The following is a 144,179-nucleotide window of genomic DNA, read 5'->3' on the forward strand; positions in this document are numbered from 1 at the left end:
TCCTCTTTATCCCCCTATCCCTCAAGTCCTGCCACTGCTTTCATCATTATCTCCTATCATATGCTTCCATAGACTTTTAGAAACATTTTTAAACATGTGCATCAAATCCAAAGATAGACAAGTTTCAAATGCTTCCAATAAGGGAGGTTGTAGAAAATAGAAAACCTTTCCATGCCATGTAGAGATGTGGGTGTCCTAGGATCATGCTATTCCACAATGCCTTCATCATTGGAGCTACTTCTCTCATATCAAGCCCACTAAGACAAGCATGCATGTAGTAGGGATGATCTATAGGAAAATACTTGCAATATTTTCATACACCATTTTTCCAAGATGCATGGAGCATTGACTCCCTAAACTATCTTCACAAAATGGACAAGCATAATATCCACTCACTATTGGACCTCCACCTAGGATAGTCCGACCTCTTTCAATTGTCCCTTTTCCTCTCCATCCTCTTTCAAGTGACCCTTTTCCTCTCCATCCTCTCCCTTTCTGTCCTCTCCATCCCTCCCATTTTGACCTAGTTTTGAATCTAAGATGTCTCCCTTTCCCGTGTATTGTTTTCTTCATTCCACTCTCTTTTTTCTTCCCTCGTATTGTTTTCTTCATTCAACTCTCTTTTGTAGCATGCATGGAAGAAGAAAAAAGTTTTAGAATCACTAGATTACTCTAGATTTAAGGGGAATAATGTACCTCTTTCTTATTCTTGGTTTAGTTGCATGATTTTGGTCTTTGCTTCACTCCTTCCCTTTGGACTCCCATGGTCCTCATAAAAAGTTGTGTTCTTTTCTATCTTGTAGGCATTTAAACTCTCCAACAAGGTTAATAGGCATTTGAAGGCATCAGCTGTAGTCTTATATTTTGCAAGTAAGTATCAATGTCTATCCTCTTCATTCCCCTTTCTCCTATTTTTCCATCTCCCTTTCCCTCTCTGATCCTCTCCTTGAATTCTTCCCCTTTCAATTCTTTTTTTCCCCAAGAAAAGAGGGTTATATTATATTAAAACAAAAGTTTTGGCTTTTTACATCAGTAATACTCTGCCCCATAACATACAAAATGGGGAGATAAGATTGAGATGAATTTTAAAAAACATTCACAGGAAACCCTTGGCCACACTGGTTGTGAGATGACAATTAAAGTCACTCGTGTTCCTCTTTGAAATGCAACTGAAGATGATAGACAACACTAATGAAGTAGGGCCTTTGGGGAGGCTCAACACATCCTGTGGATATGGTTGTTTTCTCTTCTTGATCCACTGTTGTTCTGGTTCAAGGTGTTGAGTAGAGAAAATAGTTGAATTATTTGGGGAAGTATTGCACCCTCCTTAGAGTTATTTTGGCTAGGATGAAGCAAGGCTGATGGCTCGGCAATGTCAATTCCTTGAGAAAATTGTACACCTTAACCACCCACCATTCGTTTGGGCAGATCAGAATGAGGTCTATGTAATCTATTGCCATCCTTTTGTATTGGACTTGTAGGATACAACCATCAAGGGTAATCAGAGAAGAGCTTGGTAACACTTGTGAGGGAAAAAGAGGGGAAAAACAACCAAGGGAGATGAATTCTTCTGCATATGAAACTTAGGAAAAGGAATAGGAAAAAAGACAAGATTGAAAGGTGAGCCGTTTTGGACCACTCCTCCAATATCTTATGGTCGGAAGAGAACTTGCCAAAATGCTAGGTAATTCGATGCCAAAGAGGGACTTTATTGGGCCTGATGCTGTTGCACATCTAGATCTCTAGATAAAATTGAGAAGGGGCCCAAACCTTTTTGGCCAACACCTTTCTGCAGATCGCTAGATGAAATTGAGAAGGGGCCCAAACCTTTATGGCCAACACCTAGATGAAATTGATAAGGGGACCAAACCTTTCTAGCCAACACCTTTCTGCACACGAGAGGGTTCAGTCTATGATTCCTTACTTGCTTCAAAAGTCTGCACCACTAGGTACGAGGTCTCTGCTGCAAGCTTGGCCATAGCCATACCTTTTTAAAGGTAGCTGTGAACTCTTTGTACCAAAGACTCCACATGCTCCACGTTCTTAGTGCAGGTTTATGTTCATCCACCATTTTAGAAAAGAGTAACCTACATTCACATTCTCACCTCCAAACACATTAGAGCACCTTTGAATCCAAATATTCCACAATACATTGCATTAGAATACATTCTAGGCCCCTTGCACCCGGGAAGGCATATCTCCTAGGAGTATATAGGCATAATGAAAAGGAAAATGCATAATGTGACTTCTAACTAGATCCCACACTCGAACTGACTGACTACAATTCATGAAGAGGTGAGGAATGTCCTCCTACACCGTTGACATCTTTGACATTTCCAATCTTCTTGACCTATCCTTCTGGCTCTACTCACTATCCACACAGCTTTATGCAATAGTAACCACAAAAGCTAAGCCTTCTTTTTAAGGATATCTTTGTGCCATATTTTTCCAAACCTACTAAATCAAGTTTGTAGAGAATCCCTTCTATACCATTTTTTGTTCCATTGCTCAAGCAATTCCTCTTGAGACTCTACCAAACCGGTGCAGGGAATAAGGATTTCTTGCATGATGCCCAATCACCTGAATTCCTTGGGGTTTGGTTGTAGTCTTCCGCCCATCCAAGCAAGTGTCTCTATCCCATAGGTCTTTCGTTTGTTATATTAGCATAATATCAGACTTCTTTAACTTGAAGTCTCTCCTTAGGTCAATATCCTTTTTCTATGTGCCTGCTCTCCTATTTTGTTTAGTCTAATTGCACCCTTAATTGACCAATCCTCCAATGGATTGTCACCCAATTGATTGAGAACCAGATAGAGTCTCTTCCAAAAAACGTTCTAGTATTTCTAGAGAAGCCTTTTAAAACCAAGAAGGGTCTCAAAATTTCCCAAGCTTTGCACATTCCCTTCCAGCATTCTGACCCTTTGGCTAGATAGGGTTCACTTCCAAAAATGGATGCACGCCTTTAGAATGGAATTTCTAGTGTCTACATCTAACTAGTTTAGCTTTTGAAATGTCGTGTCTAACTAAAGTGGCCCATACTATATTAGTTGTTGAAAGGATTTTATGATCTATTGATCGGAGGTCTAATAACCTCTTCTTCCAAACCATCCACTCCATATCATTTGAATCCAATCACACTTCAATTGCATTCAAATATCTTCTCCATCTTCAAATCATATTCCATGCATCTAAATTATGGAGCAAGGTCATTTTACTTTCAGCGGATAATATCCTATGTTTGTCCTTGTAAATAAATTGACTCTCTCAATTGAAATCAATACACTAAAATACCAATATTAAGTAAAACTAAATATTCTTTTTGATTCTTTTATGTCTACCTCATGCATTCTTTGTTTCTATCATTCTGGGATCATAGAAACTTGTAAGTGGATTTGAAGATGCGATAAAGTACCAATGAACTTGAATCTCTTCCATCTATGACAATTTGATAGTAGCCTCAATAACTTTAGTAATTGAAAATGACAAACCTTTAGGGTGATCACTCCAAGTTTGTCAATGTATTGTCAACCTTTATATTTTAAACTAAAACATTCAAAATCTCCTCTAGACATTGCCACATAAATTAAAGCACTCCATAATTGCTTCCATTGACTCTTTCATTAAGAATTATTTCTCGTTTGGCCATGGATTGACCACTAGAAACAAGTTAGCATTAAAAACACTCCGGCTTGCTAATGGAAAATCCAAATTACATGCATTCTTTTAAATCTAAGAACCCCTATAATAGGCATTGGTTTTGCTTATAAAGGGTTCCACCTCTTGCGTCTAATTCACACCCTTAAAATATTGTGCTAGATGGTTGATAATATTATGTTCATTAAAGCCATTGCCAAAATCCTTCTATACTTTATTGTTTTGCTTATTCGATGTCAAGGCTAGTATTAAGAGTACTCATCATAGTAAATAGCAAGCTCAAAGACCATTCGTGGTGCATGTAAAGAGGAGTGTCATAAAAAGAAGTAACACATTTTAAGTGGAAAATTTCAAACATTTTTTGGCCAAATATTTGAATCAAGGGGTAAATTTCATTGAAAATTTCATGTTTTCTGGCCAAATGTAATAATCCAATGAAGGAATAAATTGAGCAAAAGTTCATTGCCGGATAATCATATTTAAAAATTCACCAACATTATCAAGTTTTATATTTACAATAAATATTTATTTATACAAATAAAATAATAATCATAATGAAAAAAGGGCATTTTTTAATATAAATTATTTGTAAAGATGTTTGTAGGAATAGAAAAACAATTGGAGGATTCATTTTTAATATAAAATTTGTGTGCTTCTATTAAAATCAATAATAACAAATACTAGATTAAGCTTTGCCTCATGTTTTAGAGCTCCCTAGATTGCTCCACATCAAGTAATATTTCTAATGACAAAGATGCTAATACCATGTACATCCAACAATTTCATGATGAATTGGTGAATCCTTACCAAATCCCTCATTTAAAAAAAGGAACCCTCAGTTATTAATACATGAGTCTTTGGATTTTCTTTCTAGTGAGAATGGTTGGAGTGTTTAACCTTTTACTAGGACCACTACAACAACTTCACTAATGAAAGGAAGAAGTTTGATTACAAGATCTTATGAAGTGTGACTTTATAAATAAAAGTTGAAAACCTTGATACATGGATCACAAGAAAGCCAAGGATATTTGATCCCACACATGTGGCTATGAACTCTAGCATGCCTCAACCTTTAGAGGGTCTATGAGGGAGTAGCATTAGGGAAATTTGGAGCTCATTTCGGGGCCCTCTAAGGACTTCCCTTGAGAATATTCTCTCCAAAAACGGGGGCATGGATAATATTTTGCAGATTAGCTCAAAACTTGTCGGACTTGGCATTTTTTGAACCTACTCTTTGAGGGCTTTCTAATGATATATACCATGATGGGGTTTGGACATGGGAAAGGAAAGATACATCAAAGATTCCTTTCTTATAGGAGAAAGACTCCTATAAGAAAGGAATCTTTGATGTATCTTTCCTTTCCCATGTCCAAACCCCATCATGGTATATATCCCTCAAAGAGTAGGTTCTAGAAATGCCAAGTCTGACAAGTTTTGAGCTAATCTGTAAAAAATTATCCATGCCCCCCCTTTTTGAGAGAATATTCTCAAGGGAAGTCCTTAGAGGGCCCCAAAATGAGCTCCAAATTTCCCTAATGACTCAGAGAGAGGGAAGAAACCATGGAGTAGGTATATGCTAACCTTATATTTGTTCCATGATTATTACCCATACAGTGGTGGGTAGTTTAGTCTATCAAGCCAAAGCACGAGGTAGAGCTTATTACTAGATGAGAGAATGGTTTTCTCACATAGATTTCTTTATAATCTTCATTATAGATTTATGATTCTTAGAATTGATACCAAGATTCTATAGGGTTTTGCAAGCATTCTTGGATAGATTTTATCTTCAAATAATTTCTAGTCTTGTTTTGTTGTGGATAAATTATTTGATGGTACAATGTTTGATTATTAATATTATGTACTCAATAATAGTATTTTGTATTATATTAAATCTTTGATGGTACAATGTTTGACTATTAATATTATATTAAAGTAGGTTTCTTGTTGATTCTCATATTTCTCATGCAATCCTTTAATTATTATTTATATAAAAGGTGCAATTTTTAATGGTTTTGGGGGTTTAATAGTGAATATATTGAGTCAAAAGTGTTGAGGGTTTTGTGACAATGATAATGTTGGTGTGCAATATCTCAATAAGCTTGATTTCTACGTTTGAGAGTGCTTGGAATGGAGGTAACTAGGAGTGTGAGAAGGTGCATGCCTGCGGCATTGCTCAAGGTATGTGGTTACTTGCTCACTCAAGGGAAGGAGTGAAGCCTAAGTGTCGGTGAGATCAAGGAAGGTTTAGAGCCTAGTGGGAGTGTGTTGCTAGTAGTAGCTAACAAGTACAATGGCTTTAAGGACAAACAAACTTTATATGCTAAGGCAATTATATATTGATTCGGTGGAGGCCTTTAGGAGATTCCTACGAAAGAGACCAACACCATCCTACATGCAAACTGTGTAGAGCTCAAAAGTCAAGGATGAAGGGGTGGTGGTAGTCTGACCAAACTCAAGGAAGAAAGGGTAGTGGGAGTGTAACAAAACCACCTACCTTGCTGTGAAGTGCTCATGGATAACATTCGATCAGATTGGCTAAGCTGTTTGACGGAGGCATCTACCTTTTCTAGAAGTGATGGGCTCCATGATCTAGGGGGGTTGGGAAAGTTTCTTGAATACAAATGTAAATTCCTTCTAATGAGTATGAAGCACAATTTTGGGGAAAATTCCTCCTCCTGCTTTGTGCATTGGAAATCATCTGTAGTGAGCTTCTTGGCCACTTAGTGTGTGTGTGTGTGTACATGCACACACGTGCCCGTGCGCGCACACGCACACACATGTATAATTTCCCAACTATGAATTATTCTTTTATGTACCCCCCGTGAAATCACTCATTCGCTCCTTATTCCACTTGTGACTTAAACTTCACTTGTGGCTTAAAATTTTTATTATTATCTAAGAATCCATATTGTTGTCTATATTCCTAGGTAAAACGATAACAAGCCAGGGAAAAAATGCATTACCTATCTACCCAAACGTAACTATGATGTTCTAACACCTAGTTTGTTTGGATGGTGGCAGGTAAGTGGACCCCGACCTTGGACCCTAACCTCGAAACCTAGATTGCTTGAGGATTCGACATCTTTTTTCAATATTATGTATTTCAAACTCTATTATTAAAAATTCTTAATTTTGATCAAAATTTTTGCAAAGTCTAGTTGTTGCATTTTTCAATTTAGATATCTCAAACATTTTTTCCTTATATGTTTTCCTTTTCTTACTTTTTATCCAATTGATGGAATTAATTGTATGGCTCGATTATTGATGGAACTTTTTAATCTAAACACACACTTTGATTGGATAATTCTTTAGCATGGATAATCCCTAGTCATTTTGTGATCCGCCTTATTTTTAACTAACTTTTATATCTATTTTGCAGAACTAGTTTACGCATTTACTATTGGCATCATTTTTCCATTTTGGCACTTATCATACAAATCCACTTTTATTCACTGGTTATCAGTAGGTGGGGAGTGAGTTCCACATGGTGGCCTTAATCCCACCATGTGTTCTTACCCTCTGGGTTACGAGTGGGCCACACACACACACACAAAATAATTCTGATTAGTAAATATATCTCTCACACACAGACACTTATTTCTTTACACACACACACACACACGTATACTTTCCTAACTATTAATTATTATTTTATGCGTGCCCTCCATGAAATCACTCATTTTCTCCTTATTACACTTGTGACTTAAACTTCACTTGTGGCTTAAATTTTTTTAAATTATCTAAGAATCCATATGGTTGTCTATATTCTAGGTAAAGCGATAACAAGTTGGGGAAAACATGCATTACCTCTCTACCCAAATGTAACTATGATGTTCTAACACCTAGTTTGTTTGGATGGTGGCAGGTAAGTGGACCCCGACCTCACGACCTAGAATGCCTAAAGATTCGATGTCTTTTTTCAATATTATGTTTGTGAAACTCAATATTATTAAAAATTCTTAGTTTTGATTAAAAAATTTGCAAACTCTAGTTGTTGCATTTTTCAACTTAGATGTCTTAAACATTTTTTCCTTATATTCTTTCTGTTTTTTACTTTTTATCCAATCGATGGAATTAATTGTATGTCTCAATTATTGATGGGACTTCTACACACACACACGTGCATGCGTGCATGCACGCACGCACACGTACACACACACACACATATGTCACTAGTTCATGCTTCCTAAACAAGTGCAAAGAGGCCAAAAATGGCCAAAAAAAGCAAAAGGCAAATTGGCTCACGAGTAGGCGTGATGCTATGGATTAAGAAATCGAACCACCTTTGGCATGGCCTCATGGGGCAAGGTAGTGACTTGAAAAGGAACCAATGTAAAATGACAAATAAGGTTGAATTTCTATAAAGAGCATTACACATGTATCGATTGAGTTTTTTCTAATGTATCCATTTATGAGTGAATTAAGCTACAAATATCAGCAGATGTCAAAATTTTAAGGCCACATATGCTAGCTCCTTTAGTGTGGAGTGCATTTTTTCAAAAAATTTACCTTTTCAACCAAATTAAAAAAAGTTATTGAGCATGCCCTCATATGTATGTATACAATTACAGCATGGTATTGGACAACCCTTAAACCATAGCAAAGGTTCTCCATTGGTTGCCTCTTTGGTATATGGGAAGCTCAAAGTTCCATATATGTGTAAAACAATTATTTCAAGATTTTAAAATATTTTACATATCCTATACAGTCCAAGATGCATGCTTCATAGGCATTATAAAATTTATAATAATTTTTTTATCTCATTCAAGATGCCAATTGTATATTTTTTTTATCTAAGATTCAAGTTCAGAATGTTTAGATTATTTTAGACACCAAGTTCATGAAGTCCATTGAAAAATGTGTAAGTTACAAATCGAGCAAGTTACCCATATACAATATAGTCCTTGAATCTCACAAAAAATGATAGACCCAATCATGCATTAGCCTGGGAGGAAAGATCTATGGATATAAATGCAACATAAATTATAATTAGGATGTTCTAATTATTCCATATTTTGACTTGATAGAGGCTGCTTGCATGGATTTATGTTCTTCATTACAAGGTAATGTATTTTTTAATCAGAAGCTAAAATGGTTTGGCATTGAGCAAGGCTTGAGAGTTCCAATTCTCTTTCTCAAAGGCAGTTTGTAACAATCTAGAAAAAAGGTTTGCTGATGATTCAATCTCAAGTTTCACAAAAGGACTAAGGGATAAAGGAATGCAAAACTATTGCTAATTTTTATTAGGAAAGGAATGATGGCAGGTAGCAAAAAGTCTCTTCTTTTGATTGATGGAGATTAATTCAAAAAGAAATTTAAAATTTTCATCGGTGAGCTACAGGGCTCACATGGCTTTAGTAACTTCTATAATTACAGACAATGAAATGTGGAAGGAAAATTGTCTAGATCTTTTAACTATTGCATGCATTGCATTGGTCCAATGTTATGATGTCTAGTAAATGTGGATTTAGTTTGAATACAAATAAAGACTAAATGGAGGAATAGGACGGGGGTCTCAAGATTTGATTCTACTATGAAGATTGTGATCGAGGGCCTTTAAAACATTGACTCTTGGACCACAAATGCAATGGACATATCTACATACCTCATCAAGCTTAATATGAGTTTGAACTTTGTATATATCCACGTTTGTATACATGATGGATTTGTTGTCTTATCAAACTTTCCATGTACTTAATCTCCAAATTTCACCATTCGTGATGATTTCATGATGCTGTCCACGTACCACACCTTTGTTGTTAATAGAACATTGCTAGTTCATTTTATATGTGCAAGGAGCATCACTAATTAGTTATACCAGAGGATCTCAAGTTGATTTTATACCTAAGAGGAACATTGCTAGGATTTTCCCCCCATACCAAGTGGAAGGGGACCTATGGCCTATGACTTAAAGATAATCCTTCCACTGGCAGCAAGCTCAGATGGGGGCATATGCCTGAGTTGCCACTCAGTTGAGCAATTGATAGGAAATTTCAGCCAGTTTAATGTTTTGAAAATGAGGTTTAGTAGGAAATCGTTGTGGCAATTTGAAAATCAGGTGTCGAGAGGTAAGAGCGAATACCACTTGTGGCAGATTGGCAATGCTTCGAATTGAGTTCTCTCAAAGTGGGAACTTTGTGTGAACATGAAATGGCATAGTTCTCGACCTCATTCATACTCTCTAGACAGACAAGGACCATTGTCTTGAAACGTTAACTCCGACGGAGACCTGCCAGACTAGAGAGCTACTTGTGGACCGAAGTGATTTTCTGAATCCTGATCTTATAATTCATGCTATGATCAGGGCAGCTTTTCAAGCTATAAGTGTGGCTCGCACGCGCAACCTGGCCCAGTTCCGACTTTCGAGTCTAGACCCCTTTACGAAATCGAGGGCAGAACGGATTCCATTCTGCTTTGTCCACTTTCATCGTATGCTTCCTGTATTGCGAAGCGTGGCCGGGTGGAATCCGCGTAAGTTGTCGATTCTGTTTCGAGAACTATTCTGCCATGATTTATCTGCATTATTGGATGAGACGTGTGCCGTGGCAGCTTGTAGAAAGTTGCGTAATGCAATGCAGGACGTACGCTAGACAATAACGCTTATAGATTTTAGAAAGATGCGAGAATGCCTGCCCCTGGCCCAACACGCATCTTACCGCCAAGCAAGTACCAAATGGTCCTCGAGCGATGCCGTCTTCAATCAGCACTATCTAGATAATGATCCTAAGATTATGACTCGCGAAAATCGAAAAATTACAGGATTATTTATAATAGTAACACTCTTGCACTACCTAGATAATGATGCTCCACAATATTATATATATCATATAGTATTAATATACGATATATAGTAATGATGCATAGAAAATACAAAAATTACAGGATTATAGATCATATAATTAGAGTCTTAAAATAGACATTATTGACTACTTCTACACCTAAAGTAGGTATTGTTATAAAGCCATGGCAATCACTAATACCATCTTACGGGGGGTGGGGAGGGGGGATAGTTGGCTTATTTTACCAGGGTTGTCACTCCCAAAAAAGGCCAAAATACAAAATTTGGCCAACTGACATTAAGCAAATAACCCATGGCCTACGTGAGAACCCAGGAATGATTAAAATCAAATTACCAGACCATGACTAGAGAAGCACTACCCACTGGGTCATGGGTACCTAAGACAAGACTCAAGTTGATCAACAAGGTTTTCAGTCCTGCCATCACACATATATCTCTCCTACCTACTTGAACACTCCTAGAAGTTATCGTCTTGTTTCTAGTACTCCAGAGTGTCAAGAAAACAGCAACTCGAGGATAGGACCCCATCGCAGAGCAACCATTCCAGTAAATCCTTAAGGGTCCCCTACCAATACTAGTCCCGTTTGGAAGCACATGAAAAGGCTAACATTAGACCTAAGTTTCTCACCACACTGCCAAATTACTTGTGTCACTAGGCAATCCCACAACAGGTGCCTCAATATTCCCATGAGCATCCACACACTAGACACAAGGGGTTTACCTCGAATCACTTGTGACAGGGCGCCCTCTAACTAGAAGAACCTTCCAAAGCATGAATTTAAACTTCCCCACCCAGCAAGATTTCCATATTGATAAGAACTTATTTTTCCACCATGAAGGTCCTCGTCTCAAATTCTACTTGTTGTTATGGGAAGCAACCAACAAGTCTTGCACCATCAGATGCATATAAAAGAGCTTGGCAGTGGCCTTAAAACTCTTGCACGTACCGTCCACTTATTTCTTCTCCTAAATTCAGAACAAATATAGTTTGTCAATTAGCCTGCTAAAGTAGATACCAAGACATCCTCAAAAAGCATGGCCACCTCCCTTATAGAAAGGCAGAATCACCCATGCAACAAATCCACTGACACCCAATCACCATTCTATAGCTGCCCTCACTGAAATTCATTCCCTTCTTCTGAAGGCTTCTCACATGATCCAAATCCAAAGTAGCCAAAGGATTCCCATCTTTTAGTACTGCTCTACACCACCATATGTTTTCAGGTAAGCTGGCATCCCCTCTAAGACTTGCTCTGCTTTTCCAAGTTAATGACCCCCCCTCTACCCTTGATTGTGCTCTCGCAAGTACGTGTCATCGAACTCCCACCTGGGGGGTTAGGGAATTGTCTTCTCAATTCCTCGATGACTACCTTCTTATTTTCTTCATCTTGGTTCCGCCAGTCAAGTGTTATGCCGCTCTTGAAATGGTGGCAACTGCCTCATGGCAGTCAACACTTGACTGCCCTTTTAATTGTCTATGATCTCTCTACCCATAGTGATCTCATAGTAAAGGTCCTTGGACGGGGGACTGGTGGTACTACGAGCACTTATAGAGTGAGGCGTAGCAGAGGGAGTGGGATCTAGGGTGCCTCTGCCTATGAGTGGAGAGGGCAAGGGACCTAACTAGTATTGGGTCTCATGACAAAGTGGAGACCTGTAGGGATGTGAGTGTGCTGACTCGTCTACATCCCTCGAGCCACCACGACAGTCTCAACCCTTACTACTCTTCCTAACCCTATGATGGGTACACCCAGGTGATGACCCCTCGGTCAAAGGGGCTACAAGGGGCGGCTGTTGAGTAGGTCCAGCCATCGATGGCCTTGATCTACCCTCGAGGGGTGTAGGAGAGGGAATGGCTAAGGTCGTCTGGGATAGCAGAGAGAAGAATCTCATTGCATCCGCATCGCTCATGGATGCTTCAAACTCGTCAAGACTCCGAACGAAGCCATGGGCTACTAGTAAAGGAGTTCCCCGAGGGGTAGTCACAGTGCTAGGTTGAAAAGAGAGAAGGAAAAGAGAAGGAAAGAGAAGAAAAGAGAGGAAAGTAGAGAATGAAAGAGAGAATAAAAAGAGAGAAGGAAAGAGAGGAGAAAAGAAAGAATGAAAGAGAGGAGGAAAAGAGAAGGAAAAGAGAGAAGGAAAGGGAGGAAAAGAGAGAAGGAAAGAGAGGAAAAGAGAGGAGAAACGAGAGAAAAAGAGAGAAGGAAAGAGAGAGAGAAGAGAGGAAGGAGAGGACATAAAAGAGGGGAGAAGAGAGGAAAAGAGAGGGGAAAGAGGGAGGAAAAAGAGAGAAGAAGAGAGAGGCAAAAAGAGGAGAAAAAAGAGGAAGAGAGAGGAAAAGAGAGAAGAGAAGAGAGGGGAAAGAGGGAGGAAAAAGAGAGGAGAAGAGAGAGGAAGAAGAGGAAATAAGAGAGGGGAGAAGAGAGGAAAAGAGAGAAGAGAAGAGAGGGGAAGAGAGGAAATAAGAGAAGAAATAAGAGAAAAGAGAAGAGAGGAAATAAGAAAAAAGAGAATAGAGGAAATAAGAGTGGGGAGAAGAGAGGAGAAGAGGGGAGAAGAGAGGATAAGAGTTCCTACACCCATCTTGCAGCTAGCACTTAAGGCGCTAGTTGCAAGCCAAAGCATCACGAATAGTTAAATAGGAAAAGAGAGGAAGCACTTTCTTACCTGAAAACGACGTGTCCTGGCATTGGATAATCCCGCTCAGAAGAGGTGTTTCATGTCCTAGCTCTATGAAAGAGAGGAAACATACCATTTTAAGAAAACTAATTAGTGAAAGGAGGAGTTTAGAGAAGCAACATTCCAAAGGGTATGGATTAAGGAGACAAAGAGAAGCCTACAAACAAGGAGAAAGCATGAAACAATAGGTATAGCTTTCATACTCTTCTCTTTCATGATTCTTTTTTGTGTATTGTTTCTTCCTTTAAAGAGAAAAGGAAAGGAAAGTAGGAGAGAAAGTTTGGAAAAAGGAAGGGAAAGTGAAAGTAGAGGAAGGGAAAGTAGAGAAATACCAAAAAAAGAAGAGGTGAGCCTTCTTTCCTTCACCAAATCTCATTTTTGGTCCTTCAACTCTAAAAATCAAGCATGAAAATGAGCACATGGGCTTAGCAATGCAAGGAGAATTGCACTTGCCGCTCATGTATGCTGTTACCTTTCAATTGTTGCTCCTCCTCCTTCTCTTTAGATTGCTTCCTCATCTCCCTCTCTCTCGATTGCTACTCACTTCGTTTTCTCTTTGGATTAATGCTCTCTTTCTTTCTTTGGCAACTCGACCCTACACAAAGTTACATTTTGATTGAGACGGCAGAGGATGTCAATGCTGAAGACACAATGACACAGACGTGGAAAAAAGTCTTGCGTTAGTTATGATTCTCTCCTCCTTTGCTTCAGGAGTCTGTACTCTAGGTCTCCTTCGGGGAGGTAGAAAGCTTGGCACCTGCATTTGAATTCTTCCTATAATTTTGAGGGTATTTCCATAGAATTCGTTGTTACAGACCCACCATAGATTCCAAACCGGTAGAGTGGAGGAGAAGTTGCCATAGATTTTATTGCATGGATATGCCACATGGAGTGCCCCAACGAGCGAGGAAGACTTTTCCTACATGTGCCATGTGGCACCCCTCTCCTTTAAAGATATAGAGAAGCATACGATTTTCCATTTAGTTGTATCTCTTATGTCAAATGGGTCTAGTAGAATTGCCTTATTGAATATCTCTTCCCAAATGTTGTTATTTTCTTTTATTGTTGCCAATTCATGACCTTGGTACTCAAGGTTTTTCTGGCGATCACTAGTTTCTTTTTCAAATTTTTTGTTCTATGCATGGTCGTTTTCTAGCTTTGTATGTCTTATTTTCTAGATTTTAGCACTATTTTCTATTGTTGTGAAGGTGATGTATTTTTGAAATGTGTTTTCAGGAAGCATGATACAATGATAAAGAGAGTATTGCATAGACACCTTAGTGGGCTAACATCTATTGCAAGTTTAAGAAAGCTCTTGCAAGCTTCTTAATGCATTTAGTAGCATCATCCTCGCATTTTTGTATGATGCGATGGAATGATTTTGTTATAGTGTTGTCAAATTTTGTTAAGTAGGAGGTACAATGTGCTCTAGTCTCATATGGGTCTAGTATAAATTGTACATTTCTCATAATGGTGCTACAACTTTGCAAAAGAATTTGTCCAAACATTTGTTGGTTTTCTTATTAAAAACAACATAGGCCATTTTAAATTTGTTAGTAAGGATGCGATGTAGGATCTATGTCTCTAAAGAGGATGGTGTTGTTTCATTGAATTTTTTATAGATGCTAGTGAGAATAGTTTTACTATTTTTTGATTGCATATGTAGAGGTTCTAAAAGGGTTGTTTGGTCAATTAGAGGGACTGGAAATGAAACCTGCATATAGCATGCTCCTTTTTTGACATGTGGATGTATGCTTATGGCATGGGACTATTTGGAATGTCTCAAGAAGGAATGTGGTATCGAATGACAAAAGTATTGGTCAACAAAGTCTTTGATTTCTTGATTTGTTTCTCTTAAAAAATAGGCCCACTCTTTATCATAGCAAGCCATGTGGTCATGTTCACTTCTAAAATTTTGGAATTTGGACAAAATTCTCATGTTAGTTGTACTTCTCTTACGTTAATCCTCCACAGGGATCACTTACAAATATGTAAAAAAGCACATGCGATCAACGGAAGGGGTTTTATATTTTTATGGAGTTACATAAAATATACATACATAAAGGGGTTTTTAATTCAAAAAGTGAAAATTTATTAACATAAGGAATACTTTAATCATCACAAAGCTTACAGTCGGGGTGTATATAGGCTATAAAAATTCGTAGGTAGGGGGATTTTTTAATACCCCTTGATCACACGTGCTATATGGGGTTTCACATAGTGGCCTCCCAAAGGTTAATCCATGTTGGGTTGCATTGAAATGTATGAGGATTTTGACTACTTTATAGAAAAGGTTTTGGTTTAATTCCTTGGAAGACTTGTTTTTGTATATGCTTAGTGGCTTTTCAGTTTTGCTCGATGCAATGGATATAATTGCGTTGGTATCAATAATTTCATTTGCATTAATATATCCATGTAGCAATGTGTCTATGAATGGATACATGTTCTCATCCTATTCCTCATTGTCGGCTTCTACTTCATGGATATCTATTATGTTTTGTTGTGCTACTTTTATCTTGAGTTGAAAATGTGGTATCTACAGGTTTGAGATAATTACTTGTTTGGTTAGTATAATGGTGTATCAATGAGATGATCGAGATTTTTCATGATTACAATTAGACGAACATCGCCTCTCATGTATGGTGACTCATATTCTACTTTTCTTTAACTGTGATACTAATTGTCATCATGTCATGTGATTGATGTGGTAGTACAATCTAGATACTTTCCAAGTTTGAAGGAACATTTATGATGCTACCTATTAGTAGGTAGCCGGACAAAGTGCACATATTGTTGAATTTGACCAAACATGGCACATATTGTGATTAGCCTTTCCTTAAGTTTAGAGAGTAGCTAAACGGGATGGATTGGCTCCTACTCTTGGGAGATGATAGGATTGGGAGGGTTAAGGGTTTAGGAGTTTAGTGATTAGGGGTTTAGAGTTTCTTTAGAGTTTAGGGTTTTTAGGGTTTAGGGTTCATGGTTTTAGGGTTTAGGGGTTAGGGTAGGGTTTAGGGTTTTAAATAATTATCTCTCACAGCAATAGCAAGCATATGTAGGTGTATTTATAAACATAAACTTGACTCTTTGGACAACTTTAGTTTCTCAAGTTTTTAATCAAAAAAGGACACCCTTTTCTTTCTAAGGTGTCGTATGTGGGTTATTATTTTTGACATGGAAAGGCATTGTTGGTCAAAATGCTTTTTGAATTCTTGGGCAACTCTTTGCATTGTTACTGTAGGCATTTGTTGCACTATAGATTGTATGATCATGTTTTGTCGTCTGTCCAAAGGTATCGTTTGTGATTGTTTTTTGGATTGGTTGGAGTATGTTTCTAATCTTTATTGTTTTTATTTTATTCAAAAATACTATCGCTATTAGTACTCTCTATTTTTCTTTTGACATGCAATTGTATTTGAGAACATTTAGTATTATTGTTTGAGACGTTCTATGAACAACTCTATTTAATTAAAATCCATCTCATCTTTGTTTTATTATAGAGGATGCTCATTTTCACTTCCTTTGTGGTTTGCTTCCTAGGTCGATTGCAATGCTAAGGTTTTCAATACTATAGTCATAACTTCTTCCATTTGTTTCAAGGAGTTCCCTTTGCTTCTGAGCCAAATTTGCAAGGCATTTTTCCTTTTTTTGCTTCTTGGAAAATTTTGTATAATGTCCCCCCATTGAAATATGGCACGAAAACCCAATGTGCAGACTTATAAAAATAGTGATTGTCCAAATTTATACACTATGCTTTACTTGCATAGTCAATTCTTTCATAAAAGTTGAGTGTCTCTTCTTTTCATTCTCTTTAAAACTTTTGACCACATAGTAACTAATTGGACTTATACCTAGGAACCCTATTATCTTTGTGAGAAATGATTGACCTTAAAAGCTAGTACTATCTATGAATATCTTTTATGCATCCTTTTGTGGCCAAACAATGTAACTAGTAGTAGGAAAATCCATAGCAATAGCCACTGCTTCTTGTAGTAGTAGGAAAATTCATAGCAATAACCACTGCTTCTTGAACGGAAACATCGTTTGATTTCCCTAATGTGTCTTGTGCATATTGCTTGATTCCATTTTCCTCAACCTTGTTCTTAGCTACTGCATACAGATTTGATCACACAACATGTGCTTTCCTTCTCTCCACATGCTATTCCAAAGCAAACATTTCTCATTTGAAGAAACAGATTCATCTACATATCTTGCATGATCAGTGATGTTTCTTGTGATTTTTGTGACATCCTTTTGCAACCAACTTGCATTTGTCATGTCCTTTAGTTGAACTTGCATCTCTAATATATCTCATCAACTTGCATTGTAAAATGTCCTTTAGTTGTTGGCGTTGTATCTCTAATACATAGTTTATTTACTCTTTCCATGACATTGTCTGAATTGACTATATTTAACAAATTTTCATTGTGTCCAAGCTTTTGAATCATTCTTTTGCCTATGCATCATATCTGCATCATACAACTAAAAGCTCTTTTGTTTGAATATAACCAAATAATTTATTTAACTCCTTCAAATATTCCTTCCTTGACATGTCTACATGTACGAGACATCTAAAAGCTTGCAAATTTTCATGATGTATATGCACTCATTTGTTGATATGTCTTCTTTATAGTTAAGTAGATATTCTAGTTAGTAATATATCAATTAAGATTTGCATTCCTAATCAGTGACCAAATAAAAAACTAATATCCATCTCAATATCAACCCAACACTAATAGACATATTATACCAATTCAATAAATATCTTAAAATTATTCCAGAACAATTAGAAATCAAAAGAATGAACACATAAAACATTATCTTTAAGTCATGACCAATCAATATACGAATATGAGAAAATTCTTGCACAAAGTATCAATCAATATTCTATATGAGTAACTCTTTGCCAAAATAATCCGTCATAAAAATTTGGTATCATAAAAATTTGGTACCTTGTGCAAGGAGAAAATCCATTGTATAAAAAGTTGTCACCTTGTGTGAAAAGAAGTAAAGAAAGAAAGAAAGAAGAAAACCCATGGCAAAACATTGTCATCTTTGAGACAAGGTCAATCAATATATCATATGAGCAAATCCTTGCGGAATTACTCCAAGGTACAAAGTTGGCACATTATTTTAAAAGAAAGAAATATAGGAAAAACGCACATAGCAAAATATTCTAAGTAAGAATAATATTTCCATTAATTTATGCATTTCCAATCAATACTCAATAATCAATTTAAAAACTCAAGTTGCGTATATATAACCAATCAATGATCAATTTAAGATTAATATCCTTAACACGTAGTTTTTTAAGAATAAACTTCTTCTGGTAATTGAATAACCATGTCAAAATTGTTCTAGGATAATTAGAAATGCAAAAAAAGACACACATTTACAAAATTTTATAAGTAGACTCCTTTTTATGAATACATTACACAAGGGGAAAACATTATCTTTAATGCATGTTCAATCAATATACCATATGAGAAAATTCATGTGGTAATCTTGGACAAAGTATCAATGAATATACCATATGAGCAAATACTTGTAGAAATACTCCAAGGTACAAAGTTGGCACCTTGTGTCAAATAAGGAAAGGAATACCAAAACCCATAAGAAAACATAATCATCTTCAACACATTGTTAATCAGTGTACCATATGAGCAAATCCTTCTAGAGATACCCCCAAGTAACAGGTTGGCACCTTGTGTTGAAGGAAAGAAAGAAAGAGACAACCCAATTTACAACATTATCAGCTTCAATACATGGTCAATTAGTATACCACATGAGCAAATCCTTGCAAAAATACTCCAAGTACAAGGTTGGTACCTTGTGTTAGTAAAAAGAAAGAAAGAAGAAAATACATGGCCAATTAGTATACCATATGAGCAAATCCTTGCAAAAATACTCCAAGCACAAGGGTGGTACCTTGTGTTAGGAAAAAGAAAGAAAGAAAGGAAAAACCCATAACATAATATTATCATCTTCAACACATGGTCAATCATTATACCATATGAGCAAATCCTTACAAAAATACTCCAAGGTACAAAGCTAAAACCTTGCATTAAAAGAAGAAAGGAAAAGAAAACCCATAGCAAAACATTATCTTGAGCACACTGTCAATCAAGATACCATATGAGCAAATCCTTTCAGAAATACTCCAAGGTATAAAGCCGACATCTTGTGTAGATAAGAAAATTAAAACCAAAATCCATAAGAAAACATTAAGATCTTCAACACATCATCAATCAACATACCATATGAGAAATGCTTGCAAACGTACTCCAAGATACAAAGTTGACACTGTATCAAAAAAATTAGGACAAGCAAACCCATAGCAAAAATATTATTATTAAATGCAAAGTCAATTAATACATCATAACTTGTTCAAATCACATTCTTTGGAGAAAAAAAAACTTGTTCAAATCACATGAAAATTGAATGCAATCTTTACCCTCAACTTTAACACATCAAAGCCAACATTTCTCAAGATTTCTAAGGATTTTTGGAATGATTTTCAAAGCATAGCTCTTGTACCAATGTTTGAAACTCTTTTATGATATCATTTTCATAGAATGACAACAATTATGGAAATTGGAAATTCAAATTGGTGACAAAAATCTTCCAATTAAAGAAACTATGAAACACCAACGAGCAAGAGAATAGACCTAGAGCCCCAACACCAAAATCAACAACATCATTGATAGCATATGACATATGAGAACTCGACAACACGTAACTATACTATGATGAAAGTGCTCGATTGGCACTTAATTTGATTAGCTACAATCTCAAGGAAACCATGATGCCAATCATCAAAGAAAAGGCATCAGCGAGGCGATGCATGGGATGCATTAGAGAATAGATTCAATGCAAAGAATATTTCAAGAATCATAATGCTTCAAATTCAACTCAATCATGCAAAGAAGTGCCACTTGAGGTAGGTCCATATTACCTTGTCCAACTTACGATATTCCAAAACAATTGGCATAAATTAGCTAGGAAACAAAGAATGGAAGACTGGTTCAAATTGCACTACATGATCTTGGCAAGGAGGTCATGAGCAGTTTGTGCTATCCATGGTCGACTGATGGTCGATTGAGATGCTCCACTAACATTTGAAATCTTGCTCGACATTCTTATGAAAGAACAGTCCACCACAAGTTCAAAGAATCATGAGCAAACATTCTGCTTCTAGAGGTTTCCAAAGAGGAAGAGGTAGAAGCCACAATAATGCTAGAAGACGTAAAAGGAACTATGTGCATAGCCTTGGCAAACACTTCAACAATTACCATGGATGATCATTATCAAATCAATTGACATCATGGCCCTTCTAATAAGAGGGGGATGTGAGTTAGATGTAACTTTGGTAGAGGAGGCTACCAATCCAACACTACAACAAGAACTCTCCATGTAATTGCAATTATTGTTTAGGTTGGAAACTAGAATTTTAGAACAAACGAAGGGATATTAACATTATGACTGAAATGGAAATCAACAATAGCACCATCGTCAATATTATATTAGAATCAAAGACAGTTTGCTAACTTTGCAATTGAGCAAATCAAAGTCAACCGTAGGATAACAAGGTTCGAAATTAGGTTCTTATTTCAAATGCAAAAAGTCTAAACTATTTGAACAATGATGAAAGTGGTGGTTTGACCTAGATGCAAGTAATCATACGCCACATGAACAACAATGGTTGTAAAATGCATCCAAATAAGAGTGCAAAAGAAAATGTAATCATAGGATACAATGCCTTGTAGTGGATTGAAGAAATTGGTAGTATTCCTCTCCACAGTAATGAAAGCATTACATAAAGCATAAGAGATGCTTTCCTTGTTTTGACAATGGCTCAAAATCCTTATTATTGATTGGTCAAAATGACTAAAAGAGACCTGGAACTAGTATTCAACAAGTTTGGTTTCATAATTTGAGAATCGTACAATCCAAATAAAAATGTGCAAAAATTAAATGAACATTTCAACTTTCTTCAACCGTGTCTATTCAAATAGACCTCACAGCTTCTCATTAGAATCATGATCCTTATTTGAGCACACTTTTGCGCACAAGGCTTGATTGCCTCAATTTCAAAAGCTTAGTTTCACTTAATCCAACAAACATGGTTCAAGGCCTCCCATAGGTATGTTAAAAAATATATATGTTGATGGGAAAGATAGTAAGCTATGTTGAATGGAAACATTATCAACCTCTTCCCATTTCATGGTCCGAGAGCATTGATATACTCTAAATCATTCATTCTGACATTTCGATTATGCCTGAACTTTATCTTGAGCAAAGTTTTATTTTTCATCTTTCACTAATTCCTACTCCACAGACATCAATCTACTTTCTCAAGGAAATGAAGGCTTTAGTAGAAAAATAAACTACATAAAGATCTTATGATGTAACAATGAAGGAGAGTACAAGTCACATGAGGTCAACCAATTCTATAGAAATCGTGGCATTTACGATAATTTACTTACATGTATACTAATCAACAAATACACAGTTCTAGAAAGAAATAACAAAGTCATAGCGAAGTCAACTAGATGTATGATGGATGGAATAAAACTCCTGATGGACCTATCGCTTATTTAATGAACTAAAGTTCAACCACGGTCTTAGAGAACAAACTTGAACACTGTCAGCCTCTTCCCATTTCATGGTTTGAGAGCATTGATATACTCTAAATCATTCATTCTGACATTTCGGCTATGCCTGAAGTTTATCCTTGAGCAAAGTTTTATAGTTCAACCACGGTCTTAGAGAACAAACTTGAACACTGTCAGCCTCTTCCCATTTCATGGTTTGAGAGCATTGATATACTCTCAATCATTCATTCTGACATTTCGGCTATGCCTGAAGTTTATCCTTGAGCAAAGTTTTATTTTTCATCTTTCACTAATCCCTACTCCACGACACTGATCTACTTTCTCAAGGAAATAAAGGCTTTCATAGAAAAATAAAGTACATAAAGATCCTATGATGTGACAATGAAGGAGACTACAAGTCACATGAGGTCAATCAATTCTATAGAAATCATGGCATTTACGACAATTTACTTACATGCATACTAATCAACAAATACAGAGTTCTAAAAAGAAATACTAGATGCATGATGGATGGAATAAAACTCCTGATGGACCTATCGCTTATTTAATGACCTAAAGTCCAACTACAGTCTTAGAGAACAAACGTGATAGGACATCACTTCTAAAAAGCTTTCATAGGTGCAAAGCCTTCAATCAATCATATGAGAGGAATTGGCTCTTGCATTCTAATAAAATTCATAACAAAAGCGCATTAGAACTTGTGAATTGGAGATGATAAAGGTGGTCATAGTACAAAAGGTATGCTTATGTATTAATCTAAAGTACTAGCAACAATCTATATAGCTAGTTGTTTAAGCTACACAATATTTGTAAAATATACACAATTGCATATATCTCCATTCAACATTTGGAAAATTTTTAGAGCTCTAAAATAACTAGTTTTTGATCTAGTGAATATTGTAGACTTTTTATTGGGGTATAAAAATTTAAAGAGCAATATAGAAGTTTCATTTCTCGGAGGCATGGGAGTGTCAAGGGAAATCTAAACTCCCCTTGGTTGATCTTCCCTAGCTAGCCCTTATTGGGCCTTCTGCTACATGTGAGTTGGTTGAATGCATTGTTGTTATATTCCAAGCATTGTGATTCTAGGATCCAACTTGCAGTAAGCTCATGGTGTCATGATTACCATATCAACATATCCCATAATATTTTTGCAAGCTTATGGTGTCATGATTACCATATCAACATATCCCATAATATTTTTGCACTAAGGGCCTTGATCTTATGCATGGGCATTCACATTGCACATCAAGCACCATACCATGCCCCTCCTTGGATAAAGAGACCTAAGACTTGGACTATCCACAACCTTCAGCTTTACCCTCCCTCGCACTCGTCAATACAATGAATGGAGACAAAATCATCAATATTAGTAGCTTTCAATTTAGTATGACACATCAACTTCAAATCTCAATGTAATCCTTACTTAGCAACAAGAAGTTCATTTAAACCTCTCTATGTCACAATAGCCCTCTGTATACTTTCTAGTAGAGGCACTCTTCAAGTTGCAGCAACCTATCATTTGTGATAGGAGTATTGTAGGCCTTCCAACACTAGGCTAGGAATAGATGTGACGTGAATTTGTTATTGCAAGTTCTTAGAAGCCTTACAATCCGTTGTAAGGCTTGCAAAAATAAGCTAGCAATTACAAGTTCTTCTGTAAGTATTATCACAAAGTATTAACATCTGGTCAAGAGATTGAGTGGTTTCAAGGTTTAAACTTCACAAAAGACCAGAGCACCGTGTCTAAATTTATGTTCTTCGAGTACCCTTGTGAAAATAGGAACAAGAAAAGAAAATTCTTGATGTGAAAGACATGCTCTTGGCCAATATTGCTACTCTCTCAAATTAAATGTCATGTAAAATCAAGCAATGCCTTAATACATTAATTATCTAGGTGGAGTAATAAGCTTTTATCACATCGCTTTGATCATGTATATACTCAAGCATCAAGTATCTAGTGGAATCTTCTATAGAGAGAATATAGAGGTTTTTGTACTCTTATCAAGTCAAAAGAGACAGAGACGTGTAGCCTTACCTATTTGAAAAGTTGCCTAGTGTAAAGTGTCTAGAAAACTCATTAACAAATTTCAAGTATGTTACATCAGAGATGTGAAGGGGAGCGAAAATGCCCAGGTGGTGTGCGCAGCGAGAATGGAGTGTGTTCAGCAATAGAGAGTGCAGAGAGAGAGTAGAGCCTTGAGTTGGGTGTGTACCAGTGTGGTACACACAAAGAATGAAAGAATGTATTTATGTTTTAGGGTACGGTACACTTACACCCACAAAGGTGCGGTCACATGTACAAGTAAAATATATACACGGGAAGTGAAGCGAAGGGCCTTTACACCCAACAACCTCCCACTTAAAGGTCATGAGCAAACCTTTAACCAACTCCCACTAGTCGAATGCAATGCTCATGCTAAGCCTTTGCAAGACTCTTTGTGAGAGCATCTGCAGGGTTATCTTGTGTTTTGATCTTAGTCAGTGTGACTAGACCATCATCGAGAACCTGTCTGATAAAGTGGTACCGTACATCAATATGTTTGGTACGTGCATGAAACATGGCATTCTTAGCCAAACATATGGCACTCTAGCTATCACATCCAAGTATAGGTGTTTTGGTGGGCAGCCCAAAATCCTTGACCAAGCGACCAAGCCAAACAGTTGCTTTCGAAGCTTCAGTGGCTGAAATATATTCAGCCTCAGTGGTAGAAAGTGCTACTATCTTTTGCAATCTAGAGCACCAAGAAACTGCCCCACCAGTCAAGGTAAATATGTACCCGCTAGTAGACTTGCGAGTATCCAAGTCACCTGCCACGTCTGCATCACAATATCCCTGCAGATCTAATGTACCCTTTCCATAACAAATACATTTTCTTTGTGTGCCTTTAAGGTACCGGAAGATACATTTCACTGCCTCCCAATGTGCTTTGCCAGGATTTGACATAAACCTGCTTACAACTCCCACTGCATGAGCAATGTCAGGTCTAGTGGCAACCATAGCATACATGAGTGACCCACAAGCTGAAGCATAAGGAACACCCTTCATAGAGCTGGCTGCCTTGTCATCTTTTGGGCAATCTGCTTTGCTGAGCTTAAGGTATGGTGGTAATGTAACACCAAGTGGCTTAGCATCTGCCATAGAGAAACGGTCAAGTACTTTGCTGATGTACTTTTCTTGTGAGAGAAATAAGAGCTTCTGCTCTCTATCTCTTGTCACACACATGCCCAAAATATGTTCATCTGCACCCAAGTCCTTCATGGAAAAGGCTGAATTCAGCTGTCTTTTTAATGCATTAACTTGGCTCTTATGCTTACCAGCAATAAGCATATCATCCACATAAAGCACAAGGATAATAAGGCTTCCATCATCAGCCTTCTTTGTGTATAAGCAGTGATCTGCATTGCTTCTTTTAAACCCATGTGAGAGCATGAAGGCATCAAATTTCTTATACCACTGTCTAGGAGCCTGTTTTAAACCATACAAGCTTCTCTTAAGCTTGCACACCAAATGCTCCTTTCCTGGCATAACAAAGCCCTCTGGCTGTTGCATATACAGCTCTTCTTCTAAATCACCATGCAGGAATGCAGTTCTAACATCCATCTGATCAAGCTCAAGATCCATAGATGCTACAATAGCAAACAATACACGACGAGTGGTCATTTTGACAACAGGTGAAAAGACTTCCTGAAAGTCAATCCCCTCTTTCTGTGTATAACCCTTAGCCACAAGCCTGGCTTTGTATTTGGGTTTGCCATCCACACATTTGATTTTGTAGACCCACTTGTTAGGAATAGCTTTCCTATCTTTGGGCAATGAAACCAAATCCCAAGTATCATTCTGATACAATGACTTCATTTCTTCCTGCATAGCTTGCTCCCACTTTCTCTTTAACTCACATGACAATGCCTCTTTATATGTGAGAGGCTTACCCTCATCTGTGAGTAAAATGCAGTCCAAAGAGGGATCAAACCTTCGTATAGGTCTCCTGACACGTGTAGACCTTCTCACTGAATGATCTATGTTATCAGACAATGGATCTACATCCAAAGGAATGTCAATAACCTCATGATTTGGCTGTTGAACTGCATTTTCAGGTTGCTGTAATACATTTTCAAGCTGCTGTAATTCATTTTCAGGCTGCTGTAATTCATTTTCAGCATGCTGATTTTGTTGTTCAAACTGATTTTCAGCATCCCTTTGCTGGCCATTTGCATCTGGCTCAATAATGACACGCTGATTATCATAACCAGCATCAAATGGAGCTGAATTTTCAGTGGCTGATGGCTGTTCATGTGACTGGCCATGCTGAAATTTCACTTTCCTTTTGTCTACATCACTAGATGTGGCATTTTTCAGCAGCTTTGATTCAGTAAATACCACATCTCGGCTGCGTAGCACCTTTTTCATGCTTGGAACCCAAACTCTATAACCCATTTCACCATCATCTCCATAACCCATGAAGATGCCTCTGAGGGATTTCATGTCAAGTTTGGTTCTGCTATCAACAGGCACATGTACGTAGCATTCGCATCCAAAGACCCTTAAGTGGTCATATGAAGCAAGTTTGCCAGACCAAACCTCTTCAGGGATGCCACTATCAAGTGCACGATGTGGAGATCGGTTACAGATATGCACCGCGGTTTTAAGTGCCTCTCCCCAAAACAATTGCGGGAGATTAGCTGTGGACAGCATGCACCGAACATAGAATGCGATTCATTCGCTCAGCCACACCATTAGATGACGGATTATAAGGGGCTGTAAGCTCCCGTTTAATCCCATTTTCATCACAAAAACTATTAAATTGTTTAGATACATACTCTTCCCCATTGTCTGTTCTTATGCATTTCAGTTTTAAGCCCTTTTGGGTGCTAACAAATGCATAAAACCTTTTAAAAGCATCCAATGCCTCACTTTTCTGCTTAAGCAAATAAACCCATAGCTTTCTAGAGTGGTCATCAATAAAAGACACAAAATAACGAAAACCACTATGAGTTTTTATTGGCATGGTACATACATCGGAATGGACTAAGTCCAAGATACATGCCTTCCGAGAGGCTCCATGAGAGTATGAACTCTTTACATGTTTTCCAAAGACACAGTCATCACAAAAGTCAAGCTTTGAGTTTTTTACATCAACTCTTCCAAGTGAAGAAAGTGCATCCAAACCCTTTTGGCTCATGTGTCCAAGACGCTTGTGCCATAGCTCCATGTGTGACTGCACTTCTGCAACTGCAACAAACTTTCCAGGAAGTGCCTTGCAGTGAAGATAATACAGAGTTCCCTTTTTACCACCTCTAGTGACCAGCATGGATCCTTTCTGTATTTTCCACATTCCACCACCAAAAGTAGTAAAGTAGGCCCTGCTGTCTAACTGCCCAACAGAAAGCAAGCTCTTCTTAATGCCAGGTACATACCTAACATCATGAAGAATCAATTCTTGGCCATTTTCAAGAGCCAAGTGTATGGTGCCCACTCCTTCAATATCACATGCATGGTTATTCCCTAGGTAAACTTTCCCAAGGTTACCTGCTACATAAGAAGAAAAACACTCCAAAGATGGAGTTACATGAAATGAAGCACCACTGTCAACAATCCACGATTGTGACAGACCATCATGAGCAGACAACAAGGCATCTATCACATCCCTTTTAGTGATATACATGTCTCTGCCATAGCATGTGGATCTGCAGATGCAATCAGCAAATCGGCATCTTTATCTTCTTCTATCTCCTCAATGACAACACTAGATACCATATTTGCCTTCTCTGTTTCTTTAGGGGTAGAGTTGACATCCTTCTCATTCTTTTTGCCTTTTGCATTAGTCTGCTTCTTGCGTTCTTGCTCCTTTTTATAGTACCTGCAACCCTTTGCGTCCACACTGATAGCAAGTGACATCTTGCTGTTTTTCCTTGCTTTTGCTGCGATTTTTATGCTTATTTGCAGAATTTGACTTCTTTTCAGTCCGTCCTCTAACATTATAGGCTGATCCACTGTTTTCCCCACTAGACTTGCGTCTAATCTCCTCATTGAGGATAGAACCTCGCACACCATCAAATGTCAAGTTGGGGTTGTTGCTCAATGACACAACCAATGCTTCCCATGAATCTGGCAAAGTCATGAGCAAGAAGATAGCCTTTAGCTTAGGATCAAAAGCTGGCAAGCCTGCATCCTGTAACTGACTCAAAATACCAGTAAATGCAGTCAAATGCTTTGAGGCGGGCTTAGACTCATCAAGCTTCAAGTTGACCAGCTTTCGCATGAGATGAACCTGATTGACAGGAGTCGTATTCTCATACGTAGCCTTGAGTTTTTCCCAAACTGCATATGCGCTGTTGAGTCCCTTGATCTCAACCAAGATATCATCAGTAACTGCCATTTTGATGTAAGTAATGGCCTTTTTATTCATTTTAGCCCAATCCTCATCTGACAAACCAGCAGGTTTTTGTTCTGCCAAAGCATCTTCACAATCCTTCAGAAAAAGTATGCCTTGCATACAATCTTTCCAAAGATCAAAGCCATTGCCATCAAACTTGCGAATCTCAAAAAGATTCTGTGTCAGCAGTGGATGCACTTCCAGCCATTTTCTGCAATAAATTTCTGCAATAAAATGCTGAATACAATCAGCCAATAGCAAGGTTGCTGTATATAACAGCAAATACACAAACTTGCACTTCAAAATGTGACCAAGAAGCAGATATTTTGCTGCAATTTCAGTCCCAAGGGCTGATTACAGCATATACACAAACCAAATCTGATACATATGCATACAAGACAGCTCCCACTTCAATAATACATCACCGTAATGCACAAATGCAATAACCCGAGTGGTATATGTGCCACTGTTTCACTGCACAATGAGCATTCAGCAATACATGTACCAAGAGAAGCTGCCTTTTCACAACATTTGATACATCCCAAGTCCAAATTTCTCCTGCTCAGCAGTGAATTTGCTGTAATTCCACTATCAAAGCACCAATCGGCTCAAAATACATCACCAATGTGAAAAGCCCCAAAATTCTGTGCATAAATCTGCACAAATCTGAGAACTGTGCTTCTGCCATGACCTGCCGACGTCACAAAACGTGACTGCGCTGCTGGGAACGTGTCCGCCTGTGCTGAAACGTGACATGGACCTGTCGCCTGCTGCCGTTGACTTCTGTTGCTTGTCTGTCCAGCACACTTGCCTGAAACGTGACGACGTGTCCTGCGTTGACCTGTCTTGCGCGTGCTACCACCTGACCAACAGAGATGACAACTTCCTGATTTCTCGCAAGTGAAGAGCCGGCGATGTCTCGCACAGGCTCCGAGAAGAGCGCACACCTTAGCCGCAGCTCTGATACCAGTTTGAAGGGGAGCGAAAATGCTCAGGTGGTGTGCACAGCGAGAATGGAGTGTGTTCAGCAGTAGAGAGTGCAGAGAGAGAGTAGAGCCTTGAGTTGGGTGTGTACCAGTTTGGTACACACAAAGAATGAAAGAATGTATTTATGTTTTAGGGTACGGTACACTTAACCCACAAAGGTGCGGTCACATGTACAAGTAAAATATATACACGGGAAGTGAAGCGAAGGGCCTTTACACCCAACAATATGAAGTGTTTACCTTACCAAGAGGATAGTTTCTTGTAACCTCTTTGAACAAATATCCATTGACGGACAGCGTAGGAGATCAATGGCTATATTCTGAAGGATCTGATTATTGTTTCCCTCTATTAAGAAAAAACTTCCATATAAACAAAATGATTTAAATCTGTCAAGAATTCCATAAGTGAGACCACAAGGAACAGAGATTACATTTCAACGTTTCTGCTTAAGAATGTGGATGTTGAGTATTATTCATTGAAGCCGCATTAGCTCCATGATCCTTTGCAACCATCACATAGATTAAACAAAATGTCTACCCAGCAGCTTTGAGATGCGAGGAATCTATCCTTGTTCCAACAATGCTAAATAAAGCATTCATTCTTTGGTTACAAAACTCTGACCATCTGAACCTGAACTGTCAGCAAAACGGCATAAAGACTTGTGTAAACCTCAGACTCGAAATACATCTGGTCAAAGAAATCTGTGGAGTGTACATCTGCTCTTTCAACTTTCAGATCGCACATGACTGAAGCAAAGACCATACCTTCATATTCTTGGAACCCTTATTCCATGCTTTTGGCTTTAAACCTTACCACGACTCAAAAATTGTTCTTAATATGAGGAACACCGACAAATTTAGTGCCTCATAACTTAGTTATGAAAGCCTGTATATCTGCTGTACTCCAGTCAAAAATGTGTGTTCTTTCCTTCAGAGAAGATACTCTCATTAAGGAAGCTGTGATCTAATTTCGGTTCTGGCAATTATTAGCAAAAGAACAGTCCATCCAGTACTTCGGATAAGAATTTCACTAACTTTTCCAGACCTGAGGAGATGCCGTTCCGCAATTGAGTTGCCACCATACCTATAAATCAAGCTGTTTTTGTCTTTGAAGAAGAATCAGCCAAATGCGACAAGAGGTAATGGCCGGGTAAAACCAATAAAAGAGTAAGGATCCCAAGGAACTTCAACGTTTCGAAAAGATTGAACTGCACAAAAACATCAGCATATTAGGGCTGAATCTCCCACCACACATTGCTAGCCACTCAATCCACTCTGCTGTGAATTTTACCAAAACATCCTTCTGGCATTCAACAGTCACCCTGGGAACACAATGCTCTTACAGGTCACTTCTACAATTTCAAGCTAAGCTTCCATTTGTTGCTGCGCTCTGACATTATCCTACATGCAGTAGCATGTGTATTCCCAGGAAAACCCAGATGTTTTCTGGGCCTAAAGTAGACTAAATGTATGATAAATTGCCCACCATGGTTATCATACAGTTTAAAATAGTAGACCTCTACGTGCATAGCAAAAACGAACCAAGTCAGACTACTTCCTTTACCAACACAAGAGGCACGAGGAGGGGAAACAAGGGCAACAGAAGCATGACCTTAAAAATAACAGCTTTACAGGAAATTGTAAGATCTGCACAACTCTAGGGTGGCCGAATTAAAAAACAGAGTAGTTGAACATGTTTTCAGAGCACAATCCATATTCACAGATGTAATGTCCTTTCAAAGAGAGTCTTGTGATTGACATGGGCACCTCCATTGTTGATGTACAGAAACCAAGCTTCATGCGCCGATTTGCATGTGTCAATTGGTCTTGTGCATAAAGCCTCTCATAAAAGCCAATGGCTGAGAAGGACAATAGGCAACTATGAACCAAGCAGGAAGGCTAGCATCTACTTTTTTTCACCCAGAGAAAATAATTTTCTATCAGTGCTTTAAAAACCAAAAACACAAATCAGCAACCCATGTGGCGTCGATCATGGGAGAATCAAAGGGAGAGAAACTGGCTGTCAACCAGCTTGTTGTCAGAGAATCCAGCTTACTGCCGAGGGAATCTCTGAAACAACGGCCAATAAACCAGGGTGTGGGACTATACATCAAGTGAATACCCCCCTCTATGAAGACATAAAAGACACCTGCAGTCCAAGCCTTGTAGAAACGCGCCCACCTCTCAGTTGGTGTAGATGATGTTAAACACTTCCTTTACTAGATTCTACTGCAGATCACGGGAGCAGCACCACAAATCTCCACCCAGCCATATTTCACTAAGGCTAACCAGCAGACAGAGATCTACGTTACAAATTCAACATGAATCATCTTCTTCTCTTCTCTCACTAGCCTCAGCAAACCCCAATTCCCTAGATAGATCTAGATGCCACATGTCATCCATATAGGGCCTTCCTAATGCAACATTTCACCCCTCTCTTGGGATGCATTAAATTCCTTGCCCCTAGGCACAATCTTTGCACTAGGCCCTTGGCCTTAGATCTACCTAGTCTGGTGCTATCAGCCCTCACCTAGGACCTTGACATTAAATCCCTCCCGATCATTTACATGAAGTGCAAACACATATATTACAGAGATAGATCCTTTAAGGGAAATGTCGACTGATTCTTCCAAGGTCATGCTACCTCGGCTAGAGCGTAACATTCCTTTCCTCTTCAGACATCAACGTCCTCGATGATAAAGTCTGGGAACACTCTCAGCAACTGATATACGGATTCCCAGGTAGCTTCGGATAGAGGCTGACCATGCCATGCAACCAACACCGTGGGTATCTTTCGATTTCGTATTTGCATTGTTCCTCGGTCCAGGATTCTTGTTGGTTTGCGCCTTGCAATATCCTCTATCTCCTGAAACAAAACCACACCTTCGATTAGTGAGTCACCTGTATGTAAAAATTTCTTTAAGCACGAAACATGAAAAACCGGGTGCACCTTACACCCCTGTGGCAATTCCAATTTATAGGCTACACTGCCTATTCTCTTTAGAATTAACCACGGCCCACAGTATCGAGGTGATAACTTAGCACACTCTCCTGAAGTCGACGACTTCGAGTGCGAAGGAATTCTGAGAAAAACTTTTTCTCCTTCTTCAAATACTGTTGGATTTGCTGGTCTATAACCATAGTTCAGTTCAAACGGACTGAACCCGGTAGATGAATGTTTTCTATCATTGTAGGCAAACTCCAACAATGGCAACCACTTGTCCCACGTATGTTGCCTCAATGACAGATATGCCCTCAGCATATCCTCTAAAGTTTGGTTGACTCTCTCCGTCTGACCATCCGTCTCAGGATGATCCCCACTACTCATTCCTAACTCAGTCCTCAGTGTCTCAAATACTGCTGTCCAAAAGTGACCGGTAAATCTGACATCTCTGTCTGACACTATGGATCTAGGCAATCCATGCAGACGAAATATATGTCTAATGAACAAATCCGCCACTTGCGGGGCACTAACAGACTCTCTAGTTGGAATGAAGTGAGCCATCTTGGTTAGACGATCAACCACCACAAGGATAGAATTATATCCTCCTTGTGTTGCAGGTAGTCCTACAATAAAGTCCATGGAAATGCTCTCCCACTTACTTAGTGGTATTTCCAAGGGCTGTAAAAGTCCGGGTGGCTTCACCCGCTCGGCCTTGCTTACCTGACACGAGAAACACCGTGTCACATATTCATGAATATGCTTTTTCATCTTTGGCCAAAAGAAATCTCGTTTCACGAGATCATATGTCTTCTCGACTCCTGGATGTCCCGCACACGGGCTATCATGGCACTGTCGAATGACTCTCTGCCTGAGATCATTCTAACCAGGTACTACAACCTTGCCATTTCTAACTAGCATACCATCCCTTATGGCATATCTTGCATAAGTTTGGCCTTTTCTGGATGCCAGGTCATCCTTTTCATTTTCCCCAGGTTTTAACACATGAGCCTTAGGCCATAAGCTCTGGACAAACTCGTCCACCTTTTGAGTTTCTCTTATCTCGGTCATTAGAGCACTCTCTAATACCGCGAAACTCAGGTTATGCATAATGCGAGACAACGCATCAGCCACCTTATTATCTTTTCCTCTTCGGTACCGAATCGTCAAATTAAACTCCTGCATGAGCTCTGCCCACCTAGCTTGGCGGCCCCTCAAGTCAGGTTGTTTACAAAAATGTTTCAGAGTATCATGATCTACATCCACATAAAACTCTGAACCATACAGATAATGCCTCCATGTTTTCAAAGCATGGATAACAGCATACAACTCCAATTCATGAGTTGGCCAATTCCTTTGAGAGGAAGAAAGCTTCTTGCTTTCAAAGGCTACTGGCCTTCCCTCTTGAAGGAGAACTGCTCCTACCGCAATGCCACTTGCATCGGTTTCTAGGAACAACGGTTTCTGGGGATCAACTATTTTTAACACCGGTCCTGTAACCACAGCTTGTTTTATGGTGTTAAAACTTTCTTGTTGATTCTGTCCCCAAATAAATGGTACTTTATCTGAGGTCAGATCAGTCAATGGCGATACTATTCCGGAATATCCTTTGATATGCCTTCTATAAAACTGGACAAATCCTAAGAATGATCGCAACGCGGTCAGACTAACGCGGTCAGACTCTGAGGGATTGGCCAAGTTAGTATCGCAGCCACTTTCTTCGGATCCATTTCTACCCCCTGTGGAGTAATTATGAATCCTAAGTACTCAAGCCTAACCATACACAGTATAGTTTTCTTTTTATTCACGTAAAGACTGGCTTTCCTCAAAGTACTGAACACTATCCTTAAGTGTTCACGATGCTCAGTAACACTTTTACTGAATATTAGGATATCGTCTATGAAATGTACTACGAACTTTCCGATATACGGACGTAGTAAATCGTTCATAAGCATAACGAAGGTCGCTGGAGCATTGGTAAGTCCGAAGGGCATTACCAAAAACTCATAATGACCAAACCTGCTTCTAAAAGCGGTTTTATGCACATCCTCGGCTCTAATCCGGATCTGATGGTAGCCACACTTAAGATCTATCTTACTGAAAATCACGGCTCCATGTAATGCATCTAGCAAATCATCAATCCGAGCCATCGGATACCTGTGCTTAACAGTGATATTATTTAATGCTCCGTAATCTATACAGAGGCGAAACGTATCATCCTTTTTCTTCTTTAATATCACTGGCGAAGCAAAAGGTGAGAAACTTGGTTGAATCTGCCTCAACTTGAGGTATTCTTCCAGTTGTCTACGCACCTCCGCCTCTTTAGTAAAACTCATTCTATAGGGAGGTCTATTTACAGGTTCTGCCCCCGGGATCAGTTCGATCTTATGTTGAACTTTCCGCTCTGGAGGTAACCCATAAGGTAGTTCATCCCTAAAACATTCAGAGAACTCCTCTGTTATAAGATTAGCCAGCTTGGCCATCTCACCACTTTGCGTAACATCGGTGCTAGCCGAAGAATCATCCACCGGCTCTACCGATGCTGTGCAAAGTAATAAAAACTCTACTTGAGCCTTTCTGATTTCCATCACGGAAACCAACGGTCCCTGAGGTATATCTTTTTCACCTTGCAAGACATAAAGCACATCATTCATCTTGAATTGATATACGTGCTTTTTCCAATCAATGGCTGGATTCTTCCTAGAATGCCACGCCATACCCAGGGCTATATCTGCATGAGCAAGCTTGGTTATTTCAAAATCAAGCTTCTCAGCATAGTCCTGAATCCGAAGCTCCAACTGGGTAACCCTTTGGTCCCATACTTCAATTGAACTTCCATCTGCCATCCTGACTGTATACGCATAGTCAGATGGACTTGTCTTTAATTTCAGCCTCTTCACGAGCTTGGAGTTAATCACATTGTGAGTTGACGCCGAGTCGAACAACACAATGACATCATGATTGGCCACTTGCCCTTTCATTTTAATTAACTCCGTATCATCAAAGGCTGTATACCCCGTTGCTGCGGGCTTAGATAGGATGTTATCAGGTGCACTCCTCACTAACTTAGCAACAGACACACATAACAAACAAGGTACTAACCTCTGAGAAGGTCCCGCTAGCTGAATCTGCATCTCTTCCGCTCTGGGACTTCCCGCATCTCCACGTCGCACTCTGAGATCACCATCTCAGCCATCCGACGATCTTTGTTACGTGGACATTCCTTCCACTGATGAGGTCGAAGGCAACCAAAGCATAGGCCTTCTCTCCTCGCTTTTTCCCTTTGTTCTGGGTTCAAGGGAGACTTAGACCAAGCCCGGGCTGCCATTGGGGTTACTTTCCTCTTCACTCCAATGGTGGTACTTGGTTTAGGAGTTTCAGCCGGTCTCGCCTGCTTGACTTGACCACTCGGCTGTGAACCACTCCCTCTACTAGCCCACTTCTTCTTAAACCCAGATTTCTTCGGATACCCATACTGGGTTCCGACCTGTGCAAGCCCACTTGGCTTGCTGCCCTTGGCATCCTCGTAGTTCAGGGCTATAGCTATTGCATCATCTAGCGTGTTCGCGCACTTAGCCCGAACTTCCATTTTTATTCGATCATTCAATCCAAATATGAAATCTTTCACTTGGATTGATTGAGGTAGGGGTTCGTCAACCTTCATTACACTCTCTCGAAACTTATCAGTGTATTCTGCCACTGATAGATTTCTCTGACGAAGGTTCCTATATTGATCCCAAGCTCGGGATGCTTCGTCAAGAGGTAAGAAGTGTTTCCTGAACTCTCTTTTAAACCCCTCCCAAGTAGTGGATGCTATGCCATCTTTTTGTTGTTTAATCCACCACCGATCCGCTGCCTCACTAAACATGTGGGTGGCCTCGCGGATCTTTTTGATGTCATTTCTGATCTCACAAATGGCGAACGCCTCGTCCCATTTGTGTAACCAGGTCTCAATGACATCGGAGCTACGGTCGTTCATCCGACCAGAATACTTTTCCGGTCTGTAATTGGCAATATTTGGCACTTTAGCCTTCCTAGGCTCGACCGTATGGACACTAGACTCCAGTTCCATTGGAGCCTTTCCCTTCTCTTCTCGAGAAGCTCTGGCAGACATACTCTGTATCGCTCTCCTAAGTTCGGATTGCCCTGCATTGGCCTGTAATTGCTGCGCTAACAACTGTTGCAAGGCATCCTCCAGCAATGCAATCCTGCCAGATAAAGAGTGAGCTACTGGGCGCGATCCCTGCTGGGTCGGCCGGACTCCTGATTCACCAGGGTCCCTCCTGGAAGCTCCTTCTTCTGCTTCCATTCTGTTCAATGGGTGTTTTGTTTTGATTTTGGGGCTTTTTTTTGTTTTTTTTTTTAAACACCACTAGCAAATTGTATTTACCAGCTGACACAATTCAGTGTACTAGGGAATTCTTGCAATCTGACATGTACACTATCTAGGCATTTGACACATGCATAACCCAAATAGCGCTTTTCCCTATGCTAGGAAAATTCCTGCAAACTAACTCTGACTGAAGCACACAGGCATAATCTCAATCATAATCTGTAACCTCTGCCACAACCACAAAAGCCTAACTGCTTCTGACAAAACAGGAATAACAAAGACCAAATGGAAAAATAGATAAAATGCTCCCTGATCTTGTTCGCTCCTGCCTCAGCTCCACAAACTCGAATCTCCGAAGCCTGCGCTCTGATCGAAATCTGTCTGAGGGAATCAGGTCAACTGTCACGAGCCAGCCAACCAAGCAGCTAGATATCTCGAAGCCTGCAGCCTCCACGTACGACCTGCTCTCTGATTGCAACTACAATAGATAAACGAACTGGTGGCCAGAGAAGTCCCGCAAATGTCATAAACTACTTCTGTGAAAACGTAGCAATCTGTTTGGGATTTGTCATAGCCCACGAACTATATGCGTGACCATGGACAAGACAGATAGGTTATTCGTCAACCTATCGTCTATCTTCACCAACCTCCTCAGATCCCACGCGTCGCCCAATCACGTATCACGTGCCTGCGCTCCTCTATCACGACCAGTCACCTAACACCCCGCCATCTTCTACTAACCCGTGCGGGATGATCACCGAACAGCCACATCATCTGTCACGTGAAGGTCACGATCCCTTTGTCTGTGTCTCCGTTGGGCGTCACGCACAGCAATCCGTCCCACCTATGCTCTGGTCCTTCGACACCCCTTTCGTGTCAACCTGCACTCACGAATCGCTTGCTGTCCATAGTCCCTGTTGTTCGTCGTTACAATCCACGTATCCCTCGATCTCTCCACAGGCTCTGATACCAATTGTTAAACACTTCCTTTACTAGATTCTACTGCAGATCACGAGAGCAGCACCACAAATCTCCACCCAGCCATATTTCACTGAGGCTAACCAGCAGACAGAGATCTACGTTACAAATTCAACATGAATCATCTTCTTCTCTTCTCTCACTAGCCTCAGCAAACCCCAATTCCCTAGATAGATCTAGATGCCACATGTCATCCATATAGGGCCTTCCTAATGCAACATTTCACCCCTCTCTTGGGATGCATTAAATTCCTTGCCCCTAGGCACAATCTTTGCACTAGGCCCTTGGCCTTAGATCTACCTAGTCTGGTGCTATCAGCCCTCACCTAGGACCTTGACATTAAATCCCTCCCGATCATTTACATGAAGCGCAAACACATATATTGCAGAGATAAATCCTTTAAGGGAAATGTTGACTGATTCTTCCGAGGTCATGCTACCTCGGCTAGAGCGTAACAGATGATGTCATGCCAAACGGCAACGAGGGTAACTGTGGGGGGGGGACCTGATGACCTCCCAACACCAAGCTGAAGCGGGCACCCAGATGCTCCAAGCAGTGATGCTGGACACTGTCTCCCAAACAGTGTACTCTCGGGAAGAAGCAGGACGCTGCCAACTACAGGGAGCCGCATCCTGTACCTCAATCCAGAAAACCCTGTATCCCTGGACCCTATAAGCTAGCGTAACCATGTCAATGGAGAAGAAGTGGGCCCCCTCCATCAGCACGGCTGCCATCCCACAAGTAAAGTCCCACTGCGTTGAGCCACCATCCGGAGGCCCCCTAGCCAAATCTCTGTGCTGTAGGGCAGCTCCAAAGACAATGCAGGAGCACCTCAAGGTCTCTATCCCTGCAGCGATGGCACCTCCCATCAACATGCATCTGCTCCAGCTAGGGGCCGAGGGGTAGATCCCCATGGGCAACCATACAAAAAAAAGTTAAGTAATCTTCCATGGTTGGTGGCTAGCCCACGAGAGCGATCAATATCTAGAGATGACCGCCACTCTCTCGAAGGGGTGCAGGCAGCTGCCTCTAGCTAGAATGGATTGACCACAAATAGAAGGCTTGAGGAGGGCCCATGTGCGAGGATCAGTGGTGCAAACAGCAAGTAGACAACCTATGCATGTCATCTACAAGAAAAAGGACACCTCCACACATCTCTCCGAGTGCCCTACTATGGATGGTCAAAACCACTCACCCGGATCCCACTGTACCTTGCATAGGGGCTGGCCCTCCCATAGCCAGAGGCACCACCGCAACCCGTCCTGCTCCGAAATATAATGGTGCCGAATTGATGGCCCAATCCTTGCCCAAGCGGCCCACTACTGTGATCGTCTGATGTATTCCGCTTAGAGCTTGCTCTCGTGGGTTTTTTCTCTTACTTAATAGAAGTCTATTTCTTGAAAAAAAAAAAATTTCCTCCATCTGATGGCCGTATGGACGAGACATTGTACATACCTTGATGGCCGTATGGACGAGTATGCAAGGACCCTCCCGTGCAGCCTCAACTAGGAGGGCTTCTTTCTTCAGGGAATGGAAGGATTCTCCTTTCTTCTCTGAGGCTCCTACAGGGTTGAGGTGGCAGTTTCAGCCTCAACCTTGGTCTGTTTTCCACCTCACTTTGAGGGGGTTTATTTATCCTCATGATTTCATGATGTATTCCGCTTAGAGCTTGCTCTCGTGGGTTTTTTCTCTTACTTAATAGAAGTCTATTTCTTGAAAAAAAAAAAATTTCCTCCATCTGATGAATCTCATAGACTTCAAAATTGGCACCTTATATCTGCTACTCCAGGCTTGCGCCCACTTTCTTTGCAGGCTCTTACTTCTGTGAAAGTTTATAGGTTGATTTTGCCTTCTCCATGGATTGCTCAACATGGGAATACTCTATGGCATCTGCATAAATCTCTTTCATGGTGGAAGTCAAATCTTCAACAATTATGGAGAAATAAACTGCCTTTACGGCAAAGATTGTTACTTTGGAGATGTTTGGTGGGTGTTTTTTCAGTGGGTGTCACTTTGGCTAAGCGCAGGATTGCAAATCCTCATTGTTTGAGGTGTTTCAGTTCTTCTAAGACTGTTCCACATCTTTTATGGATTTGTCCTCAGTCCAGAGATCTCGTGGACCGTATTTCCCACTATCTTTGACTACGTTTCCCTGGTCATCGTTTTGGGAAATATTTTGGATCTTTGGCAGGCTTACTACAGTACAGGGCCAATACTCTCTCTTTTTTCATTGGGCCAGATTCTAGGCAATATGGACCATTTGGAAGCAAAGGAATCAGGTGTTCTTAGGGCAGCCATTGCTCCAACCTTATGAGTTTCTAAGAGCATCGTTACTGCAATCTCTGTATGATGCTTGTCATCATGATGACTTGGATGTATCATCTTTAGAGGTGTTTTCCCACTACTTTTGATTTTTCAGAATAGTCTTTTCTTTAGACTATTCTCATTGTAAAAACTTTTATTGATATAAATAGAGTGGTTTCACCAGAAAAAAAGTGTGTGTGTGTGTGTGTGTGTGTGTGTGTAAATATGTATATATATGTACACACACACACATGTGTGTGTGTGTGTGTGTGTGTGTGTGTACATATGTATATATATGTATATATATGTACACACACACACATATGTCTGTATGTGTGTGTGTGTGTTACAAATATAAAGAGGGGGGGGAAGGGATGGGTGGAGCGCACGTGACGAGGGTGATCACCAGCTGCGTTGTGATTGCAGCAGGGTGGGGCGGGGAAAGGGAAGGGGAGGGGTGAGGGCAGCGAGAGGTGAAGGAACAGACGGGGGGTGGGGGGAGGGGGGGAAGGATCTAGGGGCAGGTGAGAGGGGGTGGAGTGGATGGCTGCAAGGGAGGGCTCTCCTCCGAACCTACCTCTAGGGAGCCGATAAGGAGAACAAATCATTGACAGCCACTGTGCGGGTATATATTTATTCATGTATAGCAATCAAATGGAAGAAAGTGGACAAGAAAGGGAACAAAAATATTTGGAAAATAATAACAATATTTGAATATCTCCATGTACCTCTTCTGGATTTCACATCAGGATTACTTTTTTCTCGTAGGGTGAAAGCTTACTGACCTTTAACCAGAACAAGATATAAAGCCCTAGAATACTTGCGATTCCTCCATGGAAAGCCAAAGCTGCAATCATTGGAAGGCCAGACATTGGAAGGCTCCTAAAATTTGTGTTCAGCAATTTGAGCTGCCAACACGAGTGATGAATTAGATCTTGTGAAATATATGAATGAACAAAACTGAACAAAACGTTGCTAGCAGGAAGTATGTTTATTATCAATCAATTTTCACAAAAAGAAAGGTGTTTCCACACACTACCGATCCCAAGAAAAGAGAGTGACCAATTATGAAAGAACCAACCTAGCATGCATGCCTCTACTACAACCAGACTGTAATCTCAATAAAATCTAATAAGGCAATGATAGGCACATACCCCGATCAAAAAGCCCAGCAAAGGCACAAGAGTGAGGAAGAAAAACGCATTTGAAAGAGTTGAAGGTGCCCGTTTTTCTTTGGGCCGAAACACATGTGCAATCTCGAGCTTTGGCCCATACTTAGAAGTAACATCTGCAGCTGCAGTTGCAGCTTTTGCTACACCTTCTGAGGGCTCGGGCAAATCAAGCTCAACTATACCCAAAGCCCACCTGAACGAGTTTTCCTACAAGCAGCAAGCAGAGACAGATAAAGTGATCCAAGTATTCCTGATAGAAAAAGTATAAAAATTCATTCCCAACATATCTTTGCAGTGGACTCAAATCATCTTCAAACTCAGTAGCATGGTATTCAAAATGACTGATTTCAGAGGTTATTCTCCAAGCTTAAGGAGAAGATGAGGACCACATGAGCGCCCTTGAGGGACAGGTTTTTCATGGCTGACCAAAACAAACACTCTAGAAGTACAAACATAGCTTAGTTGACTGTGTTTGTCCATGGCATCAATTATCTGGGGACTTTTTAAGGATTAAGAGAACAAATTATCAACAAAATAGTAATAATGTACTTGAAGTGATCAATCTATTCGCAAAATTTTTAAGCCAAACGTTTAAAATGATGTGAGACACGTAATACACAAGTTTAAGGTTAAAAAGAACACTAACCATGCAAACATCTCCAACAATTAGTTCCATTGCATACCCTCCTGACAAGTAGCTGAACTTCTCCACTAGACCAAGAAGATCCTGTAAAAACCTCACAAAATTCATGCATTTGCTTGAACTTTTGATATCATGCTGGTATCCAAGTTTTGATATCCTGTTGAAGGCTCTATTTGAGTTGCACATGCACTAATAGTATGAAACACACCCTTTACATTCCAAACTCACATATTAATAAACCCTAAAAGAAAAACCAGAAGCACATTTATAGAAGGGGACAGAGAACAGGGTTTTACATGTAAACACAATCATTTAAAACATGCTCCAAAGTTGTCCAGTAAAACAAAAGAGTATGCAAGTTGAAGCAAACACATCCATAACTGTAATCAGTGATATATACTGTCCCATACACCTAATTTTGGCCTGAACTTTCCTCCAAATGTATGTATGGTATAAAGTCAAAGTAGAATTGAGAAAAAGAATAGAAAAAGATTGCAAAACGCTTCTCATAAATATAGCAAATGCTGACCAATCAGACCAACTTCATCAGCTCCTGCTGCCCAGCCTTCAACATTTGTAATTTACTAGACAACAATTGTCTTACCTCCTTACCTTGTCACAGTTTTATATCTTATAAGAGTACTTAGTTAAAAGCTACAGCTTTACTACTAGAATATGATAGATCTGCAGACCCAAAGACATCATACCAGATTTATTTCCAAGCGCTTGCCACTTGTCTTGGCTAAAAACAAATGTTCAGCACCACTTTCATGTTTCAACTTCAGAAACACCTGAAGCAAAGAATAGTGAAAGGATTGGTACCACATGAAAACTCATCTGACAAACCAGAAAATTAAACGTTGGAAATACATGTATTTATGGTGCACCTCTTATATCGAAACCTTTAAAACGATTATTTTAAGCAAGCAAAGGACCTGATGTGGCCTGAATGGTTCATTCAAAGGGGAAAACACCTCCAAGGAAAGGTGCAACTTTTGAAGATGGGTCGCGAAAAGGGAGAGAACCTCCTTGGTTGACGGATCCCACCTGTTAAAAGAATTAAAGTCATCTCTCCCTTAAAAAACGACTCCCTCCTACATGGTATATCGCAGATCAAAATTTACTTCATAAATCTTATACCAAGAAATGGACCATACTTTTTCAGCACATCAGGACTCCCTGTGTCACTATCAAGCACTCCTACTTCAACATTGGTAATTGTAGCCATGCCTGTCACTACAATCTGCGTGCTGGGAAGCGCACCGGCAGTATATTTATGTTGATCAAAGGGCTTCACCTGCAATAAATATTCATGTTATTTTCCTTGCAACAAGGGATCAGCAGTCCAAACTTTATAACAACTATTAATTGCCTTCATGCTATAGAAATCTTGTTATTGCAGACAGCACAAGGAGCATGCATCAAACTCACCTCAAAACTGAGATCATATTTACCAAGATCAATATTATTCCCCAGCAAATCTAACCTGTGCATAACATTCACGGCATCTGACTCCAGAACCTGCGAGGAATGCAGGAAAATGTCCATCAAAAAAGTCAATAAAATTCCAGTGCACTCTTCAGAAATTTTAGAACATGCTAATTCTATCTACTCCCGACATAGTTACCAAGGAATGACGTTCCCCAACTGGAACGAGGGAGCATACATTCCAGAAAGTGATGGTGTCCAGAGGCGTTGAACTGGTCGGAACTCTAGGGAGCACCATTACTGACGTTCTGGGTTCAGCTGTCTGGCACTGCCACAGGTTTTGGAGGGAAAAGCCGAACAATAGTATTTTTGCACTATTTGTTGTCGCCTACTCTTGTTTGAGCCTTCTCTCAGCCTTACCATCCTCTCAGCCCCCTCCTCTCATATTTGGGAAAGTTTAGAGCTGTAAAAAGCAGTTTTTGTTTTTTCATATTCTGGTATATTTCCATGTGATTTGATGGCATGTGATATGGGATGGTGTTCCCATTCTAGGTCCACGTTCCCCCAACCTTAAAGGTTCCTGCTCCGGCATCAGATCTTCCCGTACCCTGGTAAGTACAACTCCTAAATTCCTCCACCCCCCACCCCCAAAAAACAAAAAGAGACATAAAGAAAGAAAAGAAACACACAAATCTCTTATCAAAGTGTTAATTTATTCTTCCTTTTTTAGAAGATTTAAAAAACACATTGTAGAGAAGCAAGGACGTATGTTCAAACCATAGTCAGCCAACGCAAAGATAGGTTCCACCTGAAAAGCTATGAGTCAAACAAGGGGAGAGAAAGAAAGAAAAAACGACACATTAATGTCTTCTAGAGGCCTCACGGGCCTAGGATACATAGTACAACCAAAAAAAAGTGACTACCACATCTGAGTACCAAAGAGTCGCGGTAGTGCACGAGGCATCTCTTGGGAGTGCATAGAGCATCTCCAACATTATTATAAACTAGCTATAATCTAATGTAAAGATAAACGACCTTCATTTACATCAGTTTAGGATAGGTCTAGGCTTGAAGTCTCTAATTAACACCTCCTGTCTCTATATCCCCGCTATTTTAACCATTCTATAGCTTTTGCCTTGACCTAGACAGGGTAAGCTGGTCCGAGATCCAAATCCTAGTACCTTTCAGCTTGTTAGTTTGCTTGAGAACCTTGCCCCTTGAATAGGACTTCCCTCTTTTGAACCTTTCGACGGAAATCCCTTTCTTACAAGACCAATTCCTTTTATTCTCACTTCAACCAACTTAATTGGCAGCTTACGCGACATGTTCTGCATCTTCCCCCTATTGCAGAATTCATTCATTTTATTAGGGAAACGGGGGGGTTCCACCTTACCATCCCATCTCTCCTTCACGCGTGAACCGGATCAAATGCTCGCTTCCAGCATTGGCAGCTCGGTTCCGGACGAATGATTCGGACGATGGGCGGGCAGAACAAAGTGTTCATTACTACTACGACAGGAGGCCTTCTTGAAGGCTGATGAGGAGACATACAAGGATACTTTAGCACACATCAAAGCAGCCACTCCTAGCATTGAATTGCTAGAAGACGACAAAGACGAGACAATTTTAAGGAAAAATTTCCCCAGACTGAATGGGGTTTAGATGACATACATTGTGTCCTCCGAAAGGGGTCACAAGCATGGATCTTCAGTGCATTGCTGCATTTGGCTTTGTGCTCCTTGATCTCAGCCTTAACGTGAAATTTATTCACCCTTGTTTTCACCTTAACAATCATTTCCTTCTTGATTGTTTGCACTTCTGTGCGAACAAAATCCTTGACTGTAGAAACTAATTGGGGGTGAGGAGAAGAGACCTTGTAGGTCTACATTACCTCATCGCTTACTTCCTACTTTTTGGGCCCTTCAAGGACCTAGATTCGGGCTCGAAGAGCTGCCAACTGCAACCTTAGCTCTCGTAATCCTTGATGATTAGATAGAAAATCTGCTCTTGCGGGCCAACGATGGGTCGGTTAAGCCCCCTCATTGGCATGTCCTAGCATAGGGAGAGGGTTAGATGGAGCAGTTGTATAGGGTTTTCATAACTAGAGGTTGCAAGAGAAGAAGCAAGAGAAGGAGATTTTGAGGAGCCTATCTCCCTTGCTGAGTACTAATCTATGCTAACAAAATCATAATCATGAATAGAAATAGTCAATTGCAGCTGCAAAGTGGACTAGATCAATCTATCCACTATCAGATACAGACTGAAAAACAAGTTAGTCTCGGCGCAGGGACTCAGAAACAGAATCGGAAACCGAAGCCTGATACAATGATGGCTCTCTAATGGGCTGCGAAGATGTCTTGTATCTGTGTCTGTCGAGCTGTCTCTGGTGTGGGACACAGTCTCCTCGCTCTCTGAACTCTCTAAGCTATGTCCAGAGTGACCCCTCGTCTCTGTTGGTCACCCCTGAGTAAAGTTGTGATAGGTCAGACCTCAATAGAGTGTACTCTGGGGACTCTCTGTCACGCATGTGGTCTCTGCGTCCCTCTATCGATGGTACTGTTAGATATCAATGCTCCACTCTCATGTAACTACGCGGGAACCAGCTAACTCTACTTGTAAGCCCTCCATATGAGGAGAAGGCATTTGAGTAGCTCGGTTATCCAGTAGGTCCTGGTTTGGACACCAGATGGGGGCCATGTGTGGCCTGATGGCTGGACGGCTTCAGATAGAGTTGGCACACCACCAACTAGGCCACATGCAAGTGCGGGAAGGCATCTCTTGACTGACCACACTGAGGGTAGACGGAGCATTTTCCGGGGCAGCCCACTCTCGGGTTGCTGGGCCCGTTTGGAGCCTTAGATGATCCCGAATGGCTCTGGGCCGAACAGTAACCGTAGGTGAGTTGCTCTGTTTTGCGCACCGGTTCTATCGTATGGTCGGTGGCCTATTTCGAGACCGACCCCCAGTCGACCGTTTTGGGCGGACTGGGTCGGTCACCCAATTGAGCCTAACCGACTACCACTGGTGGCTATATAAGAGCAAGCCCGTGAAGCCCATTTCATCACTGGCTACAACAACCCTGATTCTTTAGCATCCAGCCTCCGTCTTCTACTGTTTCCAGCACGCCATCGAAGCTTCTTTCACAGTAGCGCACGGTTGGGAGGCAGCGCCATCTATTGTATCAGTTCTACAGTAATGAAATTTTTTATTCTCCATACTATCTTGTTTTCTCTCTTGCGTACGAGATCCTGTTATCTGTTGAGCACAGACGTTGTATTATTTTCTTACATGGTATCAGAGCCTGGACTCTAGCAAGAAGATTTGGTAGTGTGTTTTCTGTTTGCGAGCAGATTGTGAGAGATGGCCCAGCCCGCAAGAGTGCGAATCCCACCATTCGGCGAAAGCGAAAAGTTTGACGGCTCTAACTATCCACTCTGGAAGGTCAAGATGAAGACCATCCTAAGTGCATACGAGCTTTGGGACACTACTACTGGGATGGACGTGAGGCCGGTTGCGAGACCGGATCCAGCCAATGCATGACAACACATAGTACCAACTGCGGATGAGATTCTCGCGTGGACAAGAAGAAATGCAGATGCGCTGTGTTCTATTGTCTGCAGTGTTAGTGATTCCGTCATGGCGTTAATTCAACATGTCACCACAGCGGAGGAGGCATGGACCGTCTTGAAAAATCAGTACGAGACCACGAATCAAACTCAGATTCAGAATCTGAAGACTCAACTCGCGAACGAGAAGTTGTCTGAGTCTGAAGTGGCAGAGAAGTTCATCACCAGGATGAAGAATCTGCGCGATCAGATGACTGCGATTGGCATCACCATCACCAGCGAGAATCTAGCACAAAGGTGCATACGGATTCTCCCACCAAAGTACGACGGTCTTGTTACGGCACTGAATACGTAGAACAGAAATCCGCCCCTCAACTTTGAGGATTTCAGCACGATGCTTCTGGAGGAGGAGATGCGTCAAAAGACGAGAACTGGAGAAGATTCGGCTTTCTAGACCAAATCAAAGAAAGGTAAGGGTAAGGACTCTGGTAACCCATCTTCTTCTGATGATAAAAAGAGAAAGAAAAAGATCAAGTGCTTCTATTGCAACAAGGCAGGGCACAAGCAGAATGAGTGCCGAAAGAAGATTGCAAATGAGAAGAACAGAGTAAAGAAGAGTCCAGCAACAGCGCACAAGCAGTACCAGTAGAGCTGTTTGTCGCAATTGAGGAGATTTGCACGGAGGCAGTTCATGTACCTGCGAATGAACCGTGGATCATTGACAGTGGTGCATCGTGCCACAAGACCAGTCGGAAGGATTGGTATACACGGTAGGGAATGACATCCTGGTAGCAGTCGGCAATGATGCAAAATATCAAGCAAAAGGAAAAGGTACGATTGCTCTCAAGTCAGATGGAGTTGTAAAACAGTTGTTCGATGTTCTTTATGTGCCAGATATCAGAAGAAACTTGTTGTCCGTTTTCGCGATCACGGATCGGGACCTCAAAGTTCAATTCGATAAGAATGGTGCACAGATTCTGGATCTTCAAGGGAAGGTCGTTGGTAAAGGTACACGGCGCAACAACATTTACGAACTCTCAGCTTTCAATGCTCGAGCGGATGTGAAGAACACTAAGTTGTGGCATGAGAGGTTTGGTCATCTAAACCTTAGTTCTTTGAAGGAGATGCATAAAAGTGGAATGATTGCAGACCTACCTGAAATTTCAGATCTGCCCGATGTATGTGAAGCTTGCATGATGGGCAAGCAGCATCGGCATCCCTTTCCTAAAGAGGCCAGCAGAGCAAAGGCTCCTCTAGAGCTCGTTCACACGGACCTCTGCGGAAAGATGGAGACGGAAGCTTTGGGTGCTTCCTACTACTTCATGACGCTGATCGACAACTACAGTAGAAGGATATGGATATACTTCCTGAAGACTAAAGACGAGGCTTTTAGTAGGTTCAAGGAATGGCATGTAATGGTCGAGAAAGAAACGGGGAGGAAGGTGAAGAAGTTGAGATCAGACAGAGGTGGAGAGTTCACATCATCAACTGAATTCGAAAGTTACTGCAAAAGTCACGGAATCAAGAGGCAGAAACCCCCGCCACATACATCACAGCAAAATGGAGTAGCAGAATGCAAGATGCGCGTCATCTGCGAAATGGACCGAAGTATGATGAAAGGGAAAGATTTGCCAAAAACTTTCTGGGCTTAAGCATGTAACACTGCAGTTTACATCCTGAATCGTAGCTACACGAAGGCTGTGAACGGGATGACTCCACTGCAAGCGTTTTCTTATAAGAAACCTTCAGCTGCACATTTCAGAGTTTTTGGATGTGACTGTTTTGTGCATGTCCCTGATGCTACCAGGACCAAATGGGAATCGAAGAGCCAGAAGTGTATTTTCTTAGGCTACAGTGAAGAGGCGAAGGGTTACCGTCTCTATAACCCTGTTACCAAGAACGTAATAGTAAGTCGCGATGTGATCTTCTCAGAACAGCCGCATCAATTAGAGGAGGATGCTTCCTTCCCAGACAACCAGGACCAGGATATCCATCCAGTACCGCCACCAATAGCAGACCGAACTCCCCCAACGGTGCTTGGGAGGATTCAAGACACAGAAGATGAAGAAGAGACTGCAGAACCACAACGGCAACGGCCATTCCCTAAGTGGGTAAAGCAGCTTTTGGACAACAGAGAACCTTCAGCCATTGAGGAGGAACCATCCGAACACCGCCGGTCCAAGAGATTAGAGGAGCAAAGAAGGACGCAAGAACACTTGGTCAACTATGCTTTGATGACAGAAGTGATCCGTGCTGACAAACCCAAGTGTCTTAAAGAGGCACACGGCGATGATAGGTGGATGGAGGCTATGCAGTCAGAGTATGGCTCCATAATGAAGAACAACACTTGGGACCTTGTGGATCGACCACCAAAACGCAAGGTAATCGGAACCAAGTGGGTGTACAAGACCAAGTACAAGTCCGACGGCACGTTGGATAAGTACAAGGCTCGGCTCGTGGCAAAAGGATTTGCACAGATACACGGTTTTGATTATCTCACAGCTCGACTAACCACAATTCGCAGTGCTTTGGCTTTAGCTGCCCAGGGAAGTTGGCCCGTGTTTCAGATGGATGTGAAATCCGCCTTTCTGAATGGAGATCTCAAGGAGGAGGTATACGTGAAACAACCACCAGGTTTTGAGATCCCCGGTTCAAAAGGTAAAGTCTGCAAACTGAAGAAGGCACTTTACGGACTGAAACAGGCCCCATGAGCATGGTACCAGCGAATTGATGCCTACTTTCTACAAAACAGGTTCAGGAGGAGCCCATCTGATGCAAATTTGTATATCTTCAGAGAAGGAGGCAGGTGTATGATCGTGGTCCTTTATGTGAATGACCTTGTCATAATAGGGAACCATGAAGAGAAGATCTCGCAGACGAAGTATTTGCTAGGAAGAGAGTTTCAAATGACAGACCTCGGACTGATGCATTTCTGTTTGGGGATTGAAGTTTGGCAGGAGCCAAAACAGATCTTCATTTCACAGCTGAAGTATGCTAGAGAGATACTGAAGGCATTTGGCATGGCTGAGTGCAAGACAATTGGTACCCCTATGGAGGTTGACGCGAAGCTCTCAAACGAGGATTCATCACCACTGGTGGACGAAGCGAAGTACAGAAGCTTGTGGGCAGCTTGATTTACTTGTGCAACACACGGCCGGACATCAGCTTTGCGACTGGTATACTAAGCAGGTTTTCCAATAAGCCCCGGGAGAACCATTGGAGGACAGGGATGCTGGTCCTGAAATACATCAAAGGCACACTTGATTATGGCATCACCTATACCAAGGGCAACATCTTGACCGGATTCTGTGACTCGGATTGGGCAGGAGACGTGGACAGCAGGAGATCAGTGACAGGGTATTGTTTCTCACTTGGATCTAGAGCTGTGTCATGGGTCAACAAGAAGCAACCCACAATTGCTCTTTCTTCTACCGAGGCCGAGTACAAATCTGAATGCTTTGCTTCTTGCGAGACAGTGTGGTTGAGGAGGATTTTGGGGGACATGGGTGCAGTGCATAACAAGCCTACGCAGTTATCATGTGACAATCAGAGTTGCATGGCGATTACAAAGAACCCGGTGTTCCACGCTCGCACAAAACACATTGAGATTCAATATCACTTTGTACGTGAGCTCATCATGGATGGAGAGGTCGACTTGGTGTACTGCCCGACTACAAATATGCTGCGGACATCTTCACGAAGGCCCTTGGAAGAGACTTGCTGGAGAGGCATCTTCATCGACTTGGCATTGGACCGAAAAAGTAAGTTCACTTGCGCGTGGACATTGAGAGGGAGTGTTAGATATCAATGCTCCACTCTCGTGTAACTACGCGGGAACCAGCTAACTCTACTTGTAAGCCCCCCATATGAAGAGAAGACATTTGAGTAGCTCGATTATCCGGTAGGTCCTAGTTTGGACACCAGATGGGGACCATGTGTGGCCTGATGGCTCGACGGCTACAGATAGAGTTGGCACACCGCCAACTAGGCTACATGCAAGTGTGGGAAGGCATCCCTTGACTCACCGCACTGAGGGTAGACGGAGCATTTCTCGGGGCAGCCCACTCTCGGGTTGCAGGGCCCGTTTGGAGCCTCAGATGATCCCGGATGGCTCTGGGCCGAACGAAACCCGTAGGTCAGTTGCTCTGTTTTGCGCACCCGTTCTATCGTATGGTCGGTGGCCTACTTCGGGACCGACCATCAGTCGACCGTTTTAGGCGAACTGGGTCGGTCACCCAATCGAGCCTAACCGACTACCACTGGTGGCTATATAAGAGCAAGTTTGTGAAGCCCATTTCATCACTGGCTACAGCAACCCTGATTCTTTAGCATCCAACCTCCGTCTTCTACTGTTTCCAGCACGCCATTGAAGCTTCTTTCACAGGAGCGCACGGTTAGGAGGCAGCGCCATCTATTGTATCAGTTCTACAGTAATCAAATTTTTGATTCTCCATACTATCTTGTTTTCTCTCTTGCGTACGAGATCTTGTTATCTGTTGAGCACAGACGTTGTATTATTTTCTTACAGGTACCATATCAGCTGCTAATCCTGTCGACTAGTTCCTCCTCCACTCCACTGTGTCTTGGGGCTGAATCAAATGTATAGAAGTCTGTGACACGTCGTTGTGCCCGCTCATCCTCTATGTCATGTGGTGGTCTAGCCATCCCCTACTGCTCTCTGATCTATCGCAGTAGTGTCTCCCTGTGCCGATGCATCTCGATCAGATAAAGCCCAATACAGACCTAGTCATGGAAATGGATCAGTCGTGATAAAGAGCCGGAGCCCAGGTAGAGAAAGTGGTAGTGCCCCCGGATCTCGTAGTAGGCTGGGCAAACACAGAGAAAATGCTCCTTTGTCTCAACCACCCCCAACATACATAGCGTGCAGACCCGCTGCTCTTTGGATATAGCTGCTACTCTCCCTGCCTCGATGATGGGAGGAAACCCGCATCTGACCAATGGCAATCCTCAGTGCATGGGAGACTCCTCTGTCCTCGAGATATTGGGGTCTGATGATGAATCCCTCCTCTGATACTCTCAAGAAGTGGTTGCGGTAGAACTGGGTCTTGGTGGGAAGCTCCTGGTCCTCCCCCTAAGTCCGAGATGTATGAAGCTGGAGGAGATCTAACCGTATGATACGGTTGATCTCATCTCGTGGGATCGACTCAGGAGACGCATCCATGATGTACTGAAAGGGGGGAAGCATGTCCATCTGGATACCGTGCCTGGCAAGCCATGTAGATATGCGTGCATACCATGTGTCTGCCCCGCTCTCTGCTAGCCGTATGGATGGCTCTAGGGCCAACCTCGGAAGTCCCCGGTGAGGTAAGTCCCACACTCTGTGGATGAAAGTCACTGTCTGAAAGATGGCATCAACCTACAGAGGTGTCATGGCGAACTCTGCCTGTACTATCTCATGTGGCACTGAGGGCTTACATCAGATCATATTAGACCCCATTGTCAACTGTAGCTGCTCCAAGCTCCTCTAGTCTATCCTCGGGAGATCGCATCCCCAGGAGGGTGCTGCATACATGGTAGTCGATCACACCAGTGTGTCAAAAATCCAGCCATTCGTCGGTGGATCTGCGCCTAGAAGCACCATTGCTCTAGTCTAGCCAAAGCACTACGCTCTCATGTGAGCCATGCCTGGGTCATCGTGAAGATGGGTCCTATGAAGACTGCTCCCAAATATGTGTACGACTGCACTATCTCCATTGGCCTGCCACGATAAGTGAAACTAAGTCGGTGAATCACTACTCGTGAGGTGTTGAAGATCATAACCTTAGTTTTTCCAAGGTTGACCGTCAGGTCTCTCTCTCTACAGAACACCTCTAATGCCTCCAGATCTCTCTGCAGCCCCTCCGCCAAAGAGAATATAAGGACTATATCATCAGTGTATAACAATATCTGTATGAGGAGATCACCCAGTAATGAACCCTCGCCCCCTAGGCGATCTATGAAAGATGTGATCTCATCGATGTAGGGTCCAAAAAGAGTCGGTGAGAGAGGGCAGCCCTGCTTCACCCCAATTGTGCTCTCGACCCAATCCAATAGACCGCCTGGAGCACGGACCCTACCTCTGACTGACTCATATAAGCTCATCACACCCCATATCAGTGTCTTTGGAATCTGCATCTCCCATAGTCTCCTGATTGTACATGATCGTGGGACAGTGTCGAAAGCCTCCTCAATGAAACATGTGTAGACTTCCTCATGTCTGAACCTCGCCTCCTCAATGAAAGCCCTCATAGTGAAAATGTAGTCTAGAGTAGAGTGCTACAACCTGAATCTTGCCTGCCCTAGTGCTCGCTGCCCCCGTGCCTCTGTATGACTATTGATCTCCCTCTCTAGTACCGATCTATAGATCTTGGCCAATGTGTGGCCAATCATGAGGGTGCGATAGTTCCCAACGTCCATGAGGTCTCATGCTTTGTATATCGATAGGATAGCGGTGGTGCTCCATGCTGGTGGGAAACCGTGACAAACTGCAAGGTTAAACATATGCGCAAGAATCGAGGCTAGGACCTCTTGTCCATGTGCGAAATGCTCTATCTGGAGGCCCTCATGATCCTATGCTTTCCGGTTGTGGAGCCCGCAAAGCGCAGCTCGCACATTCTGCATAGTGAATAGATGGCAAGTAGTGGCCTGGGCGGCATAGAGGACATGTCTGGCAATGTCTGCCTCGAGACATCATATAGGGAGCATGCATCACTGTGCCACACTCTCGGATCAATGATGGGGATGGGTGGCTTCCCCTCCGAAAGAAGCCCCCATCTAGTGGTTGGGTCTCCTCCGCGAAATGATCTGATGATCTCATCCATCCTATGTGTGAGGAAGGCTCGTCTCTTGCGGCGTGTCAACCGTTGAAAGATCCGGTGTGCTTCATGTGACATCAACTGACCCAAGGCTCGCTCCCGTGTGAGGTGAGCTCGCATCTCTTTGCACTCATCATCAAACCAGGGGTTTTGAGGCATCTTCCCATCTCGTACCCGTGAAGATCGGGTCGTAGGAAAGGATCTGGTGGAAGCGTCCTGTATCACTGCAACAAGGGTGGCTGAAGCGTGGGCGAGGTTTAAATCACCCTCTAGTAGGGCCGAAAGCTCTCTAGCTAAGTGACACACATACACCGAATCAAGGGCACGGTCAAAGTGGATCTTGGTACGGACTGCGGGAGGAACTCTCCCTGTGACTGGCGTAGTAGCAAGACCACCGAAGGCCAAATATGAGTGGTCGGCTCCGAGTTTCTTTTTTTTTTTTTTGGGAGGGGGGGGGGGGGGGCAGTGAGGTCATGTATCCGTGAGACAAATGCCAATGGGCCCAGTAAGTAGTCCATTGTGCTAGTCCCGCCTCCATGTGGGAAACATGTGAATCCCCCAGATAATGGCCATCTCTGAAGGCCATTGTAGATGATAAGATCGTGAACAACTCCCAACTCAAGCAGGTGTCGCCCGTATGTTGTCACATATGAGCTATCTGCAGAGTGTCTCCGAATCCCAAGCTCTGCTACATCAAACTCCGGCATCATGTGGGGGTCTCTCTCATATGCAAAGTCAAGTAAGCCCACTCGCCTATCCCTCGTCCTCGCATTCAACCCCCCAGAAGGAGGGTGTCTTCCTGTCTGGAGAACTCTATGATATCATCATGTATCGTCTCATAAGGGCTATGTCCCTCTGTAGTGACATCATGAGCATATGATGATGTGTCTGGAGGGAAGTAGCATATTGCAATGAAGATCGGTCGGGCATCTAGCAGTTGTACTCATATCCACATATGGCGTGCATGTTCCTCTCTTCGTACCACAGATATGAGTGGTCTCAAGTGTGTCTTGAAAAGGACAGCTATGCCTCCAGAGCCTCATACTCCACTATCTCTCCTCAATTCTCTCCTATGAGCTGACTCCCAAATGTACCCTGTCACTATGAGCAGCCCTCTCTCTGGGCTCTCATGTGTCTCAGTGTAGAAGATGATGTCTCTGTCTGTATATGCCTCCGAGATGCCACCTGGGTCGGACCAAAGGGTACCATTACAATTCCATACAGCCATACTCAACTTCTTTTGTGCACTCCCCTCCCGGCACTGACACCGTCATAGTTCCCCCTCTTCCTTCTCCCCTTCTCCCTTATTCCCTCTATCAGCTCTTTCGCAGATAATCACTTTACATCCCTGTAGACAGCCCATTTCCTTGCTTCCCTTGCTGCCATTACCCGTGTCTTGCCTTCCCTTCTATGTTCCTGCTGTAGAAGGGTGAGGTCATCATCCAAGTAGATTTTGGTCCCCTTCAAGGATGCTCGAATGCTCATGAGGTTGGACCTATCTATTGCAGTCCAGAATTTCAGCACTAATAGTCTTGTTGGTATCTCCGTCTTCCCTACCCTCCAAGCTGCCGCACATGTAAGGATGACTCCCATCTTGGCAAATAGGGCTTGAGCATCTGCCATTGGGTTGTCTCCCACTGTGAAACCTCTAACTAGGGCATTCATTGCTTTACCAGCCTGTCTTTTCTCTTCCTCTAAATGAGCTCTTTTTTGGGAGCTGCTGATCCCTTTTGAACAACTCTGTCCATTCAAGCATCACTTCTTTCCCCTTGTTGAGCTGTTGTGCGAACTCGGCATGTTTACCATTCATGGTAGTCTGCATGGCCTCCACCTTAAGAGCTGCATTTTCTGCTTTGAGCTCATCCATAACTTTGCTGTAACCGGCCTTCAATTTCCTAAAGGGCAGTAGACCATAACTTGCATTGCACCACATTGCATCATTTCCAACCACTTAACTTTAAGCAATACCACTTAGAAACAATTGGAGAAATAACTAGATGGAGGCTAGAGTGCCCCTTCTCAATGAAACCAAGTACAAGACACCACACTCGCCCCAAGCACTTGGCGCCCCTTCCGGTATTTATTTATTTCTTTGAGAATGATATTTGTACATACAACAAGGGCTCACCCTTGTGCTCTGCCCCACGGGCAATTCCATTGTCCAAGCCAAACCCTGGCTATAACCTGCATTCCATCCTAGTGCACACACTAGTACCCAAGTGCCAAGGCAAGGCTAAGGCATTCACCATTGTCCATGGCCAACTATAAAGGTGTCCAAGCATCCAACTTACTCAACCAAGACTGGCAATCCTGCAACCCACTGACCAGCTTCTCAAGGTGATCAAGCTTCAAACAGATCTAAGATTGAACAAGTGAACACCATATAGGAAGAAAATCCACACACTGTCCCTTTGATTACACCCCCTGTGAGTGATTGGGTGCCCAATCATTGCCTGAATGGCCAAGAGGGGCTTCCAGCAACAAATGGAGCAATACAAGCTTCCAAAATCACCAAATGCAATCAACATGAAAGGGATAGCAACAAGGGAACTCAAACCAGCTTCAATTGACTTCAATCCAGCTCCGAAACACCTCCAGAAGCAAAAGATCCAGTGTGGAGACTAGCAGGAGGAACTGGCAGCTAGGAGAGGTGAAGGAAGAGAGAGATAACAGGCTGGAAATCAAAGAGAGGAAAAGAGCAGGAGGATCACGGCCAGGAGGAGAAGGAAGAGATCAACGCAGCTTGCAAGATCCGCCTAGGGAAGCATGCAATCAATCGTACAAACAGCCTTGGGATGTGTGCCTCTTCCGTACAACCAGCAAAAGGAATGTCCACCTTGGATTCCGTGCAACAGCCCGTACAATCAATCATTAATCCTTGGAGAAAGAGCCTGAGAGAGAGAGAGAGAGAGAGAGAGAGGACCTCGAGATGCGTACGGAAAGAGAGGAGCCAGCAACGTTCAAAAAAACCCGTACCTTCATCAAAACCAAAGTGGAAGGGAAGCAAGAGGGTAGGTGTGCATGAGGGGCTGCCACGTGGCCCCCTCATAATGCTCTAACCCACACAAAACCAATGAAACATTGGTTTGCCCCTCACACTTAAGTCCTAACCCTTCTAACCATTGAAACATTGGTTTCCTTGGGCCTAACTTTAAGGCCCCTCTAAACCTTGCCTTGCCCCTAGCAAGTAGGCCTAGTGTGTGCACCTAGTGTCGCTTCCCCTTCATGTCCCCGTGACATTTGCTGCCTCCATCTGATGTTATTTTCTTGTCCTTCATTTGTTGTAGCTCAGTCCCCAATGTGTGTACTTTGTCTTGTAGCTTGGTCTTCTCATTTTCCCATTCTGCTCTCTCCTTCTCCCATTCTTCTTTCTTGGCCTTCTCCTTCCTCCATTCTTCTTGTACCTTCCCACCTTGTTTCCTAATCTCAGCCAATGGAGAGAGAGAGAGAGAGAGAGAGAGAGAGAGATTAACATCTTCAAGAGGCCTCACCCACCTATGAAACAAAGTGCAACCAAAAAAAGAGTAGCTATTACATCTGAGTACTAGAAAAAAAGAAAAGAAAGAAAGTTTATTAAAAGTCCTTTCAAAAGACCGAAGGGTTTATGAGACTGATACAATGAGGTGAAAGGGTGAAGCCTCCAAGCGGGCATCAACACCAAAGACAAATGCTGTTGTAACAAGTGGTGAAGGGGAGAGCGAGTGAGAAGCAAGGGTGAAGAGACACTTGAGCACACTGTAGAGGCAAGCACAAGCACAAGATCTGTTGATGTGATTGATGCAAAGTACAAGTCTCCTTTTGTAGGCTTGAGTAGCCTCCTCACACACCTACCAAGTCAAACCAACCAGCCAGCAGACCTGGCTCACCTAATTTAGTCACCCGCAGACCTTTGGATAGTTTCACACACACTTAAAACTCTAGTAAGGGACACTCACTCAAGGACATCTCACACCAAGGCTTCGATATCCAACACCCTCCTTCGGAGCTCGGGTGAGAAGGTCTAGAAAGAGACCTTCACAAGGTTGAAGGTATAAACCCATTACTGCTCCTCACTAAGCCAACACCTACATTCACATGGCAGGCCTGATAAGTGGCTTGACCTTCACACCTATACACTGGTCCATCCTAAGGACACAAGTGGGAAGACCACCATAATATGGAAGATATCATGAAACCTTTAAAGGACAAGGCACACAAACAATCATTGTTGGGGGACTACCCATGGTAGAGTACCATTATTGACACAAAACATTCCACGTGTGAAGGGGTAATTATCCAGCCACCTGTCAAACAATTGGAGGGCACCTTGAGCCTTAGCCAAAGAAAGAAATCTGCAGCAAGGAATATGTTGCGGCAGAAAAATCATCGAGAAAAAGAAGGGCGTAGTTGGGGAGTTTTGTGTGAGTCGCTGAATGACAAGCTGTCTGACAGAGAACGAGAGCTGGCATAAAAACAAAAGCCTCTTCCAGCTCAATCGTGAGCAGAAATCGACAGGCAGGAAAAAGAGATCAGCTCCATGAAAAGCCAATTAGTCCCTCAAAAAGAGGGTAGATGCAAAATAGCCTAAGCATCAGTTGTTTCTTCCCGTTGGCCAGCTTCAGTGCTCACAGGAAATGACGCTGCAGACATGCTGCAGTGTATTCCTTCAATCTCCTGGACTGCTATGCTTGTTCCCCGAGTACGCTGAAATCGTCCAAAACTATTCGCATGAACAAAGTCAGTTACTCATCTAAAATTTCTTGCACCATTCGTTAAACAGCTGCTGGTGAATTTTTTAGGCCAAAAGTCATCACACTAGACACAAAGACCCCCCATTCTATTATATAGGCCATCTTTTCTTGTTCTTCTTGGCCATCCGTACTTGATTACAACCACTAAACTGGTTCAATAAAGAGTACATATGATGGCCGGCAATAGTGTCGAGCATAGAGCTGCAAAAGGGGAGTGAAAACACTGCGGAGTGTTAAGCTTGCGATAGTCACAGATCCACATCTTGTTCTTCTTCTTGAGGACACTTACGATCAGGGAGATCCAAGTTGCCCTATCGATCGGGAAAATGAAGCCATCTGGTGAATAGATCCTGAAGGGTCTCCAGTGAACCTTAATAAGATCATATCATATCTTCGCCCCGCCCCCCCCCCCCCTTCTCTCTCTCTCTCTCTCTCTCTCTCTCTCTCTCTCTCTCTCTCTCTCAGAACTAGGAAACAAGGAAGGCTTTGTATATAACGCTTGTACAAGCAATGGTTACCAAGCCTGAACACCCACACTCTCTAGAGCACGATGAAAATGAAGAGAGACAATACACCAAAGATTTCTAATAGGACAATTGGGGATCGGATTGCAAACCCCCTACTCCATCATGCTTGTCGAGACAAAAATCATACCTCCGGAAGGGGAAGCATTGTGCCAATACACAAACATACCTTAGCAAAAATGTTAGGATGGATGCAAGCAGACTCTTATCCAGAACTATGGAGGCAACAATGGATTGAGCTGTAGGGAACAAATGCAGTGAATATACTAGAGGATGAGGGAAAAATCAGACTGGTCGTGTAAAAAATTTATGGCAAGAACCGAGAAAGAAAATAGAAATTTACAAGCAAGTGATAAACTCAATGGAGGCGTACAAGAGTAAGTATGCCTATGGAAAGCATATATCGGTCTTCAAGAGGCACAACATCTGCAGACTAAGGACCAGCTTCCATGACTTAGAAGTGGAAAAAGGCAATGATCTGCAGGACCAGCTCCCATGACTTACCGTGGAAAAGGCAGATGGACAAGACCAAGGACTACCAGGGAAGAGAGAGCCTGCAAAATTTGTCCAATGTGGGAGATAGAAAATGAAGCGCACACACTTCTCCATTGTAGAACATACATGCATATCAGAGAAAAGTACATCAGTGATGTGAACAGCCTAAAATCAATCAGCCAAGTAATTAGTGATGGAACGTCACCGCAACAAAATTCTGGATATGGCACACAGAGCTAGCCAGACATACTAATCACATAAAAGTTCCCATAATTTCACCATGAGAAGTCTAGATGTGAAAGATAGTGGTTTTAAGTCCCAGAGATAGTGATTTTTCATAGATCTTGAAGCATCCCCAGTCTTTGTAAACTGGCATATTCTCCCTTGAGCATCTAGTAAGTCTATACAACCTCCTTGGACAGCAAGCAAAAATAGTGGGGTCATGCATAAAAACTTTGGCACCTGCACTAACATCATGAAGCGGGCATACAACTTGGCAATCTTGTTCAAATAATTTGTGTCTTTGATAGCCCTCTCAACTTGATAGCCCTCCAAAGCCCCATCTCTCACATATCATTAAGTTTATGGCAAGTAAATTAAACAAGATATCACACTACGTCCCTACATAGTTCTAGATATGAATACGGCCATCAATTTCTCAAACCTAAAAGATTGCAGACAAAACTTGCTAACTAGCAAAAAAGCAAACTAGTACAGTTTAGAGAAACCACTCATCAGGAGACGCCATACCAAATTGGTCAACATGGCCCTTCTTTTTGGCTCTAACTTTATTGCCTTTACTATAGCAACTGTTGCTCGAACTGGTGAGCCAAGGACAGTGGTAATAGAAACCTGAAAGTAAAACATTAGAATTTCATGTAAGAGGGGCCATAAAATAGAAAAATTAACATCCATTTCACAAAGAATCATGGTTAAATATCCCTTCAAATTGATTTACATGAGTTAAGAGAAGTGTAGTTGCTTCTAGATGGCACAACAGGAGTAATTTTGAAATGAATAGGTGCCATATCTAGAAGCAGTTTGCTTAAATGTATAAGTGCCATACCTACAGGCTTTTCATCGAATACAATAGCGATGCTATGGACCTAGCTTTTTTCAACCTTCAAGCAGCGCCAAGGTTTCTCTGCTTGTTCCAATCCTTAATCCGTAACTCGAGACGATATGGACCTAGCTTTTCCCCAACTTTGAAAGAGCACCAAGATTTTCTCTAATAGGTTTTCTCTTTAATCAGAAACACAAAGACACAATTGAATTCCAATGTCCTTACTTGAAGCGCATCTTGTGGCTATTAAAAACTAGTTTCCTTCCAAGATTGTTTCACAGGGATTTCTCCCAATGCTTAGAACTATAAAAAACTGCTCTAATCTGAACTTTCTCACTACTCTGCATAGCTGTAAACACAATGTCTTGATTCAAAAGAGTAGAATAACACGAAATGGTACCATAAACTTACAAAATTTGTTCTCTCTTTGTAAAATAGCTGCCTATATTGGGGAAAAAGCTAAAAAACAGCCCAATTGTGATACATGAGTAGACATTTTGACCCAGCCCAAATTTTAGGTCTTAAGCCAACTTACTCAACTTGCCCATAACACTCCCAACTACAGATGATTGCAAATAGAAATACCTCAAGCATGTCCCTTGATGTCAAAGAAATCACTGCTGATGGTACAGACAACACCAAAGGCACAATAATGCTGGCAAAATAACAAAATTACATAATCAAAAAGAATCAGAAGCAAACAAACACCCTTTGCACCAAAGTTCTGCAAGATTTCTAGCTTAAAACTAAATTCACCTGTTTGCTTCAAGACAACCGAGTGCATCCAATAGATAAAATGCATCCGTACTATTCCCAGGCACACCTGAACTCAAAAAGAAGTCCGCAATTCCCACAATTTTTTCTGCAGAAACCTTCAGCTCAAAAAAACAATAGGGAATGAAGTGTTACAAGGCCAGATGGTCAAACAAATTGAGTAATCTTTGCATTTCCAACACCAAAAGTTGTAAGCACCTTAAGGCGTCCTGACACAGCCGCAGCAAATGCAGTCACACCACTAATCACATAGGATGTAGCCGCTAAAGGACCACCAGCACTGTGTACCATATCCACCTTCTTTTCATCAAAATATTGGGTACCATCATCTGTGCAAACATCAGGACACAGTTAAGTGGTGTTGTATTCTTTGTTTGGATGAACTAAGACAAACAACCCCCATTTGCAAGACAACATGGGCATAATGTTTTCCTCTCTGTCTGCAGATGTCTCCAGGAAAATATTTCCAGCCATTTCGAGGAAACAGCAAAGGTTCCTACCATGGCTTGCATTGTCAATCCCTAGGCATGCCACTATTCTCTCCCCTTAAGCTATGCCCTGTTCAAAAGTCCTGATTCCCCTCTATCGACCCCCCTAAACTCCTGTTCTTTCAACGCTCTCATAAAATTTCCCTCAACCAACCTTTACCCTTTTTTCCCTCAAACTAAGAACGTTCAAAATGTTGGCTATGGCAAGCAATGGAGGCTCAAAAATGGAGGAGAGAAGGAGAAAAACGAGATGCTTTAATAGATTGCTGCAAAACTGAGAGTGGAGGCTCAAGAGGGAGCCAACATAACAAAACCCTAGGGCTAACTGTCCTAACTGGACTAAGTGTCCTAACTAACCTAGGTGGTACATGTACTAACTGTAACAATAGTCATAACTGACTATAACTAGGCCTACAAGGTACATACCAAGGAATAAGTGGCACCTATGGATAGCCCATAGAATGGCCTACAAATCCCCCTCCATGGTATGGGCTGAAGTATCCTAGACATGGCTCAGGATACCTGAATATCTAATGTCATGGTTGCACATGTTCATCCTGTAGGGATATAGCAACCTATGACTGTACAAAGTATAACGGATCAAGTTACAAAAGGTACTAAGTTTAAAGCTTGTCACCCGCTGATAATCGCTCTCTGACATAGTGATCGTGAACCTCAATATGCTTTGTGCGAGCATGGAAAACAGGATTCCATGCAACAGCCAAAGCACTCTGACTATCAGTGAAGATGACAGTAGGAGCAGTCTAACATGCATAAAGATCTGCAAGTAGCTTCCAAAGCCAAACACACTCCACTGTAGCTGTAAAAGCAGCTCTGTACTCAGCTTCAGAGCTAGAAGTAGCAATTGTACTCTGCTTCTTGCTGAACCAAGAAACACATGAAGTACCAAGCATGAAACAGTTGCCCCTATGTGACACACGAGTGCCCGAACAACCAGCCCAATCACTATCAGTGAATCCATGTCTAACAAGTGAAGTATCAGCCCCGTAAAGAAGGCCTAAATGCTGAGTGCCTTTGAGATATCTGAAAACACCCTTCATGGCATGCCAATGGTGCATAGATGGACTGTGCATATATCTGCTCAACTGTGAGAAGGTTTCGTATGGCATAGGTAAATCAAACAACCAACTGCCTGCTGATAGAGAGTGACATCACATGTACCGCTACCATTCTCAAAAGAGAAGTGAAAACCAGGCTCTAATGGTGTGGATACTAGCTTGCAATCCTCAAACTGAAAACGCTGCAAAAGCTGTCCAATGTACTTGAATTGTGACATCAAAATGCCCCCCTTATTGCTAGCAAATTGGATGCGCAGATAGTAGTGCAAAAGACCAAGATCAGACATAGCAAATGTTTGCTGCAAATCAAGTTTAAAATCTGCAATTTGCTGAGCATGTATTCCAGTCACAAGCATGTCATCCACATAAAGGACTAAAATCAGCAAATCTGTCCCACGCTTGCGGATGTAAAGGGTAGCCTCTGTAGGGCTGTTTTGAAAGCCAAGTGTGAGTAAATGAGTATGAATCCTGGAATACCAAGCCCGAGGTGCCTGCTTCAATCCATAGAGGGATTTTTTGAAGCGGCATACCTTCAACCTCAAAGCCAAAAGGTTGGGAAACATAGACCTCTTCTTGCAAATGTCCATGAAGGAAAGCTCTCTTGATATCAAGCTGATGTACTTGCCAATGAAAGTGGGCAGCAAAGGCAATAACAATGCGAATAGTAGTGATCTTGGAAGTGGGACAAAAAGTCTCCTCTAAGTCAATGCCATGCTGCTGAGCATAGCCCTTAGCAACAAGACAAGCTTTGTATCGGTCCACTAAACCATCAGCTTTCCGTTTGATTTTATAAACCCACTTAGTTCCAATGGCATTCTTGCCAGGAGGCAAATCACACAACTCCCAAGTGTTATTATGATGGATATAATCCAATTCAGCTTGCATAGCCTTCAACCAACAATCATTCTGAAAGGCATCTTGATGACATAATAGCTCTTCATTGCATGCTGTAGCAACCAAAGCATAAGCAGCAAAACTAGCATGCTCTTTCCGGACAGCTGCTCTAGTATGGACTGGCAGAGGAGTAACTTGGTTTCTGTCTTTTAATGTGTCAAGGAGCCAACAGGGTACCTTTTTGGGCTCAAGAAATTTCTGCTCTTTCTTGGTCAAGAGCCCTGTACAAATGTTTCTGATCAATGAGAGGCATATCAGGCCGAATATCTAGCTGCACATGTGGCTGCAAATGACCAACAGATGGAGGAGATACAACCTCAGATGAAACATCTGTTGGAATACTGAAAAGAAAGAGTAGAGTGGACACAAACTCAGAATACTTGCTTATAGAATGAAGAAGAAAGAGGTCCTTAAGTAGACACCTCATACAAGGTCACTGACATCACTGATGACCTCAAAGCTCCTCAATCATCTCCTCAATCTGCTCCTAGATTCACTCAATCATCCTATGTGGCTTTTCCACCACCTAACTGTGCTTGTGGGCACCTAACTGTGCCTCTAGCACTCACACATAGAAACATAAGGTGTGCCTGAGGCATACACCTTGAGATATCCCAACAAACCCCCCCTCAAGGAAATGCCTCAGGCTATGTCAAGGATACATCTAGTCTCATAGTTTCTCATGCCATCTCATGGTGGTCAAGGATAAATCTATGGCTAGGTTCTCATGCTAGCAAGGGTTCCCTTGGGTGTAAGGTAAACAGAAAGGGATACAAACAGACCTTCCAATGGTTATCTCTCCTACATGTACATGCACACAATGTCTGTAGGAGGTACCATGGAACAAACCATACACATGGCCTACATCATAAGGTGACCAGAGGTGTTTACAAAACACACAACACACAATAGTTTATTTTCATTCATTTTGGAGGACTATCCAGGCTGAGTACCTTGACATAAAAAGAGTGATTTGGAGCATACATAGAGATGAGTTTAAAATGCATAATCTTCATGGGATGCCTCATCTTGTGGAGGCAAAATATCCATGTCAAGGCAAGGTCTTACCACATGGGCAGTGTCTAGTGCCTTATAAGATGGTACTATGATAGAACAAGTGGATCTGAAAGTCATATCCTTCATGAGAACAATTATCTTGTCATCTCCATAGTTGTGTAGAGAAGCATATCTTAGGTGTCTGACCTTCATCTTTTTCTTGTACTTGGAGTCAAATAAAAATGCCATGAGAGTGTAGATCTCTGTATTTGCTTCCTTTTTGGCAACCATTGTTTTGGCAATCTTCAATAAAGAAGTCAGGTTGGCATTTTCATCCTTTGTAGCATAACAAGACATTGCTTTATGTTTTGGCTTTTCACATATTTGGCATAAGCAAGCCATGAGAGGCTCTAACCCAAGTATTGGGTAGTGTCTTCTCTCTTACAAGGCAAAAAGAACTGAAATACTTCCAAAGTATAGCCACTTGTTGTAGCAAATAGTAGTGACTAGTTTTCAAACAATGATGCTTCTTCTTACATGCTTCATAGAAGTGGATGAAATAAACATTTTCCAATCAAAACCAGGTCTAGCAAGTCAAAACAAAATTGAATCCACACTTGTACTGAAGTTATTGAAAGCTTCAAAAAACCAGAAATGCTAGAGTAGCATTTTATGTAGCATCATCTTCAAAAACTTGTCCAAAACTGTCAAAACTGAAAAGCTGAACTTGGAGGGCTTGTAGCTCACTCTTCAAAGCAAGGAAAAGAGGGCTTTCTGAAGCAAAAGAAAGCTCATATACCAGAGAAGGTCCAGCACAGAGGTTGGACGAAATGGTGCGCACTTTTGCCCGGGAGAGTTGCTACAGGCTGAAACTGAGTTTTGACGATTTCTCCCTCGTTACTCAACCAAATGACTTGAAAAATGGCTCAAAATCTTCGTCTTGAGGTCGCCCATCTACTCCTAAGAGGGCTCAGGCAATGGCGGAGTATGCAGGGAGTATTGAGCAACAGAAGAAATTCGCTGTTTGGAGAATGGCAGCCACCACAGACGTTTTTTCTTCAATTGCTTGCAGGTGGAAGTTCGCCCATACTAGAGGAGTTTCCAGCTCAGAGGGTTTGGGCAATGGCTGTTTGTAGATGGAGAACCAAGCTCTCAAAGATTTTGGGAAGAAAGAGGAAAATGGAGAAGAAGAAGATGAAGAAGAAGATGATGATGTGGCAGAAATGGGCTCAAGGGGGATCAAAGGGCTCTGATACCATGTTGAAATACTGAAAAGAAAGAGTAGAGTGGACACAAACTCAGAATACTTGCTTATAGAATGAAGAAGAAAGAGGTCCTTAAGTAGGCACCTCATACAAGGTCACTGACATCACTGATGACCTCAAAGCTCCTCAATCATCTCCTCAATCTGCTCCTAGATTCACTCAATCATCCTATGTGGCTTTTCCACCACCTAACTGTGCTTGTGGGCACCTAACTGTGCCTCTAGCACTCACACATAGAAACATAAGGTGTGCCTGAGGCATACACCTTGAGATATCCCAACAACATCACCCTGAGCATCGGATGGAAACAAAGGCATCAAGCTGTCAAAAATGTATGGGACATCAACAACCGGCTGTTTTTGACAATCCAGCAAAGGCATAGTGGTAGGTTCATCAAACACAACATCCCGACTGACAAAACACTTGCCCGTGGTGAGGGGCTGATAGAGCTTATAGCCCTTGCTCTCTGAGCTATACCCAATAAAAATGCACTTGCAACTCCTGAGCATAAGCTACTCATCCAAAAGTCCTCATGTGAGAAATGTGAGGGTTACGACCCATCCAAGCCTCATAAGGTGTGATAGTCTGCAATGCCCTTGTGGGACATCTGTTCAAGATGCAATTAGCACACATGACGGCATCCAACCATAACTTGTTAGGCAAATGTTTGCCTTTCAACATGCACCTGGCCATCTCCATTACTGATCTATTCTTCCGCTCAGCCATAGGATTCTGTTGAGGAGTATAACGCACCATGCATCAATGATGTATGCCACATGAAGCCAAAAAAACAGCAAACTCCTTTAGCATGTATTCACCCCCCCTGTCTGTATTAAGGTGAGCAATGTGCAGCCCACTCTCATTCTCAGCCAAGGCAATAAAGTGCTTGAAGCATGAAGAAACTTTATATTTGGATTTCAAGGCGAAAATCCAAGTGCACCTGGTGAAGTCATCAATAAAATAATAGAAGCCCTCAAGAGCTGCAACCCTCATGGGTCCACAAACATCACTAAGAACGAGATAAAGCTTGCGTGAAGCACCAACTCTCCCATGCTTGGGAAATGCAGCATAGTGCATCTTACCAAGCAAGCATGGTTCACAAACATGCTTTGTAGGCATATGCATTTTGGAAAGATCAACAACCATACCATCCTTGTATAGCTTCACCAAGGCTCCAAAATTGAGGTGCACAAACCTCTCATGCCACGGTATCTGCCATGGTAGAATCAAGAGCAAAGGCATGTGCATTTGCAAGTGCAGCATCATCATCCAAACCTCTGTCATAAGCATCAAGTCTGTAAAGACCTCTAGTCAATATGCCAGTCAAGACCATAGTAAAGGCATGTGTAGCATCATACACTGCACACCTAACACCATCAAAAAGAACCTGAAAGCCACATGTAGCTATGGCTGAAATAGAAATGACGTTCTTACGAATTCCTGGAACATAAAGCACATTCTCTAGAGTGACAACACTACTAGAGACGGAAGTAAGAGCAACTTGCCCAATACCTTTCACAATATATGGTGCATTATTGGCATGTGACACTGCCCCCCCTTAGATGTATGCTCTAATGAGCTGAATAACTTCCTGCAAGAAGTGATGTGCTTGCTAGCACCACTATCAAAGAACCAAGCATCATAAACATCTGAAACCGCCATGCAAGCGTCATGAACATCAGGATTATACTCACACGTAACCAAGAAAGCCCAATGCTAGTCTTGTGCAAAATTAGCGGACTCATGTCGATCTTCTACACTAGAAGAACTAGGAACTGCAAGACTAGACTCTTTCTTCTTCTTTTTAGATGCAATGCGCTTCCTGCATTCAGAAATATCATGCCCAGGTTTCCTGCAATAGTTACATCTCTTCTTTTTATTATCCCCTGAAGAAGAGGCACCATGTGACTGATCAGCATGGGAATGAGAGGGTTTACCACCTGAAACCTTGCCTTTGCCTTTGTGTTTGTGCTAGGCAGGAAAGGCTTAATCACTAGCCATAGAAGCATTGCGATTCGCACGACTTTACTCCTCCTGAAGAAGAAGAGCAACCAGCTGGTAAATGAGAAATGATTGGCATCACCTCCTGCAACCAACCTCAATGTAGTAGCAAAGCCTTGATAAGAATCAGGCAACCCATCAAGGGTATTAGAAACGAGCTGAGAATCAGGCATAATCTCATCAATGTTGGCCAACTGCTCTTTCAAATCCTTCACATTAGTGAGATAGGCATCCATGTTACCACCCTCTTCAAGCTTCAAGTCTTTCAACTGCTTGCAGAGATAGGCACCCATCGCCTCATTCCGCACCTGATACAAAGATGCAAGCTGATCCCATGCTTGCTTAGCTGTCTTGCAAGACCGGATATGAAGAGAAATAACCCGTTTCACTGAAAGAGCAATCAAGGCATGTGCTTTGGCATCATGACCATCCCACTGAATCTGCTCCTATGTAGGAGGTAAAGTACCTGTAACAGGAGCTGCAGGTCTTCTAGAAGTAGCATTAGAACCATCACCTGAAGAAGAACCCGAGGTAGTAGGTGCAGCACCAGAAGTGGCATCACGTGTAGACCTAGCCTCAGAACCCGAAACAATATGCCATAGATTCTTAGCAACCAAAATATGTCCCATCATGTATGACCACATGGGATAATTGGTGCCATCAAGCTTGTCATCAGCCCCAAGTATCCCAGACGAATCATCCTTGCTGCTAGTCATGGTGCTGAAATTCAAGACAAATGCACCAACTGGCAAAGCAAATGAGAGAAAGGCAACCTCTCAAAATCAAATGACAAAATTATGCCCAAGCTTCAAAGCTTATGCTTGCAAGAGACTCTGTTCCCAAGGTGTACCTGTTGCAAGAAAAATCCCCAAAACGCAACACGAGGCCTTCCAAGGCAACACAGGGCCTTTCCAAAATGCAAATGAAGCAAAAATTGGAAAGAACCGATGCAACAACGGCTTACCCAATGATGTAGCCTGAAAGGACAGCAGTGAAAGGCTCCGAATGCGAGCAGAGATATTCACCCTTGAAGGAGAGGGAAAAATGAGAGCAAATGAGGGCTAGAAATGAGAATTACAGCAAGAGAAAGTGCTCCCACGAGGAGGAGAGCACTTAGAAATGAAAAGAGAGAGATCCAATGGAGGGGTACTCACAGCCCGAGGCAAAGGTAAGCCAAATGAGAAGAAATGGGCTCAAGGAGAGGCCTCCAAATCGCTCCAATAACCTCCAAAAGTCTTCAACAGCCGGCATGCAGCTCGAGACAGCTCCAAAACACTTGCACGCTTCACGAAGTAGCTCCAAAGTGCTGGGAAAACTTCAAACTAGCTGGCACGCACCCCGAGGCAGACCTGTACTGCATTAAATGCTGTCTGACAGGTCCATACAAATTCCGTACTGCATTAAATGAGGCCTGACAGGTCCGTCCAGATTCTGTAATGCATTAAATGAGATCTGACAGATCCATTCGGTCCCAAAAGAGCAGTAAATGCAGGCATTAGGATTCTGTACAGTCCGTACTAGCTATACCGAATTCCATACAGGCAATAAATGCAGTGTACGGCCACACATGCAGGGCGGGATTGCTGCAGCAGGCTGGAAAATGCTCCAAATGCGTCTCCCTTCACGGAAGCTGCTCCAAAATGTGATCTTCTCGCGTCAGAGTCAAGGTTTTCGCGACAAAAGTGCTTGGAGAGGCCTCAAACACTCACGGGTGTGTAGAAACCAGCAGGAATGAGGGATCCAAAGGCTACCAAACAGCTTGGGAAAGCTGTCAATGGTGGAGGGAATGGATTCCCGACCTGCTTTGATACCACTGTTGAGTATGGCAAGCAATGGAAGCTCAAAAAATGGAGGAGAGAAGGAGAAAAACGGGATGCTGTAATACTGCACTAACTGGACGAAGTGTCCTAACTGACCTAGGTGGTACATGTACTAACTGTACCAATAGTCCTAACTGACTATAACTAGGCCTACAAGGCACATACCAAGGAATAAGTGACACTATGGATAGCCCATAGAATGACCTACACAAAACCCTGCTAGCGGTTGCCTTGAACTTCTTTAGTTCCTCTATCTTGACTATTCTAAAAGGTTGAGTGACAACATACTTTAACTTCATCATATAAGGCTGCAATAATTCTGCAATTCTGACAAGAAACCACTTACACCTTATCCATGTTGGACTACTGAAAGGAAAGAGTAGAGTGGACACAAAATCAGAATACTTGCTTATAGAATGAAGAAGAAAGAGGTCCTTAAGTAGCCACCTCATACAAGGTCACTGACATCACTGATGACCTCAAAGCTCCACAATCATCTCCTCAATCTGCTCCTAGATTCTCTCAATCATCCTATGTGGCTCTCCACCACCTAACTGTGCTTGTGGGCACCTAACTGTGCCTCTAGCACTCACACATAGAAACATAAGGTGTGCCTGAGGCATACACCTTGAGATATCGCAACAAACCCCCCCTCAAGGAAATGCCTCAGGCTATGTCAAGGATACATCTAGTCTCATAGTTTCTCATGCCATCTCATGGTGGTCAAGGATAAATCTATGGCTAGGTTCTCATGCTAGCAAGGGTTCCCTTGGGTGTAAGGTTAACAGAAAGGGATACATAAAGACCTTCCAATGGTTATCTCCCCTGCATGTACATGCACACAATGTCTGCAGGAGGTACCATGGAACAAAACATACACATGGCCTACATCATAAGGTGACCATAGGTGTTTACAAAACACACAAAACACAATAGTTTATTTGCATTCATTTTGGAGGACTATCCAGGCTGAGTACCTTGACATAAAAGAGAGATCTGGAGCATACATAGAGATGATTTAAAATGCATAATCTTCATGGGATGCCTCATCTTGTGGAGGCAAATTCACTGTAAGTAGATTTGCATTTTCTGTCTTTGCTTTGTCTCTGCAAAACTTCTCACTATGGTTGTTTTTGCCACAGTGCTTGCATGGATTAACTTTGAAGCAGTCCTTTGAAAGGTGATTTGTCTTTCCACAGTGATTGCAAGGAGAATACTTGCCCTTCTGGAATTTCATGACATAAGCAGTGTCATTGCCTTTCCTTAACTCCATATGTCTTTCTTCTTCTTGGAGAGCTGAGATAATGCCTTCAAGGTTTGGATTGGGAAGATTCTTCAAAGTGCTAACAATGTGATCAAAACTTTCAGGCATACTCTTAAGTAACACTGCCATAGCATCATCAGGGGTGATAGGAGAGTTGATAGAAGCTAACTGAGTCATAAGACTCCGCATATAGTTGACATGAGCAGCTAAAGTAGTATCACTTGCCATCTTTAATTCAAAGAAAGAGATTTTAAGTGATAGTTTAGATATGTGAGAGCTTGCACCAAAAATCAAGTCTAGCTTCTGCCATGCTTCCGATGGAGACTCCAAGTCAGATATATGATGTATGTAATCATCACCCAAAGCTAAAGCAATTATACCATATGCTTTTTCTTCTCTTGCTGGATCCCTTGCCGGTCGTGTCGGAGTTGAAGATTCTCCAGCATTTGAGGCCGTAGAAGAAGCGGTAGGAGTAGGTTTGACAAGTCCCCATAAGTTCTCCCGCATCAATGCAAATTTTACCTTCATTTGCCATGTATGGAAGCCCTTTCCATTGAACTTCTCAAGATTATATATGGTAGCCATGAGAGGGTCTAACCCAGATATTGGGCAGTGTCTATCTCTCTTACAAGGCAAAAATAACTGAAAGACTTCCAAAATATGAGCACTTAATGTAGCAAATAGTAGTGACTAGATTTCAAACAATGATGCTTCTTCTTACATGCTTCATAGAAGTGGATGAAATAAACATTTTCCAATCAAAACCAGGTCTAGCAAGTCAAAACAAAACTGAATCCACACTTGTACTGAAGTTATTGAAAGCTTCAAAAAACCAGAAATGCTAGAGTAGCATTTTATGTAGCATCATCTTCAAAAACTTGTCCAAAACTGTCAAAACTGAAATCCTGAACTTGGAGGGCTTGTAGCTCACTCTTCAAAGCAAGGAAAAGAGGGCTTTCTGAAGCAAAAGAAAGCTCATATACCAGAGAAGGTCCAGCACAGAGGTTGGACGAAATGGTGCGCACTTTTGCCCGGGAGAGTTGCTACAGGCTGAAACTGAGTTTTGACGATTTCTCCCTCGTTACTGAACCAAATGACCTGAAAAATGGCTCAAAATCTTCGTCTTGAGATCGCCCATCTACTCCTAAGAGGGCTCAGGCAATGGCGGAGTAGGCAGGGAGTATTGAACAACAGAAGAAATTCGCTGTTTGGAGAATGGCAGCCACCACAGACGTTTTTTTTTCAATTGCTTGCAGGTGGAAGTTCGCCCATACTAGAGGAGTTTCCAGCTCAGAGGGTTTGGGCAATGGCTGTTTGTAGATGGAGAACCAAGCTCTCAAAGATTTTGGGAAGAAAGAGGAAAATGGAGAAGAAGAAGATGAAGAAGAAGATGATGATGTGGCAAAAATGGGCTCAAGGGGGATCAAAGGGCTCTGATACCATGTTGGAATACTGAAAGGAAAGAGTAGAGTGGACACAAAATCAGAATACTTGCTTATAGAATGAAGAAGAAAGAGGTCCTTAAGTAGGCACCTCATACAAGGTCACTGACATCACTGATGACCTCAAAGCTCCACAATCATCTCCTCAATCTGCTCCTAGATTCTCTCAATCATCCTATGTGGCTCTCCACCACCTAACTGTGCTTGTGGGCACCTAACTGTGCCTCTAGCACTCACACATAGAAACATAAGGTGTGCCTGAGGCATACACCTTGAGATATCGCAACAATCCAAGATACTTTCTCAATAGAATTCCAAGAAAGAATTGAGAAAGGCCTTCCTGCTTTACAAGACACGGATGGCACTTTAATTCAGGAATTGCGTCGGGATTCAAGGAGGGTTACAGGGCACAAGACTCCATCTCTTTTTTATCAGGAGCTGAACCCAGTAGGTTTACGTGGATCACACTCAAGGAACAATCACTGCCCTAAAACAAATACCTCCTGTACTACTGCAAAAGCTGCTTCCCATGTGAGAAGTTGCATAGGGGTCCACATGCACCGGAGAAGAGCTTAGCGAATACTAAACACGGGCGACAAGCTTCTTCTACAGGACTTAAATGCCAACTTCTGACTTGTATAGTAACTAAATTGTTTTACATCACTAGACGTCGATTCGGGTTGCAAGGATTATAGTTGATCACATCTCTAGTTTTCTCTTAGGATTTTGAGCTTTGAGTTCCAGTTTTTTAGTTTCCTAGTATAGGGCTCTGCAAGGACCCTAGCAAGCCCTTGCATCAGCCCATAGTGCCTTGTATGAGATACTATATTTGAGTGTACTTTGTCTCATAGCCCCGTTTGCTCAATGCTTCAATGCTCTCTAGCTTCTACGTTGCTCAGCCTCATTCTTCGTGCCTTGCTAATTCCATTGTTATGGAGAAGCCAAACTTTGTCACTAACCCTTCTCTAGCCTTTCTATTTCATGTCACCTCTGTCTACTAGTCATGGTCCTTACCCATCTACCAAAGTTACCAAATGTCTTACTGACAGCACCTCACTCCTAAGTCCCCATTGAGGTCGCCTATGGCGTGCTAGTGCTAGTGCTAGTGCTAGTTGATGCGTCATTCATAAGCTCGTTTAAAACATCTTGGGACTTTCTAAGCTCATTGAAGCCAACTTCTGTTGCCGGCTAAGACTACCTCATGCTCCCTTGGGAACTTTCAAAGAGGCTTTGCTTCTCACTCTTGCTTCTTTTCTTGTCACCTAGACACTCTAAAGCTCTCTCACAACTGGTAGAAGAAATTATGGGCCGCGTTCCCTTCTCAATAACAGATCCTCCAATACAACAATTGCTCTCGCATCTTTCTGGACCAATGGCTCTAGCCTCTTTGGACAAGACACCACTACGCAGGCTGTCTTAGACTGGAAAACGTGCTTCGATGTGGGTATGACCCTAGATGTTGTGCAAAGGCAGCATAACATTGCTAGGTTTTGAAGTTTTGGTGTTACCAGGGGGTATAAAAGTAAGCAATCTTACACCCAGGGTATTCAAATTTCATCTCACACCATGGTCAAGCATTATTGTTACTCAATTGGACCAGTCTCTTGAGTCCTCCTCGCCTCTTAAGCCACATGCAACTACTTCAATAAGTCCATCTTCACCACATGCAGAGCACTTCCATGTCAAGGATTGTACGTGGCTCCCAAGACGAATACGGAATGGGGTTAAGGTAAATCAATCCATGTGGCAAAAGTTTCAATGTCATGTATGTCTATTGAAATTTCCTGCATTTATATGTTTACCTCTAGCATGATTTGTAATAGTTGTAATCTCGTTTCCTTGATGTTTGGACCAAATCATCTTATACTCATGTGCGGGACCATAAAAGGACGTCAAATGAATATTGTCTTTGCTAATGCAAGTACTCACAATCTCATTAACATGCCTCCGGTGCAAGAGTTGATCAAAATATCGTGGGCAGTAACCACTCTTATGTCATGAAATTTGCTCGAGGGGACTCCGAGGTTTGGGATCGTGATTCGTAGAATACCTGCGGCTCCTTTGCAAATACAAGAATATGAAGAGAAGCTTTCTTTTCATGTTTTAAAGATGGACCACACAAATGTATTGCTGGGAAAGAACGGTTCTTCAGATGGACTTCTTGGACCACACTCACTTCTTGAATGCGCGGTCCGTGTATTACTTTGGAGGCTGACCTTATGGCTCTTTGGCCAAATTTTTAAATCCACTGTATTAATAAAGACGAGCGGATGTTTATCTCATGATGCTTCAATGTCTATTCTTTTGTAACTTTGACTTGATAAAAAATGATAGTGAGTTATAGCTCATGTTTCTTTCATTAAATCAGATTTTACACGTATATTTTGTGAATCGCATAATAGTTGTAAGCCTAGAAACAGCCATTTTTCGTGCGTAAATGAAGCTATTTAAAAATTCAGTGTTTCATATTAATAATAAGCTGAAATTTTTGAAAAGCTGTAAGTCTGTTGTGCAATTGGGATTCAATTCAATCCAAGGTTTAATTCCCATTGCTAGGGCTTCTTGCAAACCACTCTTTCATACGGTGAATTCAGATTTTCAGGTTATTCAGGCACATCTGCAAGGGATTCAGAGAGTCACAGTTGCTCTAAGACCTGTTAGCTGAATTTTCACACGTATTTCCATCCAAGTTACCTTATCGTCAGGGGAGTATAGACCATAAGATCAAGTTTCTCCCTGGAGCTCAGCCGGTTTTTAAACAACCGTATACGCTGAGCCTCAAAGATGAGGATGAAATTCCTAGGCAATTGCCAGAATATGTTCATACAAGACATGATCAAACTAGTAAAATTCCCTGGGGTGCACCAGTTATTTCGGTGGGTAAAACGGATAGTACCATCCATATTATAAAGGTCTCAATAAGGTGACCATTAAAAATAGATATCCTTGGCTAGGATGGATGACCTCATCAGTCACTTACATGGTGCAGCCTATTTCACCACGCTTGATCTACGTACGGGGTGCCATCAGATCCGTATAAGAGAGAAAGATGTCCCTAAGACGGGGTTTCATGCATAGTACGGGCATTATGAGTTCTTGGTGTCAACATTCAAACTCATGAATGCACCTACTACTCTCCATCACATGATGAATGATATGTTTCATCCATATCTAGAAAAATGTATTTCTTGATCACATATTGGTGTACAGTCGTAGTTTATCTAACTATATAAAACATCTAAATGTAGCTTTGACTTATCCTTCGAAGAAAAGTTCCATATACGAAGATGACCAAGTGTGAGTTCATAAGAAGAGAACTGTTATACCTTGGCCACGTCATCTCTGTTCACGGTATTCGTATTGATCCTCAAAAGGTCCGCGTATTTAGTGAGTCGCCGATTTTACACACTATCACGGAATTAAGCTCTTTCTAGGATTCACTCAGTTTTCCAGACTTTCATCAGTGAATATGCATGAATTTTCAATATTTCGAAGGGAGGATTCCTTAGGAGCATATCAAATATAAACCTATTGCTTGGACAGATGCTGTGGATGCATGCTTTCAGGAATTGAAGTATGCGGTGACTATTGCACCTATGTTGCATATAATGAATCCGAGTCAACTGTTTGTGTTGAAATCGATGCCAGTGACTGCTATATTTGCAGCACTATTGCCGGATGTTCAACCTATTGCATTTATTAGTCAAAAGCTAACACCAAAAAAGTCAAATATCCTACGCAAGAAAAGGAGCTTTTTGATATAGTTAATGCATTGACGAAGTGGAGGGATTACTTACTGGTTTCGAGTTTGTGATGTGCATGGATAACATATCAATTAAGTACTTTTGTATTGTTTCAGACTTGCACAGTCGTACCGCTAGATGGCCTGAGCTGAAGCAAGATTCGCTTTTGAAATCTGGTAGAAAAAGGGGTGCCACTAATGTGGTCACTGATGCGTTAAGTCGCATTGGTTTTGTGAAATTTATGAGCTCCACTGAGATCCAAATTGATCTCTTTCTATCACTTAAAGGCCTATACAGTAATATTGTGATCCGAATTGATCTCTTCAGCCGTATTATGTGGCAATAGGTCCTAGTGTGGCATGCCCAAATGAACGAGATGGTTCAAAATTAAGGGGGGCAACATCCGAAACAATAATCAAACTGAAATGGTCTTTTATTTGGAAAAGATCAAAAGTCTGGAGGTCCTCTTTGAGTGCTGGACATCCTGGCATCCAATGAATGTTAGGTTTGGTCAAGCAAGAATTTTATTAGCCAAAGATGCAAAGAAATGTTCATGATTTGTTCAAGAGTGTCAGCAATGCCAAAGTCAATAAAACGCTTGAGACAAGGTGGCTTGTAGCCATTGGAAATCACAAAGAAGAGATGGGAAAGCATTTCCATGGTTTCATTGTTAAATTGCCGTGAATTAAATATGGACATGACGCCATATGGTTGGTATGGATAGACTGACCAAAATATTCCAACCAAGGCAACATTTTCTATCCACAACTGACACAGGTGTTTGTGAAGAAATCCAGTAGTCTTTATGGGCTTTTGGCTGAGCTTGTCAATGATAGTGATTTTAAGTTCAAGAGTCATTTATAGCATGAATTGGTCATGAAGTTGGACACTAAACTCAGCATGAATTCATCTGAACATTCAAACTTAGATAGATATATATATAACTATATAACTATATATACATACATATATATATATATATATATGTATGATATATATATATATATATATATATGTTCAGATGAATTCATGAAGTTGGACACTAAACTCAGCATGAATTCATCTGAACATTCAAACTTAGATATATATAGATGTATGTATATATAGTTATATACATACATCTATATATATCTAAGTTTGAATGTTCAGATGAATTCATGCTGAGTTTAGTGTTCAGATGAATTCATGCTGAGTTTAGATAGTTATATATATATCTATCTAAGTTTGAATGTTCAGATGAATTCATGCTGAACATATATATATATATATATATATATATCATACATATATATATATATATATATCATACATATATATATATATGTATGTATATATAGTTATATAGTTATATATATATCTATCTAAGTTTGAATGTTCAGATGAATTCATGCTGAGTTTAGTGTCCAACTTCATGACCAATTCATGCTATAAATGACTCATATACATACATATATATATACATATCTCTATATATATATATATATATATATATATATATAGAGAGAGAGAGAGAGAGAGAGAGAGCATGACTCACACACACCACACTAAGAAGGAGAGAAAGGCACAAGAGAACTGAGAGAATTCTAGAGCATACGAAATTATAGATCATACAAAATTGGAACGTAGTCGAGCATAAAATGATAGAGATATTGCATGTATCATGAAACAAGTCCTCACGTCAAATATAGATCACCCGAGAAGCACTATGTGCTTATTACAAGACTCTATAACTATCAGAGACTCCCTGCGCAACCCGACCAGGTTTGTAGCAGGATACAATGACTCAGGACGACTGACTAATGACCCTATCAAGCTGTTCAAAGAACTTACTACAGAGACAAAGACACATACAGCCTCGAGGGCTTGGACAAAAGGACCGCGGCCATCAACCTTCCAAGACTATGTAGAATGATCAACCGCCCCAGAGTTCACCGCCATTGAATCTGGAAGTATCTTCCACGATCGCCAAGGGTCGCCATGCACCGAGAAGCATTCAGATTCATGCCAAGTGTCTTTTACAATGTCCATGTATTGGCCATTGCTCAACCTCATGCATGGACCAATCACAGACCATCATCCACCACGTAGAGAAGCCTCTCACAAACCTAAGATCAATCAAGCCCCCCATGAGGGAGTGCAAAAACCTCCAGAATGCCAACAAGAACTGCAAGCAATCTCTGGGAAAAGACCCGCTACAACTAGGGGAAAAGCCCCGCTACAACTAGGGGAAAACCTCTGCACAAACAGGCTGCTCAAGAGCTCCACTGGGCATCTCAACAACCTCACCAACTGGAGGCACAAAAAATGGATGGACTGCTCCACGACCCTGCTCCAAAAGTGCTACGGAGGGTTGGCTATGCTGCTCCACCAGGCACCAGACTGAGATGCTGAAAAGAGGGCTGAGGGGGGGCCTATATATAGCCCCCCAGCCCTTCCTTAGTCAGGTAGGGCAGGCTGGCCGACCAGCCTGCAAGGTGGCCAACCCAACAGGCCTATATGGCCAACACAAGAGAGGGTGGTCCGACCCTCCTGCCCCGCCTCCACACTGCTCTATAAAGGGCTCAAGGGCAGCCCTAAAGGGAGCCTCTCCTCCTGCCCCAACCCCAACCAGGCTGCCACTGCCTGCAGCCCTACAAACACATGGTGGGCAGCCTACCCTAGACTACCTTCACACGGTGGGGCACACCCACAACACACGCCCTCACTCATCTACACTAGCCTCACTCACAGGGCGGGCACAACCACAAGCAAGGCCCTCTCTCTCTAGGTGACATCAAGAGATGTTGACCTCTAGCACCCCCTCTCAGCTCTTGGATGGAACAGAGATGCCAGGAAGCTGGGTGTGCCGCTGGAACAGCTGGAGGAATCCATCGTGTGATACTCCACCATTGAAGACCGTCATAGGTACTGTCGAAGAAGCCCCCTCTTGGCACGAACCGTCTCAACACGATCGCTGGAAACCTGGAACTGTTGCTTCCAAGCCACAGGTGCTAAGTACACTCCTCTGGTCTGGTAATGGTACACTGGGTCATTTGGTAAAACAATCCAAATGCTGGTACTGGAACATGACTCCAACAAATGGTATTGGAACAATAATCCGACTGATACTGCCACCGATTCGAGGTATGCTTCCCTGCATGGGCACCTGTATCACAAAGCTAGATAGCCCCCTCTAAAGCCCCTAACTGCTACTGATCGCCAGATCGATGAACTTCAATGCTCCAATGACAACGGGCATATAACAGCTCACAAGGATCAATCAACTGTGTCTAGGTTCCCGCAATGGCAATCTACTGACCCATACGGATCTCCAGCAGCATTAGACAATAGCTGCAGCAGAACACTAGGAGACCACCTCTGGATCTACCAAGTCATAAAGTTGAAACAGAATACAAACTCGTAACATACTGTCACCTGAGTTAGCGGGGAACAGCTCGTGGCGCAAGCCAGCCTCTATAAATGACTCCCTGCTCGGTGCATCTGATCGGCAGGTCCTGCTGCCACAAACAAGCAAGCAATCCTCCATCTTGATCTGGAAAGCCTGCTAGCGGCGCCCCGTGCTATTAGAAGGTTGGAGATTGCTGCACACCCGAACAGTCCACTCTTCATACACGCTCCTCCTCAACGACACCTCCGAACAGCACCCTAAAACTCCTTTCTGTGTGCTGGCTCAACACTCCCTCCGCTCCTCGGGTCTCAAGCCAACTGTGGTTCTGATACCATGTGAGAAGTGCAGCGGAAATGAATAGAAGAGAGAGAGAGAGAGAGAGAGAGAGAGAACACGACTCACGCACACCACACTGAGAAGGAGAGAAAGGCACAAGAGAACTGCAAGTGATCTCTTAGAAAAGCCCCGCTACAACTGAAAACCTCTGCACAAACCGGCTGCTCGAGAGCTCCACTGGGCAGCTCAACAACCTCACCAACTAGACGCAAAAAGAGTGGATGGACTGCTCCACAAACCTGCTCCAGAAGTGCTGCAGGGGGCTGGCTATGCTGCTCCACCAGGCACCAGACTGAGATGCTGAAAAGAGGGCTGAGGGGGGGCCTATATATAGCCCCCAGCCCCAGTCGGGTAGGGCAAGCTGGCCGACCAGCCTGCAAGGTGGCCGACCCAACAGGCCTATATGGCCGACTCAAGAGAGGGTGGGCCAACCCACCTCTGCCCTATAAAAGGACCTGGTAGCAGCCCTCCCAGGGGCTGCTGAGAAAGAAAGAAAGAAAGAAAGTTTATTAAAGTCTTCGGAAGACCGATGGGTCTATGAGACTGTGAAAATCCTGATACAACAAGCTGTGGTAGTGGAGCTACTAAACGAGCGTCCATACCAATGCAAAATGCAAAATGCCAAAAATGCAGAATGGCAGTACTAAGTCCTAAGTACAACATAGTGATGTCGGTGGTCGACTATATATCAATCTCAGCATCATCATCAATATCATCATCATCCCCAGCAACAGCAAGATATCAGGATGGATGAGGCAGTGGAGGCATGAAGTCGGCAATAGAGTGTTGTCGGCCACTCAGAGGTGTGGTCCTGGCACGTCTCTTGGTCGTAGCTCTACGTCTAACCAGGGCTTCTGTGACCCCCGTCGGTCGGGCTCCAACTCTAAACAAGGAGGGGATGTCTCCAAGTGTGATCTGTGTGTCGACCCTCTGTCTGAGCTGTCAGGTCGGGTTCCGGGTCACGGTCATGTCGAGGCCTCGTCTCGTTGGGGTCCATGTGATCTAGCTGAAAGAACTCCGTGATAGAGCTCTGAGAGCCGACTCTCTAAACACCTCCAAGGCTGACTGCCCCACCTCCACACTGCTCTATAAAGGGCTCAAGGACAGCCCGCAGCCTACCCTAGACTACCCTCAGGGGGGCAGGCACACCCACAACACAAGCCCTCACTCATCTACACTATCCTCACTCATTGCGCTGGCACACCCACAAGCAAAGCCTTCTCTCTCTAGGTGACATCAGGAGATGTTGACCTCTAACATGGGCTTCCTTTGTTAGTATGGGAGAAGCACTAAGGCTTTCCTTTCGTGCCATGTTATATGCCTTTTTGTCTCATATGCCATTTTTGTTGCTCATACTAATCCTTAAACTTCTCTTTCATCCTTTTCTTTCTAAGCAATTGTTTTGAAAAAAGAGCACACTGCCTCTCTTTGCATTTTTGAATTTAGGACCTACCGAGTGACCTCAAGGTAAAATTAGATAGTCTTTATAAATCAAATTATTCCATCCCTTCCAAATAAGCAACAAACCAATCTATTGCTACATTCGCTGAAAAGTGTATGTTTCTCGCTACACTGCCACATTTCCACACGGAACACAAGGCACAAGCCCCTTTCACAAAGTGATGATTTCAAAAGCTGTACCGTAGCTCTCAATAGATTCAAATAGCTTGCTTACAACACCCTTGATAGGATGAATCTGCAAAATGGAGAGACCAAACAAGAAGTAAGATCATACATGCTTCCAAACCAGGACAGCTCAAAGGGCGGGGCTGCAGGGGTGCCTCTTTTCTTTTTCTTTTTTCTAATTTTATTTTCTCTCTCTATCTTTTTGTGTTTTAAGAAAAAGGGAAGGGGGGGGGGGGGGGGGGACATAATGAAACAAAATACTCACCATAGACTCCTCGATAGCAGGGCCTGTAATGCGTATCAGACTTGCAAGTGTCTGTAAAGCAATTCCTGTAATCCAAACAAAAATAAATGTGAAACACCAGCCCATATATACACCTCCATAAGACTAGAATATATCCAATCTTACAAATTAACATTTTCTATAGAACCAGGAAAAAACAAAGGAAAGAAGGGACTTTGTAAGCAGTTTTAGACAAAATTATGAGTAAAAGAGAAAATTTAAAAAGAATAAGGTAGGAATGTGGCATGTGCCATGTAGAACCATCTAGGGAGTTGTGGGCTTCGTGTACAACTTGCAGGTGAATAAATATGTTAAAAAATGATATCGAGCTGGTTGTCAAAGAGATTGGCTGGGAGGTTCATCTGAGTGCCATCACCCGTGATTGAACGGATAAACTGTATTTGTGCATTCCATTTTCGTGGCTAGTTACGTTGGTTGTTTCACCTACCATCTGTGGTCCGGGATGGCTTGTCTTTTATACATCATTGGGCTTGGTTGGACAAGTGTGTGGTAGACACTTAAAGGATATTTTGACGGACCACAAATTCAAAGGAGAAACCAAGAATCCTCTTAAGCAGGAAGAATGGCTCTCATCTTTGGAAGGAGATTAATGGATGATGAGGACAAGATCCTTTTATGATGACATGCATTATGCCCACACTTTGTTGAAGATGAGGATTTCATCCCGGAAGCCCTACACATGGGCAGCTTTCAAAGACGTCATGGGTGTCATGGTTAGAAGGAAATTACAAAGATACAGCACAAGGTTGAAGGCTTTACATGTGAGGACTGAGGACTCAAGAGTTACCTAGAATGTTGAGGAAGGTGGCACAGCCACCAGGATTTCAGATTCCATCAAAAGTTTGCAAACTGAAGAAGGCCCTATACGGGCTGAAACAGGCCCCCAGAGCTTAGTACCAGCGGATAGATGTTTTCTTTGAGAAGATCAGGCTTCAACGGAGTCCATCAAAGGCGAATCTGTATCTCGACACAGAGGGGGATTTGCGGCTGGTATTAATTTTTATATGTGAATGACCTCATCATTACTGGGGATCATACAAAGAAGATTACTCAGGTCAAGAGACTTCTTATGGAGGAGTTCGAGATGACTGACTTAGGCATACTTTCTTGGGATTGAGGTGAAGCAGAGAGAGAGCAGTATCTTTATTTCACAGGATAAATATTGCAAGGAATTGCTCAAACGCTTTGAGATGGAAAATTGCAAAGCAGCAATGACTCCCATGGAAACTGGTCTGAAGCTGAGTGTGCGTGATCCATCTCAACCGGTTGATTCATCACTATATCGATGCTTGGTGGGGAGTTTGGTTTACCTCACCAATACCCGACCAGATATTTCCTTCGCAGTTGGATTGCTCTATCAGTTCTCTACCACACCCAAGAAGGCTCAATGGGACGCAAGAATGAGGGTGCTAAGGTACTTGAAGGGTACCTACACCTACAGCATCACTTATATGAGAGGCATTGAGTTGGGAGGTTTCTGTGATAGTGATTGGGCAAGTGACATTGACACCCAGAGATCAACCTCTGGATATTGTTTCTTACTCACATCAGGAGCTGTGTCATGGCTGAGTAAGAAACAACCTACTGTCGCCCTTCATCTACAAAGACGGAGTGCAGCGGCATGTGAAGCATTGTGGCTCAGGTGAATCTTGGAGGACATGAATGTGGTACAAGAAGATGCAACTGCGGTTTGTACGACAACCAAAGTTGCATAGCGATCGCCAACAACCCCGTGTTTCACGCACGGACGAAGCACATCGAGGTCCACTACCACTTTGTTCGAGAACTCATCGACGAAGAAGTCATAGAGTTGATATACTGCCCGACCAACGACAACATCTCAGATGTCTTCACGAAGGCGCTTCCCAGGGAGCAGATGGAACACCTCATACAACGCATGGGGATCGGCCCACACTTGTGCCATTGAGAGGGGGTGTTAGAAAAGTCACTGCCCCACTTGTGAGTTCCCGTTTTGAGGGGACAAGGGGGCAGGAGACTGGAGGGGGAAAGGGGCAATGGCTACCTAGCTACATGGAGGACTGCGCCTGCATAGAAGACTGCACCAGCATGATGCGGAGGCACGTGGAGCAGGACCAGGACCAGCCAGCAGCAGCAAAGGGCCTCCAGAGGGGGTCTACTTATGGGCCAGACCAGCCAGGTCTGGTCAGCCAACCTACAGCCCCAAAAAGGGCCCTGACCAGGTCGCTCCAGTCGGCTGCAGCAGACTGGCCTGGTCAGTCAACTTACAGGGCTCCTTGCCCTCCTATAAAAGGGGCTTCATTCCCCCACTATTCTCCATCACCTGCACAGACTGCCTTGCACACAGGCAAGCGAGCAGAGGGAGAGAAGTGGCTCAGCACTTGACAGCAACCTTTCGCTGTTTGCACATGCTCACCCGGTGAGCTTTTGTCTGCCCACGATTGTAGAAGAATATATCTGAGTTTTGACTATCTCTTTCTCCGTCACTCTGAGTGTTGTATGAGTTAGATCGGGAGTCAGGTGTGAGTGATTCTATCCTCTATTTCCAACATCATGTGTAAATTCTAAGCCTAGTTAAGCTATTACATACGAGCTATTTGTGTGATTTAGTGTGCCAGGCCAGCATGCCACGTCCTCACCTTTCTAGGTTAGAGTTGGTGTTGTCTATGTAAGACCTAATCTCCTATAATCTCAACTTTGGGTGGCTCATTTGCTAAAACCACGTTCAGCTTTAATTATCACTATATATTGTGTCCTCTCTCTTCTATTCTTCACAAATTTCCCTATGTCTACTTATCAAGTCCATACATAAGATATGTAAATACACAATGATAAGAAAAAACTTTAGATACATCACAGAATAACCTTAAGGTTTTGTATCTGTGAAAATTGCCCTGTTTCCAAAACCATTTAAACAAAATCCTTACCAGTAGCCTTAGCACTCGATTCACCCTCTTTCAAACTATATTTCCAAGTACCATCAACTTGGCCTAGTGTCTGATTCATGCCAAAAGACAAACCCAAAAGCTTCAATAAGCAAGACTTCAAAAACATCAAGGCCTCTCAAAAATAAACAACATTTTTTTTAAAGGCAAATACCTTGATAGTATTGAATATGTCAATTGTGTTCTCTAAGACCAAGTCCTCTTTGAGCCAATCTTGCTCCTGTGATTCAACATAATTACAAGTGGGCCAATGACAAAAAGCATTCTAAATGAGGCTTTCGTGAACATATCCAAAAAGAATACCAAATACCACATAAATGGTGAGTGTACACACACACGCGCACTTTTTTTCTTGGTGAAAACCAGTTGTCATTATATTACAAAAAGCAGTCCCAAAGAAAGGGACAATCTGCTACAAATATCAAAAGACCTCATTATATGACAAGAAAGCAAGATAATCTAAGTCCCGCGCATGTAGACAATCATAAAATGATTGTCATAATGATACACGCACACACTTTTTTTTTTTAAAGTGAAATCTATATTACAAGTAGTCCCCAAAGAGGGAACATGCAATTACAAACATCAGAAGATTTCAATATAAGACAAGTAGACAGAGGAATCTATCTAATGAACCACACACACACACATATATACACACATATATATGCATGCATGTATATATATGTATACATACACACACTTTTTTTTTTGTGGAATCCATATTTGTTACACACACACGCACACTTTTTAGCTCTTTGGGCAGGCTGGGAGCTCATTCAGTGTGGATATGTGCATACTCTACGTGTGACTGTGTGTCACATCTTTCAGAGACGTTCCTTGGAGTAGTAAGGCATGTGTCACCTTCCCTCTAGACCGTGTGTGGAGGCCGTGGGATCAGCTATTTGTGAAACACCATACTAGAAGCACGTCACACAACTATGTGACTGTCATTTCATGTAGTGAGATTCGTCATTTTATGCAATCTTTCTAAGAGTCTTTGTGACTCTACCTTTTGTCATAGACTCTCATTGTCTCTTTGTATTACCACCACACAAGCCCTGTAGGGATGAGTGGTGATCTCTGAACTTTATCTAGAATATAGTTGTCTTCGGTGTGAATTCATATCTCAAGTATTTCGGTATATTCAGCACCGTATTTCAAGTCATAAATTGTTCTCCAATCCGTGCCTTAACACCAACAATTGGTATTAGAGCAGCCAGGTCGGTGAAAGGGTCTGTATGCTCGCTTATAAACAGTTATGTGAGTTGCCATGGAAAACTCGTGGAGTCCTTGTCCAAAACAGGTCTCCCTGATACCTCTGTCATAAAATTCGATGGAAGAAATTTCCCTTCTTCGCAATTGTTCGTACGTCTTCTCTTCATGGAGAAAGGCTTGTGGGGAGTCATGTCAGGATCTTTAAAAAAGCCTACCAACAACCAAGGCTTAGAGAAGATGCAGGCCTGGGACTTGGAGAATGAAAAAGCCTTGGGCCTGCTGGGAAGGGCTCTTGGAATGGAATATTTCCACCACATAGATATCTCGAAGACCGCAGCTCGGAATTGGAGTATACTGGAGGAATTGTCCGGTTCAAGAGTGAAAAACTCGAAGATTATGCTCAAGCAAGAGCTCCTTGGTCTCCAGATGGGAGATGGCAACCATCTATCTAGCAACACATCTGAATCGGAGGCAAGCTATAATCAAACATCTTCAAGCATGGGGAGTACGCATGAAGGACAACGATTCAAAGGCTATCCTGTTAACCACTTTGCCTCCAAGGTATAATGAATTGGTTACGATTTTGAGAGCTAATTCAGATGCATTAACCTTTCATGAGGTGGTTGCAATGCTTTTCAGTGAAGAAACAAGAGTAGAGATGAACATCACGGGAACTGGGGAACATGCATATGAGTTAAAGGTAGGATAAAAAGCAAAGCCAATGAAAAAAGGGTCATGCCAATGTGTGTATATTGTGGACGTGAAGGCCATGAGGGAAAGAACTGCTACAAGAAAGCCTATGATGCTAGAAGCAAATAAGAAGGCATGTTTGGTAGAAGGAGAACATGAAAATCAGTACATAGAACAAAGATTATGCTTTCTGAAGTGTCAAAATTGTTGCACATTGTCTAGATTAGATGGCGACAATTTTTGGGTTTGTGGATGCTTTTTGGTTTGCTATTTCTCCCATACGTAGCTATTGGGATCTGTTAGCAAATAGGTCTCATACACCTCGTGGGGGGGCATGCTTGTTTCTAAGGTGCAGTAGCTCTACGCATTGCCGTTCACGCACTGGTTAGCAAACATGGTCTTCTCATAAGGGGGTTTTGGCAGCATCTTCTTCCTTGCAAATTATCAGCGAAATTATTCAACCTCTGGCACCTAATGAGGGTCGTCCACAGAGCGTGCGGGTTGTTTTATGATTGGTAGACTGTGCTGGAACCAAGCTGACGACTTCAGATCCTCTATGTAGCTTTGAAGGTGGGCTGGGAGCTCGTTCGGTGTGGCTGTGTGCATACTCCGCATGCGACTATGTGTCGCACCTTTCAGAGACATTCCCTGCAGCAGTAAGTATACTCAGCACCATATTTCAAGTCATAAATTATTCTCCAATCCGTGCCTCAACGCCAACAACACACACACATATATGTGTGCGTGCGTGCGTGCGTGTGTGTGTGTGTGTGTAGAGAGGTGATGGAGATGGAGAGCTCTCCTGCTCCCTCCTCCCTACCCATACCCTTGCCCCCCCTGTACCTAGTGCTGCTCCAGCCCTCCTCTGCTCCCGGCCTTCCGCTGTCCGTACCATCTCTGCAATCGACTCTTCCATTTCAGGTGCCCTATGTGCAGCCCCTGCAGTCCGTACATCCTTTTGTCTCTGCTTCGGCTGTTTGCTCCTCTGCTCAGCCCCTTCCTGCCTCCATTCCCTCTACCCTTATCCCCTCTCCGTTCTTTGTGCCTCTTTCCTTTTCTTCTCCTTCCTTTTCCAGCCCTTCATCTCCTACTTTTCATTATGCTCGGAAGAAGAAAAGGGATTCCCTTTCCCCATTACTTTTGGAAGGGGTAAAGGCTGCCAAATTAGATTCTTCCGCCTTCCCCTCTTCGTCACTTCAACACGATTTGCTTCGTCAACTATGTGCTGATTCGGTAACCTCACCTTCTGCTGCTGGATTTTCCTTACAAAAAAATTCTTTCCCCTGAACCTTTCCTTTAGAGTATTCACCAGGAACAGCAACTTGGTGTTTGCCTTTCTTTTATGGGAAGAGTTATGACGGTGGCTTCTTTGCAAGCTTGGTCCTCCGCTGCAGTGGGTGTCGGGAAGATTACTTCTTTTGTGTTCATTGGCAAGGGATTCTATTTTGCTCACTGTGCCTCAGTGGACACTGTCTTCCACTTGCTTACTTTGGGTGGAGTTCATGGAGCATGTCACTTTGCAGTTGTTATGCCTTGGGATCCTTTTTTTGATCCAGCCCGCTCCCTCCTCCACTTTTGTCCTGTTTGGGTTACCCTCAAAGATTTGCCGGTCCCGCTTCTTCAGCATGTTCCTTCTCTTGCAGCCCTGCTAGGCTGTGTTCTTTTCATTCCAAAGTAGGACTTCTTGGTCACAAGTAGAGATAATCGGGTATGTGTTCTTTGGGATATGGAGCAGCTTATACCTTCATGTCTAGACGTGGACTTTGGATTGCCTCATCCTCTCCAGATTCCTCCTCGCTTTGCCTCCTTTCCTAATGCTTGCTATAAATGTCGCCAGTTAAGCCATTTTGCTAGAGCATGCCCATCGCCTTCTTTTTTTTTGCAAAAAGAGACTTCTATTAAGTATTAAAGAAAACCGTTAGAGCAAGCTCCATCCGGGAATATGGGATACACCATGCAATGCATGAAAAGCTCAAGAGCCAAAAAGAAAGGATTGGGGCTGATAGTGCCATCTCAATCCGGTAGCAACCTCCGAGAAAAAGGGAGAACCCCTCCAAACTCGAAGAAATACAGTCCTCCTAGAAGAGGCTGCCCGTGAAGGGCCCTGCATGCTGGCCCATATGGCTATCAAAGTGTGAACCGTGTCACTCCAAATACCCGTGAACACATGTGATGGGTGTATCTAGGTGTCATCCAAGGCCTCTGTGCATCTGGCTCTCCAAATGTGCCAAGAGGAAATGCTAGCCAAAATCTCCCAAGAGGTGTCCACTGAAACATGTGAAGCTTTGAAAGGAATATGTGGTACATCCTCAAGAGAGCAGGGCTCTATCACCTGTCGGCGGATCGAGAGTGCCCAAGAAGAAGGCTCACCCTCATAAAACACCTAGGGCCCAGTAAGGGATAACCATGCCACCGAGCCCCAAGTCATGAAGAAAGGGGAAGTATGAAAAATGCTGAGTATACAATCATAGAATGATTGCCATATTGACATCCGAAAAAAGTGAAACTTGGAAAAGGTCGAATCACCAAAGACTCCGATAATGAGCCCTTGTGAAGAGAAGATCAAACTCATGTCGTCGTGGATAGATCCCAAATACCGGCAAAGCACGCAATAGGAAACAGTGCCTGGAGACACACTTGGGCAATGCCAAAAATGACGAGACATGGATTCCCTTGAAGCTAGACATCTGCGAGAAACAGCAGGAGCAATATGTCTTCTTGCCAGAAGTTAGCCAAAAGGAAAAACTCCAAGCATTACCAGCCACAATAAAACATGTTGCCGAAGAGGTAGTTTGCAGCTCCAAAGCTACCACAATCTTTCCACCACCACTTTACATTATGATTCATAGACCAAATGCCCTGTTTAAAACCCAAGGTGGAGGGATCAAAACCCTATACAAGCTGGCCACACTGACATCAGCCACTAGTAATGGAGGACAACCTAAACCCTGGCTATGTAGAGCCCAATCCTAAGTCTATAAGTGAGCTCTAGCTTTGGCGCTGGTAGGAAATATTGACGCATTTGAGAAAGATGACACCTAGCGCACAAGTTTTGGCCTTGTGTGTTCATAACTATAGGTGATCGCTAGGCCGCCCAACTAGACATACCAATAGTTACAAAATTCATAGGGCTACTGAGGAGTGGGCAATAATCTTTTTCAAATCGATTTGTCTCATGGCAGTCAGGGGGGTATATATAATAGCAATCATGCTTAGAGTATGAATGAAAGAAGTGAAATGAAGCGTCGCTCCAAGAAACGTGAGTATGGAAAATCTCAAAGAAAGCAAATGACGGAGCATAGGAGCCCAAAGCTGGTCACCCTGCATAAATTCCAGCATCATTTCCCCTTTGTGCGCCGCCAGAAGGTCTCCATAAGAGTGGGCATGAAACATGCAATATCCTTCTTGCCAAACATCATCAAGGGTAAAGAGATCCCATGGACACTGAGAACTACCGCACTCTCATAATTGGTCACACATTGGCCAAGGTTTATAAATCGATACTAGAAAGAGATCAGCCCCTACACAGAGACGCAGCGACAACAGGCTTTCGAACAGGCTAAATTCCGGAAGCAGCATTCCACTCTTGACCATATCTTACTCTACGGGCCGTCATCAAGGAGGAGAGATCGAGACAAAAGGTCTACGCTTGCTTTGTAGACTTTCAGAATGCCTTTGACACAGTCGCACGATCCTGCATGATTAGGTGACTTCAAGAGATGCACATTCTAGGAGTCGTGATCTAGGGGGTGATGAGTCTACATGAGTTAGTCAAAGGGAGCGTACATGCCCCTAGAGGCCTATCATATTGGATTTAGAGCACAATCGGAGTGAAGCAAGGATGCCCACTCTCACCGACACTCTTTGGGCTTTACATTGACGAGATCACGACCTTCATTGATCGTCTAGAAGGCGAAGGATCGTCCTAATGATACAAATATTGTTGTATGCGGATGACATAGTCCTCATATCCTCTTTAACAGCAAGCCTACATAGACACCAAAAGGTGTTTTTTCTGAGATCTGACAATCAACCTTGGCAAGACCAAGGTTATGATCTTCAACACGTCAAGGGCAGTTAGTACTTCATCCACACAGTTTCACCTACAGACGAGAAGCAGTGGAGATTGTGTGATCATACACATACCTAATGCAGTCTTCACAGGACTAATTTTCACGATGGGTTCATGCAGCCAAGGTCATGAAGGTTTTACACAGAGGTCACAAAGCTCTGGCTCAGCTACAACGGCATAGCTTCCAGGCACATTTCCAACACACTCCTCGACGAAGGGATGGCTATTTTATACACTAGTGAGGCCAACGACCATGTATGTAGCACCCTCTAGGATAGTGATCTCTCAGCGTCTAGCTTGAAGAGATTTGAGATGTTACAGGTGATTATGGGATCCCGGATGATCTGGAGTAATCCCTCAGTCCCTCATCACATAGTACAGGCACAGTTCACCCTGACACCATTTGGAGATTGATGCCCTCTTTCAAACAGTGGCATACCTTCACAGGGTTTGGGCTTTGCCTAGCTAGAGGCTATCGAGGTTGGCACTTGAGTCATCTAAATAGCGGGGGCATGGTATGCACATATATTTACATGGTTCGCTAGTCAGGGATTCATATGGGCTAACTCCCCTCCTTTCATACGCTTGGATCTATTTCAGCTCCATACGTCACATGTTGGTAGGGAACGAGTTCTTCCCTACCAAGATCCAATTCTACACAACCACTTCTTGAGAATATCACAGGAGGGAGTGATCAATAGACCCCAGTGAGGAGTTTCACATGCACTGAGGATTGCCATCCGACAAATGGGGGGCTCATCCGTGGATCAAGGCAGGGAGAGCTACAGGTACACCCAGAGAGCAACGCATTTGCAGGCTAGGCACATTGAAGGTGGTGAAGACTGAGGGATTTTCTACATACTTGTCCAATCTATTATGCGATCAAGGGATGACACCGTACAATTTAGGGACAACCCACTGTTTTATGGTACAAACAAGATCCAAAAAGAACACCATGAGTACTAGTGGCATGTCCAACACTAGTAGGAGGCAGGATCCGCTTCCCAAGCCTCACCACAACAGAACCCATCCGCAAAGGCCCTAATGACACTTTCTACTATGATGGCCATGATGCACACCATGATGCAGATGCAGCAACAACAATTAGAAAGTTTCTTTACCCACATGGTTCAGCTCCAAGAGATGCTAGATGATCAATCATGAGCAAGCCGCCAAAAATCGTGAGAGCAGCTCAAAAGCCAAAAGAAGAATGCCATCGCAAGGCTCTAAAAGCCAAGAAACTCACAGAGCACGAGGATCAAGAAGTCAAGGAGGTCAGACAGTACGAGGCGAAGCTTAGACAACGCGAGGACCAAGAAGCTATGGAGCTCAGAGAGACCCAGGCTCGAGAAGCCAGGGAGCAGAGAGCACACCGCTCGGGAAGAGAAGGAAGAACGGGACCGAAAACTTCTCATTTCTCTACTTCACCCACATGGATTTGAAGGGAGAAAAACCAACAGCCCCTTTTCCTAGGAAGCTCAATTTTCTTAGGTACAATGGTAAGGCCGAAGCTTTAGTGTTGACTTCATGGCTCAATCAGTTCAAAAGCTATTTTTTAGTTGTGCCTACAAATGACAACGAGAGGTGCATTCTCGCATAGATGCACCTCACATGTGAGGCGGTCACCTGGTGGCTCAAGTGGCAAAAGGACCGCTATGAATAGACGAGGAGACACCTCTTTATGGGTGGACGGAATTCGTGAAAGATATCAGAACATAGCTCCTACCACCTCAGTACCTGGACACACTTTAGAGTCAGTTCTATGAGTTGTGCCAAAGGGACACTGACCAGTGAGTCATTAAGCCAATAATTTTACTCCGTATTCATACAGTTGCAGCTGGAGGAAAGCCAGAAGCTAAGCAAGTTTCTCCATGGGCTGCGTACAAACCTCCAATGGTATGTTCACAATTTCAGGCCACCGGATTATAAGAGTGCATACAAGCTTGCTCAGAATTTCGAGCTCATGCACAAGGGTACAAATAAGAAGTCCCAATATTCCACCAGGTGATGGTGGGAATGGGCAGCAAAAGAAGAGCTGGATGAAGAAGAATAGCAGCAGCCATGGCGGGTACTTGGATGCAAAGACACAAGCGACCTATTCCAAAGACAACCAATGCTTAGGGCCACAAGAAGCAAGATTGCCGGCACTTCCAAAAGCTTTAAGCAGCAGGAGCCACATCACGTGGTTCATCCACACCTTCACCTCCTATAGGACAACATCAGTGGTTATCGAGAAGCTTGAAGATCAGCAGAAGGGGGAGCCTCGGAAGTCCCCACAATATTCCAGTTTTATGGACAAATTGGTGGTCGGAAGGTCATCATCCTACCAGATTCAAGGAGCTCCAAGGACATCATTTCCACCAAAGAAGCCAAGCAGGCTCATTTGACTCTTACGCCGACGGATACCATTGCCTTAAGTGGCGCATTTTCAAGACAGAAGGTAGAGACTCAACATGGAAGTCACCTCAGCCACTCTAAAGATCTCAGGGTGGGTAGATAATCGACCACTCAAGGTTGCACCTACTCAGGCGACGCATATCATAATGGAGACACGATGGTGGCACCAGCTCGAAGTTCAACCTGATTATCAGGCCTTGGATATCAAAATCTCAGGCTATGGGTCAAAGTTCATCTCTTGGCTCACGAGTGTGCTGCCTCGACCTTTGGTTCTAGTAGTTCAGAGGACACGAGTCAGGACTCCCAGCAGGACGTAGCACTACAGCATGACTAGGATGTTTTCCTTACAATGATTCCCCTCTATCCCTATCACCAATACGCCGGAGGAGAATCATCTTCTTGGATCATAACCTGACGCAAGTATTCTCACCAAAAGTCAGCGTAAGACCTTGGGATTCAATTCCGTCAAATCCGGATTTTTTTTAATCCATCAAATCCGAAAGGTGTACCACGTGGACTACCACGTCAACAGACAGCCATGTCAACAATCCACGCAAGCTGGGACACATGCAACCACATCAGCAGGCTGGGTCAACAGCCATGTGCACACTCACACATGCTGCCACGCAGGCAACCACGTCAAACTGCCACGTAGATAACCACCTCATCAAAGCAAGGCATGGCCTACATCAACGACATAGCACCACATCGTCTTGCAGGCACCACGTCAACAGGCCTCCATACAGTGCTTAGTCCCTTTAGTTATTTATGCCTTTGGGCAAGATATTATTTCAATTATTTTTCCCTCTACAGAGGCCTATTCTATTCCTCCCTCAGGCTCTCACTCACTCCACAATTCCACTTGTATTTGAGTGCATTACTCTCGTGGTTCAAGTAGTAGTGAGCAGGAGACACAGTGAGTTAGGTTTCTCCCTGTTACAGATGCTAAGCGTGGAGGGACAAACTGAAGCACACAAAGATATAGATATCTGAAGAGCTCACCCCAACCAGCTCAAACAACGAGCTATTGAGCTTACCAACGTGAAGGAAGATAGAAAAGCAAGCACATGGGCAGTCTACGAAGAACAACAAGATTTGATTAGGAAATTTAAATCTCACCTAAAAGTCTTAAACTAATGCAACGAAGGTCATCCTAAATTATGCTTTAGAATAATTCCGGAGACACTTTAGATGCCCACGCTTTGTCACTCATTGCCTGGACTTTTAGGAGGATCCTCGTGCCTCATATCGACTCCTCCAAGGCTTCCAAGCAAGCTTGGGATACCTTGGAGAATATGTATCAAACAAGGAATGAGGGCAAGTTCTTAACATGATGCTAAAGGATGATTCAATGTTAGATCATTCAGAATTCTCTCTCTGCTACTATCAAGCTGAACAGAGTGAGAGGAAGAATGACACAAGGGGTCCTGTTCTATAGAAATTCCAAGAAAATTGTGTGTATACAAAGATGAACAAACACCCCAAGTAGAGGGAGAGAGACGAATTCAAGAGATAGATGCTTGCATGATAGCTTTGGACATGTAGAGGAGAGATGTCTGGAAGACTGTAGTCTATCATCTTTGCATAAGAAAGAAATGAACATGGCTTCCTCTAATAACGTGTTTGTTGGAGAGAATCAAAGGATTACATGAGAAGACATGGGAGGAGTGAGAGCAATTATTAAAAATTGTATTTCAAACAAGTTTATGCATGTCATGATCAAGTGGTGACGTGATCACGTGATCACGGATGGTAACCATATTCCCAAAACCCGTAATCACATTAAGATTCCCGATGACCGGTAACCGTTGACCAAATGACTTACTCGGTGTTTACCAGGTGTAAATATAATATACCACTAGTATAATTCTACAACAATCAAGAATCTCATTGAGAATTTAATTGGCTATTTAGCCATGTCCCCATCTTGGGTAGCTGAAGAATATGTTGGTGTCCTTGCATTACTCATCAAGAGTTGTTCATAGTTCCATGGTCAAAAGTAAAAGACCTTGAGGTAGATCCTTCTCACTCCCCAACTCTCTGATACTCAGAGATGTATCAGTTACTCAGTTTGTCTCATAGGCCCATGAGGCCTTTTGCATTCTGCATTGGTGTGGATGCTCGTTTTGTAGCTCCACCCTCACAGCTTGTTTGTACCAGGCTTCCAAAGACTTTAATAAACTTTCTTTCTTTCTTTCTTTCTTTCTCCTTCACCTTCTCTCACCTCACTCTCTCATATCTCTTGTTGTTTATTTTTTTCTTGGTCCTCATGTCATGCACCCTTCTTTCTAACCTTTCTTCGGGGTTGTCTCGTTTCTTTACCTCTTGTATTTTCTTTTGTCTATTTTCAGTTTGCTTTATTCTTGCTGGGACTCACCCTCTCCTTCATGCATACATATGTATCTAACATGCCGAAGTTTCGAAAGCCAACCTTTATTACTGCAAGTGTACCGACCGAGAAATGCAAATCCAACAAAGAGCTGTTTTCATTGATTGATGACACCAACTTTGATGCGACAACCTGCATATGCAAGATGAAGAACAACAATGATCAGAAACTAAATACATGCCAAAATGCGACCCAGGCAAACAGATTGTATTTGATAAGCACTCACCTTGAGGTCATCCAGGGCCAATGGACAACGCAAAATCTCTGCTATTTTGACAGCGTAAAATATTTGATTCAATGAATGGCTAGGAGCGGCCAAAGTGTCGACTACCCGACTACACGTGGCCGGCTCTTCGCGTTTGATTCCAATAACTTCCAGCGACCTTAAAGCTTGGTACTTATCCTCTAAGCTGCTTTCACACACAGATGAATTGACGATTTCAACATCGCTTAGGACTCAAAGCCAATGAGATAATGCATCGAAAAATAGGGAGAACCTGCTACTGTCGCTTTCCGAAGCCATGAAAATCCGTTCAGCGGCGGCCTTGTCGCTCGCTGAAAATGCATGATAATTGGCAGCAGCGATGGAGGCAAGGCAAAACATAATTCCCAGCTGCAAACGCATCCGATCTGCTACACCTGCCACGAACAAACTCGAGATGTGGAAATTCTGTGGTGTTCGATCTGCCATTGGATGAGAGTACGGGACAATCTAGCGAGAGAAAACGGAAAATTGACACTTCATCTGCCCGGGCATGCGATGGGACGAGGAACAGACCTGCAGCACAGGAGCAAGCCATTGTTGAAAAACGAAACTGATTCTCGGATTCGCCTCCACTCGAACAATAACACCGGCTAACCTAAGTAGGAAACCCAGGTACTTGCCCAGGTTAACCACTGCGCCGGTCTGGTCTGTTGTGAATGGAAACATAAGACAACCCACATGGGGTGGTTTCCCGCATTCGAATTCTACAGGATGTCTCCTACTAGCTCAGGTGGTAAGAAGTTCGCCCACTTGAGCTCATTGCTTGCGTTTGAAATTTGAATCCTACAGAATGTCTCTTGTTGCTTGGCAAGCAAATGTGCCCCTCGTAGTGTGGACCAGGGGTATATGAGTGAGTGCGGGGGAGTGAAGGGGATGGGAAACTTGAAGTGCCAAACAGTCATCTTTTGTTGCTTGATTTTTATGTTGCAGTAGATGCAGTAGATGCCTTTGCTTTTTTTTTTTAATGTAAAATAAAAGAAAAGGGTAGTGTTGTTTCCTTTAGCTCAACGTCGTGCTTTTGTAGCAGCATCGAATCTCTTGAGGACATGCCACATTCATGTGAGATGGAGTGGGTAAGTTGCCATGTTTTATTCTACAATAAGTAACAAGACCATGCTTACAAATGCGAGTATTATGATTGAAGGGTACTCCGATTTATGGCAACTTAGGTTCATCTCGTGTAGTGATAGTGGTGGACCCTATTAGTCTATTTCTTCCAAACTTAAAGCACATTCAAGGCTAAGGATGCATACAATATTCTCATTTGCTAGGAATTAGCTAGTTCAACGGGCGGTACTTGGCCCAAGTAAAGAACAATTACATAATGATGATTATTTCAATGATGCCTCGAGGGAAAGGTTGCAGGCTAGAGCTTGCAAGAGCAAACAAAGGCTTGGGATTATAAACCATATGACAAAATTGACTTGGGACAATATCTCTATGGAGTGTCACTCCTCTACCTCTACTGTTGTCAAGGACATGTTGGCAAAAGCAAGTTGAGGAATTATAGAGATGATTGTCCAAGGTAGGCTAAAAGGATAACCCACATAGCTTCCCTCAAGGGAAGAACAAAAAGATTTCTCTAAATGGTAAATAAAGTCCATAGCATTTGTCTCTAAATGTCTATGCTCTCACTAACCAACTAAAGTGGGATGCCTAGGTAAAAGTTGGGGGTGATAACCTAGACAAGAAGCTTGCAATGGTTAATAGAAGAAGATATTGGCTTACTATCAAGCATGCAAATGGATATGGCAGCACTTCAATGAACATTCTCAACCATCTTTTGGCATTGTAGAGGATGTTTCAATAGTTGTTGATGACAATTTGGTGGCTATCTAGCTTAACTTGCCCTTTAGAAGAATCACTTTCGATGGATGCCGATGACAATTGGGTGGCTATCTAATTTATCTTGCCCTTTGGAAGAATCACTTTAGTGTCATTGTATGCCCACAATTTTGTCACGGCACAGAACAAACTGTGGGAGCAATTCAAATTCTCTAGTTGTTGTAGGTGACTACTACTATGAGTAGTATGTTTCAACCAATTAAGCTATAAGACCATGCCAACTCGTTGAAAGCAATAGAGCCATAGATTTTGTGAAGGTGAAGCATCTTGTTCCTGTGTTTGACATTTAATCCTTACCTTCCAAAGAAGTCTCTAGTTGTAGAAAGTCTAGGCTAGTTCCCCTCATAAATCTGTCCATACTCTACTTTTTTTTGTTGTTGGGGGAAAGAAAGAGTAGCTCGTTATTCTCTAGGCTAAGGAGAGGCCTATTCTCAAGATTGTCAAGAGGCTACCAAGTAGATGGCAAAATAGAGGTTCAATAATGAGAGATCAAAATTATTGGCTTTGGAGACTCTCAAAGAAGCACTAGAACCGTTTGATATTATTGATAATAAGTATTTTACTTGGTTGAACAACAAATTGGGTATTGTCATAGAGAAGCTCACCTTTATAGATTTTATACCTCTAAAACACTCATATAACAATCTATCAGTTAACTCAAACTTGTCTAATTTGTTACCACAAACCTGTTTATAGCTCTTGCAATTTTAGGTATGGGAGAAGGCAACCTTTAGCTTGGTTTAAGGCTATCATAATGCTATTCCAACTCCCTCTAATGATGGAAGTGATAGTAAATATATGGGAGATTGTCTTTGATAATAGGGAGCACTTCTTTATTCAATGGGAAAATGCCATCAAGAACACATAAAAAGTTCTAATTGATGTCAAGAAAAGGATGGTAGTGGCCTGTATAAGACATGTGAGCTCTTAGAGACCAAAACTTTTGAAGTCGGCTAATGCTCAAGCTAGTTCAATAGGCTCTTAGAGTTAAGGAGCTAGCTCAAAATGTAGGAAGAATCTAGATATCATCATGCCAAATTCTACTAATCACCCTTACAATTCCTTTGAAAATAGAGTAGGCATGACCACTCTTTAGTGGTACCCAAATGACCCACGCCATGAAAGAAAGCATCAGCTTTGTTCATATGCACTGCAAGAGCTTGCTAGGAAATGATACACTAAGCACACAAAAGATCCCAAATGAGAAAGTGGTTAGTAGACTACGGTCAAAGTCTTGTTAAGGTTTAAGTCACCACAATTGGACTCTAACTCTCTCTCTCTCTCTCTCTCTCTCTCTCTCTCTCTCTCTCTCTCTCTCTCTCTAATGCGATCTCTTGTATGAAAGATGGCAAAATCCTACTAGAAGATGACGGGTTGCAAAGCTCTATATTTTTGGAATACTTTAGCTCCAAAACTTTTATTGGTGTGGAACATTGATTGTGCTCTCTCCCTGCTCCCCACCCCAACCCCCCACCATCTCAATAGAAGAATAATCAAAATTATTCCTAAAAAGGAGGGGACCTACAACAACTTAGGAGACCATTGTCCATGTAGCTACAAGATTTTTGCAAAAGCCTTAGCATTCGGAAAATGAAGGTCTAGATAAGGGAAGAGCCAAAAGGCTTCATTCAAGGAAGAAATATCCTTGACACTATCATCGCCCTCTAGGAAGGATGTGAGTACACTAAGAAAACCCTCCTAGATATTTGTTTCCCCAATATAAACTTTGACAAATTCCATGATAGGATGGAATGGGATTTCATCCTCCTCTCCCTTAAGGACATGGGCTTTGGCATGCAATTTGCAATTTGTTAACTACATATACATCATTCTTTCTACTGCAAATGCCAAAGTCCACAATTTATTAACTACATAAACATTCTTCTTTCTATTGAAACATATCAAAGTCTGCATGAATCGGGAATCCTTAGCTTCCCTCCTCTTTGCACGCAAATGCTCTAAGGTTGTCGTACATCACGAGGTCTCAATTGGAAATTTACATGCGGAATCATCAATTTGGCACTTAAATGTTGAATCAGGCTATAGCAAATCTAGAGGGAAGAGATCTTTTGTTTATTTCAAATCCAATGCTTTAAAGACAAACTCTCTAAGCAGAGTGAATCAGGCTATAGCAAATCTAGAGAGAACAACTCTTTTATTTTTTGGGAAATCAAATGCTTTGAAGACAAACTCTCAAGCCATGGAACCTAGTTCTTGTATGGTAAAAAAGAAGTTTGATAGATGGGAAAGACACTGACTAATCTTAGCTAGGAGTGGTCTTGAAATGGTACTCGTATCCTATAGCCATCGCTATCACCTTTCCTACTACCTCCCCTTTCAAAAAGGCCTTATACCCCTCATCGCATGATGTTGTAAATTTTTATGGGGAGCAAAAGAGGATAACAAAATATCTATCTAGTGAAGTGGGAATTTTTTATCCTCTTGAAATTCAAAGGTGGCCTAGATATCATAGATATTCTCAACTTGCTACACATAACCTAAATAGAAAATGGTTACTTCTTAACTCCTACTATTCAACTACTTCCATCTTCTTCTAAGAAACTTTGACAAAGGTGAAACCAAAATTGAAAAATCTCCCAACAATAGCTTCTCTTTTTACTCGGGAACGATGCTCTAGCAAGGATAACGATCTATGGAAATCCTTGTGGACTACTCGAGAATCCATCAAAGCTCAAATTTTATGGAAAAGCAAGGGTCACTCATGAGTGAGGACTAAATCTAGTTCTCTACATTGCATAGACAGAATCATATGAAGGATTATCAACTTGCTTTATCTTTTAAACTTAGCAAAAATGGGCGATTGTGTGGGTGATCTTTGGAACACTAAAAACTTAGGTGGAAGGGGTGGAAGTGTATTAAAAAGCAGTTTCCTCTTCACAATCAAGCTTCTGACGTGATTATGTTAAAGGGATTTCTATGGGAAGAAGGTCACATCCCTTGGAAGGGGACAAGATATTTAATCCCTTTAGATGGGAATCCACTGACAAAGTGAGGGATCAAGGAGGATCAAAACACCATGAGAGAGACATAAGGTAGGCAATACTCAATCTATTGGAATGTGCATATGTTCAACAATACATGATAGGCTTCTTATATAGAGAGAGCCTTTCGAATAGTCAAACCATCTGGGATCCTCTCATCCACATCTCTCCTTGTGGATATCCTCAACCCACATCTCCACATCATGTAGTCCACATCCTAGGGTGGCTACTTTGATTATTTTCTATACCATACCTTAGCCTCTAATCTATGTGCTCATGACACCATATCTCAACACCTCCCCTTGGTGCCATATTCCATTGGCTACTGCAAGGTGGTATATGTGAGTTTACATTCCATCACCTCCCCTTAGTGCATACCTTGCTACATAAGGTGGTCAATTGTGGCTGTCAATACCTCCCTTGAGTGCTTGCATGGCTACTTGTTGCAAGTGGTCAGGTTTGATTTACAAACATATAGACTGAAGGTGGTAAGGATGTTGCTTCTCAATACATGTTGTCCTTGTCATTCTGCTCATGGCTTGATGATGACTCCACGTAGTTGACTTGCTAGTTCTTCAATCTGCAATCTTCTTCCTTGTGTCCTAGCTTCTTGCAATGGTGAAACTTTGGTTTGTTCTTCAATCTGCAGTCACTTTGATAGTGACCCATCCTTCCGGTGGTATGTACCTCGGGCAAATGGGAGGGAGTGATATACAAAATCGAGAAGTCAAAGACGATTAGTGTTTACGCCAGTCAATGGAGTAGTGTGCGATATCATCATTCTCTGGAGTTGGGAGCAGAGGTGGCGGAAGAGTCCGGCTGGAAATCTTTAACATGAGATGTGAGAGATGGATTACTGAGTGGGGAAGAAGGGATAAATTTCTAGAATTTAAGGGAGTATTTTGGGGGGGAGCTATGTCTTCTTTTGGGTGGAGGGGATTGAGTTTTGAAGTGGTAAAAGGTGACAAGGGAGAAGGTGATCTCTTTGGGTAACTATGACGTCTAGTTTAGGAAGGCAAATAATTTTGCTTGTAAGGAACCAATAGGGAAAAAAATGTCAAGATGGTTGAGCACGTACCAGACCACATGATCAAACCAAAGGATAGAGGACTTGCAGGGCATGTTTGTCTTTTTGATGAGGCATGTACACTTTATATATGGCTTGAAGACGTTCCAACAATTCTTGACATGATAATTGTCATCTTTGTTTGAAGAGCTAGGATCATTATGATTATCACCTTTTGAGAGAAAGAATACTTCTTTTGTGAGGCCACATTTGGGAATGGTCAATATAGTTGAGGAAAAAATGGGTGTTGAAGAAGTACTTTGAGTTAAGATGTTGACACCCTTGATAGACATCTTCCTTGCATTGATTAACTTCTTTAGACGAGAGGTTGAAAATGAAGAAAAAGGGACTAGATGGAAAAGGGTACTAGAGAGCTGACGTTATCAAGACACCAAATCTTATGATCGACAGAAGGAATTTTCATTTTGATGTGTTTGGGAGGAAAAAGGGGCACACAAGAAGCGGAAATTTTGAGTTCTTTGCTGTCAAGAGGTTTAGGAGGCTACAAAAGAGATTGGCATAGGGTTTCAAAGGAAGCCTTGTCTTCAGGGGATAAGAGATCAAGGTTAATAAAGCTATGAAAATTGGTATTGGAAGGGGCTAAACCAGTGGAGATGGGGAGGAGAAAAGCACTGTTGAGAACAAGGATGTCGTTTGCAAGGCCAAGAATGATAGAATTGATACTCATTTAATGTACTAGTATCATTGTTGAGATTTATGGTGGCAAGGTTTGAGGCAACTCTTTTTAAGTCTGGCAAGGTTGCCATCACTTTCACTATGTGAGAATTTGAGAAGTTTGATCCAGTCGTTAAGGGAGAGAGATTTGATGAGTAGAAGGAGCTTCGAGGTTGTGAGTTCTAATAAATGCAAAGAACTCAAGTTGTTGAAAACATGAAAGTACCACTTGGGAGGCAGGAGAAGGAGTCGAGAGTGGGCTGTTGAGAGACTTGGACTGGAGTGTAGCATCCCAAGAATAATTCTAAAAAGACAAGAAGAGGATTAGTAAAACAATTAGGTTAAAAAGTTTAATGAAAGGAGTCAGGAAGCCAAAAAAGGCCTTAATGACTTAAATGTATATGTGCAACTGTCCAGAGTTGCAGCAGGGGAAAGGACATGTAAGTGGAAGACAAGATAAAGCCCCTTTATATAGTGAAATGACAAAAGAGTGAGGACAATGGAAACAAAGAGAAACTTAGAGAAATAAGGAAGAGTTTGAGCAAGTAGGTAAAATCCTACTAATTTTAATAAAAAGTACACGAGTTTTGGAAAAAAAAATAAAAAATGTTTTTGAATTTTTTTGGCCAAAAATTGAGCTTGAAGAAGTCCTGGCAAGTGTCACTTTTATTAAAGAGAAGAGTCTGCATACGTGCCACCATCCAACAAGAAAACATGATAAGAATCATCATAACTTTATTTGGGAAGACATATGTCATAAACGCTCCTCCATTGTTATCGGGGTCACAATAAAATAGTAGCGTGACCAAAAACATAACCACCTTGATGTAAAATTATGAGTGTAAATAAATGGACTTTTAGAGTGTGGAATGGAATGAAAAATGGAAAAAATCTAGAGAAGATTATAAATGTGTGATAAATTTTAACAATGCAAAGGGAAAAGATTATAAAATAGTTACTTCAATGTATGAAAAAAGCTGTGAAGGGGTTTTTCTATGAAAGGAAGAGTGGTAGGGGAGACTGATAGAGGAGAATCATACAAATAACCATAGAAATAAGAGGTTTTTCTACGAGTGGAAGACTGGTTAGAGGAGAATCATAGAAATAACCATAAAAATAAGAGAGGCAAATACAATTATTATAAAGCGAAACTTAAAGAACATAAGAAAGGGAAAGGTATAAGAAAAAATTAGAGACTTTGAGTGTTAGGAAAGCTTAAGTTGGTAAGGAAGGGGGTTGAAAAAATGTAAGGAAGAAATAAAAGAAAGAGGAGGATGAATAAATAAAATAGGTAAAAGGAAGAGGAGGGTGGATAGAATAGAGTTTAACTTTAAGTTAGCAAGGAAAGACATAAAGGAAAGAGAAGGGTAAAAAAGTAAAAAAGAAATGAAAGGAAAGAAATGGGGTTTAGAGAAATGGAAGAAATGAGAGATTAGAGTGTGAGAAAGGAAAAATGGTTTAAATTAGAAAGGAAATAGAAGTCAAGGGAGAGAAAAAAAGGGGATGAGGAGGGATTATGAGTAAAGGAAAGGAAGGAGGACATGGGAAGAATAAATTTGTGAAGGCGATAGGGTAGGACAACAAAGAATCAGACGAGGGAAAATAAGGATTTAAGGGGAAGGAGGGGAAATAATTTTTTAATAGTAGTCTCAAGGAGAATTAGAGGGGGGGAAATAAGGAGTTAAGGGGAAGGAGGGGAAATAGTTTTTTATAGTAGTCTTAAGGAGCACACACAAGCACATGCACACACAGAAGGACAACCGCAAGGGAAACATAGTTTTTATTAAACCCCGCTCATTTACTCCTCCATCAAACATTAATATCCTCTCACTCCCACTAATTTTTATTTTTTCATGAGTAGGGGCACATACTTGGCTACATCTTCATGTTTTATGGATTCTCTCTCTCCTTTGATTAACACCCTCTATCATTTAGTAGTCCCTCTCATTTAATACCCCCTTAAGTTGATTGCCTAACCCCTCAATGGTCCTATGATACTAATATTATAACTGCTTAAAAAGAGGGATGTGAAAACATAAGGGTATTTCTTTCCTCACAAAGTCACCACTTAATCAATTGGAGAAGAACACAATCACACCATGAAAGCGACAGTAGACTAGGTACAATCTCCCTCCCTAGCTGAGTGGCTCATGCTTCCTCATCTAGAGTATATATGATATTTCATAAAAGCACCAAGGAGCCAAAATTATCCCTAAATTGAGGGATTTTCTTTACATAGCCATCTTAGGGCCCAAAATGAATTATGTCTACTGCAAAATATATTGCTCAAACTTATAATAATAAAACATACAAAATTTGGCCCATGGCCATATATAATGCATTGTGCGACACCTCGATCGGTACCCTTGCACTAACTCCAATCCTCGTTATGAGTTCCATCACCTGTACTCAAGCCGCCAATTACATTAGTTATTAACAATTGATTGAACGAATCACCGAATCAAGCCATCCCAACATAACCATGCTCAAAGCACAATAATCAAGCACAACACCAAATCACCCACAATACCGACCATCTAGCATGGCAAAACACAAGCTAGTCAGGCGTCCCCAACTAACCACACAAAGTATCCACTCGGAACCCCGCCGCGTCCGATGTGCTCCTATGGAGTACTTTGCCATAGTCACACTTGACTAAAGTAATAATATCCAAAACAAGATGTATCAGAAAATATAATTTCTGTAATATCCCTCTTGCTTGGATTGCAACTGACCTCAGTTGCATGTTTGATTATAGGAACTAATGAGGTCTGAGAAAGTTTGAAAAAACCGCTCAAGCATCCACTGAGCATAATCTCTTGGATGATTCTTAAATTTGAGCAAGTATTTAATATAGACGTTTCCTTTTTGGGTCAAGGTCTATTGATGATCAATAATGCAATCAAGTTCTAGAATTTCTTCTTCATCAACAATCAATGGAGCCTCTTCATAGACAGGATGAATAGGTAAAGGTCCTCTGAAGGGCTTTAAAAGGATGATATGGAAAGCATTATGTATTTTCCAATTATCAACAGGTAATTCAAGCCTATAAGCTAGATCATTGATTTTCTATCACCTTGAATGGTCCATAAAAACGTGGGGACATCTTGATTACTGGCCATTTCTCAACACTCTTCAATCTTCTTTTCTCAATCCAAAGAAGTACATAATCACCTTCTTTAAAAAGCATGTGTTTCTGTTTCTTATTAGCTTATTTTGTGTACTTCTCTTGAGCGATTACAATGGCTTCTCAAACCTCTTTGATAATATTTTGATAGTCATGGGTAAATGCATCTGCTGCCTCTACTCTATGGGTCAATCGTGTGATAGGAATAGGTAAAACCTTCCCATAGATAATCTCAAAGGGTGCTCTTCCAGTTGCAGAATGAGGAGTATTATTATAAGCAAATTGTAAGAGATTAATATATTTGTCCCAAGTCTTTGGTTGACTTCCCACATAAGCACTTATCATATCCAGAATAGTACTGTTTGTAACCTCAGTCTATCCATTCGATTCTAGATGAAAGGCTAATGAGAAATCTAACTTAGTGCCTAAATCATGAAATAATGCAGTCCAAAAATTGCTGCAAAACTTTGAATCTTGATTAGACACTATAATCTTTGGCAAGCCATGATGAACAAAGATATGCTTGATGAATAAATGTGCAACTTCCTGAGTTATTAAAGTCTTCTTGCATGGGATGAAATAAGCTTGCTTACTAAAGCGATCTACTATCATCCAGATCATATAATTTTGATTCGCTGTAGTAGGAAAACCAGTTATGAAATCCATAGATATTTGTTCCCAAGGTTGCGTAGGAATAGGCAAAGGCATTAGCAATACTGGGGTCTTTCCTTTGTAACTCTTGATCTTCTGGCAAGTGATGCATTCGGCTACAAACTTAGCCACATCTTTTCTTATAGTAGGCCAATGAAATTCTCTTGCTATCACTTGTAAAGTGGCAGTCACTCCCATATGTCCCATATATGGGGTTGGTGCATTTCCTCCATTACAATTTGTTTAAAGGGTTGAGTGATGCATAATTTCTTTTGATAAAAGAGGTATCTATCATTGCATGAATAGTCCAACATAGGATTCCAATTGTTATTCTCTAATTTGTTCCATATATCGGAAAAGTTTGGATCCCCTTGAAAAGAATTCTTCATACCTTCAAAATGATGGGTCTCTACAGCAGTGATGTGATTAATACTTGGCTTTCTGCTAAGAGCATTAGCAACTACATTCTCTTTTCTAGGTTGATACTGAATCATGGGTTGAAAACTCTATATAAATGATGCACACTTGATATGCCTATCGGATATAAGTGGATGAGTCAACAAATGCTTGATACTTTGTTGATCGGTCTTGATAAGAAACTCAGATCCCATCAAATAATGTTTCCACATTCGTAAGGCATGCACAATAGCGGTTAGTTCTTTATCATATGTGCTATAATTGCATTCTGCTGGTTTTAATTTTCAGCTCTCATATGCTATTGGATGTCCATCTTGCATGAGTACGGCTCCAATTCCATATCCACTAGCATCGATTACAACTACAAAGAATGGTCTAGAGAAATCGGGTAGTTGCAATACAAGAGCTTGTGTGAGAGCTTCTTTCAAAGCTGTAAAAGATTTATCTTGACGCTCAGTCCATAAGAAATGCTTAGCTTTTCTAAGAAGGTTTGTCAATGGATGTGTAATGTATGCGAAATTTCTGACGAACTTTCTATAAAAGCTACACAATCCCAAGAATGATCTTAATTCATGTATATCTCAGGGTTTAGGCCATGTGACTATGCACTCAATCTTCTTTGGATCTACTCGAATCCCATCGGCAGATAAATGTGACCCAAATACTCTATTTGATTTTGAAAGAAACTGCTCTTTTCAGGATTTATGTATAATTGATTTTCTTTCAAGCGTGAAAAGACTAGCTTCAGATGTTCCTTATGCTCCTCAACATCTTTGCTAAACACTAGAATATCATCGAAAAATACTACCACACAATCTTGGTGTTTAAGAAAGATTCGGTTCATCATTCTACTAAAAGTAGCTGGAGCATTAGTTAGCCCAAAAGGCATAACTAGGAACTCATAATGTCCCATCTGAGTTCTAAAGGCAGTCTTGTGTATATCCTCTTCTACCATACGAACTTGATGATAGCCAGATTTGAGATCTACCTTACTAAAGACCTTGGCCCCTTTCAATTTATCCAAAAGATCATCAATCCTAGGGATTGGATATCTGTTCTTCATTGTGATTTTGTTTAGTGCATGATAGTCTATACACATTCGATAGATTCCATTTTTCTTTTTGACTAATAAGACAGGTGCTCCATAAGGAGAACTACTGGGTCTTATCAATCCTCTCTCTATGAGTTCCTCCACTTGCTTTTGAATTTCCTTTTATTCTAGTTGATTGACTCTATAAGGAGCCTTGCAAGGTGGAGTATGGCCCGGTAGAATTTCTATCCTATGATCTTCAGGTCGAGAACTTGGTAGTCCAGGTGGTAAATCCTCTAAGAAACAATCAGAAAATTGAGAAAGAAACTTTTGGTGTGTAGGCTTAGTGTTTAGTTGAGTAGCCGTTACCGTATTCACCAAAATTAGATATGTCTTATCACGTTTTCTAATTGCTCTTTTGGCTTGTGTGTGGTTGAGTAAAGGACTGATCTCAGGTCTCATTGAGCTTTTCATACATATTTCTTGTCTGTCCTTCTCAATCCACATCTGATGTGAATCGTAATCTATCTTAGGATTATATTGATGCCTCCATGGCATTCCTAAGATGATGTCCACTCCCTGTAGGGGTGCCGCTAGAAAGTTTTGTGTATCCTTGTAGGGTTTGATTGAGATTTCAAGATTCTTGACTTCTCTAGTGCAATTGTACTTCGTTTTGGTAAAAGTAGCTTTGACCTTATAGTTAGATGGGAAAGACTCTAGGTTTAGCTTTGCTAAGGCTCTTTCCGAAATGAAATCATGTGTGCTACCATCGTAATGCAGAATAACAACCTCTTTGCCATTAATGAAACCTTTCATTTTTAGAAGAGCATGACAAATATACTTACCTCCCTCTTGTTTGGCTGCTTCGTTGTCAATCATGTGCACTTTCACTGTCAGGGTCTTCTTTCTTTCAGAACACTTAGTGGCTATGTGTCCCACCTTGTGGCACTTGAAACACCTTATTTCTTTCTTTAGAAAATTTCCACCGTTCAGCTTTGAAGAAGAATCTGTCTTCTATGGAACAAAACCATTTTTAGATTTAAAGAAGGCTTTTTATCAAATTTCTTTTTCTTATGGAAGGGTACATGCCGTTTTGAATCTTTCCCTTCTTTTGGGATTCCATTCTTCCTTTCACAATTCATTGCAAGAGAAATTGTAGAGCTCAGTGAGCGAGGATCAAACATGTTAATCTCGGCTCTCAACTTAGACTTTAGACCTGCCACATACTTCCTGCGTTGATCTCGCTCATTAACTTTCTCTAAGGATTGTAATTGGATCAATGTTTGCCAAAATCTATCAGTATATGTGGAGATCATTTCCTTATCGAACTGCCTGAAAGTATCCCACTGTTGTCTAGCTTTTGCTTTGAAATGTGAGGGAAGAAAATCTCTTTTGATGAGCTTTTGAAAAGAATTCCAAGATTTTGGTCACCTTTTACTCTGCTTAGTGATGTTCCACCAAAGTGCAGCACTCTCTACTAAATGATTTGTAGCACATTTAATCTTGTCTTTTTCAAAGAATTTCTCCCCTGAAAAATAATCATCTAACTGATTGATCCAAGACAAGACAGCGCGTGCTTCTTTCTTTCCATCAAAATTTTGAAATGAAAAAGATTTTCTACTTATCTTACTCTCCTTCCATGAATTATGTGCTCTCAGTGTGGCTTTGACTGTCTTGATAATAAGATCATTGTTAGAATCTTTGTCGGATGATACATCATCAGATGAATGCCTCTTTCTTTTCTTACTATTGATTTTCTTTTCCAATCTCTCCCTCTGCTCACGCTCATTAGCCCACTGTGCCTGAAGTGCGTCTAACTGCTCTTGGAGCGTGGGTGGTTGCGGTTGATGTGCCATGATAATGCGATAAGTACAAATAAAGTGGAGTGGAGAAAGATAAGGATACTAAGTGTATGATAATTAAACGAATGAAAAAGTGTAATTCGAGTGTATGGTAAGAAATGGATGGCAGAAAATACTAAGTGTATGAAATATAAAGCAAAAGAAATCACTTATCTCACTCTTTGATCGAAGGTGAAAAGGACTAGAGTGGGAGATATGTGACCGATGATGTCGCTTGTAGTCATCTTTGCACTCAACTGATCTCCAATTAATTGTACAGTGATTTCGTGGTTCCAATCGCCTTCTTGATTCAAGTGTCTTCAAATTTTGCTCTCTTTTTGTTTTTTTTTTCAGCGCCTTTGCTTATCTGTGGAGTAGCCTCCCCTTCTGTGTTGAAGATTGCCAAACGTCTTCTTTAAAAAAAGAAAAATTTAGAGCCTTTACCCTTGCTCCATCTATATGGTCAAAGGAAAACTTTGACTTATGGATGCTGAAGCCTATAGGAACGACGTCACCAATTCTAAAGGAAAAAGGGAACTGTCTACAAATATAGTTTCTGAGAGGCCGGTCAGCTGCTCTTGATTGTGGCACAGTCAATGGACTGTGGGTTGCACAGTGTGGGCATACAGAGATGCACCAGAGAGGTGCGTGTTGGGCGGGGCGGAATCGATTCCCAATGAACTTCAACAAGGGCTACCAAAGTAATGATAGCCTCTGTGGTGACACGACTGCACTGTATGTGAACAAAGACTATCAGTGGCTGTAGGTCTCAGACTTTGCACTCTGGCACACGCGATGGCTGGCTGTACTGCGAGAATTGAGTAAAGGCAATGCCATCGAGGATATCAGACTTGGTTAGAGACTATTCAGTGCTCCGAAGTCCATGAGGATGTGGTAGTATGGTGCACACGAAAGCTGAAGTCTTGCAGGCGGCTGCAAGTTTGCAGACACGCGCACGCAGTGGGAAGCTCTTGGTAAATTTGTAGTAGGCATGCTGAAATGCTGCAGATAAGTGCGCAAGGCAAAATTTGAGGCTGCCAAAGTATTAAGGGCAGCACGGCTACATTATGCACGTATCCTTTAATGCAAGGCTGAGTCTAGGGAACCGGATGGTGGAGCCGCAAGCGGGCACCGAGCTGTTGTGAGCCGCTGCTCTCACTAGTGACTCCTGAGTCCTGACTACTTGAAGGCACAGAATCCTATTAGTTAAGACGTAGGCTAGCTATGCATTATGACTCTGGGAGTCTACTTCAGAGTTTGCCAATGATGATCAGTTGCAGTTCTCCCAAGATGATGATGCCAGCCTGAGTACTTGGCGCGATCTTCAAGGCTCAAGACCTAAGGCTCGATGCACACTTTCTTGAATGCAAAATTTCTCTCCCTTTTAATTTCCACATGAGGGAGCTTCTCTTTAATTCCTTCGCAAGAGCGTGACCAAAGCTCTGATACCACTAAAACTATAAGGGTATTTCTTTCCACACAAAGTCACCACTTAATTAATTGGAGAAGAACACAATCACACCACGAAAGTGATAGCAGACTGGGTACAATCTCCCCCCCTAGATGAGTGGCTCACGCTTCCTCATCTAGAGTATTTATGATATTTCATAAAAGCACCAAGGAGCCAAAATTATCCCTCTCATCCCAAAAATGAGGGATTTGCTTTACATAGCCATCTTATGGTCCAAAATGAATTATGTCCACTACAAAATATATTGCTCAAACTTGCAATAATAAAACAAATACAAAATTTGCCCATGGCCATATATAATGCACTGTGCGACACCTCGATCGGTACCTCGCACTAACTCCAATCCTCGTTATGAGTTTCATCACCTGTACTCAAGCCACCAATTACATTAGTTATTAACAATCGATTGAACGAATCACCGAATCAATCGATCCCAACATAACCTCGCTCAAAGCACAATAATCAAGCACAACACCGATAACACTAGAGACATCAGTATTAACATGGAATCACCCACAATATCGACCATCTAGTATGGCAAAACACAAGCTAGTCAGGCATTCCCAACTAACCACACAAAGTATCCACTAGGATCCCTGCCATGTCCAGTGCGCTCCTATGGAGTACTTTGCCACAGTCACACTTGACTAAAGTAATAATATCCAAAACAAGATATATCAGAAAATATAATTTTCATAATAGGATGCCTGCATCTAATCCACCCAGCCTGAAAGTTCCCTCATGAGCTCCCAACCACAAAATGTGGAAACTCCCTTGTGACCTTCCAAAATGCACCTCTTGCTTTTCGGAACCCTTCCCCATCCCTAATGCCTACCATGTGTAATCCTTCATATTGTGCCATGTGTCCTTGATAGACCTTTCATTAATGCCCTCTCAAGGGCATTCCAATAGTAGCTTCAAATAGTGTCTAGGCCTAGGATTACACCCCCAAGACCCCTAGGCTTCTAGTTGACATTTGCCAACCCCTTTAGTTTCCTGCGTCACCATAACCAAGGCTTAGAATTCGTTTCCCTTTAAGAATGGTTTATGTCCTTGAAAACAAAATTGGGAGATCTCCTCTGGAGATAAGTATTAAGAATGGTTCACAATACCTAGGGGGTATTCTAGTAGGAAAATTGGATGGAAAAACATCTTCAAGTTCAACCATTAAATCATTAAAAGAAGATTTATGCTTCAAGAAAATCAAAGAAAAATTTACTTCTTCCAAATGCAGAAGAGCTAAAATCATCTCAACAAAAGTAATTTCACATATATACATCCTAGATTCTTGTTGGTGTAGAAATCATTCCAACTCCATGAACAAATAAGTAGAACCTTTGGGTACATCATGTTCTCCTTGGGGGACGAGCATTTTCTGAGCGAAATCTTCCGAGCGTCCGAGCGAAGGAAAAAAAAAGCTTCCAACTATGCATAAATATGGCAAAAATCGATCAGAAGAAAACATAGTTTCACTTAGAAATATGCAAAGTATTATAGCAATGCCTATTTTATACAAAAATCTTTAGGTGAATCTGTAGGAATGGTGAGAGCATAATGGGATGGCTTTTGAAGAAACCCACATGTAGAGTAGACTTCTCTATGAAAATTCCCTTATGATCCTTCTTACAACTTTTACTTAATAGGGGGTGACATTGAAAACCCTCTCTCAACCTATCTTGATGAAAGAGTTTCTTCAAAGAAAACTCATTGAAGCAAGCCATCCAGGTAGTTTCGCCAGCGAAACCCTTTTGACGCAAGTCTCCCAAGGTAGTTTCGCTGGCGAAACTACCTTGGACAGCACTTTTAAAAGTGACATAACTTTCATATCCAATGTCCAAATATAGTCATTCAACCACTCAAATTGATCGGAACACCCCATTTGAGCACATCTATGAAGTTATATTTTGAAAAATCTTCCATATATAGTATTAAATATTACATGTATTTTATGAGAGTGATATATAAGCCCAAGTTAATACTTATTTATAGTAATTTAAACTTCTTTAGAAACATGTCCATAAATATGCTATAAAAACACTAAAAAGATATTGCCATATGATATAAATGTGTTAATAAGTAATTATATATGCATAGTATTATTACATTGAGAGTGATTATGAGGAATGTTTCTTAAAGGAATCAACACTTTTTTAAGGTAATAACAGGGGTACAAAGGGATGTCTCTAAATAAGAAAATTATGTTGTGTAAAAATGAATGAGTGACTAGTCTGTATATATTTATGATAAAGGGATCTAGTTCTAGTGAAAATAAAAGTGTAAAAACCATGTTTCCTAAAGAAAAACATTTTTAAAAATCTCTTGAAAAACACGCTCGGATAAACCTGCTCATAGGTTTTTGCTCGTAAAATTGACGCATCCATTCTCCTTGAATCTAGAAGACTCTATAATTTTTTTGCAAAAATGATGGAGTTATTTAAATAACTTCACTTATTCCCAAGACTATATAACCATTCTCAACCAAGAACAACATATGTTTTGTCAAGATGCATAATTTAGAATTTGAAGGCACCCTAATAGCCTTGAATGTCCACCTTTACAACATGCATCATGGCATTCCAAACCTTTTAATTACTACCTTTTCCAAAGAGAACACATATTTATAGACACTTGGATGAGGTTAGCCAACTTCAATCTCTAAACTAATGAATAGTTTAAGAAATTGTGTGGCACAATCATCGACTATAATTCTTACTTTTTCCCCCTTGATATTTCCATTAAATCATGAGGGTTCCATTGATAGGCAACACATATCGGTGCTTTCTGCATGATAAAGTATACCTTAGTGTTACTTTTTAGTACCTTTCAATAGTAATAGCTACATTGTGTGTACTTGTTTTTGTGGAGGTATACTTGGGGCATTAGCTCTCACCTATTTATTTCTAGAGGAGTTCCAAGCAAAATGATATTTTTCTAGACATTTAAAGTAAATATTTTCTTGCTTATCCTTATCATGATCCTCTCTTCTCATAGGGTATATCTTTGTGTTTGAGGTTGCTTGAGAAACACCCTTTTTAAGTTGCCCCTTGAATCTCAAAACAAAACCAATTTGTTTTATAAAGTTTCAACTCTAGATTTCCCCCCATAGTATCTTCATATATCTAGGCACATTTTATGGCTTACTCAAAGGTTTTGGGAGAATTTCTTTTGACCTCAACCTTGTAGTTGTCTTTTAAATCCCTCACAAAACCTCTTATCTTCTTGAATTCATCTATTCCCTTTAATTTAAGGACTGCCTCCCTATAATAATTAGATATGTATTGTACTAAAGTATTTTGATCCATATTATAGTCATCCCAAGCTTCCATGCCTTTTTCCAATTCATCTTCACATAAAAATTCTTTTAGCAAAGCTTGCTCAAACTTAGCCCAATCTTTTGGAATTGTATCGGCTTTCCTAAGGCGCATCCATCATTTATACAATTTGTTTCCAAGGGAATGACTGGCTTCCATGACTTGATTTTGAGGAGATGTATTCTTGAGTTGATGGAATCCTTGCCATTTTTGCTAGAACGTGGTTACATCCTTGTTTCTTTTTTTTCCTTCCCCATTATATAGTAGTGGCTTAAGTCCTTTAAATATTTGAGGTTTCTTAAATATGAGAGGTAGACCCCTCAATTGACGTGGAGGAGCTAGTGATTCAACAATTGGAGTTACCAATTAAGAGATGATTGAATAGTTAGGATTTTTTAATGAGTCATTAATAGACTCCAACCATGTTACTATATTTTGAGTTTGAGTCTCTAGAGTTGTAAATTCCATAATCACCATAATCCACATCCTAGTTTCCTTGTGTGTTTCCTCATGTATTTCCACTTCAATAAAGACCTTTCCTTTCCTTGCCCTTTCCTCACTCTCACCAATCATTTTATCTCTCCCTGGACTTCTTTAGGCTAGTGTTTGGAGTAGAGGTAGCTATGCCAATGGAGTTTATTGTTCCAGGCCTCATAGTCATAGTTGGGGATCAAATATCAGAAGAGGCAATCCTTGAAAGGTTAATTGAGCTTAAAAACTTGATGAAATAGATTGAGGGTGGCATATGGAATAAAAATCCAAAAGCTACACTGCAAGAAGTTGTTCAATTGCAACCTTCAAAATGATATGAAGGAAGGTGACCTCACAATATTATATAGCGTAAGAAACACCAAGTGTAAGCTGAAATATTGAGGAATGGGTTCATATCGAGTTGTAGAAATCACACCCCAAGGGTCATGCAAAATCGTAACCCTTGATAGTATTGAAATGGATGGCTACTGGTAGCAAGCTTAAATGCTGATACGGCCCATTAACACTTCAAACGTTACAAGCCATCCACCGAGAAGAAGAACTAAAAAAAGAAGTCGATATGAAGCAGTATAAGCGATAGAAGAGGCTAGGGTGCATCAAGCTAAAGTGAAAAATTTAGGGCTCATAACTACTTTCAAAGCATCCATGGAAGGGTTAAACCCCATGGAAGATCTTACCATTGCCCCAGCCAAGGTGCAAGTGAAGCCTTTGTTGACCCTAGAGCTATCCATAACTTGATATCCTATGAGATGTGCACCCGACTCCTAACATTCCAAATAACTCTTGAACCTATGCCTATCATGGTATTTGTGTAAATGGAAAAATCTCACCTGCTATTGGTTGTATGGAAATTCCTTTATCACAGTTAATAACCAATTTTATCAGTTAATAATCATCGCATGGCTAGTATTCTATGTTATGCCAGCAGGTGCTATGGATGAATAGATTATCCTTGGAAGGGCATAGTGTTGGACAGTTAGCTCCCAAATTGATTGGCAAAAATGCATAGCAACTTTAACCAACAATGATCGCACCCCGGTCATCACAATCGACAATGGAACCTCTAGTACAATATTCCCTGTAGTAAAAAGTCCAACAAAAAGCCCATGAGTCCAACAGCCCCAACGAAACCTTCCTCATCCACTACAATCACCAACTCAAAAGTAACTGCATCTATAGCTATGAAGGGCAACGTATTGACTGCAATTGTACCAATCCCTCCGATGCCTTGTACACTCAAAAGTCAAGAACTCTTACTGGCTTCTGAAGGATACAACCTTAGCTTCAACCTTTAAGACTAGGCAAGGCCAGATTAAGTATGTAGCTTTGCTTCCCCATCTTTGTCCTACATCTAAAAAGGTTCAAATGGCATGATCGCAGAAAGCCAGTTCTCAATGATGCAAGCCGACAAAGGGGAAACAGAAGCACCACTCTAGGTGGATCCTCAAGGGTTTTACTAGGGCCACAACCTTATATGGGTGCCTAATGCTCACAAGTCTCCACACAGCCCTCAACATCATCTACAGGAAAGGACACAGTAGTACTGACAAAGTGCGGATCGTACTTAGCTTAGTGCACACAAGATCAACAGAAGAACTAAGGAGGCTCAAAGCACACTAAATAAGACATGAGAGAGAGATAGCAAATCTATATCTCTTGCAATGTGTGTGAGTGTGTACTCAATCATACATGATAGGCCTCTTATATAGAGAGTGCCCTTTGAATAGTCAACACATGTGGGATCCTTTCATCCACATCTCTCCTTGTGGATATCCTCAATCCACATCTCCACATCATGTAGTCCATATCTTAGGGTGGCTACTTTAATACATTCCTTATCACATACCTTTGCCCTTTAATCTATGTGCTCATAGCACCACAACTCTCAACACCTCCCCTTGGTGCCATGATCCTTTGGCTACTGCAAGGTGGTCAGATGTGAGTTACATTCCATCACCTCCCCTTAGTGCATGCATTGCTACTTAAGGTGGTCAAGTGTGGGTATTACAAGATCAAATCCTCCCCTGGATGCTTGCATGGCTATTCTCAGGTGGTTAGGTCTGATTTACAAACATGTGGGCTAAAGGTGGCAAGGTTGTTGCGTCTCAATTCATGTTGCCGATGTTGTTGTCTTCTTTGCTTGATGTAGCTTGATGTAGCTTGATGCATAATGATAACGCTGACCCATTGCTTTATTAACGTTGACTCACTGCGCTATTCCACTGCTAGCATCGATCGCTGCTTTAATAATGCAATTCATCATTGAACTAATGCTAAAGCTGACCCGCTGTATTATCAAGCTCCCTATATAAAAAGCCAGCCTCATTTTGCAAGATCTCACTTGGCATTGTACCTGAACTCTGCCAAATTTTTTAACAAATTTCGACAGCCTCCAAAGCACTTCTGCTTCCATTTGCTCTTCATGTCCACCTGCACTCTATTAGCACCCACGACCTCTTCTTGATCGAAGAACTCATGAACGAAGCCTCTTCGGACTTTCTCCACTCCGTTACTCCTGCTTCTTCCCACACCATCTCCATTCCTCTTCTCGATCAGATGGAGCAGGACCCCTCTGCACAACAGGCCACCCACAAGCCAGAGTCATTGGGTCAACAATCTACTACCCGTACTCTCCGCAAGTGATACATTCTTAATATAGCAGATGTGTAGAGTTTCACAAAACACACGGTACAGGTTACGTCTCCCCACTCGAATAGGATTGGCTAGAACAGCTCTAAGGGGTCGGCATACATTTGTAGTACAAATGTAACGCTAAGATTATAGTTTGAACTACCTTAACGTTGCCTCCTATCAAGATCTGCAGACCCCAAGGTATACTGCTCCTCCAAGCAATTGGGCTTCACACAGTGGCAAGCAGATTCCCTTGCCATCTGAATCTACGGTAGGCAGTGGAATTTGTAGACTGGTATAATCAGGCCACCAGCACTACAAGTTGGCTGCATGCAAAAGGAGAATACCTTCACTACCAATTCATGATAGAGATAGTCTGACATGCCTTAGGCCTTCGCATTATGTCCCAGCTATTTGCAATGCTATGCACCATGGCAAAAAGGCTGGGAACAGTGGTAAATTACAACACAAAGGTGCATTGAGGTGGCATCTCCATCAATCTGATTCAAAATGTAGCAGTGGCCAAAGCGGCTCAAGCGATTACTATGCTGGCATAGATCCAACTAACAAAGCATCACAGCGTGGTGCTACCTAACTTCTTGGCCCGCCTCCATGAAATGAAAGAGACGAATTGGGCTGATTTCTTGTATAAGGATTTGGTTGGCATCTGCACACACAAGAAGAAGATTGGGAAGCCAATCTTTCTCATGCCCATCACCTATCCAACGACCCCATTCCAAAAGGGTATGGATGTGGTAAGAGAAGTTAATCTCCTATCAGCCCCCTCTGTTGGGTCTACGTCAACAAAGCCATCACCCAAACAAAGGAGGGAGGAGCCAAGCCAGCAAGCACAGGAAGAAGTTGCTGCTAAAAGGCAGCAGGAGGAAGAGGCCGCAAAAAGACTGCAAGATGAGGTAGAAACCCAATGGCTCAGGGATGAGGAAGCACCAAAAAAACAACACATTGATCTCCTTCAGTAGCAAGAGGAACTTGCACAGATCCAAGAAGATGAAGCCCACCAAAAGGCAGCAAAAACTGCAAAAAGGCTTCAAAGAGCGCACAGGTTGAAACAGCCCATTGGTGCAAGTGAGGAGATCATCGATATGATATAGGAGCCGCAGGAGCCCAATGCCCAACCACAACCACCACGAAAGCCCAAGATAGTAGCCTCTCTAGCCCCTGTTCCACCCTAATGTATATCAGTAAGCCATGGAGTTTTGCAAGTCCAATGCCTACGCTTCCGCCCCTGCCGCGGGGTACAACAAATTATTGGTTGAGGACAATCAAGCCGGGTAGATGGAGCTAGCATTCATGGAGTCCATAACGGCCTTGACAGTAGTTGCACAGAACATTCTAGCAAGGCAACAGAAGTTTTCAATTCGCCAGAATCTTGCAACTGTCAAAGCCAATACTTAGCTCTAGCACATGGAGGTAGCATTATAGAAAGAAAAGGCAGACCATCTGGTAGTGGAGGCTAGTGGATTACAAGCTATGGAAATTGGTAGGAAATTGAAATAGAATCTACACCAGAAACAGGAGGCCTTGGACATGGAATGCTCCCGCAACAATACCCTCCAGATGCGTTACGAGGCATTATAGCACATGCCACCATGGATCAAGAATAGCACACCCATGTCCAAGAGGAGAAGAAAGCCTTAGAAGTCAAGGTGCAGCAATAGGCCTACCTTATCGAACGCCTAGATGCAGCAATCCAACAACACCAGCAATAGGTTATCACTCTATAAACGGGCCTGCATGCAGCACGAGCATCAACTTCACCGCAACCAGAATGAGGTGACCTCCATGAAAGGATACTTGAGGCATCATCCCATGACTCCACACTCTACTTCATCTCATGCACACTTAAAGACACCTTCAACTACTTTTTTCATACCATCTCCACTGCCGTCCTCCCACACAACATCCTTTTCGATAATACACTCACCTTACACGACCTCGAAGAGGTTTTCGATTGCCGCACCACTGCACAAGCCCATCCTCCAACTGCCATGGCTTATTTCCATGAAGATATCATCTTAGATGATGATATGGATATCATAACACTCTTCTACCACCCCATTGTATACAATTTTATGGCATGGACAAGAGTGTTGCAGGATTCCTTAATCTTCACAAACAATACTCCATTGCTTGAACTATTCAAGCCAACCACCTTAGAATACTATCCTTGCAATCCTGACATCCTATGTTGAAGTTTCGAATGGATGCAAGGATATGGTCGGATTGATGCCGAATTCATTTTTAACCACCTCTTCTCGGGGCTGGTCAGTTTGATGATTCTCACATGGCGTACCGCAGCAATGTATAGCTGAGGATATGGATGCCGCCTAGAATCTCTTTAGATTTGCCCTACAACCACCCCTGCCATCACAACCTAACACCACACCCGGCATAGAATCCAGCTCCACAATCACAGGCACAAACACTGGCACAGGCCCCACCTCATTGCCATCCATTTCACAACACAACACTACAGATATGCAGCAGGAGCCAATCGAGTAGGAGGGAACCAAAGATATGGGTACCACTCAAGTGGTTGTAATATGAGAATGAGAGAGGTACAAGAGAGTACAAGGGCTAGCCCTCACTTCAAAAGGTGAAATATAAGGCCAAAAGTTTGCCTTTGGTATCCATTGTTCACTTACAAATTTGGAAATAGAAGCTCTCTCTTTCTCTACATTCTCTTTCATTGATTTTTCTTGTTTCCTTTTGCTAGTCACCTTGTGATTGCACTATCCCCCTCCCCCATTCCCTCCTTCCTCTCATTCTCCTTTCCTTCTTCCCTTCCCCTTCCTCTCTCCCCCCCTCTCACCTTTCTCCCTTGTGGAATCACTTGCACACAATCCGGTAGATGCTTGGGTGACACAAGCATGAGGCTTGTGCTTACAAAGCTCCCATAAGGAGTTGCTCAGGAGTAGAGGCTTTGACATCATTCTTCCAAGATCACGACATGTGATTCGTCACCGGACTACACACAAATCATCTAAGTGGGGTGGTAGGATTGTAGAGTAAGACTAAGCTTACCTTTTGCACATCCGAAATATTTATCACTTTTGTTTTTCAAGGTCGATTCATTAGTGTCAGGTTTTTTGCTACCTTCTTCTAGCACAATAGAGGGATTTCTAGGCAACAAGAAATACATTCATCAAAATGGATAAAAAACAAAGCTACTTTGAGTTGTGTTTTTGCATTTGGGCAGAGATTAGTCATCAAACTGCATGAAATATACAATTGGGAAACTTATTCTAGTTGCTATATAGGAGAAACCAAAGTGCTTTCTGTCAATATGCAAACAGAGATTCCATTGAGATTTCTTGTTGTCGATGAGATTGTACACTTCATAGAAAACATGAACAATCAATAGAGATTCTAGACAACTCAAAAGGATAGCTCCATGTATGCTAAATTTTAATTTGCCATAGCTTATCATGAAAAGGATCAAGGAGAGCTCAAAATAAGAGCTTGGATCTAATAATGGACTCCTTGATCTAATGGTTTAGAATGTGCCACATGGCTTCATAGGATTTGAGAATTTGATAAAACGCTCTAGTGCTAACCAAGTAATGAGAGACTATAGCTAGGGTTTGTGACTTTTCTAACTGCTTTTAACAACAACCAACCATCTATTACAAGCTACTTCTCCCATGCTAGCATGTAATTTTATAAAGAATGTAGAATTTACAAGAAAATAATGTAAAACAAGGTGGCAAGACCACTATGACCATGCTAGAAGGAAATAAGCTCAACTCAAGGGAGGGAAATGATGAGAAAGTATACCTAATGTATAGTTTGTTATTGTGTATAGTAATTGTGGTTAGTGATAATTCATTTTCCCCCCCCTTAAATCCTTCGCTCAATGTGGTAGGAGCATAGCCACATCAAATATAATCTAACATGGTGGTATGCTCAAGTGTTGTGATAGGAAAGTAGGTTTGCATGGTGGCAAAAGGGATTTTGAATGGAGGGGGTGACATGTGTGTGTGTATGTTCGTGTACATGTGTATGGGTTGTTCAGGGGCTTGTTTCTTCATGAGTAAGGTCATGAATCCACATTTGCAAACATGAAAAATGAAATGTAGGTTTGGCATGTATTATTAGATTGAAATATTTTTCCCTAACATTAATATTGTAAGTTGTTTTCTTGTACCAATGATTCTTGGTATGCTCAAATTTCTTTTGTGATAATGATTCACGCAAAGGAGAGGTATTTGAAGGAGTTTCACTAATGGGTCGTCTTAATAGTAGATAGATTTTGTGATGATATTAGCATGCATGATGAGGGTGTTGGGTATGTAGAGAACACGTTGGTTGAGGTATGGACTTGTGTTCATTATTAGACATGAATGTTACATGATCTCAAATTTTTAAAATTCAAAATTTAAGATTTGGGTGGCCCCACTGAAGGTGATGTGTAAAAGTGCCAAGTAGTGAGAGAAATTGTGCTTCTCACGACCCCACCAAGGGTTTACATTAGTCTTCTATCCTCCCTAAATCCATTCCTTATAAGGTGCTTTGAGACCCCAAATCTCCCTTATGTAGTGAATTTGAGCTTCAAGATAGGTTCTAGTGCATTATTGAACACAAAGTCATTACTTTTTACAAATCTCTTAAAAAGGGAAAAACACATTATACACTTTGTAAAATCTCATGCTAAGGGTTTATTGAGAAATTTTTATGTAAAAAAAAACACAATACAGTATTACATAATATAAGGTTTAATACAAGGATAGGTAAACTTCAAATTCATTATTACTACAAACTACTTCAAAATCATTGATCTAGTACACAATACTGAATCTGTAACATGCAATGAGTAAACATATACTCCATTGCATGCAAACAACTTCATAGCATGTTTCACATGTGGTGATCATAAGTTCTAAAATGAATCTAAACTTGTGCTTCAGAATTAGTGCCACTCCTACTCACTTATACATTCTCTTCATTATTATAAAGACAGGGATTTCGGCTCATGTACAAAAAACATAATGAAGAGACATGTCCCACTTACCATTGGACAACCTAAGTTACTACAACATATTCAACGAGCTTGTTCGAGACCACACACATCTACATATTACCACCTCTTCATTATGTTGACATTTTCTCATGCAATGTAAATTACAAACTCTTGGTGAACATATTCTACTGTACAAATTGACATTGGAAGTTTAAGTTTACATTGAACACTCAAAAAAACAACTACAACCACCCATTGCCCAAAAACAAGAACAGGCCTTAGCACTATATTCACTTCACTACAAGTTTTAACATCTTTTGCACAATACATAGGCAATCTATGAGGAAAACTGTACTTGTTATTTTGAACTTTGTATAGCCCCTAATTTATTAAATCAAAATCACTCCAATACGTACAGTTCCCTATGAAGTCACACACTATATAGTTCCCAAACTCCTGTGCCACATTCTTTGCACTCAAGAACTTCAAAATTACAACCTTCAATTTTGATGGCAAAAGAACATGAACTTACTTCTATAGCATAATCTCTTCATTTCAAAAACATAATCTTCCATCAAGCTTTAGAAATTCAAGTATATCTACAAATTCGACTCATGTAAATGGGAGGCACACACAAAACCAAACAAGTACGTAGGGATATAGACTTCTTCAAACTGTGTTCACAAAATAGGTGCATGTTTATGTGTGTATCTTCTATGTTGCAATTTCATATCGAGTAGACATTTCAACCAAAACCAACCCTATTCTTGAAAAGAGAACCAAAGGATATTTTTACAAGGGCTTTCAATCCAAATATGAGATTTTTATGGCAATTGAACATGGACATACAATATTGCAAGGTTTGCTAGGGTTTTACAATCAAACACTCCCACATGTAGATTATGAATTACTACATGTGTTGATGTTACTTACATAGGAAAAGTAGCTTACAACATAAATGGGAACACTTTACACTCTACATTACATATACCACTGCAAATGAAAAATTGACTCCCTTTCAAGGGAAACATTTACTAGACACACTAATTCGTCTCTATGAACAAGTGAAACTAATGGTAGTTAATGAGATTTCATTAGTGTGAAGATGAACTTTGGATTTTGTAGATCTTCGCATGAAAACCTTCAAAAGAAATCACATAGACTACTTTAGAAATGTCGACGTCATCCGCTATGGAGATACAAACCAGTTAGAGATAGTTGGGTATTCAGACAAGAGAGAGACACATTACAAACACTAGCTACACATATTGGCTAACAAAACCTCAACGTTACAAGCTTCAAAACACAATGTGGTAAAAAAACAACCAATTCATACAAGTGCTAAACTCTTTAGAAAGTGCACACATACTCCTGAACAAAAACACTACATCACAACCAAAGTTGATTCCGTGGACCACCTCAAGATCATACTTTCCCTCGCCTTTACTATATCAACCTTGAAATGAACAAACATAATGACATATTATTTCACACGACAATAGGTAACAACATCAAAGCAATTAATGTGTTCAACAATAGTAGTCGTATTTCATCTAAAATATTAGAAGGCCATAAAGCAACAGATGGGCTAAGAAAAATGATACAAATCAAAGAAAGAATGCTAGTCGAAATATGTTGAGGAAACATTAATCAACAAGATGGATTAGTAAATGGTGCAGATGGTGTTTTCATGGGTATGTCCACATATGAGAATTACGAAATTGTATGGATTCAATTTCAAAACCCACAAATAGGAAATGAAAGAAGAGAAAACAACTTTTGTGCATACACAACTATCATTAGTCAAAAATGGATACCAATATTGTGAGTTCCAAGAGAAGGAGAAATCAACCCCTCTAAAACAAGAATCGTCACTCAACAGCAATTCCAATTCAACCAATTGTGCAGCTAGAACAATTAACAGAGCACAAGGCCTTGATGGAGAAGCTCACTTTCTCACCAATAGGAATATGCACACATGGTCTCGCATATATAGCACTCTCATGTGTAAAGAAAATTGAAAACCTTTACTTGCTTCACCCACTCCAGTAGTAGCATCTCCTTGTACATAGAGATGTTCATGAAGAAATGGAAAGATTGATAACTCAATCAGGATGGTAAAACCTAATAGTAAAATCCAACAAAATGGATACACGACTATACTATACGAGCCACCATCAAAACACTACAAATTATTCTTTCAATTGTTAGATGATCTACTATCATTTGCTTTTGAAACAACCAACATTATACTGATAGGTGACTTCAACATTGACATGCTCAACAAACAAAAGAGTTACACACATTACAAGAGACTATGAACACTGAATTACACACTAAATGTAATCATATTACAATGATATATGGAACACAATTAGATCGCATTTGGAGTAGCATACCAAACGTAAATAATCACTATGGAACAACATATGCATATTGGACAAATCACTCTATAACCTACATATGTGCATAATACAAGCCTACATTTCAACAAATGTTTGCCGTTACTTAAAAGTCATGCATACTATTGTGATCATATGCTAATAATTCCTTCATACCTCCCCCAACCACCACCCTTAAATGTTAACCGGGAGCTTGTATTCCAACTTGTGCATCCAACAATGAAGACCAAAGTCAATCACTTGGCCTTTTATGCATGTCACCTTTTGAAGGGAGGGACAACCCTATTCCCTTTATACCACTCTCTTTCCTCATTCTATTACAATCATCTTGGGCCTATTTGGATCCAAGGCACAATCCTAGCTCTATGGACTTGCCACTATCCATCAAAGGACATCACTAACCAGTGGTGGCATATTGTTAAACAATAGGTTAACACATCATTACAACTTCTTCATTTGTTGCTATCCTCAATGAAAACACTGATCTACACTAATGATAGGGTTCTCATAACAATTTCCTAGATTAAATTGGTACCTTTGTTTGTAATAAGAATCACTTTGGCTTCTAACAACCACTTGGGAAGCTCTCAACACCAAAACCAACACAAATTAAATCTCTCACACTTCTGAAAGAATTAAACCTTTCCTATGTTAAACTCAATACATGACCACAAACTCAAGCATAAGAGCAGGTGTTAACAAGCTTCTATTTCCACCCCTATAAGAAAACTCATATCCTGTAGTATGAAAAAATTTAAGGAAAACATTGCACTTAATGCATCAATTAAGCCAGTGACCACTCATCAGGAACAATCGAACAATCATCAAGGAAAGTCTAGTCAAGCAAGTTGAAGCAAAAAACCAAATATCTATTTGGATCTATGCCATGGTGTATCCGCCAACCATGAGTAGCAAAAGAACCTATGAAAAAAGCAAAATAGGGATTATGCCACTCTACCATGATCACTTCCATGCTACAAATAAGGAAATACATAGTTGTTTTAGGGTACTTTTAGGGTTCATTCCCAACCACTAAAAAGGGAGCCAATGCTATCTATTTGTATTCATAAAATCCTTATGAACATTATCATGTTCAATATAAGGATAGGAGCTAGCTCAATGGGTGGTCTTAAACAAATATAAATACTATTCGAATTTTAACCTTATGCAAAAGTTTTTTTTAAAACACAAAGTAAAACTTGATTATACATATAGATGGGAATCACGTCAACATTTTAAGTATGTATTTAGTGATTAAGTTGAAAATATTCCCTTAGAAAAGGGTTACACCTCAATCAACATAGTACCCATATTATATATCCAAAATTTACAAGATCTCATTCATACCATTAGAATGTTTTCATCACTTGTCATAAGTACTAACCTCAATTGGCATTATGTATTTGGGTCAAAATAGTTTTTAGTATAGGATATAATGGAGCAATATATTTATGTAATATCTAGTGATCATAGTTTCTAATATAGGATAAAATGGAGCATAGAGTAACGTTGTCATTCAAAAATGATAATATACCTTCTTTGACCATATACAAGTATCATGCATTCGTAAAAAAAGTTAGTCATAAAATGCAATATAATGTGCCCATACTGCATGTACATTAAATCTTCACATGTTAGAATGTGAGAAAGGGAATAATTTAACTATGAAATTAGGGATCAATGTAGGAAATGGTCTTCTATGTACACATGTATGCTAAGGGCCCATCTAATACAATTGATGTGAGTATGAGTGTATGCGTCCATCGGTGATGTATATGAGTGTATGCATCCATCCGTGATGTATATTGTTGTACTAATCCATGGTGCTTTACGGCTTGGGTGGTTTGTAGCGCAATTAATCACAACAATGTTGTATTTTTTAAAATAAAAATGCCATAAAATTTTCATGTTGCAAAACACAAAAAAAAAAAAGGCATTTGTAGCATTAATCCAAGCATTTCCTGCAAACAATCCCCATCCCTCCCTTTCCTGCTTACTCCTTCCGGTAATGGGGGTCTTGATTTTTGGGGGGGGTATACCAAAAATTGATAAACAAAATTATTTGATGAATATAGTTTTAGTTGATGGAGAAAATGGACATGAAAACCATCTAAATTGGATCTTGCCGTTCGATTTGATATATGACATGACCCCAAGATATGAGGTGCTACTTTTAGGGCCTGAATACCTGAAATAGGCAGCGTGTTAATCGATTTGATATATGACATGACCCCATTTGGATATGCAAGTCCAAAGATACAGGGTGCTACTTTTAGCGCTTGAATGCCTGAAATAGGCAGCGCGTTAATTGATTTGATATATGACATGACCCCATTTGGATATGCAAGTCCAAAGATATGGGGTGCTTCTTTTAGGGCCTGAATGCTTGAAATAGGTAGCGCGTAAACGCGCTGCCTATTTCAAGCATTCAGGCCCTAAAAGTATTAACACACTGCCTATTTCAGGCATTCAGGCCCTAAAAGTAGCACCCTTTATCTTTGGACTTAAAATCCAAATGGGGTCATGTCATATATCAAATCAAACGGCAAGAGCCAATTTAGATGATTTTCATGTCCACTTTCTCCATATATCAAAATTGTATGCATCAATATATACATATATGCATCAACATATACATACATACATACATATATATACATACATACATACATACATACATATAAATACATATGTATGTACATGCATATATACATACATACAAACATCAAAACTAAGACCCCATTGGTTGCCCGTGTCATGCATTTTGTTGTCTCATGAGAATAAGAACAAGCACTTGTGTTCTTTACCTTTCTTTGCAATGGGGCTCTTGATTTTGCGGGGGTATGCCAAAAATTGATCAACAACATTATTTAATGAATATAGTTCTAGTTGATGGAGAAAATGGACATGAAAACCATCTAAATTGGATCTTGCCATTTGATTTGATATATGACATGACCCCATTTGGATATGCAAGTCCAAAGATACGAGGTACTACTTTTAGGGCGTGAATGCCTGAAATAGGCAGTGCATTAACGTGCTGCCTATTTCATGCATTTAGGCCTCAAAAGTAGGACCCCATTGGCAACACAATGGGGTCCTACCTTTGAGGCCTCAAAAGTAGGACCCCATTGGCAACACAATGGGGTCCTACCTTTGAGGCCTAAATGTATGAAATAGGCAGCGTGCGTTAACATGGCGCGTTAACATGCTGCATATTTCAGGCATTTAGGCCCTAAAAGTAGAACCTCGTATCTTTGGACTTACAAATCCAAATGGGATCATGTCATATATCAAATCGAATGACAAGAGCCAATTTAGATGGTTTTCATGTCCATTTTCTCCATATATCAAAATTGTATGCATCAATATATACATCAATATATACATATACGCATCAACATATACATACATACATACATACATACATCAAAAGTAAGACCCCATTGGTTGCCTATGTCATGCATTTTGTTGTCTCATGAGCATAAGAACAAGCACTTGTGTTCCTTACCTTTCTTTGCAATGGGGGTCTTGATTTTGGTAGGGTATGCCAAAAATTGATCAACAACATTATTTGATGCATATAGTTTTAGTAGTTTTAGTACATATACATACATACATATATATGTGTGTGTGTGTGTGTGTGTGTGTGTACATACATACATACATACATATATACATACATATTTGATGCATACAGTTTTACTAGATGGAGAAAATAGGCCCCACTCCGATTTTTGTCTGCAATTTTAGCACCAATTTTGGGATGTAAGCTGCATAGTCATGTCCCAAAAAAGTTGCGTCAATTCTTGCATTAAATGTAGGGTGGCGAATATAATTCCATCATGGGGCTTGGAGAAGACGAAGGCAAAAAATTGAACCTCCAAAAAGACTTCTTTTACTAATCTATGGGGATCGGTTCTTACTAGCGTTAAGACTAGACAAGATAGCTACTGCTAGTGTGATATGGGAATCTCCCAGTCTACAATTTTAGCACCAATTTCGGGATGTAAACTGGATAGTCAAGTCCAAAAAAAGTTGTGTCAATTCTTGCATTAAATGTAGGGTGGTGAATAAATCCTATTCTGTCATGGGGCCTGCAGAAGACGGAGGGAAAAAATTGAACCTCCAAAAAGACTTCTTTTACTAGTCTATGGGGACCGGCTCTTACTAGCATTGAGAGTGGACAAGACAGCTACCGCTGGTGTGATATGGGAATCTCCAAGTCTCAAGTTTTGGGGTCCATGAAATTAGATCACGTTGACGGTAACTCTAATAGGGTGCAAAGGCAGGCGACATTCTTCATCGTAGCTAACTCAAATGCAAGGCAATGAAAATGCCAGGAGAGTTGCCAGGTAGCAATGATTTTGGGAAGGGATATGATGATACTTTGTTGTGTTATGTAGGATATTAATTTCCATTAAATGTGGGACATGTTCGATATAACTTCATAAAATCCTAAGTCATGAACTTAATACATTAAATGTTCAAGCATAAATAATAGTCGTGAAGTTAATACATTAGATATTCAAGCCTAAAGAAGTATTAATCAAGACCTAATGCACCATACTAGACTTTGGCCTTACCCTCATTCCATAGACTTGCCAATGTAAGGCCAAAATTTTCATTCTTAAGAATATGTGGAAAGACATTATGTTTGGCTCACTTATGGCAAAAAATTTTCATTCTAAAGAATAGGTGGATTGAAATTGTGTTTGAAAAATACAAATCAATGCTCAAGCTTGGACATAAATAAAGGTATCCTTTTGAAGATATTAGAACACATGAGAGAAATAATATTGAAGATACATGAATTTTTAGACATACTATTAAAGACATATGAACATATAATGGATGAAATCCTATTGATGATACATGAATTTTCAATAGAACTGTCATTCAAAAGATTTGATGAATTGAATGTAGCTTTAATACATTATCCCTTTTACAAGGGTGTTTGAGTTTGAGGCTTGAAACATAAGAATGAATTTGCGTTGAAGCCTATGTAAGAAAAAAATACGTCGTCTGTGCTCAACAGATAATAGGATCTTGTATGCAAGAGAGAAAAGCAGATAGTATGGAGAATCAAAAATTTGATTACTATAAAACTGATACAATAGATGGCGCTGCCTCCCAGCCGTGCGCTCCTGTGAGAGAAGCTTCGATGGCATGCTGGAAACAGTAGAGGACGGAGGTTGGATGCCAAGGAATTAGGGTTGCTATAGCTAGTGATGATAATGGGCTTCACGAGCTTGCTCTTATATAGCTACCACTTGTAGTCGGTTAGACCCAATTGGATGATCGACCCAGTCTACCCAAAATGGCCGACTGGGGGTCGATCTCGAAATAGGCCACCGACCACATGATAGAACCGTGGCGCAAAATAGAGCAACTAACCTACAGACTCCGCTCAGCATCCGGGATCATTTGGGGCTCCAAACCGGGCCCCGCAACCTGAGAGTGGACTGCTGCCTCAAGAAATGCTTTGTCTACTCTCAATGCGGTCAGTCATGGGATGCCTTCCTGCACTTGCATGTAGCCTAGTTGGCAGTGTGCCAACTCTACTGAAGCCGTCCAGCCATCAGGCCACACATGGCCCCCATCTGGTGTCCAAACCAGGACCTACTGGATAACTGAGCTACTCAAATGCCTTCTCCTCATATGGGGGGCTTACAAGTAGAGTTAGCTGGTTCCCGCATAGTTACATGAGAGTGGAGCATTGATATCTAACACCCCCCCTCAATGTCCACTTGCAAGTGAACTTACTTTTTCGGCCCAATGCCAAGTCGATGAAGATGCCTCTCCAGCAAGTCTCTTCCAAGAGCCTTCATGAAGATGTCCGCAGCATTCTCTGTAGTCGGACAGTACACCAAGTTGACCTCTCCATCCATGATGAGCTCGCATACAAAGTGATATTGAATCTCAATGTGTTTTGTGCGAGCGTGGAACATAGGGTTCTTTGCAATCGCCATGCAACTCTGATTGTCACATGGTAACTGTGTAGGCTTGTTCTGCACGGCACCCATGTCCCCTAAAATCCTCCTCAACCACACTACCTCACAAGAAGCAAAACATGTTGATTTATACTCAGCCTCGATAGAAGAAAGAGCAACTGTAGGTTGCTTCTTACTGACCCATGACACACCTCTAGATCCAAGTGAGAAATAGTAACCTGTCACTGATCTCCTGCTATCCACGTCTCCTGCCCAATCCGAGTCATAGAATTCGGTCAAGATGTTGCCCTTGGTATAGGTTAGCCATAATCAAGTGTGCCTTTGATGTATTTCAGCACCCGCATCCTTGCCTTCCAATGGTTCTCCTGGGGCTTATTGGAAAACTTGCTTAGTACACCAGTCGCAAAGCTGATGTCCGACCGTGTGTTGCACAAGTAAATCAAGCTGCCGACAAGCCTTTTGTACTTCGCTTCGTCCACCAGTGGTGATGAATCCTCATTTGAGAGCTTCACGTCAACCTCCATAGGGGTGCCAACTGTCTTGCACTCAGCCATGCCAAATGCCTTCAGTATCTCTCCAGCATACTTCAGCTATGAGATGATATGTTTTGGCTCTTGCCAAACTTCAATCCCCAAACAAAAATGCATCAGTCCGAGGTTTGTGATTTCAAACTCTCTTCCTAGCAAATGCTTTGTCTGCGAGATCTTCTCTTCATGGTTCCCTGTTATGACAAGGTCATCCACATAAAGGACCATGATTTTACACCTGCCTCCTTCTTTGAAGATATATAAATTTGCATTAGATGGGCTCCTCCTGAACCCGTTTTGTAGAAAGTAGGCATCAATCCGCTGGTACCATGCTCGTGGGGCCTATTTCCCAAGTCCCTCTTCAGTTTACAGACTTTACCTTCTGAACCGAGGATTTGAATCGGGGATCACAAAACCTGGTGGTTGTTCCATGTATACCTCCTCCTTGAGATCTCCATTCCAAAAGGCAGATTTTACATCCATCTGAAACACGGGCCATTTTCCCTGGGCTGCTAAAGCCAAAATACTGCGAATTGTGGTTAGTCGAGCTGTGGGAGCAAAAGTATCCCGATAATCAAAACCATGTACCTATGCGAATCCTTTTGCCATGAGCCGAGCCTTGTACTTATCCAATGTGCTGTCGGACTTGTACTTGGTCTTGTACACCCACTTGGTGCTGATTACCTTACGTTTTGGTGGTCAGTCCACAAGGTCCCAAGTGTTGCACTTGGGTTCTTCAACAGGGATCATTTTTATCATCAAAGCATAGTTGACCAAGTGTTCCTGGGCCCTTCTTTGCTCCTCTAATCTCTTGGACTGGCAGTGTTCGGATGGTTCCTCCTCAATGGCTAGAGGTTCTCTGCCATCCAAAAGCTACTTTACCCACTTTGGGAATGGCCATTGCCATTGTGGTTCTAGAGGCTCTTCTTCCTCTTCTTTATCTTGAGTCCTCCCAAGCACCATTGGGGGAGTTCGGTCTGCTGTTGGTGGTTGTACTAGATGGATATCCTGGTTTTGGTTGTATGGGAAGGAAGAATCCTCCTCTAATTGATGCGGCTATTCTAAGAAGACCACATCGTGACTTACTATTACCTTCTTGGTAATAGGGTTATAGAGATGGTAACCCTTTGCCTCCTCACTGTAGCCCAAGAAAATACACTTCTGGCTCTTCGGTTCCCATTTGGTCCTGTTAGCATCAGGGACATGCACAAAACAGTCACATCCAAAAACTCTGAAATGTGCAGTTGAAGGTTTCTTACTAGAAAAGGCTTGCAGTGGAGTCATCCCGTTCACAGCCTTCGGGTAGCTACGATTCAGAATGTAAATTGCCGTGTTACATGCTTTAGCCCAAAAAGACTTTGGCAAATCTTTCCCTTTCATCATACTCCTGCCCATTTCGCAGATGACGTGCATCTTGCGCTCTGCTACTCCATTTTGCTGTGATGTATGTGGCGGGGGTTTTTGCCTCTTGATCCCGTGACTTTTGCAGTAACTTTCGAATTCACTTGATGTGAACTCACTACCTCCGTCTGATCTCAACTTCTTTACCTTCCTCCCCGTTTCTTTCTCGACCATTACGTGCCATTTTTTGAACTTACTGAAAGCCTCATCTTTAGTCTTCAGGAAGTATATCCATATCCTTCTACTGTAGTCGTTGATTAGCATCATGAAGTAGTAGGAACCACCCAAAGCTTCCATCTCCATCTTTCCGCAAAGGTCCGTGTGAACGAGCTCTAGAGGAGCCTTTGCCTTGCTGGCCTCTTTAGGAAAGGGCTGTTGATGCTGCTTGCCCATCATGCAAGCTTCACATACATCAGGTAGATCTGTAATTTTTGGTAGGTATGCAATCATTCTACTTTTATGCATCTCCTTTAAAGAACTAAGGTTTAGATGACCAAACCTCTCATGCCACAGCTTAGTGTTCTTCACATCGGCTTGAGCACTGAAAGCTGAGAGTTCGTAGATGTTGTTGCGCCATGTACCTTTACCAAAGACCTTCCCTTGAAGATCCAAAATCTGTGCACCATTCTTATCGAATTGAACTTTGAGGTCCCGATCCGTGATCGCAGAAACGGACAATAAGTTTCTCTTGATATTTGGCACATAAAGAACATCGGACAACTGTTTTACAACTCCATCTGACTTGAGAGCAATCGTACCTTTTCCTTTTGCTGGACATTTTGCATCATTGCCAACTGCTACCAGGATGTCAATCCCTACCGGATGTAGAGAGGTATACCAATCCTTCTGACTGGTCATGTGGCGCGATCCACCATTGTCAATGATCCAAGGTGCATTTGCAGGTACATGAACTGCTTCCGTGCAAATCTCCTCAATTGCTACGAACAGCTCTACTGGTACTGCTTGCATGCTATTGCTGGACTCTTTCTTTACTCTGTTCTTCTCATCTGCAATCTTCTTCCGGCACTCATTCTGCTTGTGCCTTGCCTTGTTGCAATAGAAGCACTTGATCTTCTTCTTTCTCTTTTTATCATCAGAATAAGATGGGTTACCAGAGTCCTTACCCTTACCTTTCTTTGATCCAGCCGAGAAAGTCGAATCTTCTCCAGTCCTCATCTTTTGATGCATCTCCTCCTCCAGAAGCATCGCGCTAAAATCATCAAAGTTGAGGGGCGGATTTTTGTTCTGCGTATTCAGCACCATAATAAGACCATCGTACTTTGGTGGGAGAATCCATATGCACCTTCGTGCTAGATTCTCGCTGGTGATGGTGATGCCAATCGCAGTCATCTGATCGCGCAGATTCTTCACCCTGGTGATGAACTTCTCTGCCGCTTTAGACTCAGACAATTCCTCGTTCATGAGTTGAGTCTCCAAATTCTAAATCCGTGTCTGATTCGTGGTCTCATACTGATTTTTTAAGCCCCATCCATGCCTCTTCTCCTATGGTGACATGTTGAATTAACGCCATGACGAAATCACTTACACTGCAGACAATAGAACACAGCACATCTGCATTTCTTCTTGTCCATGCGAGAATCTCATCCACAGTTGGTACTATCTGTTGTCCTGCATTGGCTGGATCCGGTCTCGCAACCGGCTTCACGTCCACCCCAGTAGCAATATCCCAAAGCTTGTATGCACTTAGGATGGTCTTCATCTTGAACTTCCAGAGTGGATAGTTAGTGCCGTCCAACTTTTCGCTTTCGCCGAACGGTGGGATTCGCAATCTTGTGGGCTGGGCCATCTCTCACAATGTGCTCGCAAACAGAAACACACTACCAAATCTTCTTGCTAGAGTCTAGGCTCTAATACCATGTAAGAAAACAATACAACGTCTGTGCTCAACAGATAACAGGATCTCGTATGCAAGAGAGAAAAGCAGATAGTATGGAGAATAAAAAATTTGATTACTGTAAAACTGATACAATAGATGGCGCTGCCTCCCTTTGTATTAAGAGGTGATGATATCTCAAGTGTTCTACAAATAGTAAGAATGGTTCAAGTGTTCTACAAAAGTATTAGGTACCTCTTAGTGGCTGAAGGGAAGGAGTGATGATATCTCAAGTGTCCTACAAATAGTAAGAATGGTCTTGTATTAAGAGGTGATGATATCTTAAGTGTTCTACAAATAGTAATAATGGTTTTCTATTAGGAGGTGATGATATCTCAAGTGTTCTACAAAACTATTAGGTACCCCTTAGTGGTTGAAGGGAAGGGATTGGAAGTACGGGCAAAATCTCTAGGAACTACAGGATGGTTGCAAAAACAAATTTGAATGTCATAAATGACACTTGGGTTTTTCGACATACGGGTGAACTATTTTTAAACATTCAGTTCTTCCATGGTTGATAACACTTTTAATAAGAAGAACCATTTTGAATGTCATACGTGTTGATGCAATCCCATGCTATGAAGTCTACAGATAGTTTTTTTTCCCCGCATATGGGTGAAGTGATGTTTATGTTACTAAGTTCAACATATCATGCAACGCATTTGTTTTGATTATTGAAGGAGTTGTGATAATAAGACCCATTTCAAATGCAAAAGAATCGTTGTATCAGTAATGGAATCCTATGCCTTGGAGTGGAAATTCGGTTTCTTTCAAACCCACATACTATTGTTGCATAATGTGAGTATGGCTCCAATTGGAAGTTAAGGTAGACTATAATTTGCAATGTTGGTATAGTTACACATAGTAAGATAAGTTTTCTTTTAGAGAATCTTCCCAAATAGTGGTTTCCACAAAGCTATGTTGAGTACTTCGATAAGGAAATTGTGGGAAAGCTCGCTCGCTTTTCTGGGCCCGCTCGCTTTTCCTCGCTCGCTCTATCGACTGCCTCCTTATGTGCCACCTCAACATGGCAGTGCCCCACAGAAAGGAGTACTCCCAGAGGTCCACATCAAATCCCCTCCTAATCCCATTGGTCCACATTGAATTTCTTCCTAGTTCCTAAGATTTAGGAAACACTAATTTAGGGCCCTTTTGAGACTCCATTCTCCCATACTGCACTAGATTCATCCCTTAGGATACTCTTGAGAAAAAAAAAACTTGAGAAAGACATATCAATACTAGATCCAAGGTTTTTATTTCCTCGAGAGAAACATGCTAGGTGCAACTCCTAGTGGGTGCATTCTAGCCCATGCACTGGGATTTGGTTTAGATAAAACATACATCTTTTCAAAGAAAAAATGGACAAAAATAACCTCTTTGGAAATTGCAGTACCTCCCATAATCTCTATCGCATTTATTGGCTTGCAGACTCTCATCCCAATACACTAGATATTGCAACCACAATGAACACACCCTCTTCCTCGCACAACTCAGTTGAGCTCCACCTTATCCCACCACGCTAAGTGTAGGAATGCACCACAATCTTGCCGAATCATGTGCGCCTGCGGCTCTTGCAAGCCTTTATAAGGGAAAAATGGGTGCAAAACCTAGTAAATATTACCGTCCCATAAAGGCTATTATAATGCTAGTATTTATCATAACACCAATGGTATTTACAATAGTACTAGTGATATTACTAAATGGTATTTATCATAATACCAATGGTATTTACAATAGTACTAGTAAAATAACTAAATGGCCCACCAGTATATTGCCTATTATCATCGACATCATGGCTACCAGTATAGTTGCAATTAATACCCCTATATTTATCTGATTCACCGTAATTTATTCAAGTTATCAACATTAGTTTCACGCATTTTTGGACCAAAAATGACAATTATGAATGACACATTTACGCAAATGTGAGAATGTCAACAAAATCCTTGTCATGAACATTACTGAGTATCATTCTATGCGATGATCAATGTGAACCCCACAAATTTTGAATAGTACTCATGGAAAATTGCTACTTCATGGTATTCTTAGCAATAAGAGTCTGTTGATGCAACTAGAATCCTAACTCATTCAAAAATTTGCTCAAAATAACTTGATCTATCAATGCTATATACTTTAAACATTAGGTTGATGAACTTGTTGCACAATTTGTAGCAAAGATGAATCAATTGTACCTATGTGTGGAGCCTCTCATTACTTTTGGCTACGACCCAAACATGACATGTCCAAATGCACTATGGATCTAGGCCCTAGAATGTTCCATGATGCCATTGAAGTTGCTTAATGCATCAAACCTAATGTACCATCAATACTGAAAACCTTTGCAATGACATTTAGTCCCAAAGCCTTCCTTGCCAACTATCATGTCAACACTTTGAGGAGTACACACATAACAAACCATTGTGATACTCCCATTCACCATAACACATAGACTTTTTGTATTCTCCCTCCGCCGTTGTTTCCCCTTATCACCAAATGTGATTGGTTCAATCAACAAGTTCCACGTTGATGATCGACCATCACACTGTACTCTCTACCTAAATTCACTTGGTTCACCGGTCCATTTTCATGTCTACTTCCAACCCTCACATACAAAAGGTATGATGGTTTCCCACAACGAAACCTCAAGGCATGGGGAGGATAGATTCTCTTGGGAACAAAGCTCTTTTTCCTTTGATAAAGTGAAATGAAATATGAGTGGCGTCTCACTAACACATTTTCTCCCATGTCTTGGGAAAGTGGTAGATTTGTGAATAGTAGAATCACGGCATTAGAATCTTCAGATCGGACAGTTCTTTAGATGAAATCTGAGGCGTCTACGTAAGCAACGCAAGGTGCAACCTTGGAAATACCCACGCTTCTGTTCGATTCAATGAATTCATCAGCACTTGTATATCCTTCTCATTCTTGTTCTTTTGGTCTTGGGCACTGCCTATTGACTTTTGTCTGTCGAAATTCTAGTTGTAGTTCGTTGCGGGTTTTCGCTCCGCATGGATTTCGATTCGTCGGACAGTCCTCTACCCATGGATGCCGCCGTCATGTCGTTGTCGGGTGACGGATACGGTCAAGTTGGGCATGTTTTTGAAGGGAGGACTCGCGGCATGGCATTGATGTCAAAGTTATATCCACTCAGCTGGCATGTTGACGAAAACACATGCGATACAAGGATGGCTCTGCAAATTGCACCCACGGAAAGCCTACCGGCGTTGAATTTGTGTGACGGATCAAAAGGAACAAAGAGGAAGAGGCCGAGCAGTGATGCCATCTGCAGCGGGGCCTCTCCGAGCTTGTCTTTGGAAAGCGATTCAAGGTTGATTTTGGGTCTGGGTCGCTCAATTGACCCTTCTGACTGTGGAATGAGTACAGGAAGCGGGACTTCTTCAGAGAGCTTGTTTTCGACAAGAATGGAGGAAGAAGGTTCGCCCATGGAAGTAGGCTTGGGGGTAACTGAACCCAGTCCTCATGGTTTGTTGAATGGCTTTGCATTTTCTGGGAGTGGATCTGCACTGACATCTATTGATTCGGATGTCAGCGTCAGCACATGTTGCAATCAAGGTTCTCGGTCAGTAAATATATTTTCGGAACTGGGGCACTCACGGTGTCCATCGGGTGGGGATAAATGGGATGAAGTTGATGTCGGAACAAGGAAAGGTTTAAGTGCAGCAGGTGCTGAAAATTGTCTGGGAGTGCAGCTGCAGTTGGGCCTATCAGAGAAGTTTGCAGTTGTCACAGACACCGACTATGCCTCAGGTGTGCCAATTGGCTCTAGACATGGCGGCACACATCAGGTGAACAGATCAGAGAACATTTCTTATGAACACATTTCTGTCGTTGATGAAGGTTCCACTTCTGCCCGATCAACGAAGAGTGGAGGTTACATACCATCTCTCCTAATGAGTTGCAAATTTGACAGTGTTATGCCTTCCGCGGCACAAAGACTTGAGGTCACACAGGGAAAGCTTGGAATAGATTTTGCCAGTAGCGATGATATCTTGGAATCTGATTTTTCCATGAATTTCAGAGCATCAAGTGGCACCACATCTACCAGTGGAGCATCTGGTGATCGAGCTTCCAAGATGTGTAAGTTCAGAGGTTGTGGGAAGAAGGCAAGAGGTGCTTCTGGCTTGTGTATTGCTCATGGTGGTGGGAGGCGGTGCAAGAAGCAAGGATGCAACAAAGGGGCAGAAGGTTGCACGGTTTATTGCAAGGCACATGGAGGGGGGCGAAGATGCCAGTGTTTAGGATGTACCAAGAGTGCTGAAGGGAAGACAGACTATTGCATTGGACATGGTGGAGGTTGCCGATGTAGTTTTGATGGTTGTAGTAAGGCTGCAAGGGGTCGATCTGGCTTGTGCATACGGCATGGTGGAGGCAAACGATGCCAAAGGGAAGGCTGCACCAAGAGTGCAGAAGGCTACTCTGGCTTATGTATTTCTCATGGAGGTGGTAGGCGATGTCAATACCCTAGTTGTGGAAAGGGTGCCCAAGGGAGTACCATATTTTGCAAAGCTCATGGAGGCGGGAAGCGGTGTATTATTGAAGGATGTAATAAGGGTGCAGAAGGGAGTACACCTATGTGCAAGGGCCATGGAGGTGGCAAAAGATGTATGTTTGATGGTGGAGGGATATGCACCAAGAGTGTACATGGGGGTACTTCTTATTGTGTTGCACATGGGGGTGGTAAGCGGTGTGCAGTACAAGGTTGCACTAAAAGTGCCAGGGGAAGGACAGACTTTTGTGTGAGACATGGAGGTGGCAAGCGCTGCAAGTTTGAAAACTGTAATAAAAGTGCACAGGGCAGTACTAACTACTGTAAAGCTCATGGTGGAGGAAAGAGATGTTCATGGGGCCAAGAAGGTTCTCCACATAGTGCAGAGCTTCTGCAAGATAAAGCAGGGGACATTTTCGAGGGACCTTGTGATAAATATGCAAGAGGTAAGATAGGCCTTTGTACTGTGCATAGTGCTCTTCTGCAGGATCGAAGAGTGCATGGAGCTGGTACGTTAGGTAAAGCACTTTCTGCAGGGATTGGAGATGGCCTTTTTTGCAGGCTAATGCAGACAGGGCAGTTTTTACAATCTAGCTCTGATGCTAGCAAACAATCTGCTAATATTGGTGATGATTATGAAGGTCACAGCTCTGATTGTGAAGGATCAGACTCGCTCATGCAAGCATGTGCAAGTCATGGATCTGGAGGGGCGGGCATGGAAGATGATACCACTCATCCACATGTGATGGGGCACTTTTTACTAGGGACTGAATTTACTCAAGGTTCTGCTAGGTGTGCTTTGGAATCCTTCAATATGGAAAATCATCCTGTGAATGGAATGAATGCTGAGATATCATATCGAAGCTCAAGTTTTTGGCCAGGCGTTTCAAACGTTGTTCAGCATGCAAGCAATATAACGGATTTGGCAGCTGGGAAGTCATGCTTTCCAAAGTGTACACATTTGCAGCATGCCTCAAAACAAAACTTAGAGGCAGGTTTTGTATTTCATCGACCTTTCATTCCACCTCAGGTATTGGTGCCGTTGTCCTTGCAGAATGGAGAGTTATTTGCATCGCAGAGGAAAGAAGACTTTGGTTTTGTCAGGTCCCCTAATGCAGATGATGATGGCAGTTTCAATATGTCTTCTCTGTCTTTACCTGATGAAAGAGTGCATGGTGGCAGCATAATGGCACGGCTGTCAAATGAAGTTGGCAGTCGAGGTTCCACAGAAACAACTCCCAGATTATGAGGACATGGATGAAATACGATACCCCCCGTGTAGATGGGAGCAAGCTGGATCAGTTCTTTATTGGTCATAGGGTGCTGTGGGTCAGTCTCAGTACACATTGTTGATTGAATGCCATGAAGTCTCGCGGAAGGGTTTTGCTGAACTGTCATTTGAAAGTCCGTGCCTATGTGGGTCCATCTTTTGTAGATATGTATATTACATGTTTAGCCTTCAAAACATGACAGGGTTGTAGCAAGATGGATCAGTTCTCTATCAGTGATGGTGTGATGTGAGCAACCCAGTAATGCCAAGAAGTCTTGCAGAAGGATTTTACTGAATGGTGGATTGGGTTTGTCATCGACCTGGAAGACTTTGTCTATGTGATAGTCCATCTTTTTGTAGTTATGCATTAATAGCCTTCAAAAAATCACAGGATTGTAACATGTATGATGTCTGTCACCAGGCAACATCTTTCTATGACTCGACAAATTTTAAATGGGAGCTTCCTCGGATTGTAACTTGATGACTTATTGCTAGTCTTTTATGATGTTCCGTTTTAGAGGGTTGCTGCTGTTGATCTCTCTCTCCCTCTCTCTCATTATATATATATATATATATGTATGTATGTATTCATACATATTCTGACCTTGGAAATGCCAATCTTGATGGGAGTGCAGGTTTGTGTATGTTAAAATAAAGGTCTTATGGGGGTACAGTGGTATAATGGGGGACAACCTTGAACCCTAACCTTTTTTTTTTGGCCTGCCCTGGATGGGGTAGGTCTTATTGGAGGTTCGTGTCTTTGGTATTATTTATGGTTGGGTTTTTTGGTACCTGTGGCTGGATGGATTGGCTGAGCAGAGAGCGTGCCTCATGGAGTCTGGTAGGAAAGACTAGAAATGCATAGAATTTATGCACCATGACAGAGGTAGAAGAAGTGAAGCAGGTGGTATACTGCGCATCCTCGCTACCTTCCGCAATTTCCATCTAAGAATCCAAATCCAAGACATAATTGCTATCCCCCTCAGCCTAGAGAATGATGGGGGCGTACCTCGAGCTGAAAAGTTTGGAAAAAGGTTTTGAAGCTGCTTCCCATCTGGACTTGCAACATCTTTTTCTACACAAACAACTTGCAGGGAAGGACATTCTTGATTGAGCACGGTTTGCTGATGAACACGAGGCGCTTGCACATGCGATCAGCAATGACGAACATGTTCAACCTTGCTGTGCCGTCCTTATATCTATGAGTAGCTATTCCTGCCGACTCTGAAGAGATTAACTGGTTTCTCGAGATGACTCACGCCATTGCAACGCAATGACGAACATGTTCAACCTTGCTGTGCGGTCCTTCTATCTATGAGTAGCTGTTCGTGCTGACTCTGAAGAGATTAACTGGTTTCTCGAGATGACTCACGCCGTTGCAACGCATTCGAGTGCGGCGTCCATGATGGTTGGCAGAAGAAGTAGAGAGGATGAGGCTACGTCTGGCCATAGAAGAGGGTATGGCAAATTCCACAGTATCTGCTGTTGGACATTGCACAGTGGGAGCGATTGGGCAGCTTGAGTTCTTCTACATAGAGGCTCGGGATCAGTCTCTGTGAACCTCGGGGACCTCTTTCTGTGGCTTGACCTAGGGGCACAATAGTCATCCTTGCTGGAGAAAACTCGTAATTAAAGGCCCAGAAGTTGAGGAGCTACATGGGGCAAGAAGGCCTTGGAAGACCTGCAGAGCTAGGGGAAGGCATTGCTCACAGGTCACAGCAAGTTGCAGGGATCAAAGCAGGTTGCAGAGCTTTTCATTGGGTGGCAGGATGAATCTTCTGCTGGGCTTGTATCAGTGGGCTAGCAAGCACATTTACTTTAACTTTGGACTGGCATTACCATGCTCCTGCTTTCTTGGAGTGAAGGCCTCAGCAACCTGTGGGGATTCTTCTTCACCTGATTTTGCTAGTGCATGTGGGGACATGCTCTCAGCCAGGAGCTTCTCCTTCTAGAGAAGGTCTTTGAATTGCGGCTGCTCAATATGTCAAATACGCAGGGAGGCACAACAGCCAAAGAGTTGTGCAAAGTGAAGATCTGAGGGCACCTCCAACAATTGTGAGTGGCACCCAATGGACTCACAAATTTACCCAAAACTGCCGAGCCTCCTAAGTCAACCCGTGCAAGTTGATCTTGTGAATGTTTAACCTTGCCCAGCCTTTGTCATGGCTGAGTCTGACCTTCACCTCCAGATTGCTGACAGAAACTGAGTACGAAGAATTTGTATAAATGATGCTTAAGTATGTGTGGGGGTGTGGATTTGTATGTGTGAGAGCATATGTTTATACTATGGTCTACACCGCACTATGTTGTGTTTCTAGAGGATGAGTTCGGGCATGTTCATGGACTCATCTAGATACATGTTCATGCTGTATTAGCGGACATGCAAATTTCACCTTGTGAAGTTTTCGTCCATGTTGCTGCTTGTTGGTTTTGCGATAATTCTATCTATCTTAATTGGTGCGTTGCCCTATCAACCAGATTTAGATGCTCGTCTGGGAGAGACTAAAATGAAATCGTTTGGTCTTCACAAGCAGTTGTAGCTTGATTGAAGAGATTTTGGACTACCTTTTGATTAGCCTTCTCCTTTAGTGCTAGCCTTCGACATGGCTGAGTCTGCCCTTCACCTCCAAAGTGTTGACAAAAACTTAGTAAGAAGACTTTGCATTAATGGATGCTCAAGTATGTGTGGGTATGTATGTGTGAGAGCATATGTCTATACTCTGGTCTACCCACTATTGCTAATGACGTCAGTAGGGGATGTCATTGTAGCTAGTCCTTCCTATGCGTGATGGAGTTAATGGTTTTCAACCTTATGAGTGACTATCATGAGATTGAAACTGCACTATGTTGTGTTTTTAGAGGATGAGTTTGGGCATGTTCTTGGACTTATCTAGATATATTTTCCTAGCCAGAAACCGAACTAGCACATGCACTAAGTTCCCTTGTAGGGATAATATAAAGTAGCTCAAAAAAATGAGTAAAATAAATTCTTCCAGGAGGACAATTAGTTGAACCCAACCAATTAACCTTTGATTAAGTCAACCTAACTTGAGTAGGTCAACACATCAAGGTTAGTCAACCCAATCTCAAGTAGGTCACCATAGCCAAGGTTAGTCGACGTAAGTCACCCAACTCTAAAACCAAAATCTCAAGTTGGCTCAACTAGGCGTACTTTAGTTCGATTGTTGCCACATGAAATTTTCCACTTTATTGAAATTAAAAAACCAAATTGAGACCATTGTGCATGAGAATGCAACTATATTTAAAAGGATAATATCTTCATTTTGGATTTTCTATATGTAACACACAATTTCTGATTAGAATTCATCTCTGTGTCTATTCGCCCCTATTTGCAATGTTGACTAAGTCAAAACATTGGGAATAGGCATGTAGGACATAGATGCTATGAATGTTCTAAATAAGTTGTTCTCAACGACAAACTAACTAAAATGAGCTTTGGTATATAAGAATTTGACTTAGACAATCTAAGGGAAGGCAATGGTAAGAAACAATTCAAACACATGCAATAGATACAAGATATGCTTCTAAAGGATCAGATGAAGGTGACACATTTAACACTTAAACGGCAAGTGGGATAATTTAGCCAAATAATTCATTGCAAAGAAGTAGATCAACTTGAGCATAGCATTTCTTGTAGTAGCCAATGACTCTAACAAACATTTGGATTGTGGATTCTAGTGCATCACAACAAGTGTGGTAGGAAGAATTAGACACCAATCAAAAGTTCTTCACCAATACACCGAGTAGACAACCATCCACGTCCAACCAAAGGAATTGGTGACATACTAATCTAATTTCCCAATGGAAAGTTCAAGTAACTTCATCCAAATCAAATGTGTATTTAGTGCACAAAACAATGTAACATCTAACTCGAGAAGTGTAACCTCAAAATGAGAACTCTAGGGCAATCTTTTAAAGATTCCCTTTTTTTCATGTGAATTTTAGATCTTCTTTAAAAAGATGGCCATTTTGCACGATGACTTTTGAGAAATAAAAACCTTGTTTTCTAAGATTTGATGACAATTGTATTTCAAAAATTGGGCATGAAAACCTTTCCTTAGAATACAAAAATTACATAAAATACAACAATTTCTCAAAAGCATTAAAATATTGACATACACATCCAATGTAAGTAAAATAGCCATGACATAGCATATTTCAAAATCCTAGCAAGCTACTAATTGCA

The 144,179-nt window shown here is 41.6% G+C and overlaps 2 protein-coding genes across 3 annotated transcripts; one reads left to right on the plus strand and one right to left on the minus strand.

Annotated features, from left to right (window-relative positions):
* Positions 1–29,424: 29,424 nt before the first annotated feature.
* Positions 29,425–96,071, minus strand: LOC147896533 (dolichyl-diphosphooligosaccharide--protein glycosyltransferase subunit 2-like). The gene is made up of 20 exons (XM_087381786.1): positions 95,991–96,071; positions 95,710–95,851; positions 95,439–95,622; positions 95,255–95,344; positions 84,601–84,666; positions 84,429–84,498; positions 81,484–81,548; positions 81,234–81,288; positions 61,075–61,205; positions 60,859–60,974; positions 60,688–60,757; positions 59,790–59,891; positions 42,913–43,002; positions 42,639–42,778; positions 42,417–42,528; positions 42,189–42,272; positions 41,485–41,565; positions 40,821–41,045; positions 40,452–40,574; positions 29,425–30,318 (listed from the first exon to the last, which is right to left on the minus strand). Exons 1-20 carry the CDS (start codon positions 96,010–96,012, stop codon positions 30,202–30,204), a joined length of 2,085 nt encoding a protein of 694 aa, XP_087237912.1. The 5' UTR covers positions 96,013–96,071; the 3' UTR covers positions 29,425–30,201.
* A 40,888-nt stretch (positions 96,072–136,959) lies between these two features.
* LOC147896534 (uncharacterized) lies at positions 136,960–140,437 on the plus strand. 2 transcript variants are annotated; one of them, XM_087381655.1, is made up of 2 exons: positions 136,960–137,047; positions 137,175–140,437. In XM_087381655.1, the coding sequence occupies exon 2, from the start codon at positions 137,204–137,206 to the stop codon at positions 139,949–139,951; it is 2,748 nt and encodes a 915-aa protein (XP_087237781.1). In that variant the 5' UTR covers positions 136,960–137,047; positions 137,175–137,203; the 3' UTR covers positions 139,952–140,437. The 2 variants fall into 2 exon arrangements, with proteins under 2 accessions (XP_087237781.1, XP_087237782.1); XM_087381656.1 differs by having other exon boundaries at positions 137,181–140,437.
* Positions 140,438–144,179: the final 3,742 nt, after the last annotated feature.

Source organism: Dipteris shenzhenensis, chromosome 11, assembly GCF_047967505.1.
Source record: "Dipteris shenzhenensis isolate YYH24624 ecotype China chromosome 11, Dip_SZ_1.0, whole genome shotgun sequence".
Taxonomy (NCBI): Eukaryota; Viridiplantae; Streptophyta; class Polypodiopsida; order Gleicheniales; family Dipteridaceae; genus Dipteris; species Dipteris shenzhenensis.

Coding starts and splice junctions, on each gene's coding strand:
- LOC147896533 (XM_087381786.1), bottom strand. CDS start 96,012: ATGGCTTGCTCCTGTGCTGCAG. Junction 95,623..95,709: donor TCGGAAAGCGACAGTAGCAG/GTTCTCCCTATT, acceptor GTGTGAAAGCAG/CTTAGAGGATAAGTACCAAG. Junction 41,566..42,188: donor AGCGCTTGGAAATAAATCTG/GTATGATGTCTT, acceptor AGGTTTTTACAG/GATCTTCTTGGTCTAGTGGA.
- LOC147896534 (XM_087381655.1), top strand. CDS start 137,204: ATGGATTTCGATTCGTCGGACAGTCCTCTACCCATGGATGCCGCCGTC.